The sequence below is a fragment of the Homarus americanus genome, unplaced genomic scaffold (genome assembly GCF_018991925.1).
Source record: "Homarus americanus isolate GMGI-L3 unplaced genomic scaffold, GMGI_Hamer_2.0 scaffold43264, whole genome shotgun sequence".
Taxonomy (NCBI): Eukaryota; Metazoa; Arthropoda; class Malacostraca; order Decapoda; family Nephropidae; genus Homarus; species Homarus americanus.
The window spans coordinates 13,284-157,462 of NW_024728490.1; the positions used below are offsets into that span (position 1 = coordinate 13,284).

At 41.8% G+C, this 144,179-nt stretch overlaps 1 long non-coding RNA gene across 2 annotated transcripts; it reads left to right on the forward strand.

The window, feature by feature from the left end:
- The first annotated feature begins 1,629 nt into the window (after nucleotides 1–1,629).
- LOC121866123 lies at nucleotides 1,630–117,030 on the forward strand. 2 transcript variants are annotated; one of them, XR_006088892.1, is made up of 5 exons: nucleotides 1,630–1,747; nucleotides 46,773–46,777; nucleotides 99,373–99,413; nucleotides 106,163–106,238; nucleotides 116,971–117,030. It is a non-coding gene; the product is annotated as an uncharacterized LOC121866123 (long non-coding RNA). The 2 variants fall into 2 exon arrangements; XR_006088893.1 differs by lacking the exon at nucleotides 106,163–106,238.
- Nucleotides 117,031–144,179: the final 27,149 nt, after the last annotated feature.

Below are 144,179 nucleotides of genomic sequence, written 5' to 3' on the forward strand. Positions count from 1 at the left end.
TATATATATATATATATATATATATATATATATATATATATATATATATATATATATATATGTAACCGGTCGGAATTACTGGACTTTAATTTCTCACTTGACTTGGGGTTTATTAAAGATTATTAGATGGTAATTGCAGTGGAAGCGCCTCTTTGAGAAAATTCCCGAACCAGCACAAGAACACTTATATCTACTAAACAAAATGAATTGTCCGTGACCCGTGGAAGGATAGCGTCTGTGACTGGGATGAATGAGATACGCACACACACACACACATATATATATATATATATATATATATATATATATATATATATATATATATATATATATATATATATATATATATATATATAATATACACACACAAGTATTTGATGAGACAGTTCCCTTCCGATTTTCAGGTTTGCTGATACGAATAGTATGTTGAAATTGTTCCGAAAAGTTTAAAGTAAATGTAATAGGAATAAAGAGTCTTGTAGCTTAGCATTTTCTATTTATCGAGTGAAAGGTTTGGTAAATAATAGTTGATGGGTGATGGAATTTAGATATAAGTGGAAGAACTATTATTAGTAATTTTTTTCATATCAATAATGTCGCTTTTCAGTATGTAATTTCTCTATTTTTTCTTGGATAGTTTTTATTAATTCATCTCAATATGTTTCATCTAAAGTAATGGGAATCATTGGCAGAAACACCGCCTGCTCCTACAGTCACTCGGACCTCTACAAATACACACACGCACGGTGAGGAATCCGTATCGATCCAAATTGTTGCGCCGTCTAAAAGTCAGACACTTTAAAATTCAAGATCTTTATGGCATTTGAAGGACATATTCTTAATCCCTTGTGTTTCTCTCTGTGCTGAATAAAATCATTTGACGTTAAACCTGGCTAAACCTAAGCATAATTGTAGAAGTTCATAATAATAATTGTACTTACTGAGATAGCCGAGTGGTTAGAATATTGCTACAGGTAAGTACGTAAAAAACGACAGAATCTGAATAACTACAATAAGTAGCGCGGCATAACTGTAGTTGCAATGCGGGTGACGAGAAGCAATGAAACATGGGCCTCCTTCACTCCCTCCGCATACAATCGCAGCAGCTTCCCCCTCCCTCCAGCCCTTCCTGCTGGTTGGATGGGGGCGAGGGGGGTGGGTTGTTTTCCAGTGATCATCATTCTGGTCATCCTTCATACACTTGCCACACTCATCCATCACCAAGTTTCGCCGCCTCCTCCCAACGACCACCGTGTGTGAACAATGTTTCTCGCTTGTTAATTTTTGACGAAGAGTGAAACCCCTTCAATTCGAAACATCAGAGTTGTCAATAATACCCCCTGCTGGCAGGTCTAGCGCTAATGTGTATATTTTTCTTTTAATTTGTTATTCATACAGAAGCTTAACACAGTATAGTGTATGTCTTACAGTGGCGAAATCAACCAAGTTTGCATTCAGTACTGTAATGATAAGTGAAAATATCTATATTTACGCGACTTAAAACATAACATAGTGGTAAGCGCGAAATTATACTGCCACCAAATAATGGGCAGAAGAAACCTCACTATGCGAGTGCGCGAACCTCCCTCCCTCACACAGGCTCCTCAGCTGAGCTCAGTCTTGCTCGGGCAGTGGTTATGTATGGTTGGCTGGTGCGCCGTTCGTTCGTGTTGTATGTGTGCTTATACGTGAATACGTTGAGTCTTCTACACTGCAGGTGTTGAGCTCGTCTTCAGTTGTCCTCTAGGTGAGTGTAGACCTCCACTGTGTTGTCGGTGTTGAGGCCTTGTCTGAATAACACGTAGAACGTTGTTGATGCTGGAAGAAAGAGAGCAAGCCAGGTAAAACGACTGGACTGGAAAAATGAAATGACGTAAATATTAGCTCAGGCTTTGATGTAAGTTAATCTAATGACGTCTGGCTCTCGAAGCACACACTTGATTTATTCCATGTTATATATAAGTGGGAATTGTCTTTGATGTTATTTTCAGTGAGATTTAAACAAACAAACTCAGTCATGTTGACACTTAACTACCGGTACCTGTGATTTTTTTGTCCTGTATAATGTAACCTGTTATGATTATGTGAGTGTAAAGACGGGTTCAATAATAACCGAATTAATCGCTTTGTTCAAGTCTGTGAGGAGTTTACAGTACTTGACAATGAATTTAAAACCCTCTTGATTTTTGTAAACAAAATTTTTGTTTCCCAAGTAGGGCATTTACGACTCTCTTCTTTAAAGTGACTTGCTCATAAACACAAGTGGTTTGTAGTATAGATTATGGAATAATAAGTAATGGTAGTCAAATTTTCTCTTACTGACAATAAATTGTTTTCATAATTTTATGGGGTAAATATTTCATGATTCCAGGCGTGAGAATTTTTATTTTGATCCGTAGGAAATTTTACTTTATTACATCTATTCAAATCTAGGTTGAGTGAGAGAGCAGTGCCTGACTGTGTAAGTGGCCTGACCAGTAGTGAGCGTCCAGGTGGAGAGTGAAAGTGTGTGCATGTCAAGATAGACTGTGCAGTAGTATCTCCCTGACCTGTTAGTGATGGATGGTGCCTAATTATGAAGGTAGAATGAGCAGTAGTTTGTTCCTTTGAGTGATAAGTCGTGTCTGACTCCATATGGAATTACAACTAGTGTCTGAAGGACCACATGGAGTGGCCAGTTCTATGTGATGCTATGTGGAATGATCAAGGGAGCCCGATTGATCAATAGTGTCCTTTTCCCCAGTATTCTGTATCAATATTCAGGTTTAAGATATTGAATTAATGTTTAAACTTCATTTATACCCAAAGTAGTTTTTGCGTGGTGATTTGTGAAGAAATTTGTCAAATTAGCCCCCTCAGATTAACAATATTGCCAGTAAATAATTTGAAATTGCATTATGTTCAAGTGATGAATGTGCTCTGTACAGTCGTGTGCGTGGTGTAGTTTAGCGTGTTGCTCTGCCATTGACTTGTTATTGTCCCCAAACGCAGCCGATTTTTTTTTGCAGCTGGATGCTAGGATTTGTTATGATAGATTCCTGCTCATTTGGTTTGACAGAATGTTTAATTATCTTGGTGGATATAAGAGTTTCACGGAACTTAGAATGTTGTAAATGACTGTGTAGTGAGACACGTTCACAATTTTTTTTCTGTTGGGACCAAATTGGTGACTACGCCTGATTTTCTCAATTTCCTCGGTAAAGAGTGGAGTTGCATTGGCTCCAGAATTGTTGAGTATTTTCACCGTTTCTGGCGGAAGTGTAAATATCGTGTTTAGATTTCGCAATAACACGTTTGTAAGACTAATGATTGAAACATTTTTGTCAGCACTTTTATAAAAATCAGTCAAACAGAAACTACATTGAGCCAATCCCACATTTTATTAAAGAAGCTTATAAAATTTCATTGCTCTACGTTGCTTGTTTTTTTTTCCAACAAACGTGAATGGGCTGGAATTAAGCATCAAGGGATGGACGGGTTATACTGTTTACGCACGAATTGGGGCAAGAAGAAGAATCATAAGAGTGACTGCATGTGTTGCTTAACGTATTTTGTTTCTCTTTACAAGAACAATTATAATAATAATATAAATAACTTGAGTGAAGCTCCCAGTTGTTTACCCACTCTTAAAGTATGTTACAGCGTGGATGAGTTACATACAGTATTTCTATTAGCTACAAAATAACACTTGTTCTGGTTCTCGTAAAGTTTCCCTGTATGTGGTGGTCACTGGCGGTCGGGCTATGATATACTCTGATATACTCCACGCAGTCTTGCAGTTTCGTGAGTTTGTTGGTTTAAAACAATACTGTATTTATTGAGTGATTATTTTTTTTGTGGGGGGGGGGGATTTTAATTTTACAAGAAAAATGTCTTGCTGGAGATATTTATATAAATCATTCCCATCATTATTCTTTTTATTAAGTCTTATAATATAGAGCAATGTTTTTGACCGCATGAGGCAGAAGAAATAGTACAGTATGTTGTGGGTTCTTTAACACCAGTGGTTTTGGGTCATTATCTTCAAAAGTTGACCAGTTACTATCATCTCGTGGTCCGAAGATGTGTAAAACATGGTCTCCATTTAGTGATTGCTTTGCCTGTCTTAACCAAACTAATTAACCGGATTCTCTGGACTGATCATTACAAGAGTACAGTATATCACACCAGCGTCTTCTCCCGCCTGAAGTGAACCAGAACACTGCTCCTCACTGCTTACAGTGGGTAATGTTGGATAGCAGTGATGGCTTCAGTGATCCTCATTTTTAGGTCATATCTAGTTTTAGTACGTGCCTTGTTCACCTGACTTCAAAGATCCCCCAAGAAAGAAATGTGTCGGGGACAATTCTGGGGCTCGGGGCGTCCACAAAACATTGCCTACCCGGGAGATTATCCTCTCCCCAAACTGTTGATGTCTTAGATGTTGCTACGTAGTATGTTGCCCCATCTTGTTGAAGCCATATGTTCTCAAGCATGTTCTCAAGCACCACGTTTTTATCTCTCAATTATGAACGAGAAAGTTCTGCAACATGACACACTTCAAGCAGTGATGAACGATGTGCTGGTTCACTTCAGGGAGTGCATCAATTGTAATGGACATCATTTATTTTTTGTATATTTTTAAGAAGTAGACTTGTAATAATGTGACTAGAGTACAGTAAAACAAAACACCCATGTTTGTACTTCTCTGTAATTTATTATTAACAATCTTTGTATTATTACACAAGTAATTGTCAGACATATAAATGGGACACCCTGTATGTAACGTGTATATCTCTGACCGTTCCTTCACTAACTTGCACATACCCAACTCAAAAACTAGCCTCACCACCTGCTGTGTAAGTAACCGGCATCTTGCTCCACATACTCTATAACCTGTATTTCCTCCTGTGTAGCTGTAACCTTCGTCTCTCAATGTAGCTGACATTATTGCTCCTACTCAAACCTTTATCTTTGTATAACTATTTTTCCCATTCAGAGACCTGTATCTGCCATCTTCTGCTCTCTCTAACCTTTCTTCCGTACTCAGAAACCTGTATCTCTCATCATCTGCTCTCTGTACAGTCTCTTCCTAACTCAGAAACCTGTATTTCTCGGCCCGCATCTCCCCAGGTCAAAAACAAAACTTGTCTGTCTCCACGCAGCTACACGGAAATCTGTCTCTCTCAAACTCTGGTCTCCTGATTACTCCTTAAGACACATTTCTCTCACTGCTCACTGTACTGTCATGGTGAAGCTATTGTAGCTGGAGTGAAAGAGACGAATTCTTGGCACGTATACATCATGTAATCACCAAGCGGAACTCTATTTTTTTTTTACCCCTACTAGAAAATCTACAGTATTTTTGGTTAGGTTGCGATGCTCTATTTTTTCTTATGTAATATCTGGCCAAGGAAAATATTTCAAGAGGATAGTTTGTGGTGGTTGAAACACAATGTTGACTCGAGACCAATTAATAGTCTAGACAGTATAAGCCCTTCATCGGTCTACGAGGGCATCTGGGAGGGCTCATGATTTCTCGATTGAAATTTTATCCTGTAGAACCTCTGCCCTAGGAAGCAAGCACTGAACTGTCGTTCACAAGTGTTTTCTTCTTTGTAACAAACTCCCTCAGTTCAATCATTCTGCATTAAATTATCATCAGTCTTTAACAATAGGACGCCTTGGTAAATAGATTTGAGAACGACACTTGTCTGATCTCTTCCTGCATATTTTTATGTTAGAAGCAGTAATTGAGAGTGAAACCCCTTCCAGTATAGTATTGGGACGCGCCCTCAGCATTAGCTCATTGTTAGTTTGATTCTGAAATTCGTTTGATTGTCTCATTAGGACTGTGGGAGTGGTGACGGTGTATAGCAGCAGTCAAATGAAAAAGTTCATTCAGATGTATTAGTGGAGAGTATACTCGTTCTGTACCTACAATAACCTTCAGGCGGTGGCTGTTATAGTGTTATAATGTAGCCGAGAGAGTTTGTTTAAATGCATTAGTTGTAAATACATTAGCATATTACATGTTTAGGTTAGGAGACACAATAAATTTTCCCACGTAGACGGGGTAATATAGACTGTACCATAACAGATTAGGAAAATATAAGAAATATCTGATATATAAAAGATCTAAGTATAAAGGTACAGTTGTGTCTTGTGGAAGTAGCTACTAGGATCACCAGTATTTCAACAGGTTCATAAAGTTTGTACTGACATATCTTTACATACACAGTTATATAGTACGAGCAAAGTGATAATGTACCCAATCCATGTCACTCGAAGGTCGCGCTCAAAACAGACAAAGGATTTTGACAACCTAAAACTTACTCAACCAGATTATTTAGGTACAGTACAATAATTCCCGTGTGTTAACGGCATTATAAAAGTCGTTCCTTACTCTTCTTGGGGGATACAAACGTGCCTATAAAACCTTACTGAACACCAAACCTCTCGTTGGACGAATCATTGTTTTGGTAATTGTTGATGACTGCATTATTGATTACCTTTTCATTGATTAATATGCAAATGAATACATTGTTAACGATTACTCTGCATCATTTAGTGGTGTTATATGATTGCCTGGCTAAATGGATCACAGTGGAGCCTGAGTGAATACACCACCATTGACTAAGTACTTCGTGTTGTTGAGATTTCTAGGTCAGTGTTTACTCTACATCATATTTTTAGTTATACATTAATTTTCTCTCGGATTTTTGCGACATTAATCTATTTGTGTCGTTTTTTTATACAACACGAATTGGTTTGATATTGTTTGTGTCGTGATGGCTTTACAGCACGACACGGTTTGATAATATTTTTTTTTTACAGCACGACACGGTTTGATATTGTTGATGTCATGCCTTACAAGGACTGGGACCTTTGGCTTATCATTCCATTGGTCTTGTGAGTGGTTCTTGAAAACGATGACTTGTGATTATTTGTCATTCCGTGTCTGTGTAATGCATATGCAGATGATGAACGTGATTGGTCAAATAGGCTTCAACCTTTACCTAACCTAACTTGATCTAACCAAACCTAGCCTAACCTAACCTACCCTGACCTGACTGAACTTAATCTAAGCTAACCTAACGCAAGGTCTATAGAAGAGCTATAAACCTTGACCTAACTTAACTAAACCGTAATCAAACTTAACCAAATCTAATCTATAGCTTTACCTGCCCTGACCATTATAATGACCCACAATCTTAAGAGCCCCTGAATCCTAGCTAAGGGTTAGGTTAGGTTAGGGTCTGTTGGAACTGGGGACCAATTACAAACACTGTTAGAGAAGATGAATATATTAGTTAAAAAAAATCAATCGTCACGGGATATCAAACATTAGTCATGTCCTCAGTTCACCAGGCGGAAGAAAACAAACATTGTTCAGTTTAAAAAAAAATCGACCTCTGTTTTGGCCATTTGGTGCGTATTGTTTTGACCATTAACTGTTAGCTATTGTACGTATTGTTTCGCTCATTAACTATAATATTCTCATTTGAAAAGATAAGTTTATTTCTGACCACTGACGATAACTACCCAGGGAGGGTCTGTGAATACAAGGAGAAAACCTGCGGTATTCGGCAAGATCCAAGCGTGAATCATACTCGGGGCGCATTGCTTGAGAGGCGCTTCGCTGTCTCTGTTACATTCAAACAGTAGAATATACGAAGAGTTATAATGACGTGTATGGAGGGATTTAAGTATTTTTCTTTGCCTTTAAAGTGGAAAATACATAATAACTGGGCCGCTCAAAGATGAAATGGAAAGAAAGTTAATAAAAATCAAAGTGATCAAACCCGTCTTGTTGAATATACTGACCTATGGAACAGTTTTCGTTTTGTAGATAGACTGTGTTGGTGTTTATCTCTAGACTGTAATAGGTGGTAAATGATCGAATAGCGCCCTCCCCCCTTCCCAGTCTAACTAAACACAAGGCTTGGGTCCCCAGTTCTTATAAATAGATAGACCAAAGTATTGTAAACTAAATTAATAGACTATGGCTAAATTATTTAAAAAAAAATTATTAGATACTATGTCCAAAATCCCTGATAACGAAAGTAGTAGACATAAAAAATAGTATTAGGCACCATGGTCAAAGTATATATAACTAAAAGAAACTAAAATTATTAACATTACCAAAGTATCCAAAAAACTTAAATAGTAGACAGGATGACCAAAATACCCAATTCTAGAAGTATTTAGCATTACGATAAAAACTACCCCCAAAACTATTATAATATCTAATATGACCAAAGTATTAAACAGCTTGGCCAAAGTAACCCAAACTAAAAGTATTCAACACACCACGAACCCAAAGCTTTCAACACACCACGAACCCAAAGCTTTCAACACACCACGAACCCAAAATAATTCAACACACCACGAACCCAAAATATTCAACACACCACGAACCCAAAGCATTCAACACCAAGACAAGAGAGAGCAGTTGAGGCTGAAGGCATTGGTCACACTGAATCCTTTTATGCCATTACATTGTTGACTCCTCGTTAAGATTTTCATGGGGTGGTGGGGGGGATGTAACACCGGCACCTGTCCTCACCCAAGCACTAACACCTGGGGGCTGGAATGTAAAGAAAGTGTCGTTTATTCCTGTTTACATACATTTACATTTATTCGTTTACTTATTTTATGATTTATCGTTTATGAAGTTTATTTGTTTGGATTTAATGGTGTTTTTAGGGAATTTATTCTTGAGTTAATTAAGTGAAGTGTTTTTAAGATAATTGTATGAGTTTTATAGTTGATCTTGCCTCTTCTTCCTCCTTGCCTTCTTCCCCTTTGTCCTCCTCCTCCTTGCTCTCTTCTTCCTCCTCCTTGCTCTCTTCTTCCTCCTCCTTGCCCTCTTCTTCCTTCTGCCCTCTTCTTCCTCCACCTTGCCCTCTTCTTCCTTCACCTTGCCCTCTTCTTCCTCCACTCTTTGCCCTCTTCTTATTCCTCCATGCTATTCTCTTCTTCCTACTTGACCTCATTTCCTTCTTCGTTTCTCCCTGTCCTGTGTGTGTGTGTGTGTGTGGTCACTCTGAAACGTGTATCCCTTTTGTGTTCATTCAGATTTATTTTAAATGGTGGGGGGGGGGGGAGATAAAATGATTTCGCGAGTTCTGTTTCTACCCAACACGGCTCCAGTTGGCCCAATATACGTATTCAATCTTGTGATCCAGCAGGTTGTTGGTATTCGCGGCTGGCGTAACCATTGCGGCCCAGCTCATCCAGTTCTGGGTGAAACAGCTTATCAACCTGCCTGGTGTTGAATACTTGTGCTGGCTCGTGGAAAGGGGAAATCTGTTGGTGCTGGGATTCTGAAAAGTTCCTCGGGGTAAAGTTTCCTCTTTGCTGGTGATGTGAAAACGAGATCTTAACTGGCTTACTGCAAGCTACGGCACAGAGATGAAGGCCAAAATAGTTTCTAATTTGGAGAGTTCTGCCTTCACTTCTCCCAAAATCTCATCCAAGATTTTTTTCTTCTTCATTGCTAGTAATGAGGGTACACTACTTGACTGGCAGACTTGCAACTACGATAAACAAAAAATGACGCCAAAACAGTGAGCGTATGAATGTTATAACAGCCTGGACCTTTAAATTTGGAAGGTACTTTGTCTATACAAAAGGGTGGGACAAACGGGTGGTGGGTCCCTGTGAGCTAGCGGAGACGGTGACAACCTCTCTCTCAGTGTTGGAGGATAGGTAAGCCCTCCACTGTCTCTAGGGGGGAGGCTACACAAAGGATCAGCTCCGAGAGGAAAATGACTTGGGCTCTCGAGTACCCACGAGAGGCAAGTGTATAGTCGCCAAGTCTCTCTCCTTGTTTACCTTACAGGGGCGTCGAGATCACCCCTATATCGATCAGAGGGCGAGGGGTTAAGGGGAGGTGAGTGTCTTGACCTTATGGATGTCGGTAACACTACTGGGTGATTGATAATGAAACTCTGCCATGTGTCCATCTAGTGACTGCTGGGGGAACTCTTCTTAACTCGGGTCAGTGTTCTCTTAGCTTAAGTTTTGTATCTTTGCTTCAAGTGATTTACATTAAACGCTTAAAAGCATACAGTGATAACTCTATTTTAATGGATTATATAGAGAGGAAAGTCTTGGTATAAGCTAGGGTCCGTTAGATATGAAACCTCCATTTAACGAACTATACACAGATGAAATTCCGTTATATTGAGGGTCCAGTAGATGTCAATTTGTCAATATTTTATTATTTGTTTTTTTGAAGGACAGACTCGATCATTCTCAGTGCAGGTGTTAAATTATACGACGGTGAACACTTGCCATAAATGTTTTGATTAGCTACCGTCAGCATTTTATTAAAGTACTGACTCAGTGATTCTCTTAAGTGGTATTGAAGTTTCAGCGTGAATCTTTGTCTTAGTCATGTTGTTGACAGATGTGTTTCTAACCTGCCTAGTCAACATAATGAGAATCAGGGGTGTTGTGGCCTCCAGCTGGGGAGAGAGAGAGTCTTCTATGGCCCTGGTGGTTGGTGGCGCTTTTTGGTTTAACAAATTTATTGACAAGGCTTGGAGTACAGTTCGCCTATTCTGAGTAATTCAGTCTGGTCTTGACACTGAGGGTGGTATCACTTCTCACTGCCACGCAGGACAGAGGTTCATACACAAAGAAATACTGTACATCATATTCATTAGCAGTATATATATATATATATATATATATATATATATATATATATATATATATATATATATATATATATATATATATATATATATATGCGCAAGATGAGGTGAAGGAAAGGATGAATGGGCGGGGGGGGGCAGTGGTGGGATGTAGGAGGAAGAGGTATGGGTAGGGGGAGACAAGGACACGGGGAGATAATAAAACCTTAGATGGAGAGATAATGAGAGATAGGCTTTTAAGTTTGACGGAGAGATAAAAATGGATAGAAAAATGTGGTGTGAGTGACAGATGTAGTCATGTTGTCACTGTGCAAGTGTGAGTGACGGGGATGTGGTAATGTCACAGTGTGTAGGTATAGATGCCGGATGTGGTAATGTTTTCACAGTGTGTCGGTGAGTGACAGGGATGTGGTAATGTTGTCACTGCAAGTGACGGATGTGGTACAGATGTCTTATGGTGCAAGAACCTCCCCCCACCTCATTTGGTTAGTCAGTCAGTAGGTTGGAAAGAGCATTCATAGAGCTTACGAACGCATCAGGAAGTTGTCAGGGTGGCATCACATTACATAATTATCATGGTTGTATAGTTAGAGGTTGTTGACGTGGAGTTTGTTATTTACTCTGCGCAATAAATGTTCCGCCTGCCCGTTGGTTGGCATATTTGTATTCAATAATTGACTGCCATTTTTGTGTACGTGGAACCTATGATTAAAAATGATTCACTTTTATCCTCACTCTAGGCTTTCATGTTGAGATTTACCATAACTGAAATGTAGCCAGTGATTGGAAATGGTGGAACGGGAATGAAACTGAAATATAAATGGAAATGAAAGACGTAATCAGTGTGTTTGTGGCTGATGTTTTATGTATAGAGTAAGCCTAGCAGGATTATGAGGCAGGCAGGCAGGCTACACAGAGCATAGCCTAATGTTCTTATGAAAGGCTCGGGCCACTAGTTACCATGTGTGTACTAAGTGGTGGTTATGATTCTGTTGATCGATACATAATGCGATATTTTCACTATGATTACGCTAAAGAGGTCGTATGGGAGGAGAAAGGGTCGCAAGTTTAGGGTAGTACGGGAGGAGGAAGAGGTCGCGAGGAAGCACCATGACTCTTCCGTGTCGTGGAACGTAGAGATGCTTGTCGTGTGAACGCTGGAAGAGATCAATAGACATTTATTCAGTGAAATGGTATATAAATTCCCATTGATTTAACATGTAACATAAGAGAGTGCAGGTATATAGACAATCTACTACAGTCCCCTTCACTACTGCGTTTACAGGGGCTCGTCATGTAAACATTCCACAGATCATTACACTGAGATATTTTGTGTTAATTTGATTCTATAGTGTGTTTACTATTGCGAGTTTCCTTCTGTCGAATGTAAACAAACACAGGGCTGCCACACTGCACAAAACCTGACGAGCCCCTGTAAACCCACTAGTGAAAGGGACTGTACATAGAAAGTGCAGGTATACAAACAATTTTGCATAGACAATACAGGTATAAAAATAATGTACATATGACTGTGCAGGTATATAGGCAGTGTACAAAAACAGTGCAACAGGTATAGAAACGATGGTAAGCATTAAGGCGACTGGACCAAGAATGACCTAATTCGAGACATGGCTGACAACACACGCTAACCCGGAAATGGTAACAGCTACAGGGTGCATATTGTGCATAACCGTATATACAGACCCAGGAACCTTTATGATGGTTCCGGGTTGTGAAATAATTGTGTGGTTGTTATTTTTTTTCTGAAGTTGTATCGATGAGTCACAGTGCATTTGCTACGTTAATTTTGTTCTCAAACTTTGATCCGCAGAGCTTTTGAGTCAGGTGGAGGTGTCCGCACAGTCTGCTTTTAAGGGGGAATTTAAACTTTTTTGAACGTTTGCTGTTCTGGCCCCGTTGAACATGGCTCGGCACCGTTGAACATGACTCGATCTCGTTGGACATGATTCGGGCCTGTTGAACATGACTCGATCTCGTTGAACATGACTCGATCTCGTTGAACATGATTCGATCCTGTTGAACATGACTCGGGCCCGTTGAACATGACTCGGCCCCATTAAACATGATTCTGTCCTGTTGAACACGACTCTGTCCTGTTGAACACGACTCTGTCCTGTTGAACACGACTCGGCCCCGTTGAACATGACTGCTCCGTTGAACACGACTTGGCCTCATTAAACGTAACTCGTCTTTCGTGAATATGTCAGTTTAATTTGACTTTGTAACTACTACAATGAACTGTTAAAAATAACATATACCATTGTGTTATATATATATATATATATATATATATATATATATATATATATATATATATATATATATATATATATATGTGTGTGTGTGTGTGTGGATGTGTAAACATGTGTGTATGTGTGTTGTTTTTACAAATTATATTAAATTTTTGTGGCAGTGTTCAGGGAAAACAGGATTTATGTTCATATTTCATTTCCTGGAAAGTGAATATTGCTTTTATTATCTTTGGCAACAGTTTCGTTATTGTTATTCGTATATGTGTTGTATCATTATTACAGTTATTGACGTTATTTAATTAAGTCTTCCCTAACGTCATGAATGAGGAGACATTTATTTTGTTCGTTTTTCTTTCTCTTTATTCCTCTTCTTCTTTCTATTATATAAAAAAAATGATCGACTCTTTGGAATGTTTGGTTCAAATTAATTTACACTTACAGGTTGGGTTCAACAGCTGAGTATATAAAACTGGTTCATTATCTCCTTCAGTGACTTTTTTCCCCCGTGATTTTAAGGAAATATTCTGGCCAGTAGAAAAGTTGAGAGTATCGAGGCTGAAAAAGCACAAAATTGCTAGATCGTCAGCGGAAGGAGTGTGAGCATATATACTGTGGAGGTTATTGCCAACTCATAGCGGCCTATTTCACGATATCGCAGAAATATTGCATCCAATATTGCTAATGCCAATTGAGAGTAAAGTTGTAGAATATCAAGGTCAATAGGGGTGTAACACATCAGATGACACTTTTCCCGCACAATATTTCGCTGTCTGGCAACATTCACAGGATGTTGTCAAGGCAAGACACGAGGAAACATTAATTTATACTGAAAATAAAGTTAATGTTAATTTTTCTTCACATTCTCTTCCTCATGTAAATATTTGGATGAGAAGTGGAGTGAATGCTGTTTTTTTATATTCTTTTATGGCGTCATTATTTTCTTCAGTGTCAATGTGGGTGGTCTGGTTACTAGGTAAAGACTGTTATCATTGTGTAGTTTATATTCTCACCACGACTGAATTAGGATTTATTTTTATGGGTTATGTCATTATTTTACAGAGACCACGCAAAGGCATTTATCTATTCGTATTTTTTAACACTGGGTCCCTGTGGTCAAGGGTGGTACAGTGCGTTAAGTGATCCTTCAGAGTGTAGCTGCAGGGAAGAACTCGTCCATCGTGTACACTAAAATTGTCCTGTAAATTTGGCGTAAAAAAAAAGGGATGCTTTCCGCTTGAAGCTTTACCATGATTAGATGTGTTCTGTAAACCCGAGGCCAAGTAAAAATATTAACCTTACGAATCCTTTGGGATGGGAGTCCGTGCATTGGTTGGGTTCGTAGAGTTTACAGAATGACGATTGTAAACATTGTATTTTATTATACAAGAGGAAATTTATGTGTGCACGTACGGAGTTTACTCGAGCGTGACCCGCAGGTCCTATTAATTTGGTGGTGGTGATGCTCGGTGTGAGCTTCGTGCTGCATGAACACGTGAGATTGATGGTGTTTAGTGAGAAATTCAGATTAATTCGGGATTTATAGGATTCACACAGGTTTGCGATATCTCATTGGCCCTGATTTACATATATTGAAAGTGGGGAATCATATCCTGTATATAACCTAACCTTGTTTATCTTCAGTTTGTAAAGGCTGAGCTGTATCGGTAGATGATGTAGCTACGGGTATATAGTGAGTAATTATTATACACTTGAAACCTCTTGAACTATTTCCTTCATTTGAATATTACTTGTGTGTTAACTAATCCTACATTATCTTACATGAGTCAGACGCCGAGGTGACAGTAAAAGACAAGTTTCAATATAGTGTGCAGTGGCTCATTTTGTTGTGCCCTTACCACCGTGGCTCCTCCTACAGGGTGTGGTGATGGCGTCCTTGGTCACTTTAAATAGCTACCCGTGGCCGTGTTTAGCTTCCCTGCAGGCACACGTTGGAACTCCGGGCAAGATCCTTTGTGTAATGACTTAGCGACTACTAATCCCACTGTCGTCTTATCTATGTAACCGTGATATCTCCGGTACATGACCTCGTAGGGTTGTATTAATAGTATCTTATTGACAGCGTTCACAAACTGTGTTATGATCCGAAGCTTGAATAGATGTCGTAAGTTGTTCGCTCAGGTTCACTAGTAACAAGAGTTTGCACACACGACAGATGCCATTGGTTTAGGGATTAGAAGTGGGCGTGGCTGTTGAGTAGTTAACTGGGGACGTAGAAGTTAATTAATGAGTGAAGTTTGTTGTGGGGGTGATAGTAAGGTTCTGGCTCGTGGCTTGGTCGTCCAGGGTTAATTCTTGACATCATATTTTACAGTCTCGGTGTGTGGTGGGTTTGTGCCAAGGTGGAGCTGCTCACAAACAGGAGGTATCTTTTGTTTTTATTATTATTATTATTATTATTATTATTATTATTATTATTATTATTTATAGCTTTACATATTATAATCTACCATATCATCAACATACGCTTTAAAAAAAAAATATCTCCGTATATGATTATGGGTTAAACTTACACCAACGTAAAGTATAATTTTAATAACATTGTTGAAAAGTGTGTAAATGTGTTTGTGTGGCCCAGTGACATTACTCTGGGAAACTTGGTGTGCAGCTGAGAGCATCGATGGTTGTCACTTACCAGTATTGACTCAACGTGATATAGTCGCCGTCATTATGGTGTGGGGGAAAGAGTCACAATGATGAGCCATGACTCTTTGACTTGTAGTTCGTCCTGTTGTAGAGAGTTTGGTGGCTCGGTTGTTGTTGGGGTGGTTGATGATGTTGGGGTGGTTGTTGTTGAGGTGGTTGTTGTTGTTGAGGTGGTTGTTGTTGAGGTGGTTGATGATGTTGGGGTGGTTGTTGTTGAGGTGGTTGATGATGTTGGGGTGGTTGTTGTTGTTGAGGTGGTTGTTGTTGTTGAGGTGGTTGTTGTTGAGGTGGTTGATGATGTTGGGGTGGTTGTTGTTGTTGAGGTGTTTGTTGTAGAGGTGGCTGTAGTTGAGGTGGTTGTTGTTGTTGTTTATTCCACGGTCGGGGCCTTTTATTAAAGTTTTTAGTTTCTACATTAGACGACAACTTTTAAAACTTGAGGGAGATATTGTTTTTTGAGTTGTTTGTTTAACCTCACTGGTGGGAGACTGAGAGAGATCATTAGGTCAGTTATCCTCAATTATTTTTGTAGCATTGTGAGTTCATCTATTTCTCAGTCTCTTATTGATCTTGAGAAATATACAGTTCCTTTACGTATTTGTTATATATACTTAATTTGTTATAATCCGTGTATATTGTGTATGATTTAGTGATTTTATACATTGGTGTATTAAGAGATAAAATGTGGTATTTATTTTAATGTATTTGCTTTCCTATTTATGTATTTCAGATAGATAAGAAATTTTCCATGACAATAATAAAAATATGATGCCCTGATGATGCTAATAATCGGGGTCATAGAAAAATAGGAAATACAGTTGTGTGTTTATTTGTTTGTGGGGTGACATTGTAGTTTGACATATTGTAGTTAAGTGTCGTGTGATGACGTGGTTAAGTGTCGTGGGGTGACATATTGTAGTTAAGTGTCGTGCGATGACGTGGTTAAGTATCGTGGGGTGACATATTGTAGTTAAGTGTCGTGGGATGACGTGGTTAAGTGTCGTGGGGTGACGTGGTGTAGTTTAGTGTCGTGGGGTGACATATTGTAGTTAAGTGTCGTGTGATGACGTGGTTAAGTGTCGTGGGGTGACATATTGTAGTTAAGTGTCGTGTCGTGAAGGTTGTAAAATGCAGGTACGATATATCTTACTTATATCTTGATCAAAGGCTTTCGACTTGCGGGACAATAATAATCAGAGTTGACTTGGGTGTGTTATTGACGATTCTGTATGTACATTTGGCGTTCTGTAATAATACACAACATCTTGATCTGCCCCGTGTTTGTCCAGTCCTTCTCCATGATCTACGTATTTAGAGGTGGTGGTCAGAATATCAGTTCAGGTAGTTAAGCTGTTACATAACTTTCATAATACGCAATGCAGTGAGTTGTTTTGGCTCAGCTTAAGGCTTGGTCTGTGTACGTGTCCCGAGCTGATTAAAAAAAATGTGACCTCTGGTAATAACGTTATGTATTCTCGATCCCAGGCATGATATTGGGTTGTGTTTGGGTGAGGTTCTGTAATAATAGCGGCAGGTGTGTTGTGTCAGGTGTGTTGTGTAGGGTGTAGGTTTGCAGTGGTGTTGCAGGTTGCCGTGGTTCCTGCAGGTGAGTGACCAGGGGCTTTCTCTGTTGGGAATTGGTTTAACTTGATTTGTTGGTGTGTTTAGCCATGGTTCATCTGATTGTGGCGACTGTCTGACAAGCTTGTGATTGTTTAACCTAACTTGAAGGGGTTCATCATGTCTACCTGACCGTAGGTGACGTAATCTTTATCGAAGGCAACTTTGATTTAACATATAATCTAACGTAACCAAACATAACCTATTCTTTGCTTAATATAATCCAAGTCAGAAATAATTTAATCCCAACCCAAACCATCTTTTACATAACCCAATCTAATCCAAACAATATCTAATCCTTACTAAGCACAACTTACTGTAACACTATGGTGAGAACCGTGGCACCTCTTAACCCACGTCTTGCTACTTACAGTTGTGGTGATAATTACACTGTTCAGTATAATGTCACCTAGCATGACCCCCTCCCTCCTTCACCTCCTAAACACCCCCCCACCTCCTCGCCCCTTAAGGTAAGGCTTGTAAGTAATGGTTGTGTGTGTGTGTGTGTGTGTGTGTGTGTTAAAAAGCATGTTGGACTCTACCACACTGGATTTGTTTTTCTCATCCATTCCCCAAATGACACACGATATCCTTAAGTTCGCCTAGACCACGGTGGCATCCTCGAGGTGAGAGATCGATTCTAGTCCAGCCGTCTGTCCGTCCCCTTCCCCGCCCGTCCCCTTCCCCGCCGCCCGTCCCCTTCCCCGCCCGTCCCCTTCCCTGCCCGTCCCCTTCCCTGCCCGTCCTCTCCCTCCCATAAATGTTGGTGTTGCGCGGCCACCCAAGGATCACATTGTCTGAGATTCGTATGTTAAACCTCTTTGTTTCCCTTACTGCAGATGTGAGAACGCTTACCTTTACCTACGTCGTAAATACCGCAACCAGAGAGGCGTCCAAGTAACATTTCAGCGTTCTCTCGTCACTGGAAATTACACAGGAAAAGAAAATATTAATTTACTCTAGGTTTTATTTATTTATTTATCTATTATTTTTTAAGAAATAGAACGCAGATTAGGATGATATTGAGAGCACAAAGAGATCGTATATAATGTTTTAAGAATCATGTCGACCGGGGTTGTGTAAGAGCGAGTAATGCGTGAATTCATTGCTTTAATTTCTGTGCTGAGTGGAGAAATGTTAGACAGTTCCGATGATTGAGATATATTAATCACTAGGCGGGAGTGTTTTTTATTAGTATTTTTTTGTTGCTGTTGGGATTAATAAATTCTTCATCAGTAGGAAAAACTTGGACGGGGTAATGTTTTTTTTTTTAGCTTGTTGAATGTTATGGTTGTTATTGTTGTTATTATTATTATTATTATTATTATTATTATTATTATTATTATTATTATTATTATTATTATTTAAGAAGAGTGTCAAAATACTACGTCCAGCCTCTCCCTGGTCAACCTCCCTCTAGTTAGCGGTATAAAGGTAGTGGTTGTGGATTAGTCGGTAGAAAGGTGGTGGTGGTGGTACTGTGGTATTAGTCAGTATAAAGGTGGTATTGTGGTATTTACTCGCTATAAAGGTAGTGGTATTGTGGTATTACTCGGTATAAAGGTGGTGGTGGTACTGTGGTATTGCGAACATAACTTGGTTTCAAAGACGAGTGTGTGGCGAAAATGTAACTCACTTGGGGTTAAATTATTAAGGCTAGGCGGGATTTTCTTTTTTTTTTGTTTAAGCCGACACAAAAGGTAAGAAATAAAAAGGTTTAAGCCCGGTGTAAAATCTTTTGAGTCTGTCCAGTTGAAGAAAAACCCTTTTATTTATTTTATTTTATTTACGTATTTTGTGTCAGAAATATTTTGTAATTGTTATTATTGACTAGACGATTCATTTAGTTTGGTCTGGTCTCTATATTATACGAATTAATATCCACAAGGTGACTTAATATTAATGCTATTTGACTGATAGGTTTGGATATTAAGGGCCATTAGCTCAGGGTCTAATAATAATAATAATAGTAATAATAATAATAATAATGATAATAGTAATAATAATAATAGTAATAATAATAATAATAATAGTGCTGATGTCGTGTGGGTAGTCTACAACAGATCAACTCACATGACTATTTTTTTTTATCATATCGACCGACCTGATGTGCTTTATGACTGTGACCTTTGACCTACACTGTCGAAAGGGCACTGTATTCAGGTTTAGGAATTATACTGAGAAATATTTGTACAATTATATATCTAGCTGGATGGTTAAGTTAGGTTAAGGTTAGGTTAAGGTTCAATAAGTATGATGTCTGTATTTCTCTTAAAGGTATCACTGTACTTGACCTTAACTCAGGATTGCAAATGTGTATCAAACATGTTCAGGATACACGTAAATTTCGGTCACTTTGCAAATCCTACTTTTCATCCAAACCAACAATGCCGCTTATGACAATTTTGTTCACGGTCGGATAGATACTCACTTAGTCACTTGGGCAAAGCGAAATCAATAACCCGGTCGCCCTACGAACGTGTGTTAATAAGTGGAACACAGGACTGACATGTGTTGTGTCAGACTTTCCCTGTGTTAAAGCCTAGTGTTCATGCCTTAGTGTTTATTGTTGTGGTTAGTGTGAGCGTTTGCATCCATTTTTGTGTTAGACGAGTGAAGAAAACAGAAAGTGGTTCACAAATGATTTTTCTGTTTGCAATGGATTTTATTTAACGGTAAGCGGAGGGAGATGAATAATTTTTTATTTTTTTCTGTTGTTCTTTTGTTTTATATTTTATTCCTAGATGCATAAAGAAGTATTTTAGCCTTTTTTTTCTCGTTTGGTGGTAATTCCAATTAAGGATGGTGTTATATTTCACCTATTAATTAAAAAATGTCCAGAAGCAGACGGTCTTTCCCTCGCTGTAGTCTTCAACCCTTTATAAAGTATACACTGTAGTCTTTAACCCTTTATAAAGTATACAATGTAGTCTTCAACCCTTTATAAAGTATACACTAGTCTTCAACCCTTTATAAAGTGTACACTGTAGTCTTCAACCCTTTATAAAGTATACACTGTAGTCTTCAACCCTTTATAAAGTATACACTGTAGTCTTTAACCCTTTATAAAGTATACAATGTAGTCTTCAACCCTTTATAAAGTATACACTAGTCTTCAACCCTTTATAAAGTGTACACTGTAGTCTTCAACCCTTTATAAAGTGTACACTGTAGTCTTCAACCCTTTATAAAGTGTACACTGTAGTCTTCAACCCTTTATAAAGTGTACACTGTAGTCTTTAACCCTTTATAAAGTATACACTGTAGTCTTCAACCCTTTATAAAGTATACACTGTAGTCTTCAACCCTTTATAAAGTATACACTGTAGCCTTCAACCCTTTATAAAGTATACACTGTAGTCTTCAACCCTCATGTTGTCTTCCTGATACACTGGGGTCAACCAAACCACCTGAGGTAATACGTACACTTGACCCTAAATTGACCTTTTGTAGAAGTATTAATAGTACACTAATTAAGTATTATGTGTCACTGTAGTAATATCATACAGGCTAAATATTATGTATCATTGTATAAATAAGTATAATTTCTCATTTAAAAGTTTGTACGATAAATCATCAGCCATATTGAAGAAAAGATTACCTATAAGACCTGCAGTACTATGGTAGGGGTGTGGGACAGCTCTCTCTCTCTCTCTCTCTCTCTCTCTCTCTCTCTCTCTCTCTCGTTAGAAAACTTGCATAAAAAAAATCCAGAATCTTTCACTTGCATTTGTTTCTGAAGTAATAAAAATAACACAACATTAGTTACAAACAAGGTGGTGTATATTACGTGAATTATTAAACTTAAAGAAAAAAATATATAAATAAACCGAGAAGAAGGAGGGGGGGAGGGTGAGGAAAGGTTGAAACTGAAATAAGTAATGACAATAGTGGTAGTAGGCGAGGAGGTGGGGAGGCCTGTGTACTGTAGTGTGTGTTATGTATGTGTGTCGCGTGCCGTAAGCCATTTTCTGATGGAGGATGTGGCCCCGTGAGAGAGAGAGAGAGAGAGAGAGAGAGAGAGAGAGAGAGAGCCTGTCTGTAGCGAAGAGTAGGAGGAGGTGATGGAGGAGGGTGAATGAGTGGAAAAGGAAGGAAGAGGAGGAGGAGGGAGAATGAGTTATAGCAAGGAGTATTTACATTGGTTGAGGAATGAGGAGGAAGAGGGGAGAGTGAGACAAAAGAGGAAGTCCTTAATTTAGAAAGGAGTGGGAGGAATAAGAGGGAGGGAGATAGCGGAAGGATTGCTTACTTTAACGAGAGGGAGTGTCCAGAGTAGGAGGGGGAAGGTAAGTGAGATAAAGGAGGGAGAGGAGGAAAGAGAGCGAGGAAAGGAGGAGGGAAGATTAAGCATTGAGTTTATAGCCAACACGCAATTTATAATGATGAAGTGTGTGTGTGTGTGTGTGTGTGTGTGTGTGTGTGTGTGTGGTGGTACGTGTTCCTACCACAAGTCGTGTGCTATTGTCATGTAGATGCCCCGCCAGGCCTATGCTTTGATGGGCTTAAGTAGTGTATAGGGGGGAAGAGGGATGGAATGTGGATGGGGGGAAGAGGACCATATTGCTGAGTGGGAGAGAGGGATGGTGTGTGAAGGTGAATGGGAGGGAGAAAGTGTGCGGAGATCAAAAGGAGAGAGAGAGAGAGAGAGAGAGAGAGAGAGAGAGAGAGAGAGAGAGAGAGAGTTCCAACAATATTAACTGTGTTGTGCGGTCTGATAATGTAAGATTCTCAACAAAAAACAAACCAACACAAACATTCCTTCCCTCCCACCCCTGAAAAATAAATAAAGCCCGGGCGTGAAAAGTCTGCTTTAAGTATATACCGTTTGTCATCATTTATTTTTATTACTGCTTACCGGACCCATCCCTCATCCGGACACTTCTGGAGGCTTGTGTTCCGAGGCGCATAATATGTCACCTGAGGAACGACGGGATAGTGAAGATGATAGTGATAATAGTACTGAAGATGATGGTTAATATAGTGATGATAGTACCGATAATGATGGTGAATATAGTGATGATAGTACCGATAATGATGGTGAATATAGTGATGATAGTACCGATAATGATGGTGAATATAGTGATGATAGTACCGATAATGATGGTGAATATAGTGATAATAGTACCGATAATGATTATCGTCTTTGTAATTAAAAAAGTAATAATGGTAATTTTAATAATTATATTGGTTGTGGTTTAAACGGTATTAGATATGATTATGATGACAATTACGGTTTGGTTTATTATTATTATTATTTTTATCATTTGGTTCTCTGTTTTTATTTTGGTTTTTGTTAATACGTTTCTCTGAAGGGTAAAAATGTTCCTAAGAAAGTCAAGGAATAATGTATTAAGAATAGGAAGAGACAAGGACGAATGAGGAAAGAGGAAGGGAGGGAGAACAAGGGGAAGAGTCTTGTTATAGCTTTTACCCTAATATACCTCTATGACCTTTACCATAGTCTGATGGGGGGGGGGGAGAGGTCAAGTGGTGAGAAGGACAGTCCTGTTTCCCTCAGCTGTTGGAGTACACGAGATGGGGAGTATGGACGGATATCCTTTGACCTTGTTTGACCTCTGCCTAGTCCTTGGGATGGCGGGGTCAGGGGGCGACAAGTATATAACATGTGACTTATCAGACTGAGGACGAAGCCACACGTGAGCCACTTGATTTGATATTACCTCTGAAAGTTCTCTCATAAATGTGCGAAATTAGTTTGGTGTGAAATTAATGGTCCCTCAGACAAGCCCTTGCTCTAACCACAGGTAGCCATCTTGGGTCCGTGAAGTTAAATTACCAAGGACGTGAAGTTTTATGCCTTAATAGCTGAATTATCAAAGCCCAAATAGGATCTGGGGTTAAATTGGTAAAGGCCAACTGGTTGTCTGAGGTTAGATTACTAAGACCCCAAACCAGGTCGCCCAGATTGGATTACCAAGGTTCTAACCAGGAGTCTTGGGATTATTCTTCCAAGGTTCGTCCAGTAAAGGTGCGGCTGTGTCAGTATTGCTCTTGTTCTTCTCTTGGTAAAATTTTAGTTGAATAAAGAGTTATAGCTTCAAGGCCCAACAGGTTCCTCTGGTTACATTATCATGCCTATTGAGGTACCTTGTGTTAATTTACTAAAAGTCAACTGACCTCTGGGTGAATGTAGTAAAGGTCAATTGACCCCTGGGTTAATTTACTAAAGGTCAACTGACCGTGGGGGGAAAATGTACCAGACCCACCGAGTTTTCACGAGTTAAATTAGCAGGGTTGAGCCGGATCCCCTGGGTTAAATATACAAGGCTGGCGATCCCTGGGCTTTGAGGCCCTTGATACCGAGCCAATGAGAGGCGGGCATTTTACAAAACTTTTTTTTTTTAATTTAAGCATAATTATTAAGAAACTAGTTTGGCTTACTCGATGGACTAATATATTTTCCTTTATCCTCGAGGATTTTATTAGCTTACCCACACCACTTTAGGAAATCCCTGAAAGCTGTATGATATAAGGCTTCGTAATAGACCATGGCAAAAAACCCCCACAAAAAACAGGAGATGGGGGGGGGGGATGTTCAAGCAAGACACCATAAAAGTAATTATAATCCCTTTTATTAGATGTAAGACATTATCGGGAATTATGTTCTCTCTCCAGTGTCGAAAGAACTACTTTATCAGTACGAGGTTACGATGGAAAAGTCAGAAATGGACCAACTTTGTACTCCAGCGCTGGAGGAATGACCGAGTGGCAGTACACCCAATAAACAACATTATCACCACCATTTTGTTTTTATTATTTATAGGAAAGACGAAATACAATATGTTGATTATACTCACCACTAAACCTTCACTACATATATCCTGCCGAAGGAACCACCATGATTTACTGCTCTACACAATATTGAAATTACCAGATATTTTCAACATCATTTGGTATATCATGGTGAAGTGTATTGCATCATGGTCCTCTGTTTCACTCGCTACGGTCACTAAGAGTTTCATTATGTTGTGTATTTTGTCATTTTAACGTCCAGGTTCGTTTAGCATCGTTCACTGCGTCCTGGTTATCTGTACTAAACAACTTGTACATATTGGTAGTTGATATTTCTTGAACGGTAGTTATTAAACACTTGTAAACATGTAAACATATCTCACGCACCCTAGCGTTCAGTGACTTCCACATTCAAGTGTTCAAACTATTACTTGACCACAAACTACCATACAATTACGCTTCCAAACAATCACAACTAACGCGACTATAAACCATGTACACAGACCGACAATCAAGGACGATGCACACACGAGCCTTAAACACACACACACACACACACACACAGACCACAAACCGGCACTTACGGATTACGGAATAAACATTATTTATACACATACATACATCCAGCCAAGTTAGACATTTTTTTTTCCTCCCTAAGAGAGAGCAGTCCGGGAGACGCAAAGCTCGGGACCCATTAGGCTTCTGTAGAGGAGAGAAAACACAATTTCATATTGGTCTTATTTCTCCAGAGTACCCAGGAACCCCCGCACCACCCCACCCTGCACCACCCCTCACCACCCCACACCACTCCGCACCCCACCTCAACCCGCACCGCCACCTCCTGCCCCTCTCCTGTCCTTATCTCCTTTCTTCTCCCTTCCTCTCTTCTCTCCCTTTCTCCTTTCCTCTCTCCTGTCCTTCTCCTCTCCTATCTTCTCTTCTGTCCTTTCTTCTCTCTCCCATCACCTTTCCTTTCCTCTCCTGTCCTTTCTTCTCTTTCTCTCTCCCCTCCTCTTCTCCTTTCTCTCTTTTCCCCTCTCCTCCTGTCTCCCTTCATCTCCTCTCTCTCTTCTACCCACCGTTGCCTAACACTCAGCATGTAAACTTTGTGATAAACCTTTAAAGCATACACTTGAACACTATATTATTGAATGTGACACTGTCAAAGACTTCAGGCCACCTGGCTTATTGTATCATGAACTTTGTAATTACTACATTGAATCGAGGGTGCTTGAGGACATTCTTGCTGTTTATCTCAAATTTGCTAGCCCACACTGATTAGTCTTCAATTAGAATATGACGTCCAATGTATATGAACCACTGTCTTGCATGGCAGTGAACAGTGACATCACCCACATGACTCTGACCTATATACACTGCTAATGAAACCTCTGTCCTGCGTGGCAGTGAACAGTGACATCGCCCACATGAATCTGACCTAGATATACTGTTAATGAATATGATGTACAGTATCTCTTTGTGTATGAACCTCTGCCCTGCGTGACAGTGAGAAGTGATACCACCCTCAGTGTCAAGACCTGACTGAATTACTCAGAATAGGCGAACTGTACTCCAAGCCTTGTCAATAAATTTGTTAAAAAAAAAAAAAAAACCTCCTTTCTCTCGTTTCCTCTTCTCACTTTACATACTACCCTTCCCCCTTCCTTCTCTCTAACCCTCTCACCACCCTCCCCTCTCTCAACATTAAACCTCTCAGTACCCTTTCTTTTTTTCTTTCTTTCTTTCTTTCTTTCTTTTCTTTCTTTCTTTCTTTCTTTCTTTCTTTCTTTTCTTTCTTTCTTTTTTTCTTTTTTATACTCCTGTTCTCCCTCACTCTCTCTCTTGGTCTCCTCTCCCTCGCCTGGTCTTCCACCCCATCTCCTGCCTTCCCACCCCATCTCCTGGTCTCGCATCCCATCTCTTAGTCTTCTCCCACCCTCTTTCTTCCCTACAATAGGCTGACCTCGGTAACCTCCCCCCCGTCTTCCCAACTGACCTCTTCTCCCCTTCTCTTCCTTTCCTGTCACTAGAGTTTCCTCGTGAGACCATGGCCTTCCCTCGTCCCCCTCCTGCCCTTCCATCCCCCCCTCTTGCCCTTCCATCGTCCCCCCTCCTCCTATCCTTCCTCGTCCCCTTCCTTCCCTTCCCTCGTCCCCTTCCTTCCCTTCCCTTGTCCCCCTCCTGTCCTTCCCTCGTTCCCCTTCCCCTCCTCTCTCTCTTCCCCTCTCCTTTCCCTCCCTCCCCACGCTCCACCAGACCCGGCAATACGAGCTCCTCCTCACTGCCAGACGCCGGCATTATCCATCATAAAGACGCCTTTGAGGGTCTTCATCATGACCTCTATGAATGATGTTCACATACAACTGTGATTAGTTTGGTGTTGGGCCGAGATGGGAACTATGTGGAAAAGAGAGGAGAGATGGGACTTGTATATAAAATAGACGAGTTTTGTGTGTGCACTAAAATCACAATCCTTTATATGTATTTATAAAAGTATTCACAAATATTCATGATTGCACATTATATTTTTATGAAGATGAATACTTGTATATATTAAATACCTTGAATACTGAATACAGGTAAATACTCGAAAATCGGTATTGAATATATAGAGTGAATACTGAATCTGCAGGAAGAGCGTCAGTGTAGACAACGAGGTTGTGTGTGGGGAGGTGTCCAGGTGAGCTATTATTTCCTCCATCACCTGTCGTCCAGTTCATTTTGGAGGACGACGATAATTATGTTAGCTCCCAGAGGTGCCCCGAGCGTTGGCGGGTGGAACTGGGTGTCTCACTCACCGCACAGTTGGGCTGGGTACTTGTTGACGCGTAGGACAGGTGACAGCGATGAGGAACCTTCTTCATTTGTTTTGGTTCTTCTAAAAAAGAAACTGGTAGAAGAAGAAAGAAAAAGCGATAAGATGGAGAGAGAAACAAAACTGGGCGGATAAGAAACTCACATGGAACGAGAACCAGAATAAGTAAAAAAGAGTTACTCAGCTTACAGTTTTGTGTTGTCGGGCTGCCCTGAAACTTTGTAACAGCGGGAGTTACTGTAATAAAATTTGATGCGAATTCAGTCCTCGAAATTGCTGCCCGAATGGTTAGATTAGTTTTGGGAACGATACCGGGACAAAGTTTGTAAAAGTTTTAAAATTACACTTAAATGAGACGGAATATAAAGGCTTTAATTTTTTGTAATAGTTTTAAAGGTATTTATTTTTTTTATTTCTATGACTGCAGAAAGTTTAAAAAGTGTTTCATTTTTTATCGTTGGGACTGTTCTGGGAGTTAGGATTTAATTTTGTTTTATTATTGTCGAATTCTATCTCTTCTTTTTTTACTCTTATGGAACAAGGTTAGGTTAAAAAGTTAAAACAAAACAAAACAATTGGCTTTACCTTTTGACGTGAGGTGATTCAAGATAATTTATTTTTTCAAAAGAGTAGATTTGTTTTTGGTTCTTCACCTTAATAGATAATTCGAGCAGTGAAAAAAAAAGTTTCGAACTATTCTAGGGTAAAGTTTCAAAGTGTGTTCTTTCCCTTTTCTTCTGGAACAAAAGTTCTAACATTATCCAAAGTACTGTATTGTTTTTTGTTGTTTTTTTGTTTTTGTTTTTTTCACGGGGCTGATAAAACACAGACTTTCGAAAGTGTTTTGTTCTTTCCCTCAAGGACGAGTCTGGGTAAAGAAAAAGAAAGTGTTAAAAGTTTACATGAAAAATATCTTTATTGTATGTGGTTTCAATATGGTGAAGAGTAGACTGTGGACTTGTTCTGACGAGTTTGTAAACGGTGAATAATAATAACAACAATAATAATATCGTATAATCGTAATACTAGTAATTAGGTTAATCATAAGAAATCGACGTTATGTATTTACCAGTAATCGTGATACATATTAAGCTGTGACAAACCAAGTAGCTACTGGTAAAGGCATTGACCCCTAGACCCGTGAACCCTGGTGGTGGTGAGTGAGGCTGTCTAGTATCGCTTGTTTACAAGGATACAATTGAGGTTTCTCTGTAACACCTTTATAACTACACCTGTTTTATTATGGAAGCTCATTTGGCAGCGTGGTACAGAGAGAGATAGAGAGAGAGAGAGAGAGTCGTTTTTTTCCCAGGACCAAGTGCCAGAAATTCACGTGGGGCGCAGCGTGAAAATTCCGTATTTGTCATGAGCAAGTATTGTGTAATTTAACCTTGTGCTTTTAATTTATGGTTATTAATGCTTTTTCAGTTATGGAGTCTGTGTTCTCTCTAGTTATGGTTTATTATTATTATTATTATTATTATTATTATTATTATTATTATTATTTCATATTTGTTGTGTTGCCAGGCAGGGCGTGGTTATGTGACTTATTTATCTCTGTTTCAGTTAAAAAAAATCGGGCAGAATTCGTAGATAAACTTAACCTAACGTTGAGAATAAGCAAATAAATGTCTGGATTTTAAGAGGTGCTGCATATTTGCATTTTTTTTATTTGCAAATAAATTTAATGATTTTTCGAGCCGACTTTATGAATTTGCAGCTTAACATCCAGAATCTACATCTAAACGTCCTGAATGTCCAAGCACTGTAAAGTTTTATGTGCCTGTAGATGTTCTGAAGTTACAAAAACAATTCTTAGTTTGCAAATGAATGTTCTGCTTTTGCAAAAAAACCTTTACTTGCAAACAAATATTCAGAATTTATAAATATCATTAATTTGTAGATGTTCTTTATTTTCGAAAAAAATACATTCGGAAATAAATATTCAACTGCAATCATTGTTTTGAATTCGATAATAAATATTCTAAACTTGCTAATTAAATGTTCTGAATTTGCGAATGAACGTAACTGTCGTTGCAAATAAATTGGTATGGCATGACCCGCTAAACAATCACTCTGTCAACTTCAAATTATATTCTGAATTCGACAAATAAACGTTCCCAGTTCGCCAAATAATCCGTCTATATTGTTTACCAACTTATTTGTCTCAATTCTCCCAATAAATGAGCCATAATTCGCTAGATAACCTTGTCTTAATTCGTTAAATAAATGTCTTAATTCGCCAAATCACCGTGTATTAACTGATTAAATAAACTTGCCCAAGACTAATCTAACTCGCCAAGTAAATTGCCCCAATTCGTCATAAAAAAATAAAAACATTCTTAAAATCGTCAAATGAAACCTCATGAGTTTGCCAAATAACCCTACCATAATTCGCCAAATAACTGGGGCCTCAATTCGCCAAACAGCCACACGTGTCTTTGTGTGTGAGGTAAACGTGCTCCAAAATAGCCTAATAAAATTGCCTCATATCGTCATATTATTGCTTTTTAAGATTGCCGGATAAACGTGTCACAAATCGACCAATTAATTTGTTGTCAACCCAGATAACATATTATTATCCTGATATGACACCTGACACGACTGACTGACTGATTGGTTCATGTATACCTGATACAGGTGAATGACTCGTTCATGTATACCTGACACGGCTGACTGACTCGTTCATGTATACCTGACACGACTGACTCGTTCATGTATACCTGACACGGCTGACTGACTTGTTCATGTATACCTGACACGACTGACTGACTGATTGGTTCATGTATACCTGACTCAGGTGAATGACTGACTGACTCGTTCATGGATACCTGACACGACTGACTGACTCGTTATGTATACTTGACACTGCTGACTGACTCGTTCATGTATACCTGACACTACTGACTGACACGTTCATGTATACCTGACACGGCGAACTGACGCGTTTATATATATCTGACATGACTGACTGACTCGTTCATGTAAACCTGACACAACTGACTTGACTCGTTCATGTGTACCGCAGACAAAGGTATATTTTATAGTCCACAGAAATAATGTATTATGGAATATGGAGCCTTTTTCTTCGTGTTGGGGAGCGTGTATTGTGGGAGAAAGGAACATTTATTATTAGAGAGAAGGAGCATTTATTGTAAGGTGAGGGAGCATTTATCATGGAATAGGATCATTTATCTATTGTGAGAATGAGTAGCAGTTGTTGTAGCAGGCAAGGAGCATTTATTATGGTATAGGAGCATTTATCGAAGGCGAGAATGAGTAGTAGTTGTTGTAGCAGGCAAGGAGCATTTATCATGGTATAGGAGCATTTATCGAAGGCGAGAATGAGTAGTAGTTGTTGTAGCAGGCAAGGAGCATTCATTGTGAGGGAAAGGAGCATTTATCTTTGGGGGGAGGGAACGAAATATGTGGGTAGGGGAGAGGAAGGTTATGAGAGGAAGGGTGGAGTGGATTGTAATATTTATGACACCTCCGTAAGTGATAGTGGGACTGCAATGTATTTGTGCGCGTGTACGTCTGTGTTCATCTAGATTCTAGAAAGCGTCTACAGCTACCTTTGTGTGTGTGTGTGTGTGTACGTTTATGTTTATCTAGAAAGTGTCTACTGTTACCCTTTTATGTGTGTGTGTGTGTGTGTGTGTGTGTGTATGTATTTTGTAGTGGGGTTATACTATTGTGTGTGTGTGTTTGTGTTTGTACGGTAAGATATTCATATTGTGCGTGTGTGAGTATGTGTTTATGTGTAAATATTTAGAGGTGGTTGTGTATGTGCGTGCGTGTACGTGTCTGTGACCATTTGCGAGCAAAGTGAATCAGAAGAAGAAAAAAAAATACTCTCATTCGTCCCAAAATTTTCCTCGCCTCCATAACCTAAACGACCAAAATTTTGTGTCGTTAAGCCAAGCCAGGGAGCGATGTTTATCTCTACCACAGATAAAGTTTAGTCTAACATATGTGTTGAGTTGTACATATTTACGGCAGGGTGTTTACTGCTTAATAGCCTGGTAGATAGTGCTATCGCCGAGCAACTGTGATGGTTCTCACTGGGCCCCTAATGTACTGTGTTAATAGGTCTCGAGTACTTTTGTGGTCTTGAGTACTCGTTGCAATGTCTTGAGTTCTTGCTGATCTAGAGTATTACGTGGTCTTGGTTGAGAGTGAATAAAGATTAACGCCACTTTTAACATTTTATTTAGCACAGACAGACTACCATACAAGAAGGGTTAATAAACAACCTCCACTAAGAATATAGATGCCAGGGAACTTACCTCACCCTCTGCCAGGGACCTTGAATCAAACGTATAATAACTGTGAGAGAATCGCCCAGGGAAGAGGCGGCTCTTATCAGGGCTTTAAGTAAATACGCTGGCTGCATGTTTATTATAATACAACACTGAGAGTAACTGCCATATGCCTGCCTGACTGCCTGTTAAGGGGCGAACAGGTATACTAAGCCTGTGGTGTGTACGGGGAGGCAGTGTGGTCGGTACTGCACTCGACCACCTTCACTTATCCATCTGTAGTGTTTGATAGTGTAACCATTCTCAGTGGAACCAGTGACTCAGGACAGGATGTGATTTTTTATAGATATCGGCAGTATTTTGTTTTACTTTTTATTATAGAGTTAATCACAAGAGCTATAGACCACTCATCATGTCCCCAGCTACAACGTTTATCGTCGACTTGTTTTTACTCTGCCACTTCCTAATTTTTCTCCTTTATTTGCCTTCTTTTTCCCTATTTTCCTTTCTACATATTTCTAATCGCGTCTGTCTGTCACATCACATGACCGAGATAACTTCCTCAAGACCTTAGACGGGTGAGCAGATGGGCGCGACCTTGACCAAGTGTCGGTCTGGTCTCCAAGTCTTTTTTTTTTCACTTTTGTTTCTCCTCTGTTCTATTTTCCTCCTGATTTTTTCTTCTTCTCTTCTTCCTTTACTGCATCACCCTGGTTTTTGAGTGACTGACCAGCAAAACGCATGATAGATATGAGTGACTGACCAGCAAAACGCATGATAGATATGAGTGACTGACCAGCAAAACGCATGATAGATATGAGTGACTGACCAGCAAAACGCATGATAGATATGAGTGACTGACCAGCAAAACGCATGATAGATATGAGTGACTGACCAGCAAAACGCATGATAGCCAATGAATATGACTCCAACCTCATGATCGGTGGGTGAAAGTGACAACCCAAGTCATAGTGCTTTGTCAAGGTCGGGAAGCCTTATCGTGGAAAGTGGTGTGTGTGTGTGTGTGTGTGTGTGCGTGCACGACTCCAGATCACGTGTACCAACCGCCACAATGAAGTGTGTTGAAGTGCGATCTAGAAAGACTTAACTGATTTTCAAGTTTCTTTATCAACGCACTTGGATTTTTTCGTTCATTCAGTCAGTCACTCAATCATTCACACTGCTATACACATTCACTTCCATTCACCCACTCATGTATACTCACATTCACCCTCCAACAACCGCCCACCGACCCAGCAATCCACCCACCGAGCTACTCCCCTACCCACCTAGCTACTCACCCACCCGCCTAGCTACTCACCCACCCGCCTAGCTACTCACCCACCCACCTAGCTACTCCCCTACCCACCCACCTACTGACTTTCACTTAAAACTCCGCCGCCTCCGTTTAACGTTTTCCCTCTGAACTTTTAAGTCTTACGTTGTTTGTTTTTAAGAATTTGTTCATTTTTTGGCCAGAAAATTTTGTCCAGGGTTTCTTGATATTAATATTTTTTTTTCTGGGATGATTGTACATTTAAAATTGCTTTGTTGTTTTGTTCATATAAATTTGTTCGTGTTGTTAATTGATTCAGGTAGTTGTTCAGATGTATTGTTCAAAGATGCTTGTTCTGGTTGTTATTGTTTAGATGTATTTGTAGAGATATTTGTTCATTTTGAAATGATTCGTAGTTGAGTAAGGAAGCAATTGACTTTCTTGCACCACGCGGCTAGCTTGAACAGGTGCATATTGATCCACTCAACTTAATTGTCCTCGTACGTGAAGTAATTATCACCTAATGATTGACACCTGTAAAACTGTACCTAGTATTATAGGGTATTTTGGAACCGAAGGCAAGTTATTATTATTATTATTATTATTATTATTATTATTATTATTATTATATATTTATTTATTATTATTATGTATTATTATTTTGTATTATTACTATTATTATTATTATTACCATTAATATTATTTATTATTATTATTATTATTATTATTATTATTGTTTTTGTTGTTGTTGATATATAAGGAAAAGGGGAGAGTGGTTGCATATGTCTTTTTTATTTTTTAAATAGGTACAGTATGTGTCCCCCCCCCAAAAAAAAAATGGGTGGCGGTGGGTGTTGAAGTATGTGAAAATAACCCTTATGGATGATTAGAGTTTTGGAAATTTGTGTTGAGAAACTGTAGGCATTAATAGGTTATAGATTATATATTATTCTCAGTTAACACCAGGGTCGAGATATTCAAAGTCCTCGTGTGTTAATTGTTTACCCTGTGGGGGGAAGGATGGGGGGGGGGGTAAAAATTGTGTTTGGTTAGGGTGTAGTGTTTATGTTTTAACTTGTGTTAGACGGGAATTATAACTCATAATAATTACTTCTCTTATCTCAGTGTCTCATAGAACGTTTCATTCACTACTGTTGGGGTAAAATTTCCTTTCTTGAACTTATAAAAACCACTGGAGTTATTCTCTTTATATTTTATCCCAACAGTAAAAATTGTATTATAAGAATTCCTCTCGTGAAGACATCAAAGAGATTTTATTGCCCTGTATAAAAGCGATCACTTGGAGGACTGACAGAAGAGCAGTGTGAGGAGACGAGGTGCGAACGATGACCATTTGTTGTGAAGTTCTATGGTGGTGTCGTGGAAAGAAAAGGAAAAAAAAATATATTTATTTTTTTTTACATAATTTTCCATTTAAGGGAGTAGGCCTAAAACTGGGAGGACAAGTACCGGTATTTTATATTTTTTTGATCATTACTGTTGGTGTATTTCTCGTTGTCTGGTTGTCCATCGATGCTGTACTTGTGATTTCTGTTGTAATTTGGGGGAAACAAATAACAATTAACTTACTAGGAACAGCGTCAGTGGTGGAGCACTTTATAGACACATAATGACGAGCATGTAAGTAAATATATACATTAAGTACCGGTAAATATATATACCGAGTTACTAGTTTATAATTACATCATTTGGCTCCACTTAACTGTACTCTGCTGTACTGTATATGTTATTACAGTATTAAATGACGTTATTATGAACATTAATCCTGAGTGAGTGTATGTGTACTGTAGTCAATTTGTATTTTGTATCTACCTGTAACTATAATGTAACATAGATAAGAATAATATACAAGCTAGGGTAAGTATAAATAGATTTACTTTGCTTCGAGTTACTAAATTCGTCATTGACTTGAAAGTAAAAAAAAAAGTTATTGTATAAAACTAAAATTGCTCTTCTTGGATTGTAACTTACTCACGTGGGGACCTTAAAGACACTATACCGAGAGTGAGGGAATACAATAAAAACAACGGGATATATTTAATGAAACACTGTGATGCTATTTGAGGTGAGGGACCTTGCATCACGTGATTGAATTTCTTGACATATGGAAGATACAGATAAATAGAATGTCACTAAGTTAATTAATTCAGAGGGCATTATTGTACAGACAGGTAATTTGAGGTATTTACAGCAGTATAACCATGATGTAACACAAATACCTTATGTTTGACTATACTTAACAGGCGTCCATAGAAGAGAGTCTTGATTTCCTTATTTTATCCGGTTATTGATTACAGGACCACATCCAGTTAACTCCAAAAAGCTCTTCAATGATCAGAAAGTGAAATTTAGTGAATAATAATAACAATAACAAAAAACGTATTACCTAGGAAAACAAACCTACCGTGGCAGCCGGATAATTCCCAAACCGGATGAAAAGTTACGTTTGAAATATTCTCTTGTTGTGGAAGGAACGGAGACTCAAGGGAAAAATACATCGTTATCGTTAGAGGTAAACTTTGGACGGTAGACATTGAGTTGTATAAGATAAACCCGACTGTAGTGATTAGCTCAGTTAACTATGAGGACTTACTATAATACGGTACCTCAGGGGAAGAATGGTCTTGTTCTCCAGGTTTTTTCCAGTTGCCGCCTTTTTCAGGTAAACACACCAGCCTCAGCCTCACATTCTCTGACGTAATACAGAGTCGGTGAATACTGGACCCAGAAAATCATGAGTCATACCTAAATAGAATATAACTACATCCATGAACTTATGTGTAACGGTGGTAAAGAACTTGGTGGAAAATGAAGAACTCTGAACATTAGTTGGTATTTCATTAACATTTCTCAATAAGTAACAAGAGATGACTGAGAGAGTTTCTTGTATATTGACAGATGTTTGGAAGTTACAAGTTGGTGATATATAAGAATATTATTTTCTCATATTCTTCAACTAAAATTCCTTAGAGTTCCAAAAGATTTCCATATCTGTCCTTGTTATATTTCTAGTAGGCTCCTCACTCAGACCGCGGCTCTCGGTGTTCCGACAACACAGGTGTTCAGGAGAAGGGAAAAAAATCCTCTGGGAGTGACAAGCCAAACTTCAGTTTTACCGACGCAGTATTTTGTTTCCACAAGTAATGGGAAGTTTTGGATCCCGGCTCAGGTGGGATTGCAGGTGTACATTTTGGTGATGGATGTCGTAAGGTGGTTGGACCTTACTGGAGGGGGGAGTTGTTGTGGAAGATGAAATACTTGTTACTGGCTCTACTTCTTCTTGTGTTGTGTCTTTTATAGATTTTTAGTTTTAGTATGTCTGTCATTCTGTCACCTGCCCGATACTTGAGTTTGGATCTTGGTCGCGTATAACTCCTGTGTCCTTCGTTGTAATGGTCGCTTAGGAGGATTTTCACCTGCACCGGTAACATTCAGTAAGTGGATTTATTATAATGAATAAACAATGAAGCTTTTAGAGATGTGTTGTTGGGGTTTCAGGAAGTAATTAGTTAAATACCTTACGTGTTTATTAAGAATGTATGTTGATATATGGAGGGTGATAAGTTATAGACTTAAGGCTGCTGGAGTGAAGATTCGAAATGGAATGGTAAAATTCACAGTGTGTTTATTTAGTACTTGAGACAGGGGGGTGACTGGCTGTGGTGTGGTGTGTGGTGTGGTGAGAGTTTCACGATTGGCCTTAATTGCGCCAATGAAAATAAATGGGAAGGAATTACTATGTGTAGAAAGTAACCATAGACTCGCTTTACTACTCAAGAAAATACTACAGCACTTCTTTACATGTGTTTGTTGTAAATAAGCCTGAGGATGATATAATTCAAGTATATGTATTGTGTTTGAATCCTAAAAAAATGCCTAGCACGTATATAAAATTGCATGACTTATTTAGATATATAATTTAGTGTATAATATTTTAACAGGCAACCAATCATGATTTTTTTTCCGTCTTACAAAGTTCACCTCAGTCACCCAGGCACTACTTTGTGGTCCTGGGAGATTTAAGCTTGGGGAAACACCTTCATTAATCCACGTTTCCTTCCTCGGGGGTTGTACACATAAGAAGCTTAAACAGAAGAAATGGAAACAGTTAAGCTTATTTGGCATGTCTTCTGCGTATATTTTTTTAGATTCATTTACCATTTGCTAGGTGAAAAAGAGACGACATTTTGTTTTTTGTGGTCGTGGTAATATTGAAACATTTAATAATTCTTTGTGGCGTAAAACTGACTCGAAACCGAAATAAAAAGGGAGTTTTGTTGGCCATGTGGGAGAGGACCTTTTGATGGCGTGGTCGAGGCAGTAAAGGGAAGGGCGAGTCTTGAGTCACCACATGAAACGAAAATACCAACAATGGTGGTCGTGTGTGGGTGTCCTCGAGAAAACATTCAATATTTAAGTATTTTCATTAAGTTTTAAAATAACTCTCCCTCCTGAAGGCGAGTTGTGCGAGTGAATGGTAATCATCACAGCCTGTTTCAGGGATCTTCAATAAATAATAATAATAATAATAAACGGTTTATTAATAGAGTTGCAGCCGGTGGCAGAAAATATACAGACACATTTAATTTAGACATAATGATATAATATGCATTGAATACATTAACAGGGCTGTGCAGTACATAAATCAGGAGTTGTTTATTATTTTAACAATGGATGGGATGGTGCTGTTCTTATATCTATCGGTGCGGGCTCTTATGGACTGAATTTTGTTGCAGTGCCTGGCTGGGTGATGAACGCCTCGCCTCGGTGAATATATATGATGAGGACACTTATATCTCCCTGCGCTTCCTTTATGTTATAAAAAGAATAAAGAGATTGTTGATATAGTACGAGAATGTTGTGGTAACAGTCCAATGTGTGGAGGCTGTCGTCAACACTTCCTGCTCATCATGTAAGGTTTTATCCTCTGTTACTTGTACGTACAGAGGCCTCACAGTGTCCCGAGCCACGTGACCACCAGCAGCTGGACCAAGGCAGCCTACCAGGACTACAGCGACAGGTCTGCTGTTATCCGCAGTTATTGCTCGCTATAAATATTTTCGGGAAAATGCCTCCAGTCCCCAGGATATAGCTGAAGGAATATTTGTCCTTGCTGATCGCTTGCTTGAAGAATTTCGCGGTACAATTTTCCGTTCAATTGCCCTTTCAGATATTTTACCATTTTCATGAATTCGTGCGCATGACAGCACTCAGGAGGACGGCGTCGAGAAGGTTCGTTTGCGCGCAAATACAAGTAAAGGGAGAGAAAGTCGGACGCAATCTTTATCCGTGTATTCAGCGTGGTATGGCTCGTATATAAAACCGGGTTTGGCCGCTGTCGTGCCAAGGGCTGACATGGCCAATACTAACGTGATTGGATCGTGCGGCGCCAGGTTACCAGGGATTTGGTACATGGGTTCCCACACCGGAGGGAACCCGCCAATTAAACGGTGGCTGTTGTGACTTGACCAATTAAACGGTGGCTGTTGTGACTTGACCAGTTAAACGGTGACTGTTGTGACTTGACCAATTAAACAGTGATTATTGTGACTGGACCAGTTAAACGGTTACTGTTGTGACGACCAATTAAACGGGGAGGATTGTGACGTGACCAATTAAACGGTGACTGTTGTGACTTGACAAATTAAACGGGGAGGACTGTGACTGAACCAGTTAAACGATGGCTTCAAGTAGACCTGTTTAGTCTCTCGATCTAAGATGTGGATTCGTTTGGAGTCTACAGATAAAGAGTCTGGATTCTTATAGAGTTTACAGAAGATAGATTCATTTGGATTACACATATACAGACGCTGGATTCATTTGGATTACACATATACAGACGCTGGATTCATTTGGATTACACATATACAGACGCTGGATTCATTTGGATTCTTAAACCCCTTGAGTCCTGGAGGGTTAAATCATCGTTCTCAAAGAGGTAACCAATCATCATCAAAGACACCTGATTAAGTTTGAATTCCTTAAATACCGACATTGGATTCACTAACTTTTAATAGCTATCGACTCGTGTGAATTTACAGAGAGAAAGGCTTCATATTATTGGATTCCATAATGAGAGAGAATAAACTCCCTTGGATTCTGTATTAGGATTGGATTCTAACTAGTTTCGTAGATAGAGAGACTCTGCACTTTTGGATTCTTTTGGGTAGAGAAAATAAACATGGAAGCAATGGAATTAAAAAAATCTGCTTTGATTCCCTTGTATTCCGAGGAAACTTTGATTCGTGGGAGACCAGCTGCAAGATGGTGTTATGGGAGACCAGCTGCAAGATGGTGTTATGGGAGACCAGCTGCAAGATGGTGTTATGGGAGACCAGCTGCAAGATGGTGTTATGGGAGACCAGCTGTGCAAGATAGGGGAAGAAATGTGAAGTAGGGAAGACGGAGGAAGGAAGAGAGAGGAAGGAGGAAGCAAGACAGAGGGAAAAGAGAGGAAGACGGAGGGAGGAAGGATGAGAGAGGAAGGAGGAAGGAAGATGAAGGAGGGAGTAGAGAAGGGTGGAAAACTAAAAATAAGAAGGTACATTAGAGAGAGAGAGAAGGGGAACGTTTGTCACTTTGGTTACATAAAAATAAGAAAGAGTGAACAGGAGGAATAATGGAACGGAGGAAGGAAATATAAAGGGAATGGTAGATATTAAACGTTTTTCATGGTAGCAACGTTTTTGGGGGAGTAACGTAGTAGCAATTGTCATGGTAGCAACGTTATCCATGGTAGCAAAATAACTAACAATTATCATGGTAATATTATGATTTATGGTAACAATCTTCATTCAAACATTATCATACCGGACGAAATAACTTACACTAAAAAGAAAACACACACACACACAAAAAAATATTAAAAATCTGAGCGAAAACATGTACAAGTTATATAATTACTCAAACATTATTTACGGCACGTCATTTAGTTTCCAGGTGAGAGGAGAGTATAATTATAATGAGGTAATTGCATTTTTTTTTAATATTCCCAAGACATTAATTACAACTTAATGATTATTTAATAGTATTGTTGTTGGTATTAAAAGAGGATAGTGCGTCTGATGAGAGGCTGTGTCCCAGGTAGTATGGTATTGTTGGCTGCTAAATGATAAAATACAATCGTCTTTTGATACACCAAGTGCAGGTTGAGATATTTATAATCGATGGTGGGATACAATGATTAATGTATTTTTAGATGTATTTTGTTGTGGATAAGTGTGTGTGTGTGTGTGTGTGTGTGTGTGTGTGTGTGTGTGTGTGTGTTCCAGACCTCTTATGGTAGAGCTCTTAAATCGAATAATGTTTGGAATATAAAAGAGTTTGTTCTGGGTGCGTTACCTTGTGAGGCACGTCTCCTATCCACCTTCCTAACACTGAGAATATCAACACGTGATGGACTCATTTGATGTATCGATATCTTTTGGAAATACTGTACTGCCTCGTTCTCTAGTCGCCGCTCTGAGCCACCACACTGGACTAACTCACGCAGGGATAATTTTGCGTTTTGTGTGGTCGTTATTGGCGTCAAATTAGTTGAGTGACAAGTTTGTGGTGATTAGTCGTCCCCCATGGTTACTGAAGGCTCTCTCTCTCTCTCTCTCTCTCTCTCTCTCTCTCTCTCTCTCCTAGACCTTGTTCAGTTTTTAAGTTTAAGATAATTCTATAACGTGGAGGTGTTAGTGTTAAGGTGTAACTCAAACAGAATTTTAACAAGACGTCAGCTCAAATTTGTATAATATATCGTAACAGTCATGTGAGGTGAGGTTGTAGTCTACCATCCACACCTCCCTAGACACGTCGATCAAAACACACACAAGTTACACCAAATAGCTCAAGCAACACCAAATAGCTCAAGCAACACCAAATAGCTCAAGTAACACCAAATAGTTCAAGTTACACCAAATAGTTCAAGTTACACCAAATAGCTCAAGCAACACCAAATAGCTCAAACAACACCAAATAGCTCAAGTTACACCAAATAGTTCAAGTTACACCAAATAGCTCAAGTTACACCAAATAGTAACACCAAATAGTTCAAGTAACACCAAATAGTTCAAGTTACACCAAATAGTTCAAGTTACACCAAATAGTCTGGGTTAACTAAATAGTTCGCTAAGTTACACCAAATAGTTCAAGTTACACCAAATAGCTCAAACAACACCAAATAGCTCAAGTAACACAAATAACACCAAATAGTTCAAGTTACACCAAATAGTTCAAGTTACACCAAATTCAAGCAACACCAAATAGCCTGTTGGCAAATAGTTCAAGTTACACCAAATAGCTCAAGCAACACCAAATAATTCAAGTTACACCAAATAGCTCCATCATCTCTCGTAAATTTCCCGGGTCGTGAAATATGAAATAAATGCGACTTGAAGCCAGGCTGTCAGGGGGGGGGGGGTAAGGTAAGTCTCGGACGTGTAATATATCGTGTGGTGCCGTTGCTCTTCACCCCACTGATGCAATTTACTTCTCCTGTGCAGGCTACCGGGGTGAGCGGTTCTCCAGCTAATGGGAAAATGGGTAAAGTGAAGCTTGAGAAAATAAAGGATGGGTTAGTGAGACCCTTATCATCGTTTCGAGTCTCTTCCTCCTCCTTACCAGATGCATTTGTAAGGACGAGGCATCAGCCGGAGAGAAAGTTTTAAGAAGTATTGTTTAATTATAAAGATGTGATGATAAAAAATTACTGATGTCTTGATGGATAGAACTTTTATTATTAAGTAGTTGATTAAAGTTAAAGGGTTTAGTAGTAGGTGATAAGGAGCAGTTACCTGGGTGTATCTCTGAGGACAACGTGTTACCTGGGTGTATCTTTGAGGACAACGTGTTACCTGGGTGTATCTCTGAGGACAACTTGTTACCTGGGTGTATCTCTGAGGACAACGTGTTACCTGGGTGTATCTCCGAGGACAGCGTGTTACATGGGTGGAGCAGCTTCCCTTGTCATCCCCCCTGGAATTTAGTGTTATTAAGCTATTTCTGCTAATTACATCCAGGTATATTGTTATATATCATCATCATCATAATCATCATCATCATCATATATTAACTTTTTCTTATGCCGATTTTATTCATCATCTTTCTCATCAATGTTTGGCAGCTGTTTATATGTTGGGCGGTAATAGTAAACCTGTATAACGGATGACCATGACCACACACATCCGGGCGTGTCAAGATGTCACTTACTCTCCACGACAAATGGTTGAGAGCAGAGCCAACACTCCATGCCGGCATTGGAAACAGACACGTCAACTGAGTCAGGAGGTGTAGTCATTAGGGTGGTTCGTGTGTGTGTGTGTGTGTGTGTGTGTGTGGTATCAACACTGGAGCGCCATAAAAGCAGTATAATGGCATCCAAGGAAAAATCCGCTTTTATGGTTGCACAGTCGTTGGGATGATGTTATTAAATGCTAAAAAGAAATACAAATATCGCCATTGCTTATAAAATGACTCGGACGCAAATGTGAGTCTTGAAATCGCAAGGGAAAAATCGTCCTATTAGAGCTCGACTTTTCCGCGGTTATCGTATTTTAATTGGTGGATTTGTCTCTCAACTACGATAGGGCGTCGCGCGATACAAATTGTTGAACAGTGAAGCGCTCGGCCTGTAATGAAAGGAGTTGTTGCATCGGGTCTCTGTCAGGCAGGGTATGAACAATTATCCCGTCGGTTTGATATGCTGGTTGTCTACGTCCATAGGTTGGTGTGTGGTGATAACTGGGGTATGGTGTAAGGCTCCACCATGACCCCTGTGTGTGTGTGATGATAACTGGAGTATGGTGTAAGGCTCCACCATGTTGCTGTCTTCATCATACTCTGTTAGTGACCACCCTTCCATCTCTTGTAGCAGCACACACACACACACACACACACACACACACACACACACACACACACAATCTCCGTACCCACGCTAGTCAAGTCTCCCAACAGGTCACTTATAACACTCCAGCTACAGTGAACACATCTCAATGGAACGGTACATAACTAAATGCCATTACAGTATGTACCGGCTACTAGACATAAACCAACACTGTCTTCTACTAACAAGCTCATTTACACCCCTCAGTAATACCCTCTACTGTGCCAGCCATCACTGCAGAGATTGACTGTAAAAAACTTGTTACATTTTTCAGGTTCATTTATATTTTATTACCAGACGGATGGCTTTTTTCTGTTTACATTAGCCAGGTCTGTCCTTCACGTGTCTTTTGGCTGTCACGTGTCATCTAGCTGCCACGTGTTGTCTAGATGTCACGTATCGTCTAACTGTCACGAGTTGTCTAGCTGTCACGTGTCGTCTAGCTGCCACGTGTCATCCAGCCGTTCACATGTCGTCTAGCTGTCACGTGTCGTCTAGCTGTCACGTGTCGTCCAGCCGTTCACATGTCGTCTAGCTGTCACGTATCGTACCTCAGTCCTGTTCATCACTAGTGGGGGAAATTAACTCTAAACTCACTTCATTATCAACCACTCCCCTCACGTCTTCCTTACCTCACTCCTTGCCTCACCTTTCTCTCAGGTGATTTGTCTCTTCTCTCCATCTATTTTCCCCTCACTGTTTCTAAGGGTCAGTTTGCTCATGATACATCTATCACGCCGACCCCCTATCCTGCCTTTCACTCCTGGACTCAACACAAGTCTACCTATCATGTTCCTCCTTAACGTGAGTTCCTTTCAGTCGACGTTTATTATCGACCGTTTTTTTATTATTTTCACTCCCCGTCTTTCTTGTTAATCTCTCTCTCTCTCTCTCTCTCTCTCTCTCTCTCTCTCTCTCTCTCTCGGAATATGAAAAGAGTAAATGGAAGGGAATGTGGGAAAGATCCTGCTGGAGGTTGAGGGAGGAGAAGAGAGGAAGAGAGGAAGAGGAGAAGAGAGAGAGAGAGGAAGAGGAGAAGAGAGGAAGAGGTGGTGGTGGAAGGCTGAGGGAGGAGGTGGAAGGTTGAAGGAGGAGAAGAAGAAAAGAGGAGGGAAATCTATAATAAGAAGAAGGAAGAAGAATAAGAAGAAGAACTTAGCCCTAGGAGGTACTGTAGTACTCGTGGGGAATATGATACAGTGTACTAGAGGAGGTGTAACTAAAGGGTAAGGAGAAAGAAGGAAGGAAGGAAGGAAGGAAGGAAGGAAGGAAGGAAGGAAAGAAGGAAGGAAGGAAGGAAGGAAGGTAGGTAGGTGGTGTAGGTTAGGTTAAGGGGACATGACCGCTGGTGATGGATGGCACACCGACGATTTCATTAAAAAACAAAAACCAAAAAAACCAACACGTGGAGAGGGAGATAAACCATTTTTCTAGTGAGACATTAAAGATAAACCACTAGATTAATTGGCCGTCTCTCTCCCCGGGACAGTCTTGAGGCGTGAGGATAAATATAATCCATCGTAGCTCTTTAAAAGGCGAAAGTTGCGTTAACCGAGTGCTGCTGAGCGGAGAAGATGAGGTAGGCGGAGGGAGGGAGGGAGGAGCTTTAACTGTGTCTGTCTGTCTGTTTCTCAGTTCTGTTGGTTCATATCTCTCTCTCTCTCTCTCTCTCTCTCTCTCTCTCTCTCTCTCTCTCTCTCAGCTCACCATAGACTGATTTGAATTGACCTGTCTCGTCATTTATATAGACTGGTGCGTTACCACTTACCATTCACAGTGTTTTTATCTGCAGTCACGGGATTCAAATATAAGCCTTCTATTGGCCTATATATGTCGTTTATATAACCATTTATACAACCTGACGTCTTAGAACCAGTTTGTGTATTTAACTTTAATTAGAAAAAGAAAAACTGTTCCAGACTGTAATTTATTATGGAGTTAACAGAAGGAAAAGTCTTAGTCCGGGAATATTAATAGAAATGTAATCCTCTGAATATTCAATTAATAAAGGTGAAATGATGGATGGAATCAGGGTGACTGTGGGCTGCCGATTCAAGGCGTCACTGTGATCCGCTTAATGGCGTGTGTCACAACAATTTAGGACATGACACAGTGAGACATCCAGTCATTGTGAAGATGGGAAAGACGAGATATTTCCCCAAAGAAAAAAAAATCATCGTAATTGAAACAACACAGAAGTAATGAAAAAAAAGTTTTACATGGCCGAGTCAATTTTTTCAAATATACCCTAAAAACATTTCCGAATATGTAACAACCAACCTAACCTAACCTAACCTAACCTAACATAACCTAACCTAACCTAACCTAACCTAACCTAACCTAACCTAACCCAACCTAACCTAACCTAACCTAACCTAACATAACCTAACCTAACCTAACATAACCTAACCTAACCTAACCTGCTGCCATATTCCCAAGTTTGTTGTCGTGAGTCCCTGTTGAATTATCTTGATATGTTTATTATTATTATTATTATTATTATTATTATTATTATTATTATTATTATTGTTTTCTCTTAATCATTGCGCCTTTGTTCGCTATATATCTGACTGGTTTGTTTACCCTGTGTCCAAATTTAACTCATGGTTTGGCCACTAGGGGACAAGAGTTAAAACCTGAGCACAATAAGTTATATTTGTACCAGGTAACTCTTCATAATTTTATTGGGCATTAATTTTGACTGTGGCTCAGTTGTTGACGATATTGAAGTCTCCCAGTACCTGAAGTCTCCCAGTACCTGAAGTCTCCCAGTACCTGAAGTCTCCCGGTACATGAAGTCTCCCGGTACCCGAAGTCTCCCAGTACCCGAAGTCTCCCGGTACCCGAAGTCTCCCGGTATCCGAAGTCATAATTTCCATACATAAATACACCAGTTAATACACCAATTAATACACCAATTAATACACCAATTAATACACCAGTTAATACACCAATTAATACACCAATTAATACACCAGTTAATACACCAGTTAATACACCAGTTAATACACCAGTTAATACACCAGTTAATACACCAGTTAATACACCAATTAATACACCAGTTAATACACCAGTTAATACACCAGTTAATACACCAGTTAATACACCAGTTAATACACCAATTCATTCGTCATATTTAATGTTTTTGTCGTGTCTAGTGTTTTCTTCCTGTGTGGGTTTCCGTGTGGTGTTGTCATGTTGGTGCTAAATAGATCCAAGGCAGCCGAGGTACTGGGCGAGACTACAAGACCTACTGGTTGATCGCTTTATAATTTCTTCCTTCCCTCTCCTAACTCCATTTCCATTCTCTTTCCCTCCCTCACTCTATTCTTTTCCTTTCGCCTCCTCTCCCTTCCCTTTCCCTTCCTCTTCTCTCTTCTTCTCTCCTCTTCCCTCACTATCCCTTTCCTTCCCCTCCTCGCCTTAAACTTCTTCCCGACAACACCTCCCGTCTCTCTCTCTCTCTCTCTCTAACACATCCCTACTCCTCAGCCCTCATCCCTAACCCCATGCTTACTCCCACAGCCCCGATCCCTCCGCCTTGACTCACTCAGCCCCCACCATCCCCCTAGCCTCTCTAGCCCTCACCCCACCATCCCCCTCCCCCTCCCTGACTCATCCTTTCTTAAACTATTCCCTGAAACACTTACACACATAATTGACTATTAGAACACCACAGAAATCTACTACACACTTTAGTCATTCGTTTATTTTCTATTTTTGTTTGTAGTTTCCGTAAAGTGAGGAAAATAGAAGGAAAACAATTGTTGTATGATTTATCGTAAAAACAGTTTTGAGAATAATAAATAACGGGAAAATGAATTAGGTCTGTTGTGTGTTGGTTGGTCGTGACGTCATCAAAATGCCCGCGTGCCCTTTGCAGTACTTCGAATTTCATTGAACTCTAATACAGTGTCTAGTCCCTATGATTGATTAATACTATGTAAATGATTCTTCTTAATTTATGCAATTCAATTACAATGATAACGATTGGAGATTGATGTGATAAAATAAATAAATATAAGTATTTAAATGACTGATATATTAGTCCTATCTCCCTCCCACCCTTCTCGCCGCCTGACCAGTGACGTCATAGCCAACCTCGCGATGGATGATGTTGGAGCCAGATTTTATATATTACAATTATATTTTTGAAAAGTGGATAATTGTAGACCAGCGTTATTATTATTATTATTATTATTATTATTATTATTATTATTATTATTATTATTATTCCTTAATATTTGTAATTTTGAAATATGTTCTTTATTTATATTGAAATCATTTGAAATATCTTTATTAGTGTTCAGAATAATGCTTTTGGAAACATTAATTTTTGTTAGAGTATTATATATGGTATATTTTGATCTTATTTATTATTTACTGTATCTAGGATTTTTTGAGAACTATTATTGGAAGTGAATTGCTATTTTATTGTATGGCCACACAGTATAATTGAATGTCTGTACGTTTGTATGTATGTAAGTTTCTATATATGTAGGTATGTATGTGTATATGTGTAAGTATTTTTAATGTTTTTATTTATCTAATAATGTGTTATTTTCCAGACAAGGTAAGGTGGCTGACTGTCTCACTTACCACACGAGTATCCTGCCAGCTGCAGTGAGTACCTTGCTGTCCACTGTTCACTCTGATTATGTGAGTGTGTGCTTGTTTACCCGAGTGTCTTGTTGTTTACTGCTTAAGTGCCTCCCTGCCTGCCTGCCCGTCTGCCTGCTTGCCCTAATGCTTCCTTTCTCAGCCTACTCGTTTGTCTGTATGCATGTGCGTTTGTAGTTGCATTGTGCTTGCTTGCGTGTCTCTGTTACAGGTATGCATGATTGCTTGTTTCCTTTCGTGTGAGAGTTCTGGCTTCCTGACTTACGTGTGTGACTGTGTGTGCGTGTGTACTTGCTTGCCTGCATAGATAAGTATTTTTAGTGTTTGCTTGCGTGAGTGCTTGCCCTCTTGCCTGCTTACGCGTGGTTAAGTGACTCAGTGTAGCATTGTGTTGGCCCGAGCTCGATCTCCAGGCTACCCGGTTGGTTTCTCTGACAGTCCAGGTTAAATTGTCAAGTAAAATATGCAAGAGTAAACCATGTGTGTGCGTGTGTGTGTGTATGTATGTATTATGTTATGTGTGTGTATGTGTGTGTACGATTTCAAATAACTGGCGGTAGAAAATAGGAAGAAAAAATATATAGCCTATATAAAAACAAAAAAATATTTTGTAATATATTTTAATTATACTTATTATATAATTTGCTTTAGGCGAACATCTTTTGTGATAAGATATATAAACTGATGGAAATAAAAGTATAGAAACAAAGTATAGAATTTATCCACTTACATTTCGACACAATACTTTCACTATCTAGTAAGTTAAGTGTCCAAACAGATGCTTTCGTAACATAAGGCAGTAAAGTGAATTTGTAATGTTTTTTTTTTTCCCTATGCACTTTGTAACAGACGTGTGTATACATATATATTGTTTCCCTCCTGATTGCCGCCAGCATTCATGCATGTGTGAGTGAGTGAATGAGTGACGGCTTGTATTATTGAGTGACGGCTTGCATATACTACGTGTACGTGCGATGGTGAGTGACGGCTTCCAATGTATGTGTTTGTGAGTGACGGGTTGTGTGTTTGTGATAGTGAGTGACTGCTTGTGGGCGTGATTTACTGAGTGACGGCTTGTAGGCGTGATTTACTGAGTGACAGCTTGTGGGCGTGATTTACTGAGTGACGGCTTGTAGGCGTGATTTACTGAGTGACAGCTTGTGGGCGTGATTTACTGAGTGACGGCTTGTAGGCGTGATTTACTGAGTGACGGCTTGAGTGCGTGATTCAGTGAGTAAGCCAGTGAGGACGACCAGCTGTTCCTTGCTAGTGGGTGTCAGGATCTAGCGAGTGGGTGGGTACCACTAGTTAACTGGCAACAAGAAACCAGTGCGCGGCGACAGATTTTCAACAAAGACTAAACGTAATATCTCAGCAATATTTCCACCTCAGAGAATATAGTGATGTCTGCGGTGTTTGGTGGCAGAACTGAATGAGAGGGAAACATAAACAAGTTAAAATAGTTTGTTTAGCTGTGAATTATATAATAGAATAATACCACCTGTGTTGTCAGAACCCAAGAGCATTGGTATCACCCATCGTGGCTCTGACCGCCGTAAAACCAGTCATTGTTATATAGATCGTACACTTGAAAGTAGTTATGTCGTATACCAGAGTCAAGTTTGCTCGTGGTTTCCCATAATAAGAATTTGGAAGAGACGAGAACGTTTATTTGAGTGCCTGTGGATTAGCGCCGTTAACATTATCACTCAGAGGGAATGGTTAAGCTAGGACGGTTCTGATCCAAGTTACGTTCACTGTTGTGTGTATCGTAAACTGAGACTAACAGAACGCGATACAATAACGGAGAAGTACTTGTGTGATGGTAATGCGGACCCTCTAGCTCCCACCCACTACAGCCGCGGCAATGACCCCGAGATGTGCTGTTGTGTAGCTGGCTCTCTCTCTCTCTCTCTCTCGTCATCCTCTTTGCAGGTCTGCCGTAAACAAGTATTTATTTTGTCGCTGTTCTTCTGTTTATTGTAGGCTTCATCACACAGCTTTATTCCCGTCAACTTTTTACTTCCCTGCATCTCTCTCTTTCTTTGTTTGTCTTACTCTTATATCCTCCCTTTCTATTTGTTGTTCTCTCAGCCCCTCTTGTTCTGGCCTTACCCCCCACCCCCCCTCCACCACCCCCGTCTTCTCCACCTTCCACACTAATACATCTCTTGCATCTTTCCATGTGTTCCTCCGTTTCCATAGTAACAGTTGAAAACTCCTCATATCGGGACACAGGAATGCTAGTTGAATAATTTAGCGAGGAACGGGAGAGGCATGTGTGTGGTGTTGCTGATGGGGAACAACACTCGCAGGGGCCAGACTCCTTGTGATGATGAAATGATGGAAGAATTTATCTATTTTTTTTATGCTTCTGGCTGCAGCATGACAAAGAGATACAATGAATGTTAGATTAGAAGAAGGATCCGATATTATGGTTCGTCTGGTGAAGGTTGGGTAGCTGCCAGAGCTTTGTATTTACACTCTGGTGAGAGAAATTAGATAAGGTGCTCATGGCATCCGGGTCCTGTCCTCGATCTTATACTCGGCCACGTCAGAATTTTTGAAATGCTTTTCTCCGATATAGCAGCAGATTCCTGAGCGAAACGGCTGGAGAACGAAAGCTTTCAGCACGAATATTTGAGATCAGTGTTTTGCATAATATGGGCAGTCAGTCGGTGGGTTGTGTGTGTGTGAGTGTGAGGAAGGAGGAGGGGGTCGTGTACAGGCCACCAAGACAGTGTGGAGTTGGTAGTGAAGGGTGTGAGGGGATTACAGGAGAGACACACACATCTCTTTCAGGTGTTGTCTCCATAGAGTCTCGTATGTCTCCCGATGGTAAAGTACAGTACTATAGAAGATAAAACATAACACATTTCTCCTTATATTTATGTCTCTTTATTAAAAAAAGAAGTTTAGTACATATTTTTTATTTTTTTTTACATATGTGTACCGTATTATATGTATATTGATTTACTGAAGAGTGTTTGGTTCATCAATAGTTCAGTCTCTGTGTACTGACTGATACACACACACACACACACACACACACACACACACACGGTATTGTACGAGTCCATATTTTAAGATTAATATCATTGGGTGTCAATTGTGTATAACTCTTACATTATATTATATCAGTAGTAGATAAACACGACCATTTACAACATCATTTAACTTAACCTCATAATATCATTCCACTGTCTCCCCACACCTCCCCTGGACATGTATATATCCTGGTCATGTATAGATCCTGTTAGTATCGAGTTACTTATACGTCCTCCTGAAGTGTATTCTAGTGCCTTATCAGAGGGGCACTGTATGAAGTGTCTTGTAACTGTATGTATTTCACTGAGGCTCGTTGTGATTGTATATGTGTCTGTAAATGTCACTGAAACTTACTGTAACTTTTCCTTCTTACCTACCGAAACTCTGTAGTCTAATCTTACTTGTAGATTTGACTGAAATTCGCTGAAGCTCACTGAGACTCCCACTTCTTACGCACACATCTCACTGAAACTCACTGTAACTCCCCCTTCTTACTTACTGAAACTCTGTAGTCTTTCTTACTAGTAGATCTTACTGAAATTCGCTGTAAAATCGTCTTAACGTTAAAAAATCTTGTTTATTACACCTTTCTTGTCAATATTTCGATGACAAATAAAGTCAAATTACATCGAAGACCAATCTGACTAACACCTCTATGATCCAGTGAGAAGGGCGAGATTAATTATACAACTATATTGCCTTACACTTCTTCCTTCCACTCACTTAAAGCAGCAGCAATTATGGAGCCAGGGTGTCGAGATGGGTGTGTGTGTACAGGTGTGGTACCTTGAGGCTGCTGTTGGGTACTGTGTGGCCAGGAGAGGAGAACCACGTTTTTTTTTTTCCCTTGGTAGTGTCTGGGTTGGTGATGGAAGTGCGGGTGACCTCGGGAAGAGTCACTTGGTTGTTGAGTGGCATGACTGGTGTGTAATGTGTGTGTGTGTGGTAGTGGGTGTTGGTGCAGGGGTATTGTAAGGGTGATGGTGATGGTGGTGAGAGCGGGTAGGAATGGTGATGAGTGTGAGTAATGGTGATGGATGCGGGTAGTAGTGATAACGGGTGCAGGTAGTAGTGGTGGTAGATGCGGGTAGTAACAATAGTGGTGGTGGTATAGAGGCAAACGGTGGCGGGCAGAGGCAGGGGCAGCAAGCAGCTATCGCCGTGTTGGTATAAATTGGCGGTATTCTTCACAGCTATTATCAGCAAGTTGAAGCAGTCAGACTCACCTCTCTCTCATGCCTCCTGCTTCTCTTACTGGACATTATACAACTTCCATCTCTCTCTCTCAGTATTAATTTGTCTATGTACTGTTTCCTTGGTGGAGTTTAGTCTTTTTCTGCACCTCGTCTCATTTACTTGGTGCCTCACTAGATCCCTTAAATCCTTCATCCTCCTTGGTCATTACTCACCCCCAGCTTCTCCTCCAAGGGATCCTCTACCTCCTGCTCTTCCTCCTCCTCTTCCTCGTCCTCCCCGTCTTCCTCCTCCTCCTCCTCCTCTTCGTTATTGTACTTGTTGTTCGGTTTTTTTGTGCTTGTTCATTTTTGTTATTGTTCGTTCTTTCGTTCTTCTTCTTGTTCTCCACTTCTTTCCTCTTCTTTCTTTCTTTCTTCTTTCATCCTCCTCTTCCTCTACTCTTCTTCGTGAGTTCTTGGTTTCGCAATATTATTTCCCTTTTCCACTCCCTCCATCCCTCCCTCCCTACTCCACATTCTCCCTCCCTTCACATGCTACCTCCCTCCACATTCTTCCTTCCTCCTCCACATTCTCCCTGCCTCCTCCTCATTCTCCCTCCCTCCTTCACATGCTCTCTTCCTCCTCCATATTTTTCTTCCCTCCACACCCTCCATCCTTGCTTTAGTAACATTGTTCCCCCGTCACACCTTCCCTCCACCACACCTTCCCTCCACCACAACTACCCTCCACCACACCCTCTCTCCACCACACCTACCCTCCACCACACCTTCCCTCCACCACACCTACCTTCCACCACACCTTCCCTCCCCCACACCACACCTACCCTCCCCCACACCTTCCCTCCCCACACCCCTCCCCCACACCCACCCTCCACCACACACACCCCCTCCCCCACACACCCACCCTCCACCCACCACCACCCACCTCCCCCACACCCTGCCCCCCCACACCTACCCTCCACCACACCTCCACCACACCCCTCCCTCCACCACACCCACCCTCCACCACACCTTCCCTCCCCCACACCTTCCCCCTCCCCCACACCTTCCCTCCCTCCCCCCACACCTTCCTCCACCACACCCTCCCCCACCTACCCTCCCCACCCTACCCTCCCCCACACCTACCCTCCCACCACACCTCCCCCCTCCACCACACCTACCCTCCACCACACCTTCCCTCCCCCACACCTACCCTCCCCCACACCTACCCTCCACCACACCTTCCCTCCACCACAATTAGAGATCGTGGCCCCAAGTCCTAATCGATCCTAATCCTAATGACCCCTGATACCAATTAATCCTAATCCTAATGACTTGGTTATGTCCTATTGGACCCTATCAGGACCGGGGACCATTTGCATCAGCAGCTTGAGGTGGCTGGTGGGTGGTGCGACGCCTCAGTGGTCTGTCTCTCAGTCATTCTCGGCAGACGACTCGAGATTGGCGTTGTCAAGTGAGGTAAGGAGAGGAATGAACCCCCAAGGTCTTCTTCTTCTTCTTCTTCTTCTTCTTCTTCTTCTTCTTCTTCTTGTCTATGGAAGTACTATAAAATTTGCTCATGTTAATCATATGTGTGTATTGTTGCTTGTATATTTTTGTTGTAAATAAGATTCCTTTATGCTTTTCGTACTTGTTCTTGTCTCCTCATTTATATAATGCGTCTGTGTACGTATTACTCCGTACGTGTTCCATCTTATGTACGTATACCCACATGTGTGAGTGTCTGCTAAATACATCAGTAGATACTTGTGGATGCGTCAAGGTGTGTGGTTGTGTTAGTCTGCCTCACCTGCCTGTCAAAGCCACACTGGGTGGGATGGGGGCGAGGTGTGCTGTGTGTCGTGTTGGCATTAATTTATGTATATACCCACACATGTATGTTTGTGTTTGTTGCTGTATGAATATGTAAATGTGATCCATGTTGTGTTTGATGTATGTCTGTATTTATTAGTAGAGGATTTTTTTAAGCTGGCATTTAATGTAATAAGTTATTCTGGTATTTTTCCCCGATTGAATTTGTGATGGTATTTTTTTTTTTTTTTTTTTAACTGAGATTTTGAATACTTATTGTCTCTCCTTATAAAGTGACAGACGTTTTGTGTGTGTGTGTGTGTGTGTGTGTGTGTGGGTATATGTGTGTCCGTTTGTGTGTGACTATAATTAAGAATAAAATCCTTCCAGATATTTTCTCTCGATAATCGATATTAAATTAGTCTCACGAGCCACTGAAAAAAAACTCAAATATTTTCCCGCCTGTAATCAACATTCAATTAATCGAACGAGTAATTTAGTGAAGATTATTATATTTATTTAAACGTCTCATTATAACTGATAGATGGTGAGCTAATAGTTGATATTTTGACCAGGTTCTTATTAGTGTGTGTGTGTGTGTGTGTGTGTGTGTGTGTGTGTGTGTGTGTGTGTGTGTGTGTGTGTGTGTGTGTGTGTGTGTGTGTGTGTGTGTGTCTATTTTCTTGTTTATCTCGTGTGTTAAGTCATCATCTCAGGTGTGTACTGCAGGTAGCCACGTGTTAACCTCTGCCACAGTGATACGAGTGAGGGACAGCAACAGAGAGCCGTGGTGGGGTATAGAAAATCAATTGTTCTCTCCCAGCCAGAGCTCGGGCGGCCTGATCGCGGACCTTGGCTGTAGGGGGAGGGGGGATGGTTGGGGAGGGATGGGGTTGAGATGGAGGGCGAAGATTGGGGGATGGGGTTGAGGTGGAGTGGGATTAGAGTGGGGGTGGGATTGGTATGGAGGAGGATTAAAGGCGAGGGGGTGCTGGAGTTGGGGGGAGGTTGGAGTGGAAGAGAGGTTCGAAGGGAGGAGTATGTAGGGATGGGGAGAGGGGTGAACAGATCTTTTAGGGGGAGGGAAGGGAGGTTATCGGAGGAGGAGGAGGTTAGGTAGAGGAGCGGGTAGGGGAGGAGGGAGGTTAACGTAGGAAGTGTGGGGAGGGAGATTAAGAGAGGGGACAGAGAGACCCTTCCTTCCCACCCACCCTTTCCTCCCCCCTTTCCCCCAGTTTAATTCCACCCTGTCCATTATTCCAAATTCTAAAAGATTCTTACATTAAAGTTTTCGCCGTAATATTGTCTCACACTTCAAAGACACAACACAAGATGGTGCTAAACGGTCCACCAACTGCATTATGGGGATTCGTAAGTGACTCGATTCATAAATTTATCGTTCTTAGTAATAATTTGATACATGAAACTTTGAGAATTTAGACCCAGATTATTATTATTATTATTATTATTATTATTATTATTATTATTATTATTATTATTATTATTATTAATGGCTATTCTGGATCTTGTGAATTATATAACTAATTTTAACGGTATAATTTTAAGTAATTGCTTAATACGCTATAATTGGTAAGCTTGTAATTATTATTTTTTTGTTCAACTAATAATTGTTGCAGATTGGTGGGGGAGGTCAGGGGTTAGGCGAGGTCAAGAGGGAGTGTTATATTTTCTTGGTGGTAGTTTAGGAGAAATTAAACTCAGGATTCAGTACTGGATGGGATTTTACTGTTACCTGCCACCAATGTTTATAACACCTGACCTGAATTTGTCACTGAATGAAATGTTTATTATAACATTTACCCTTCAGGATACTGCCAGGTGTGTGGTTATTGTTATAGTGGACACAAATACCACTAGCTGACTCTCCCACAGCTGCATAGAAGAGAGTAAAAAAGGTCTCTGCACACACACACACACACACACACATATCTGGTTCAATTCAGCCATCGTCAATTTGTGTGAAGTAATTAATGCTTTTAATTACGTTTTGTCCAAGTTTGCTAAGTGTGTTGTGAAGTAGTCGCGGCAAGACAGGGTCAGGCCGGGTCGATGGTTCCTGTTAACTCTAATTGTTTCTCCAGCTGTAATTAAAGTTTGATCTGTAAGATACCAGGGAGGTCTCTCTCCGTTCTCTCTATTTTTCTCTGTCTCGTAAATTTGGTCATAATATAAGTGGGAATAATGCAGGGAGGTGGCAGTTTTACGATCACTTAGGGCATAATGAAGGCATCTTGACGGTGGCGGCAGCAGTGGCCTCCCCCTCCCCCCCACTAATACCCCTCCCCCACCTTAATACCCCCCCACCTTCGCACTACATAAATCACTCCCGCTATTTTATTTTTTAAGTCCTATTGACCTTAAGTTCTATTAACCTTCTGACTGCTTGATAAATAATAGCTGATTGAAGTAAGCCGTTATATATTCATCTTAATAATTGAGTTCTGACTAAGTTATTTTGCTATACCCACTTGTTAGGTTAGTTTAGGTTAGGTTAGTGTTGACATTTTTATTTGGAGTATGGTAATAGCCTTTATTTAACGGACTATATGGAGGTGAATATCCGTTATATCGAGGGTCTGTTAGATGTGAAAGCTCCATCTAGCGGATTATTATGGTGAATAGAAGTTCGTTATATAGAGGTTTCACTGTAATTAGCAATATTGTTTTATATTTTGAAGGAGAAATCAAATCATATTAACTAGTTTTAACAAGCCTAACCCCGACACGATCCACTCATTCCAATTTGGAGATGTAAAAACACTTTTCACTCATGAATAAATATTGATTAACTAACTCGACTGTAAAAATGGGAAAATTCCACGAAGTTAAGTTGATTTTGACGCAAGACCAACCGCCTACACAGTGTCCAAACGTGATTTTTTTCCCCCCATAGATTTTGTTGATTCTTTTAAATGAATTATCAATACCGGAGTGAAAATAACTAGTATTTTATGATTTAGTTTTGTGATATTTGTATATGATTTTTTTTTTTGCTGTACTAGGATTATTTTTTACTAACACACAGGTGGTATCTGGCGAGTATATTTTAGGTAATGACTTTGTGTTTAAGGTATAATGTATGTATGTATGTATGAATGTATGTATGTATGTATGTATGTATGTATGATCGTATAAGGGGCACTGGAATTTAAGGCCCTTCAGACTAGATACTATATTTTAGGGATACCACATTTTAAGACCCTTTGACTGAATATTTTTAAGGGATTCCAGATTTTAAGACCCTTCAGACTGCAGATCTCATTTTTTTCAGGTCTACCTGCAGGGCCTTTCATCGCTGTGAGACGTAAATCAGGGCTAAAGGAGAGATAATCAGTGGGTCTCTTATCTCTTGAAAAATTTTGAGAGAGAGAGAGAGAGAGAGAGAGAGAGAGAGAGAGAGAGACTAGCCGCACACAATATAGAATTGATATAAGCTGAATGATTCCTACAGTATATATTTTGTTGTGATTAAGTGATTGTACACACACACACACACACACACACACACACACACACACACACGCTTCACCATACATACACGCACAAGCACATCATCCTGCCGTTCAGTGTTGACAACTATACCACTAACTTTATTTTATTTATAATGTAAATTGTTGTTATTTTCATTAATTTTGTGTATTTTTTTCAGTTATTATTTATTGTATATTTCCAAACTTTTATTTTCGTCTATTACTTATTTTTATTTATTTATTTTATTTATTTTTAATTGGTTTTATTATTAATCCTATTTCTTTATATTTTTCATTATAATTTTTTTTCTGCAATTTATTTAGCCATTGAGATATTGGATGGATTTCTGGATGAGTGGGTGAATGCTTGGATGGTTGGACGATTATCTGGATGAGTGTTTAGATGACTGGATGAAGGTTTTTATGACTGGATGAGTATATAGCAGGCGGACGTGTGTATAACGGACGCGTGTTTACCGGATGTGCGTATAGCGGACAGGTGTGCGTATGTAGGACGTGATAAAGTTTTGAATTTATAAATATTTTTACTGTGACATTGTGTTATGCTGTATGTGCGGGTATTCCCTTCACCGCCTCCTCCCCCTTCCCCCTTCCCCCTCCCCCCCAGCCCTCCCCCCACCAGCCCTCCCCCACCAGCACTCCCACCAGCCCTCCCCCCTGCCCTCCCCCAGCCCCCCCCAGCCCCTCCCCACCAGCCCTCCCCCACCCCCCCATGTATACCCTAAATATGCGTATGATTGTTTGAGGTTGCTTTAGTGTGTGTGTGTGTGTGTGTGTGTGTGTGTGTGTGTGTGTGTGTGTGTGTGTGTGTGTGTGTGTCACGTATCATTGTTCCCATGGCCAACCTTGTGTATTTCCCTGACTTCTATCTAGGTAATGTTCTATTGCATTGTGCGGCACATCCCTGGATTTTCCCAAAGTTACTGTCCAATGTCCAATGTCCCTATACTTCCTTCACTTTAGCTATTGCTCTTTACCTACTTCCTCACTCTAGATACTACTTATCATATACTGTTCTTACCTACTGCTCTTACTACTGCCCGATCAGCTACTTCCCCCTACCCTACTATATCCATTACCTACTTCCCTCACCTCACCTACTATTCATCACCTACTGTCCTTACCTTACCTGCTGGCCATCACTTACTGCCTTCACCCCCTGTTACTGCCCATCACCTCAGCTACTGCCCATCAGCCACTCCCCCACCCTTCCTCCCTCCACCGCCAGTGTCATCACCATAAAGACGGGATCGCTTCTATCATCCTCGTGGTGTCCGCCCTAATTTGATGGCAACTTTTGTAGTCTCGTCCCTCACACACACACCCACACACACACACACACACACATTCAACTTTTATCCAATCGTCCCGGAGTCTTACTGGGAATGTCCGGATAAACGAAATAACGTTACACCTTTTATCCGAAGTTCTTTTATGTGAAGACTTGCGTTGTGCTCACCGGGAAATTCTTGATAAAAACAGACTAATATCTGCAAAACAACAACCACTTTATTTATTCAGACTAACGAATATGTCCGGATAAGAGGATTAAAATCACAATATATCACAGTTCGGTTAGAGGAAATACACTGGGAGACGGATATAACGACGGAGAAGCCGGACAAAGGGGTGACATCAAGAGGAATTCCGGTTAACTGATGTCGGTTATAATTATCTCCAGCCTAACATAACCATTAAGATCGGCACCAATTAGAACCAAGGCCCATTAAGTCAGGTTTTGGGGATTAAGAGAACTGGAACCTATTTGTCCAGTCGCCAGTTCCTCCTCCTGAACTAAATAAGACTCACCTAACCTAACCTAACCTAACCATGAAGGTGTGTACTGTACTTGACCGCATGTGTGTATCGTTGGTATAGGAGTGACTTACGGGAATATAATATCTGTGTTGATGATGTTAGAGAATGTCATCACGCGAATGGTCATAAGGAGAGTGATCACAGTTGCCTAGATGATATAAGATCTAGAGGTGCTGAGTAACGTGGTGTCTGGGTGTAGTATGTGTCGAGGTGCTGCTTGGTGGTTAAGGTAGAAGGTACAGTCGGCCTCAATAATAAGTATACACCTAAGGTTCGTGTTTGTGACAAAATATCTGGTAACACTGTCCTGAACCGAACAGACAAAATTACAAAAGGACCTGTAATTTATGTTTTATTTCTACATATATGTTTTGAATACATTTGTTGTGAATGTTTTACTAGTGTCTTGTGTTTATATTACAAGTAATATATTGTATCCAATGGTAGTAAACTTGTTGCCGAATGGTATTGCAGTTATCGTACAGCTCCCTCATACTCCCCCACTTTTTCTCTTACCCTACTTTTTTTTTACTGATGTTTGGATTAGTAAAGAAAGGAAGAGGAGTAAATAGAAGAATAAAGAAGGGAAAACAGAAAATAGTTAGCGATAACAGGTGGGGGCAGCTTTGTTTCATCATGCGTCTGGATGCGCAGTATCAACGTTACCAGATCATTTTCGGACCTTACATCTACAGTGTGTACACTTATTCCTGTGGTCGACTGGACATACACTGTTTATTTTTTTTTGCGCCGTTTAGCTTTTTTGCGAAGTTCTGATCATGTGTGAACTACTCTGCCTGTATTGTAAACCTTAATATCAAACTCTGTCGTTTTATTTACATTTATTAAGTAAGAATTTGTATCTGACTGGTACAGTACCTCGACTTTAATGTTGAGAAGAAACAACGTTCGGAATTGAAAGAGAAAGTTTACTTCAATATATCATTACAATTATATCGTCTATTTAGGTGTGAAACAGTTATAGTAATTACGTCTGTAGGTGAGCCAGTTGGAGCTGATGATTGACAGGACACGAGAACCACCAGGGAACACCGACAGACAATTTTAGTTTGTATGAAAATCAACGTGAGAGTTGTACGTGTAGGAAATATTGGATGGCTAATCCCTAACTTGATGTTGAAAAAGATTTATACATAACAGAGCTCAGAGTCGAGGCACAATTTCCAAACTATATCCAGTGAAGGCAATGTTGCAACAAATACCACGAACGGGAAAACAAATGCTGGAGAGATTGACGAACAGTTAAAAAAATATTAGAGGCTTTAAGAGGAAGGCTCTCAGGACACAGAGCACGACCTTTTGTTTCTCATGGATTGTACGAGTGAATTTTAACTAGAATCATCGAAAAAGACGAAAATTTTTAACTCGAATCCACGAAAAAAAAAAGATGAAAATTGTAATAATATTAAACCCGAATCTATATCATAAAGGGTAAAAACATGGAGATTAGTAAACCTGGTTACGTGCCAGACTCTTGACATCCAACATCAAGAGATCAGTCGATGGAATTTTTACTCGGTGCATATTGCTTTACCTCCCCGGGGATGAAAACTTTTCACTCCGCGTTGAGCAGCCGAGCATCAGGTCACGCCAGGCCGAGCAGACCTTCGGTGGGCGAGACAAAAACGAGAGCGCACTTGGGCGTGTCGTGTTACCTAGAAATATTATTGGTGTGTATCTCCTGCGGTTTATTAGTCTGGAGTAACGGATATTCCCCGTCCTGGTTCAAAGACACGACGCAAGGTGTTAATATCGTAACAGAATATTCGCGCGAAGATTTTATATACCGTGGCAGCTAACACGACAGGGCGCGAAACATACCATTTTTTTTAGGGGGGGGGGGGACTTTGCACAAGTTCCCGGACTCTCAAAGGATTGCACGTGAAATTTCTCCTTTCCTGCAGGTGTAAGGACACAGATGACTGACTTAAGATAACGCACAGAGATGAACGACATATATAGGCGTCGAAATTGCGTTGAGACTGAACTCTAATTGGGTACATCCTCTTTACCGCCGTTGAGAGGTGAATTAACGTAGGAACCTTTGAGTCTCCACGGACCCAGTGTTACGAGCGGGCGGAGTGTACCAGCTGTGTAGAATGTTGAACTTCTCTGCACTTTTATTCCCTGGCGTCCAGCTGCAGTCTGTTGGCGGGAATCTTTGACGGGTCCCCAGAGAAGTGAGTGAGCTGCTGGAGACAGGGAACACCACACACACACACACACACACTCACACACACACACACACACACACACACACACACACACACCGACCTACCTTTCATCTCCTAAGTTTATTCTGAGTTCCTGAGTTTGTCCTGTTTAAGAGCTTCCGCGTTTTTATTTATTTAGACTTTTTTTGTTTTTTAATCGTAAGTTAATTTTCCATTTAATTTCGTTTTAATCATAAGCTTCGTTAGTCTCATTCCTCCTTTATTAATTCTCCTTTTATATTATAAATTACAAGTTTATCGTGTGTTATGGCGCTGTGTCTTATCTGCGTGTAGTAAAGGGGGCAGAAAGGATGGAAGAAGATGGAATAAGTAGAAAAAAGAAGGTAGTAAAGATACAGGTATGGAAGGAAGGGTTGAGAGAAAGGGGTTAAGAAGAAGAAGGAGGAGGAGGAAGGAGAAGAAGAGATTGGAGATTAAGGTATGAAGGGGGAGGAGAGACAAGAAACGAGGAAAAGAGAGAGAAATCAGAAGAGGAAGGATGGTGATGATTGTGTGTGTGTGTCTGTGTGTGTATGAAAGGGAATGATAGGATGTAAGAGAAGTGTATGTGTGCGTGTATGAGAGAGAGAGCACATAAGATGGATGGACTAGGGGAAGATGGCTAATGAAAGAGAAGAGGCGAGATAATGATAACGGTGTAGGTGGTGATTTATGGGGACGACCACTTCAAAGGCAAAGGCCATTGACTGATTGCAAAGTGTCTTGTAGTGAAATAATTGAAAGGGTTAAAGAGGGAGGAAATACTGCTCGAATTAAACCTATTGTTTGCGTTTAGTGTATTCTGAGAGAGAGAGCTTTCAGTTTAGGCTAAGTGTGTGTGTGTGTGTGTGTGTGTCTGTGTGTGCGTCTGTACGTGGATCAGTGGGTGTAGAATTATATCTCCCAGAGTTTGTAAAGTTGAACGTGGGTTTGGAACCGGTTTTGTGGGGTTGGACCTAAATTTCCGGGTTCGTGCCTAGTTTTGTGTGGGGGGACTAAAGGTTTGTGGGTTAAGCTTGTCAACGAGTGAGTGAATTTCCCCAACAATACGTAGAGAAGACTGAAGGTAGAACAAATAAATTAAGAAGACTGAAGGTAGAACAAATAAATTAAGAAGACTGAAGGTAGAACAAATAAATAAAATGGATATAAGAGAGGGGAATGAATGATGGTATTGAGGAATATGGATTACTGAAGATTAATGAAGAGAGGCGAGAGGAGGAGGAGCGAGAGGGAGAGGCGAGAGGGGGAGGAGAGGGAGTGGGATGATAGATGAATGGAACTGTAACAGGTGAGAAATAAAAGGCCCAGGAAAATAACACATTAGTTGATTAATAATTACAAATGTTGTATAAATCTAAGGGAATGGACGAGAGAGAGAGAGAGAGAGAGAGAGAGAGAGAGAGAGAGAGAGAGAGAGAGACGGAAGGAATAAATAAAGAACAGCCGATAAAAGACAAGGAATAGAATGGTAATAATAAGATAATATGAAATAATAATGAAGAACAATACACGTGATAAAGAAGGAAATAGAGGTAGATGGCGATGTAAGTCGATTAGACGGAGGAAGGAAGGAAAGGGGAAAAACGATTGAAAGGAATAGAGAGAGAGAGAGAGAGAGAAGAAATATGGTATGTGGGAAATTGAGATTAAGAGGAAAGAGGATTGGACTGTTTAGTAAATGTAAGAGGCTTAACTGTAGAGGAGGAACGTGGGGTGACAGGGAGAAGGGAATTGTTCAAGAGAGAGAGATAGATAGATAGATAGATAGATAGATAGATAGAGGGAAAGGATATTTAGGGAAAGTTCTCTCTCTCTCTCTCTCTCTCTCTCTCTCTTGTCAAACCGGTTCTTGCTGTTTTAAGCCACAAAGAATGTTGTTATAGTGAGGAAAGGTGTGGGTGCTGCTACTTCACTCTCAAAAAGGCTGCTATTTTCTGTGTTGAAGGGCACGCTGTTTTTGGTATATTGAAAAAGGTTTACTATTACCCACTGATATTTTGTTCCATCCAGTTGTCTCTACCCCAAGATGGCTCCTTTGTAGAGTGCCATGTAAGACTAGTGCCTCAACCTGGCACCTGTGTAGAGTGCCATGTAAGACTAGTGCCTCAGTCTGGCACCTGTGTAGAGTGCCATGTAAGACTAGTGCCTCAGCCTGGCACCTGTGTAGAGTGCCATGTAAGACTAGTGCCTCAGTCTGGCACCTGTATAGAGTGCCATGTAAGACTAGTGCCTCAGTCTGGCACCTGTATAGAGTGCCATGTAAGACTAGTGCCTCAGCCTGGCACCTGTGTAGAGTGCCATGTAAGAGCCTCAGCCTGGCACCATGTGCCATGTAGACTAGTGCCTCAGCCTGGCACCTGTGTAGAGTGCCATGTAAGACTCGTGCCTCAGCCTGGCACCTGTGTAGAGTGCCATGTAAGACTAGTGCCTCAACCTGGCACCTGTGTAGAGTGCCATGTAAGACTAGTGCCTCAGTCTGGCACCTGTGTAGAGTGCCATGTAAGACTAGTGCCTCAGCCTGGCACCTGTGTAGAGTGCCATGTAAGACTAGTGCCTCAGTCTGGCACCTGTATAGAGTGCCATGTAAGACTAGTGCCTCAGTGCCTGGCACCTGTGTAGAGTGCCATGTAAGACTAGTGCCTCAGCCTGGCACCTGTGTAGAGTGCCATGTAAGACTAGTGCCTCAGCCTGGCACCTGTGTAGAGTGCCATGTAAGACTAGTGCCTCAGCCTGGCACTTTACAGCATTATCACTAGTTGTTTTTTTCTCTTACAGTAATTTAGAAAATGGGTGTGGAGGGTTAAGGGAAGGGGGGAGGGGGGTAAAGGGGTGATTACGGATGAAACTCTTAAGGTGAAGTTTAAGGGAGGTGAACGTGAGGAGGGAGGGAGGGAGAGAGGTGTAGTTGATGACTATTAGAAGATTGAATACAGCTGAACTTAAGGGAGGGAAGGAAGGGTGAGTCGATAAGGACAATGAAGAATAATGGCCCTTTGATATATGCAATACTTTCTGGTGGTTGAGTGAGGTAATGGAGACATCACCTGAAAGCCACATGTGATGAAAACGTTTAAAAAACATATCAATGAAAACGTTTAAAGTCACATGTAAAATTAAATGTTTTGAGATACAGTGTTGGTTGAGATGACTCCTGATTCCTCTCCCACGTTGTTATTGTGTGACGCCATGTGTGTAAATACTGTATAACACACTTGACTGTCTTTACCTGTCACTAAATTATTGACAAAATCGAATGCTGTTAAATTCTGTCAGTGTTCAAGAGCATACTTCTTTTTTTTTTTTAGTTTCGGTGCTTTGTGGGTAATATTCTTGGTAGTATATTGAAGGAGTGGAAGTATGAATGTTACTTAGTTGGTGAGTAATATTAGTACGAGGTATATCACTTACTCGGGTGACTTAATGTGTTTTTAGTGGAGGTGATGAGCAGGACTGTATCGTGGAACTACTGACTGAGGAGTTGTTGGGGGGGGGGGGGATGAGTATGGTATATGAGCCTGGTGCCATTCTCAGTAAATTTATCCCATAGTTTGTATCCCTCCCTCCTCCCCCCCCTCTAGAGCGTTCCACTTGTTTATCGTGGGACTCTCGAAACGCCCGCTTCCGCTGCCGCCATAATCACGCTCGCAGTCTTAACATAATTCTTATCGATTTTCGTTTTGTTGGTCGTTTCTTCTCTCGAGGAAACTGTTTGTTTTTTTCCCTCTTCGTATCGGAGAAGTTAAATTTATATCTTCTCATTTGTTTCTCATCAGCCAGCCTGGAAAGAATTATTGGAGGCCTGACAGAAATTTATCGTAATCCTCGAGTGTTTTTCGCAGGTGGCCATGATTTAGGTGTTCTGTGCTCTTAACACATGTGACTCAGCTTCACCTGTGCACAAATTAGAAATTCCACAGATCTGGGTTTAAATTGTCATCTGTTCGTATACGGTCTCTCTCTCTCTCTCTCTCTCTCTCTCTCTCTCTCTCTCATACCAAGAGTAATGGCCAGAATGATGTCGACATTTCAGTGAATGTTGTGCCGTGTTTAGGTAAATTTTAATAATTTCAGAGGATAAGACAAACACCTTTGTACACCTTAGGCTTTACCAGTCATCGTCCTCGTTAAGTACAGAGTAAGACTGGACAATTTTACCAGCCGCTGTCGACCTAGTTCACGTACTGTATATTTCATCAATTTGTATTTAATATTCTAGCTGCTCTATCACACACTGAGGGGTAGGAAGGGAGGGTGGGGGTTGGGAGGGAAAGGGGGAAAAGGGAGGGTGGGGGGAGTTGGGAGGGGAGGGGAGAAAGGGAGGGTGGGGGTTGGGAAGGAGAGGGGGGGAAGGAGCGGGGGGAGGGGGAGGGAGGGGTTGGGAAGGGAGAGGGGAGGAGGGAGGGTGGGGGGGTTGGGGAGGAGGAGAGAGGGGGAGAAGGATTGGGGGGTTGGGAAGGAGAGGGGGAAAGGGAGGGGGAGGTTGGGAAGGAAGGAGGGTGGGGGTTGGGAGGGGAGAGGGGGGAGAAGGGAGGGTGGGGGGTTGGGATGGGAGCGGGGGGGAGAAGGGAGGGGGGACTTTATAATACGAGTATATAATTTTTATTCTATAACACCAAGTCTGGGTAAAGTTAATAGTAATAAGTTGAGTGTTATGAGGTAGTATGGGTAATGTCGCTGGTAATAACACAAATTTGCATCAATCTGTAGCTTTATTATTATATTTATTAATTATTCATGTTAGTTGAATAATAATCGCCACACTTACCTATGTGAATCTTATCTCTGATCTATTGGTTGTATGTGGAAGTTTAAGCCAATGTATTATTATTATTATTATTATTATTTTATTATTATTATTATTATTATTATTATTATTTTATCCATTGCAATTTGTAGTGAATTTTGAGCGATACTAAACAGAGGAGGTATACACAAGAGTGGTCGATGTGTACGGGACATTAGCGGAAGGTTGGGGAGTAACGGTGGTTGGAGTGGTTAACTGAGAGGGAGGACTTTTGATGACTCTTCTGCCCATTCACTAACTCACTTCATCTTTATGTTAAACTATATCTTGAGTCTTGAGTCTTTGTACTGTAATATAAGACTGAATTTATACCGAGAGACAGAATAGATTAACCAACGTTGGATGCCATGAGGGTGACTTAAGAGATTGTGAGACCTGGGGATGTTTTGATCATGGCGGTGCGAGAGTCTTACGATGGTCCTGAAATATAACATTGGTACACCGCTTCATCGTATTTCAGGATAGTGGTGATAATTATACCACTGTAGAGCCTGAAGTAACGATGTCAGATGATGTGAGATGATGGATGGAAGGAAGTAGTTAAGATGTATAGATTAGGGACTATTGATGTATAGAAGAGTCCCGAGATGTCACATTGGTTGAAGGAGGAAGGGATCTATTAGAAGACTGGCCAGGGCTTTTGTGAGACACTGAGGAGGTTCTCGTCTGTTGAGTGCATCGAGTATTTTGTGAGGACGGTGAAGCAGTCGGTGGATAAGTGGGGACATCCTGGTGCTCGGGAGATGATGCTTTGTGCTGGTGAGATTCCTGCCTGGCCCCCATGGCTGTACACACACGAACCTTCATACTCTGTTGCCGGTGGTGGTAGATACTTCGATGTGTGTGTGTGTGTGTGTGTGTGTGTGTGTGTGTGTGTGTGTGTGTGTGTGTGTGTGTGTGTGTGTGTGTGTGTGAACGAACCACCACAGTGTTGAGTCTCTGATTAGTGTCTTACTCTACGTTACAGTTTGTTGTGTATCAGTGACAGTCTAGCAGCTGTTTTAACATTAACCATAAAATTTAAGAATCTTTCGTGTGTTAATGGTAAGAAAATGGCTGCTGGTAGGGATTAACATGATTATCAACATCTTATTACATTATCATTTGTTTGTGTTCCGTGTGTCCGCCTCTGTATCTCTCACACTGTAGCAGCAAAACAAATCAGTAACTAAAATGACCATAAATATAGAAGACAAAACCTTTGGCATCAGGGAGAACTTAACAACCTGGGGACGTCATTCACGATCAGAGGAAGAACCGGCCGTCAAACATAACAATTCGTGATGCTCGGTTTGTAAAGTCAGTCACTAACAAGGTGATCATGGTCACTAACCACTTGAGGTATTTTTAACGTAATATTAGGATCCGTTTGAGAGGCTCCTCCCTCCTGCCACTATTTTCAAAAAGATGCAAAAAAAAAAATAAATAAATAAACAAATAAAGTAAAATCCTCACAGACCTCCATTGTTCTCTGAAGGGAAAAATCTGAACCCGTTATCATTCCGTAAAACGTGGAAGCTATCGACATAACCGCGTTACAGAGGAGAGGTCGAGGCTATCTCAAGACATTTACTGACATACAGAGAAGTTTATTACAATCATCGTCATGGTACACCTCCGTCACTCCCCTCCTTCCTCTGTATAGTTTAAGTCTTTACTGTTGTTTTGACTAACTTTCGATTTAATTGTTTTTCTCCCAAACTTATGATGACATTTATATATTTTAGATTGTCATATTATTATATCACCCATGATGATTATCCTGTATTTAACGCGAAAATAACTAATAATAAGTTAGTTTATATTCATTAAGGTTAGGTTAGGTTTTCTGTGAGATTATTAATATATCTATTATGATAAACTACACGATGGTCTATGGCCCGAGAGAAGTTTAACAAAATACATAGAAGTTATCGATATTAGGCAGCAATCACTAATTACTGTAATAATTAATGTGTTTGTCTTAAAGGCTCGGCGCCACAAGACTCGTGTCGGCTCCTCTACATCACAGCTCCTCGTGTCAGTCTTCGATAAATCACGAATTATTGATTCGTCAAGTCTTTTGTCCACGATACTGAATTAATCCCATCGAGGATATCAATAATCGGTAACCAGGAAGCGGCCAAGTATTTTCCTGCGGGTGTTTCAGCTTTAACCAGATGGAAGTTTCATTAACTTTTCGTTGTGATGATAAATGAAATGATTACAGCAGCAACAGATGAGCCAATACTTACAGCTTCACGACACAGTAAAATTCCAGGACTTCGATTATTATGAGTTCTTACGTTAACTTTTCCTCGTAACTGAGAATGAGGGAACACATCAAGGTACTGTACGGTGCAGTGAATAACTTTTATGATGCCTTTAGCTGCCATCTGTGTGTTGTACCTTAACTCAGCCACTGACATGCGCGTACCCAGTTACGGGAAGGTAAGTTGACGCGCTATTAGCTAAGGATCGTGACCCAGGCATGAGTGTGGGGTGTGTGAGGTTAGGTTTGGTTTGGTACTAACTGGGGTAACCGGCGTTGTCAGGGTGTTTGTTTTGGATGAAGTCATGTTAACCAGAGTGGATGTGTTCACAGCACCTCGAAAACTTTCCAATGGAGACGTTCTTGAGCATTTCTAGTTATTATTGAAGTATACAAAATTCAGCTGTATCTTCAAATATATAGTTTAGCCGAGCATATTATTGGAAGATCGGTGAAATACATGTTATATTATGTGTGTGTGAGAGAGAGAGAGAGAGAGAGAGAGAAAGAGAGAGAGAGAGAGAGAGAGAGAGAGAGAGTTTTTGTAATTTTGTCTAGTTCGTTAAAGGGGCTCCTAACCTAGCCTACTTTACATTAGCTTAGGTTAGGTAAGGAGCCGATTTAACGAACGGGGCAAAATGACTGTCCATAAATATATTACACAATGTTCCTCGGTAGTGAATTGGCCTGACAGCGATAAGTTATGAAACACATGGAAGGAGTTTGGCGATCCAACCAACACGGAGGAGTTTGACCTTACAGAAAATGGAGTCACGAACCAGGCAGGGTTACTGAACTGGGGGTCGTGGGGGTTAAGAGGCCGCTGGAAGAGAGAGAGAGGGAAGAAGGAGAGGGAAATGAGAGAGGAAAGTAGACATAGGAGGAGTTAACAGAGGGAGGGTAGAGGTGGGAGTAGGGAGATGATGGTAAGTATGGTGGTGTAGAGAAAATAATAAGGGAGGTTATGTGGAAATGATCAAAATCTCTGTAGTTGTTGATGAAAATGTGAATAAATGAGAGAGAGAGAGAGAGAGAGAGAGAGAGAGAGAGAGAGAGAGATATCCGCTGTTTCCGTCTACCGCTGTTCTCGGCTCGAAGGCTTAACCTCCTCAGTGTGTGTGGCAGAGGGAAGAGGAAGGGGAATGTGTGACGGGGAGGAGGAGGAGGAGGGGGGGAGAGAGGATAAAGAGGTGTAACGGGGAAGAGGACGAGTGTGCAAAGGGGAGAGTAGGAAAGGAAACGATAGGGAGAGGAGAAGTTAGGAGAGGTAGAGAGAAGGAAGAAGGGGAGACAAAGGGTGGTGCGACGGAGGGAAGAGAGGTAGGAAGAAGAAAGAGGAGGCAGGAGAGGTAGAGAGAAGACAAGTGAGGGAGGGGTGTGACGGGGTGAAGGAAGAAGTGAGGGAAGGGAGACGGAGGTAAGGAAAGGCTTATAACATCAGAGGTGGAAAGGGTAGGTGATCCAGGGAGGCTTAAGGGACGTGGGGATGTCCTCAAGAACCCAGTGGAGAGAGAGAGAGAGAGAGAGAGAGAGAGAGAGAGAGAGAGAGAGAGAGAGAGGTGTATGTAGGGACACCACACGTAGTAAGGTAATGTGTGGGTGCACGTGCCTTGCCACTCCCCTGATGCTCCGCCATCACGAAGTACTCAGGTGAAGGGGCCAGGGGAGGAGGGAGGTACCAGGAGGGAGGGAGGTACTGGTGGAGGCCAGAGGAGGGAGGTACTGTGGAGGCCAGGGAGGGAGGTACTGGTGGCGGCCAGAGGAGGGAGGTACCAGGAGGCCAGGGGAGGGAGGTACTGGTGGAGGCCAGAGGAGGTACTGGTGGAGCCAGAGGAGGAGGCACTGGTGGAGGCCAGGGGAGGAGGTGGCCAGAGGAGGAGGGGTACTGGTGGAGGCCAGAGGAGGGAGGCAGTACTGGTGTTGGCCAGGAGGGAGGTACTGGTGGCCAGAGGATGGAGGTACTGGTGTTGGCCAGGGAGGGAGGTACTGGTGGAGGCCAGAGGAGGGAGGTACTGGTCTACCTGAGTTGTATTCTTGTTCCCGTTGTCTGTACCTCATACAGCTCCCCCCCCCTCTCTCTCTCTCCTCCCATCGACTTTCTGTACCCCTGGTCCTTGCCTCCGCCTCTCTCGCTTTGCCAGTAGAATATGCTAGTATGAACCCACGAATAGGAAATGTGGAGTTGAATACAGTACAAGACACCAGAGAAGAGACCCACAAACTCCTTAACCCACACGTGTATCCTCATGTATGTATGTGGTGACCTGTGGTGTAATGGTCAGTATGCTCGCCTCGCAAGCGAGCGGACCCGGGTTCGATCCCCGGGCAAGTTTCTTTACTCCATTTGCCTCTGTCTACCCAGCTGTAATTGGGAACCTGGATGTTAATCGATTTGTGGATCGTGTTCCGGGGTAATGGTTAGCCAGTGCAGTTGGCGAGTTGTCCGATCTTCTTGGACTAGTCCTTGACACTGGGTCACGCAGCTCATTAACTCAGGGTGTGGTTGTTGTATTGGCGACAGCTTCTACACCTAAAATTCACGCCTAGGTGGCCCTTGGGTCGGCCATCCTTGTTACACGAGGGACAACCATTATGTATGTATGTATAAATGAATGTATGTATGCATGTATGTATGAATGTATGTAATGTATGACCTTATATAAGTGACTCTTTAAGAACGCTGTGAAGACCGACAATACTGAGGTGTACTTGACGCGAAATGCACAAAGCGACACAGACCACGACAAAAAATACTCTGCCTATTGGAAATCGATATGAAACCTTTCAACACCAAGCTGTGCCCCCCCCGCCTTGAGCCTCCTGCCTGACTACAAATCATTGAAGAACAAAGACTGAGAAACAGAGGGTCACTATGCTGGAACACAAAAACATATGCTTGTTTCACCGGGTTTAGGATGTACAAAGTCAATGGTTGGTTGTTTTCCGCGGGTAGTTTGTGTCGTCGTCGGAACTGGAACACCCCCACCCCTCTCCCCCTGCCCCATTTCCTCCCCCACCCTCCCCCTGCCCCATTTCCTCCCCACCCCTCTCGTTTTACTCCTACTACAGAACATAGAATCATTCTTGTGGCTTGTATGTATTCTAGGTCGTCAGAACAAAACACACGCTTGTCTCTCTCTCTCTCTAGAAAATATAGTAATTTACACTTGTTTCTGGCGTTGTCTACAAAAAAAAAAGCTGCAGCACACGACACGGACTAGTACAGAAGACTTAAACCAAAGCTAAATCCTTTTAACTTCGTTCCCTCGGTTGTGTTCATCAACAGTCTCCGGTATGTAACGTAAATCTCTTTTTTTTTTATGCCCTTTGCAGAGAATGAATGTTTTCGTCTTTTTTTTTCCATTTACATTACAATTCTTATCTTTACTGCACTGGAACACTTGATATACTCATTCCTCTCTGTCTGTCTGTCTCTCCCGGGTACTTGAGGTCTGCAGCACACAACTCTCTCTCTGGGACGACATTAACGTAAGAACATTGTTACATTACGTTACATTAGGATCGTTTATTATGGTTCGTATACTGTGATTGTCGCCTCGTTCCTAATGGTTAAAAATGCACCTAATTGATTTGAACTTAATAAGATTTAACGTTCAGAGGTTATTTGTGTTATTTATACTGTAGTTCTGCCTTATCTAGGTACCGTATGTTTACTTAACACCAGTTAGGGTACATGTTATTGTGGAATGTTTTCTTTCTACTCTTGTTTAAATCATTCACTTAAGAGCCATTTTATAATCATTCACTGAAGAGGGTTTTTAAATCATTCACTTCAGAGCATTTTTAAATCATTCACTTCAGAGCATTTTTAAATCATTCACTTAAGAGCCATTTTAAAATCATTCACTTAAGATCATTTTTAAATCTTTCACTTCAGAGCATTTTTAAATCATTCACTTAAGAGCATTTTTATATCATTCACTTAAGAGCATTTTTAAATCATTCACTTAAGAGCCTTTTTAAATCTTTCACTTCAGAGCATTTTTAAATCATTCACTTAAGAGCCATTTTAAAATCATTCACTTAAGATCATTTTTAAATCTTTCACTTCAGAGCATTTTTAAATCATTCACTTAAGAGCATTTTTATATCATTCACTTAAGAGCATTTTTATATCATTCACTTAAGAGCCTTTTTAAATCTTCACTAAGACCAACATTAATTTTAAAAACCTTTGCGAATCCGGCTTCTGGTGACTTTAAAATTCCTGAGAGTTGATAAAATCCTGAACATTTGTATCGTGTGGACTAGAACTGGTCTTTGTTCTTGTACCATCATTATAAATCTGGAGAGACGACAGGTATACACACCACAAGTATTCCTGTATTATGTTCTTTGTCAAACACGTGAGCCACTGGAAGCGTCAATAGATAGTTAGTCTCTCCTCATTGGGCAGCAGACTAGAGAGGGCAATGAATACTTGGAGATATTATGGAATTGCAGGAAGATCTTGTCTCTAATATCGCTCTCAGATTCATCCCTGAGTGAACCAAAACTCCGGAGTATGTTTATTAAGCTCAGAATCTTGACAAAAACATGAACATCTGGAGTATTTTTCTTAATAATGTCTAGGAAAAAAAGGAGAAAAATTTCGTCTTATGAATATAGTAACGAGTGAAATGAGTGAGATCGGTGTTGCTATAGAACGCTGGCATGTTGTCTTGCTTCCGGAAATTGGCAAAGTCGTCCTGTTTCAACAATCCCCCAGACTATTATCAAACTGAACTTGATGTAGAAATAAAACTGCAATTAATACAACTTGAGAAACTAACTGTGAGAACCCCCCTCCCCCCTCCCCCCCCCCTCCCTAGGTCTGGTGACTCACTCGTCCACCTGTTGCCAACAAGACTAAAGATACCTCCTGGGAATCCCCCATTGGAATATATTAGAGAGAACTTGGTCTTTTTCCCGTCTAGGTGAACCTCATCAACTACTAGGCTGGAGTGGTGGCACGCTCGCTGGCCTGGCTCGTCTCTTGATTGCCACCACCACCACCACCACTGCCACCACCAATGCCACCACTACTACCACCACCACTGCCACCACCAATGCCACCACTACTACCACCACCACTGCCACCACTACTGCCACCACTACTACCACCACCCAACTAGCTATCAGATTGGGTCAGTCAGCCACGAAGACAAGTTTATTTAGAGATCGCTTAGATTATTTTTATTGGAAAGCAGTGATGGTAGTTTGTCTGTTACGTTATGGAGATAGTTTTTATTTTTTTCGAAAGACCATGAAAGCAGTGTGTTAAAAGATCAGTTAAACTCCAGGTAAAATCCAGCGATCTACATGTCAATTCCAGTAAACTCCAAGCAAATTCCAGTTAACTCCAGGCAAATTTCAATTAAACTCCAGGTAAATTCCAGTTAACTCCAGGTAGATTCCGGGTAACTCCAGGTAAATTCTACATAATCCCTAGGTATGTTTCAGGATAAACTAAATACTCAGTAAATCCCAGGTAGATTCTAGGCAAATTCCAGTTGAATTCCTGATGCATTCCAGACAAATTCCAGTTGATTCGAGTGCCTGTTCATATGTCCTCCTCCTCCTGTACCTCCTCCTCCTTCACCCTCTGTTAGTCCTCCTCCTCCTCCTCCTCCTCCTCCTCCTCCTCCTCCTCCTCCTCCTCCTGTTACTCCTCTTCTTCCTGTTACTCCTCCTCTTCCCACCCCTCTGGGTTACTTCTCCACCCTCTGTTACTTCTTCTCTCCCTGTTACTCCTCCTCCTGTTACCTCCTCCTCCTGTACTCCTCTTCTTCCTGTTACTCCTCCTCCTCCTCCTGTTACTCCCTCCTCCTGTTTCTCCTCTTCTTCCTGTTACTCCTCTTCTTCCTGTTACTCCTCCTCTTCCCCCACCCTCTGTTACTTCTCCTCCACCCTCTGTTACTCCTTCTCTCCCTGTTACTCCTCCTCTCCCTGTTACCTCTCCTCTTCTCCCTGTTACTTCTCCTCCTCCACCCTCTGTTACTCCTTCTCTCCCTGTTACTCCTCCTCTCCTTGTTACCTCCTCTTCCCCCTGTTACTCTCCTCCTCCACCTCTGTTACTCCTCTTCTTCTCCCTGTTACTCCTTCTCTCCTGTTACTCCTCCTCTCCTTGTTACCTCTCCTCTTCCCCCTGTTACTTCTCCTCCTCCACCCTCTGTTACTCCTCTTCCCCCTGTTACTTCTCCTCCTCGTCTCTCCATCTCTCCTTGACTGTTGTTTTTCTCTATCATAATCCTGTGTGGTTCTCTCTGTTCTCTCCCTTCCTATCCCCTTTACCCTTTACCTGACTCTCCCCTCCTACTCCTCTTCCTCTATGCTTACTCTCCTTTAGCTGTCTGTCTGTCTGTCTTCTCTCTGTGTTTGTGTCTATCTGTGTCTGTCTGTTTTCTGTGTGTTTGGTGTCTGTCAATCTGTCTATATATATGTCTGTCTTTCTATCTACCTGTGTGTGTGTGTGTGTGTGTGTGTGTGTGTGTGTGTGTGTGTGTGTGTGTGTTTATCCGTCTATATGCCTGTCTCTGTGTCTGTCTGTCTGTCTGTCTGTTTATCGAACTGTATGTCTGTGTCTGTCTGTCTGTCTGTCTCTTTTACTCAATATCCCTCTCCCATTCGCCTCCCTGCATCTCTCTCTCTCTCTCTCTCCGACTCACGCCACTTAGTTGGACAGAAGGACGCAAGTGACGCATTTCCCCGAGAATCAATATTTAGCGATTTAAATTAGTGAGAGAGTTTAAAGGGCTCCCTCACCTCTTGCTTATGGTATGAGAGAGAGAGAGAGAGAGAGAGAGAGAGAGAGAGAGAGAGAGAATAGGAAGGAGGGGAGGAGAATAGTAAATGAAAAAGACGTAAAGGAAAGGAAAAAATAGTGAGAAGGGAGGGAATAAAATATATGGGAAAGGGAATATAAGCGTTGCGGGAAGGGTTAATGGGAAAGATAGGGAGGAATGGTATAGGATTATAATGGAAGGAAATAATGTGTAGAATGTTACTGGATGGGATAGACAGGTGAGGTGCGAATGATGGGTATAAATGAGAGAAAGAATGTTGAATGGAAACAAAACATTGAGAGAGGGAGGAAGGAAGGAGGGAGGGAGGGAGGGAGGGAGGGTGGAGTAGAAGGGAGGGCAGATATGAAGGAAGGGAGGACGGAGTGGGTGGGAGGGGGGCGGAAAGGAAGGGAGAAGGGACGGAGAGGAAGGGAGGGAGGACGGAGAGGAAGGAAGGGAGGAAGGAAGGGAGGGGGATGGGAGGTTCCTGTGAGGGCGGATGACAAGAGGATGTTCAACACTTGCCAGTGATGATCCTACAGCAGCCACTACGAGCCACGCCTCCTCCCATGCCTCCTCCCACGCCTCCTCCCATGCCTCCTCCTACATCTCTCACATCTCCTCCCATGCCTTTTCACACGCCTTTTCCCACGCCTTCTCCCACGCCTCTCCCACGCCTTCTCACACGCCTCCTCCTACATCTCTCCACTCTCCTCCCATGCCTTTTCACGCCTTTTCCCACGCCTTCTCCCGCCTTCTCCCACCTCCTCCCACTTGTCTCCCGCCTCTTCCCACGCCTTCTCACGCCTCCTCCTACAACTCCACATCTCCTCCATGCCTTTTTTCACACACATTTTCCCACACACCTTCTCCCGCCTCCTCCCACGCCTTCTCCCGCCTCTTCCCACGCCTTCTCACCGCCTCCTCCTACATCTCTCACATCTCCTCCCATGCCTTTTCACACCTTTTCACACCCTCCTCCCACGCCTTCTCCCTCCTCCACCTTCTCCCACGCCTCTTCCACGCCTTCTCACACCTCTCCCTACATCTCTCCACATCCCTCCCTTACCTTTTCACACGCCTTCTCCCGCCTCCTCCCACGCCTCCTCCCCACGCCTTCTCCCGCCTCCCAACATTACACCTATTTGTCATCCCCATTTCTTTCTTCTCCACTGTCCTCCGCCTTCCTCCTCTTCCTCCTCCTTCCTCCTCCTTCGTAAGTCCTCCTCTAGATATATCCTCTTCAGCCTCCCCTTTCACCATCCTCCTCATTTCTTCCTCTGTGTTTGTCGTCCTCCTCTTCACTTCTCCCAAGGTCATCGCCTTCCGTTCTCCACCTCTTGGTATTCCTCCTCTTCCTTCCTCTTTTCCTCCTCCTTTTCCTCCTTGGCTCTTCCAAGGTCCTCCTCCAGCCCTGCTTAATTCTCTAAGGGTTCTCTCGTCTTCCGTTGTTCTTCTATTGTCTCCTCCTCCTCCTCCTCCTCTTCCTCTTCCTCTTCCTCCTCCTCTTCTTCCTCCTCCTCTTCTTCCTCCTCCTCCTCCTCCTCCTCCTCTTCCTCCTCTTCTTCATCCTCCTCCTCTCTCTTAGTTCCCTCTCTTCTGTTTTCTCCCTCACCCTTACCTCACTCGTGTGTTAAGTGACAGGATTGACAATAAATCTTTACTGGTGCCATGAAAGAGTGCCACTGCTGGCAAGCGTTCGTCAGGCGTAGCTTCTATAAACACTCCATTGTGGGGTGGAAGGAAATGCCAGGCGCTATTGACTGCTTGTGCTGGCACTATTTATATGGCATGGACATTTGTGCCGTTTGGAGAAGTTGGGGAACTGGCCCAGGGATGGTGGACAGTGACACTGGCCCAGGGATGGTGGGCAGTGACACTGGCCCAGGGATGGTGGGCAGTGACACTGGCCCAGGGATGGTGGGCAGTGACACTGGCCCAGGGATGGTGGACAGTGATACTGGCCCAGGGATGGTGGACAGTGACACTGGCCCAGGGATGGTGGACAGTGACACTGGCCCAGGGATGGTGGACAGTGATACTGGCCCAGGGATGGTGGACAGTGACACTGGCCCAGGGATGGTGGACAGTGACACTGGCCCAGGGATGGTGGACAGTGACACTGACCCAGGGATAGTGGACAGTGACACCTGTACAGAGTATGCTTAATTAGAAATAAATTATGGACATCCACAAAATATGCTTCGCCATGTATTAAGGACTGTGTGGCAGTGTGAAATATAAGGTCATAAGATGGTCATAAATATGTTAGTGTTACTCCGGGGCGAGAGGCCACCTCACCATCGTTTGGTCATTGAATTTTACGACTTAAAGGAAGGGTATATTATTAGTCGGTACAAAGGTGACGTGTTAATGAACGAGACTCGAAGCTTGTTAGCCCAGACCATGTTTCATTTTCAACAAAACAAGAGGAGTGAACATATGCAAATTAGGCTCATTTGACGGCCTAATGAATTCTTGTTTGACTGGTGGCCGTCATCAGTAACGCCAGCGGGTGAAATACAAACTCCAACTCCGCTCACAATATTTTGATTTTTTTTCTTTAACACAACTCATTATAGCGTTTACCTGGCCGAGATACCAGCACCGTGTGTATTACGTATGTCTCTCTGATTAACGTTTAGGTATGGTGCGGACCCCTTCCCAGTGAGGTGGTTGTCTCTGACCAAAACAAATTACTGAAAATTAAACATAAGCGGTGTTAGCGCTGGCTGGTCGGTGCTGACAGCGGAAAAATCTCCCAGTGAGTGATTGAGTCAGGACTAGAATTCATATAGTTGGGTGACGGGACTAAAACTCTTGTAAATTAGTTTTGGCGTGAGACAAGTGAAGCGCCCACTTCTTAGACACGACACAGACTGAGAAGTTCCACCAGTAAAGTCAGGAAGGAGTTGACGGTGGATTAAACGTTGGTTTTGATCTGTTTGAAGTCATAATAGGGAGGAAATAATCACGTATCAAAGAATTACCTAGACTGCAGACTCCTCCGCCAAACAGAGTTGTCACCACACACTCACGGTATCATAGTTACACAGGAGAGAATATTGATCATTGTTCACATACCTGTCGTAGTCACATAGGTGAGAATATTGACCATTACTTATATACCTGTCGTAGTTACATAGGGAAGGATACTGATTACGATGGTAACTCAATACTACTGATGTGGCAACTATAAAAAGGCTTCCTACCTTTGAGAGAGAGAGAGAGAGAGAGAGAGAGAGAGAGAGAGAGAGAGAATTTTTGATAAGGTGTAAAAGACATTGGGTTTGTGTATGAAATATTGCCAAAGGTGTTGCTGCCGCCATTGGTGAACTCTGTAGTAGAAGTTGTGAGAGACAGTAACGTATACAGACAAGTAAGAGAATATTTTACACAAGATCATAAACTCTTACACATTTTAACATGTCTGAAAAAAAAATAGCCGAGGAAATGACCAAGTTTTTTTGTTATGTGTGATATGAGTTGTGTTTTTAAATAATATTGAGGATGTGGGACACTTAGTTGTGTTAAGATTCATAGAATAATAAACCCGAACTACGTAATTTGATTTACTTAACCTAGATGATATATTTTTGTGCGTTGGGCTACAGGCATGATGGTTTAAGTTATGTACACTCCTCTTCAGTGTTTAGTGGTGAAAAAAAAGAAGAAACACGCACACACACACACACACACACACACACACACACACACACACACACACAGAAAAGAATCAGTGGCGCCGCTGATTGGCTCAAGCACCATTAAGTTACTCTGGCTCCTCCTTCCTGGTGCGTCAAGATGATCTCAAGGAAGACAATGGGACCTAAAACGAGCCTAGGTGTGTTGACCTCGATAGTTACCGCAGTGTGTTATTTTTCGGTTCACTCGCTAGGGAGGGGAAGGGGGGGGGGTCCGGGTCACGTAACAAGAAGCAAAGAATATCGTGTTGACATCTTTGTGAGGCTGGAAGGTGACCGTATGTGGTTGGTGACCGTGTGTGACTGGCGACCGTGTGTGGATGGAGACCGTGTGTGACTGGTGACCGTGTGTGGATGGAGACCGTGTGTGACTGGTGACCGTGTGTGACTGGTGACCGTGTGTGGATGGTGACCGTGTGTGACTGGTGACCTTGTGTGGCGTGGTAAAGTGACCCGTTGAGTGAGTGGTGAGCCATAAATAGAAGGGATTCTCTAATTATTTGGGCAATTATGAATGTCTTTATGGTAGACGGGCTTATGACGGAGATTTTTCTAAGTTAACACTGGTGGGTGGGTGGGGCAGTTGGGCGGATGGAGTGGGGAGTAAATGGGTGGGGGTAAGTTTGGGAGTGAGGGATGTAATTTGACAAGCATTAAATATGGTTGAATCGTGAATATATACATTTAGTTATGTGTAAGAATATTATATATCATTTGCAATGGAAGGATTTTAATATAGAATATAATTGTAGACTGTAGAAAGTGTGGCAGGGGGGTTGACTATTACAAGGCGTCTTTAAAATAAGGGATTGCAGAATGTTTTTATAATTTTTTTGGTGTTTTGTGGCTGTTGTTGTTGTTTGTGGCTGTGTTGTTGTTGTTGTTTGTGGCCGTGTTGTTATTGTTTGTGGCCGTGTTATTATTGTTTGTGGTTGTGTTATTGTTGTTTGTGGGGAAGTTCTTGTTGTTGTTGGTATTGTTGATGCTTTTGGGCGTTGTCGTTTTGTTTGTGGCGCTGCTGTGCTCGTTGTTTCCTGAAGACAATAGAGGGAAGTACACTTTGTTTGAAGACTGAATGTGACACAAGAAAAAGTTGTCAGCTGGCCAGTGTTAAAGTGGGGCGTCACTGTTTTATCACTGCTGGATCTTGGTCACTACCTGTGTGTGTGTGTGTGTGTGTGTGTGTGTGTGTGTGTGTGTGTGTGTGTGTGTGTGTGTGTGTGTGTGTGTGTGTGTGTGTGTGTGTGTGGTTACTGAATGTTGACTTTGAAGACATGTATGGCATCGAAGTTAGATTTTATACCTAATTTAGTGACGGTATTTTTTTTTATCTTCAATGGAAAAGTATGACATTGTGACAGTGAGTCCCATAGATATGACGAACTGTATCCACACTGTATACTAAGCCTTGGACACAGTACACAAGGAGGCAACATGATCCACAACTCCCTATGATTGGTCCTTCACTTCCCCAACCTGTAATTAGGTGCTCTCGGTCACTGTACTCCATTACACGGGAAATAAAGAAATATTTAAAACTAAAAATAAGAAATTTATATTGTTTTCGATGGGAGGAAGCTCATTTCATTAAAAAATAAATAAAACTAGTGAGAGCTGTGGACGAAACGGAAGGGAAAACCTGAGTCAGAATAGAGCCACTAACGCGTATTAGCAGACTTACAAGGAGAGGAGATGTGCGTGTGTCTTGCATTACGTGATCAAGCTGTGGAGGCAGGCCAGGTAGGCTCCGGGAATACAGACATACACGATCCCAGCCACAAGTGGTTCATTTACCTTGTGAGGCATCAGATGTTAGCTGCAATCGAGGGGTTATTGCTTCTCGTCTGTCCTAAGTGGTGGAGGGGCGGCGTTGGTGGTGTGGTGTGTGGTGGTGAGGCGGCGCTGGTGGCTTTGGTGTGTGGTGGAGGGGCGGCGTTGTTGGTGGTGTGGTGGAGGGGCGGCGCCGGTGATTTTATGTGGTAGTGTTAGTAGTGCTGGTGGTACCTGAGGTGTGTGTGTTATGTGGTGTTAGTGTATGTAGTTATGGTAGTAACGTATTTGTGGTTTATTGTGGTTGTGGCGGAGGAGAGGAGACTGGTGGCAGAGGGGCGAAGGTGGTGACATTGTGGTGGTGATGATGATGATGGTGATGACTGTGATGGTGTGGTGATGACTGTGATGGTGTGTTGATGATGGTGATGACTGTGATGGTGTGGTGATGATGATGGTGATGACTGTGATGGTGACTACAGTGGTCTGTTTAGCGCAGTGTGACGTTGTGGTGGTTGTGGTTATATTGTAGTGATTGTAAAGGGTTATGTTGTAGTGATGGTTGTTACAGTGATGATTATTATGGTACAGGATTGTGATAATTGTTGTGGTGGTGATTGTAATAATTGTAGTAGTTGTAATGGTGGTGGTTTTGTTATTTTTGTGAGTATTGTGTTAGTTGTAGTTTTTGTGGTGGTGATTGTAATAATTATGATGTTGGTGGTGGTTGTGAGAATCTGTTGTTGTGGTTAAAATCGTGGTTATATTGTTGTTGGTCTCGTATTGATGGCAGTGTTTGTGGTCGATGGTGGTAAGGGTGGTGGTTGTTGGATGATTATGATGAGGGTTAGTTGGAATGGTGGTTGGGAGGGGAAGGCGCAGGTGCATGAGGGTGGTGGTGGTGCTGGTGGTGGTGGTAGAGGTGATGGTGGAGGTGGTGGGTGAATGTGACCCTACTTGCATTGGGGTGATGTTATAGTTCCTGAAGGTAGTTAATGTGTGTGTGTGTGTGTGTGTGTGCTGGCTGCGTGAACTACAGTCGGTCATTGTGTTGGTTATCTCTGACACACTGTATAAAGTAAACATGGCTGTCATCTGGAGCTCCCAAACACACCACGATGTACAAAGACTTTCTGGAGAGTTCAACGTCCCCCTTCAAACTATGCGGAAGTAATTATTTCTCCTTACGTACACTTATTCCATGTACTCAAGACACGAATCCATGGTTATAATTTCTGGATGGATATAATTCAGAATGTTCAAACGTCCATCAGCCTTCTATTTACCGTTGCATTTCAAGTCTGATGATTCGTAATGAGACGCTGATTGGAGACTAATTATTATTTAACACCATTGAATCCCATAACAGCTGCGTCAAGTATTTATGATCCAGTTAAAAACGTTTCGGTAAAAGTTGATGGTGGTTAATTGTTTAGGATTTGATGAGGTGGATCGATATTAGGCTTCCCTGGTGCTGTTCGTTGTGTTGAAGAGCGAGGTAGAGGTTTAGGTTAGGTTAGATTAGGTTAAGTTTGGTTGGGTTAGGTTAGGTTGGGTTGCGTTGGGTTAGGTTAGGTTAGGTTGGGTTGCGTTAAGTTTGGTTGGGTTAAGTTAGGTTAGGTTGGGTTAGGTTAGGTTATTATACAGTTGGAAGACAGGTGTGTGAGATGGTTGGCCTAGAGTTGTATTCTGGATGGTAAATATTGACGGTGATTCTGAAGTACATTAGGTTAAGGCGAGGCGATGTACCGAAGACAGAAGGTTGATGGTTCTTCATAATGCTTGACAACGGGAACTACTGTCTTGCCGCAGTGTTAATAACGGAGGTAGAGTCACTATACTGTTAACAACGGAAGCAACAGACTTATGGCTCTAGGTACCTCTTCTGGCGTATACTTGTGTATGTGTGTGTGTGTGTGTGTGTGTGTGTGTGTGTGTGTGTGTGTGTGTGTGTGTGGTGACAGGAGCAGGAGTGTAGGGTGTATAGTATAGTATAGCCTTCATTGGGTGGTGGAGCAGCCACAGCCTTTACGCAACCGGGAGAGAGAGAGAGAGACAGAGAACTCAACACAGCAATCCCCTCAGGACTCGGCTAGGGAGGAAAGTTGTGTTGAGTTAAGTTTCCCCATTTGGGTATCGATCACATTTGCAACTTTGTGAGAGCGCGTCGTCGGCCACACTCATGTTTGTGATACACTGCATTGATTATGCTTTTACAGGCGCGCGCTCTCGTGTGTGTGTGTGTGTGTGTGTGTGTGTGTTACTTTCCATGAACCAGATTATATTAAATATTTTTATCGTCTTAGTTTTGTTAATATTTGGGACCACAATTTACGGTAATATGTTGGTAAATATGCTGGTGTTTGGTCCAACTTGGGCTGTGTCGTCACTGTTGCCGGCTGTTAGTGTTTTAGGAACACCATAAAGGAACTTAAAGTTGTGGAGAAGTTTTGCTGTTTGTGTGTGTGAGTGCGGGGGTATGTGTGTGTGTGCGGGTGTGTGTGTGTGTGTGTGTGTGTGTGTGTGTGTGTGTGTGTGTGTTGTGTGTTGTGTGTGTGGTGCGGGCTGGATCTGTGGCCCACACTGTTAAGTATAATAGTAATTAAATTCATTACACCGTTAATAGAAATGTAATTAAAACAAGCTTAACGCAATTCTTTCTCATAATTATAGTCGTTGAACATTTACTGATTATAGTTGAGAGAACCAACTTATTTACATTAACATATTTTGTGAGTTTCCTCTTGGAATACGGTGGTGCATATTACAGAGTATAGGAGACACGCTAAGATGCTTGTGGTCTCTTGTCTGTAAAGGAGTATAGTTGGAGGAGGACGGGCGTGTGAACTACTGACTCATGTTGAGATACTCCTAAAGTGTGTCCAATGTGTGTTATGGTACCGTGTATACTGGTGTGGTACAGTGTGTGCTGGTGTGGTACAGTGTGTGCTGGTGTGGTACAGTGTGTGCTGGTGTGGTACAGTGTGTGCTGGTGTGGTACTGCCTGTAGTGGTGTGGTAAAGTGTGTCCAATATGACCATTCAATGTAAATACTGTATTTACCCTTTGCTCCGTAGTAATGCCTTGTATTAAACCTCCTGGTGCTGTGATGTTTTGTGTCGTTAGTGATTGTGTTTATATCTGTCCCTGTAAGTTGCGTGCGTGTGTGTATGTATGTGTGTGTGTGTGTTTGTGTGCGTTTGTTTACTCTAGAAATAGACTTGAAGCAAATGTTTACCTCATACCAGAGCTTTACCTTCACTTTGATGGTGGTTCTCCCGTACCCACTCAACCAGACCACTGGAGGGGACTCTGCTCCACCCCACCCAGCTAGGAGAGGGAAGGAGGGCCCTACTTCACCCCAGCTAGCTAAGAGAGGGAAGGAGGGGGAGGAGGGGGCTTTTTTCCCTCAGCCAGCACAGAGAAAGGAGGGGATATATTTTCTCACCTAGTAGGGATAGGAAGGCGGCCCTCACTCACGCACTCAACCAGACTACTGAAAAGGGGCGCTGCTTCACCCCACCAGCAGGGAGAGGGGACAGTATAGAGTTCTTCCTCGTCCATTTAATGAGTAGAATACTTCAGCACTTGATGGTATTAAATAAACTTAAGGTCTTTTACCACTGTCTCTTCATTGAGTTATATTCATTAGTTGAGGCCAAGTTAAGAGTTTTCCTCTGTTCCTCTTTCACTCTTTTTGTTTTGTTTTTGTTTTTACCCCAAGTTAGTTACTTATTCTTGACTCCCACTTTTTGCCTAAGGGGTGAGAGGATGTGTGTTTGTGTCCGTCCGTCCGTCCGTCCGTCCGTCCGTTAATCTAACCAAAGCTTATCTGTTGACGCATCACAACAAGTCCTTGTAACATTTCGATGATCAGTATTTGCTATCGTTATTATCCAGAGTTATGGCCGCTTGAACTTTGGTGAGGCGCGGCACTGACTCGTCTACCTTAAGTGGCACCCTTGTAGTCGAGGTTAAGTAGACTCCCCTCTGCTGGCTGAAGGAGGTGGCAGTCCCCGTCTTCATCCCCTCCCCATGAATAAGTTGGTGGCGGCTTTAGAGATCCCCCCCCCCCTCCTCACCATTCGGTCCTTGCACAGTGAGGGAAAAATGGCTTAGGTTTCATGTAAGTCGTCTGTAACACTTTATATGTACGATAAAAAAAAGTATGCTTTTGTTGTAGGGTTTGTGGCTTAATTACACTAGTGTCGCTTCAGTTTTAAATATACAAATAATATCATATGAACTTCGAATCTCAAATGGTAAGATGGGTCAAGCGGGGGGATCACGATGTAGCCACCTTAACTTGTTTCGACTCTGACCACAACTTCTGCCTTGCTATAAACGACGCGCCACCTCACCATACGGGGTGTCCCAATAGTTAGTCTACCGAGATGTGCCACTTGGGTAAGCTAACTTTGGAGACTTACTGTTGATTCGGCAGCCACGTACCGTAACTACGACAGAAGCATGTAGTTTGATGTGATACCGAGGTTATGTTTTTTTTTTTACATATTTTCCTTCTTGTCTTTATCCTGCAGCTATATGATTGTCTGCCTGGTATGACTATTATATTTTTTCAGTTTCGGTCAAATTTCCTCTTAGAGAAACATGTATTTGAGTTGTCTGTTGCAGGTGAACGGTGCATTTAATAATAAATCATCTCGGAATAGAACATTAAAAACCCATCCGTAATACATAGAAACATTTTAAGAGTATATATTGCAGAGTCCCAAACGCCCTTATTGGACTTCAGTTCGATGTCGATAAACGTGTGGAGGTATTTTGTATTCTGTCAACAGCTCTACATGCGGTAAGTCTTGTGTTATGGCTGCCAACTTACATGTAGGCTGCGGTAACTTGTATACAAACTCATTCATGGTTGTGATTATAACACGACACGACCTTCTTGTTTATAATCTGTAGCCGTGATGCATGACCTTGATCTCTGTGGCAGGTGTACGCCATTACTCAAAGATGTTAGAATGGGGTGAAGGAATCATGTGGCGGCCATGTTTTATCTCACCTTCCACCGTCACTGGCGCCTCACCTGTATCGTTAATAGCTACACGAATGTACCTGGTGTTGATGACGTCACGCACTCAAATATGATCGAGTGAGTCTCTCCTGGAAGATGAGAGAAACGACAAAAATGTTGATTGACACGTCCACCATACCAGACACCTGCTCCATACTGCACGTGTACGGGAAACTGATTTAGTGATCAAAGACTATCGCCATCCTGCTGAAGTGACGGTACCAAACAGTTAGAGGTGGTGTTAGCTTAAAGCCTCATCCTGTAAGCCGAGATGCTCATAAGGACAAATGTTTTTTTATGATTAATTAACATCACATTTACTCAATGGTACAGTTAAACAAACTCTTGGAAGTTAAGACGATTTCCTTGTTGTCTCTAACTTAAAGATGAGAACTTCTGTCCTGGGAAGGTTATGTGGTTTATTGCTTAAAGGCGAAAACCCACTGTCAGGAGTAGGGTATGTGGTTTATTACTTAAAGGTGAAAACTCAGTGTCTGGGTTAGGTAAAGTGCTTAAAGACGAAAACTTACTCCCCCGGGTAGTTTATGTGGTTTATTATTTAAAGACGAAAACTCGCTATCCAGGTTAAGCGATTTTTTAGTTAAAAGGCGAAAAGTTAGGTTACGAGTTGTAGGAGATTAGTAGGTTCGGGGGTTCGAACTGTGGTAGTGTGGGACTGAGACGTGTCATTAAGGCTTGACCCATGGGCGTGGTGTAGCCAGGTGGAAGTAGGGTGGGTCTGACGTTGGCTAGGCCGTGGTGGAGTGTGTCTGACGTTGGCTAGGCTGTACGTTGGCTAGGCTGTGGTGGGGTGTGTCTGACGTTGGCTAGGCCGTGGTAGAGTGTGTCTGACGCTGGCTGTGGCAAGTCTTATGGTGGAGTGTGTCTGACGTTGGCTAGGCTGTGGTGGAGTGTGTCTGACGTTGGCTAGGCTGTGGTGGAGTGTGTCTGACGTTGGCTAGGCTGTGGTAAGAGGGCCTGACGTTGGCTAGGCCGTGGTAGAGTGAGTGACGTTGCCTCGAGGTATAAGATGTTACATTCCTGTCATACGTCAAGAACACTCTACCTGTGCCCGACGAGTTCAGGTGTGTCGCTGGTGATGGTGGCTGTCCATCTTACTCACAGGTCCACATTGTTTACCCTTTTTTACCCGCATCTAATTGTCTGTCCGTACGTCCAGAGAAGTTTGTTTGCGTCACTAGGATTGTCTTCAAGCTTGGTAGACAGTCTTAACTATCACGCACTGATGTTTGTCTTGGTGTTATGGTTCAATAGACGTCACAGCTGAAGGTCAAAGTTCAAAAGTAGTCCGGAGTGTGACTGTCGTATCAAACTGTAGTGTCTTAGTGGAGGGTCAGAGTCATAGGATTGTCAAATGTCAAAGGTATCCCGAGTGTGACCCTGTCGGCTTACTAGACAAAGTGCAGAACGCTACTGTCAAACGTTCATGTGAAAGGTCAAGTTCACAGTCACAGTATTGCCCAAATAGAAACTCTTGTATCGTTGGGGATATTTCAGTAAAACTCTTGAGTGTGTGTGTGTGTGTGTGTGTGTGTTAAACAAAGACACGATTGCTGTTAGTGAGTGTGAAGGATACTGGGAAGGCAGGAAGATTCGGAAGGTGTTTAGACCATGTGAAGGAATTCCTATGCACCATTTATGGCTAACTTACATTTGTACAGCTATGAATTTATATGCCTAGAGAAGATGACGAAAGAACAATATTCGATTGAAAAATAAAAATTAATATGGCATGGAGATTCATTGACGATTTATTATCTTTAAATAATGATGGTACAGTATATTGGATAAAAACATGCAATTTATGTATCCACAAACATTAATACCAAACAAAGAGAACCCACATAGCAGGAAGGCAAACTTTCTGGAAATTTATATGGAATTAATAAAACAAATTATTAAAAGAAAGTTGTATGACGAGAGGGATTGTTTTAATTTGGAAATAGTTTGGTATCCGAACTTGTCGGGAACTATACCCTGACGTCCAGCGGGAGGTGTATTACATGACGCAAATATTACGCCTCACAATTGCCAACACTAATACGGAAAATTTCTTACCAGGAATGCAAAAAATTAATGCATCAAAATTTATTGATCAAGAATTTTTAGATGTAGGGCTTCGAAAAAGAGGGCAAGCAAAAACAACATTTAGTAATCTAAAAGACCTAATGAAAAGGGACATTAGCTTCAACTTGAGAAAAAGAGCTGCTGAAAGACTTGATATGACAAGGACTGATGGATGGGTCAGAAGTGTGGACACCTTCAGCAGACACCAGAGTGAGGTTAGAAGCCTTTGAAATGTGGTGTTGTAGGCGAGAGTTAAAAATTAGTTACACTAACAGGGAAACAAATGAAGTGCTAATATTAGTAAAAACTTGAAATGTACAGAAAAAGAGAAATGAGATACTTTAGTCATATAATTAGAGGTGAGGGGATAACAGAAATATTAATGGTCAAAGTTGAGGGTAGGAGGGCTAGGAGAAGGTAGAGACTGGGATGGAGGAATGAAATTAATAACCGAGTCCCCGGAGAGATACAAAACCTTGCGTATAATGTCTAGGCTTTGTGATTCAGTGGTTTTGAATGTAGTTATGACTTATTTCAGGTTTATTCGTTTCTTATCTTGTCCTTCATCCTCAGTGGAGCGAGACCGTTTATAGACATTTTCATAGTGGAACTCTGATAGTCCGATCTCGTTCGTGGCTTAGTAGTGTGAGGTGCCCGAGCTTAAGTGCCAGCATTAACACAGTACGAAACACGCCTCTCACGTTGTTACCAGATGGTGAATCATGTGTGTGAATTGCCTGTGTTGGTAATACTATACAGCCAGAGAGAGAGAGAGACATGTCACCCGTTTCTGAGAGTTTTTGACGTCACGGTGCTTTTGATGTTGCACAAAAAAGGAGCACATCTCTTGATTCGTGCTCGGGTTTTGCCAGGCTTGACAGCCCTTTGAAAAAAAAATCCTTTGAAAACTCGAAATGTATAGCAAGGACAAATAGCGCGAGTGTGTATGTCGTAAAGATACATGCTGAGACAGACTGTTTTTACGAGTACTAAACAGTCATCCAGGTAACAGCCATTAATGACCACGTTGGTGTGTACGTGTGTGATATATAGAGACTAATTATCTTTTATACTTATATCAGTTACGCAGAAATACATACGCATATCACATGTACTGGATCCCCCCCAAAAAAAAAAAATAATAATATTTATTGTATAATTTAAATTGCAGTGTTGATCTATGGGTGTTGTGACCACTGGGCGAGGTTGTGACCCACTTATGTTGTTCTCACCCAAGGGTGTTGTGACACTCTCCTCCCCCGACACTCCCCTTCCTTTCCCCTTCCCCCGACACTCCCCGGTACTTCCTGGAGCAGTGTGAGTGACGCTGCAACACTGGACAAGGCTGCTAAACTTTTACCACAACCTGACTGAGAAGCTAAACTTAGGTGTGTGTGTGTGTGTGTGTGTGTGTGTGTGTGTGTGTCCTCTCTCTGTTATCTACCATGTTATACTCTTCCTCCCCTTTTGGTTTTTATCTTTGTCCCTTTTCCGACCCTCTTACCCCCTTTTCTCACCTCCACCAGTCTCCTTTCTTTTCCTTCCCTCACCTCCTCCCATCCATACCCCTTCCGTTTCCTTTTCCTTACCTTGCCCTCTCTTTCCTTCCTCTCTCTCACTTGCTTTTCTTACTCTATTCCCTCTCCTTCCCTCTTACCTCACTCTCTCTTCTCCCTTCACCCTCTTTTCCATCTCCCCCACACCCTCCCTTCCTTTCTCTCCTCCCCTCTTTCTTTAAACTTTCCTTCCCATTTCCCCCAACTCTTACTCTACCTCCTCCCTCTCTCCCCCACCATCTCCCCACCACCAACACACGCCTACGAGTCTTAGTTCTCTCTGGCCAAACTTTCCTTTCGGCTTGAGAGAGAAAGTCAGGGAAAGAAAGGAAAAATGATGGAGGTGTATTAGAGAGAGAAAGCGTGTATTATGCTATATAAGCCGGGGGAGGGAGAAACTTAGGGAATAAACAGTGATCCTTGGAGCGGTAGTGGCGGGGAAATAAACAGGGGAAGATGGAAGGGTAAAGCTAATGGGATGGAGCATATAGGGAAGAAAGTAAAGTTTATGGGGAAATATGAAAGTTGGTGGGGAAGAAAATAGAGAAGATGGAAGTTAATGGTTGAAGAAGGAAGTTAATGGGGAAGTAAATAAGGAAAAGAAGGAAGTTAGTAGAAACTAGAATGTATTAATCTGGGGAAAATGAAGAAAATCAGTTGAGGAAATTATATTGGCGGGGAAGTAAATGTAGGACAGGCAGAAAATGGAAGAAGGGAAAGTACTCAGGTGTGGGGGAAAGTACTCAGGTGTGGGGGAAAGTACTCAGGTGTGGGGGAAAGTACTCAGGTGTGGAGGGATAGATCTCAGGTGTGGGGGAGAAATAGTTCTCTGGTGTGGGCGCCATATTTACCTGTAATAACGAAGGTGTAATTAAGGTTGTATTTGACTTTTTCATTCCTTGTATTCAGGACAGGTGTACTTCCTCAACACCTAACCTAACCTAGCCTAACTTAACCTATACCTTCAACGTAACCTAACCTAACCTAACCTAACCTCAACCTAACTTAACCTAACCTAACCTCACCTGGTAAGAGAAAGAAGGTAGAGAGCAAAAATCATCACACCTCAATGGACGGAAATGTGATCAAGAGCTGACTTAATGTACTGAGAGCGAGGCATAAAATTTTACGGGTGTGTTGCTGGGTGTTGTGGGTGTGTGTTGCTGGGTGTTGTGGAAATTGTGTATTGCTGGGTGTTGTGGGCGTGTGTTGCTGGGTGTTGTGGGTGTGTGTTGCTGGGTGTTGTGGATGTGTGTTGCTGGGGAGGGGATGTTTCTGGGTGTTGTGGGTGTGTATTGCTGGGTGTTGTGGGCGTGTGTTGCTGGGTGTTGTACGCGGACACACACACACAGGTTGAAGGCTAACACTACATCTTCCCCCGTGTGGGACATCACGAAATTAACGTTATTAGATAATCCTTTGAAGCGATTACAATTCAATTTTGTGTCCTGTCGAGCAGCAAGTGTAGGAGGCGCCACACTATGGAGATCTGTGGCCTCTTGTGTGTATGTGTGTATGTGTGTCACTATCACTGTTTGTATTAAGGCGATGGAAAATTCGATGTAAATCTCCTTTTCATTCCTCAATAGATGTTTGTGTCTTTGTTTAAGTAGAGGTGGACAGGGTGTATGTCTAAAGTATTCCCTTTCTGCATTCTGTCTGTCTGTCTGTCGATGACGTTCTTAGGGCGTCTCAAGGGCCGGGTTCTTATAGGTTCGTATCTTACACATCCCCTCCCCCTTACCCCTTAACGCACCTTAAATACCCCCTCCACCCCCTCCACCCCCCTCCCTCAACAGCTATCCTGGAAAACAATAATGGTTACTTAGGCGTCAAATGGCACTGGGACTATACCATATCTTACTTTCTTATCCTCTGGTCGTGAATATTATCCTATGAGGTCAAAATGTGTCGTGAAGTTAGGTTAATACTGACGTGTTTTAAATTCACTTTTTCTTTTACATTTAACTATAAGATAAAAAAAAAAGTTACGAATTATTGAGAATCATAATTTGTCACGTGTTATAAACTAGTGTGCTGAGAGTGAGGTGGTGGTTAAGTTTGGTTAGTTTTGGTTAGGTTAAGTTTGTTTTGGTTTGGTTAGTTTAGGTTAGGATAGGATAGGTTAGGATAAGATAGGTTTGATTAGGTTAGGTAAACGCTTCACTGCTTTCTAGGGATTCTGGTAAATAATTTCGTGGCTCCAGTTGTGTTTAAGAAGTGGCGAGAGCTGCCGTAATTCTCACATTCATAGATCCATAAATTAATCGTCTTTACTGTCATAGGTTCACCAGCAGGCCGAGGGGTGGCGAGGAGGGATGGATGGGAGAGTGGCGAGGAGGGACTGGGGGTGGCGAGGAGGGACTGGTAATGGTAGGAGGTGACGAGGAGGGACGGGCAATGGAGGGGGTGGCGAGGAGTGACGGATGGAAAGTGGAGAGGAGGGACTGGGGGTGCGAGGAGGAATGGGTGATGGCGAGGGGATGTGATAGGAGATGACGATAACGAGGAGGACAGTAGTGGTTGGAGATGGCGAGGAGGGACCAGGGGGGGGGGTGTCATCAAAACACCATACGCTGGCCTCCAAGAGTCAGGTGGCGGCGGTAACTCACACTGTACCTCATGACCAGAGTTGTAGTGGACGGTGACACTATATCCACCATAACCAGTGTTCCTTGCCTCAGTGTACCATTACCAGTGTTCCTTGCCTCAGTGTTACTTGGCTCAGTACACCATAACCAGTGTCCCTTACCTCAATATACCATTACCAGTGTTCCTTAACTCAGCGTTACTTGGCTCAGTACACCATAACCAGTGTTCCTTGCCTCAGCGTTACTTGGCTCAGTACACCATAACCAGTGTCCCTTACCTCAGTATACCATTACCAGTGTTCCTTGCCTCAGTGTTACTTGGCTCAGTACACCATAACCAGTGTCCCTTACCTCAGTATACCATTACCAGTGTTCCTTAACTCAGCGTTACTTGGCTCAGTACACCATAACCAGTGTTCCTTGCCTCAATACACCATACTTTGTTCCTTAACTTCGTACACCCTAGCCAATGTTCCTTGCCTCAATACTCCTTAATCAGGGTTTCTTACCTCCATGTTCCTTAACTCAGTACACTCAGTTCCTTGCCTCAGTATATACAAAGATAACCTGGCCTCTATCCTGACGTCAGTGTAAAAGGTAACGGAACACTGTAATCCTCTTGACTGAAATGAATGCCGGAACTTTGGGAGCCTGTCATGATGGAGTGTTGAGGAGGAGGGGAAGGCGGAGTGGGGGGGAGGGGGAGGGGGAGGGAGGAGGGGAGGAGGAAGGGAGGGGGGAGGGAGGGGGTAGCAGGGGGGGTGAGGTGTGAGACAACCCTCATCATGGTAATATTCTGCCTGGAAAGACTTATTGAAATTTATGACTAAACTAAATACTGTTAGTATCCAAGACCCTCGTATGTTTAAGTGTCTCCCACACAAAGGGGAACCATATTTTCTCATCTTCTCTTTCTCTTCCTTCTTCCACTTCCACATCCTGTGGGAGAGAAGGGGGAAGAGGAGGAGCCTAGAGAAGCCCAAGAGAGGCTCCCATAAAGTCATATAATCGTGGGTGCTGGAGTGGGGTGAGGGGGCGAGGCTGGCCATCCGTCACCTGCTGCCCACAGTAATCAAGGGAGTGAAGGAGTGACCAGCTGGGGTTGGTGGCTGAGGGTGTTGGTGGTGTGGAGGAGGTGTGTGGTAGATGTGGTAGTTAGTTGGGGTGTGTGGTAGTGGTGGTAGTTAGTTGGGGTGTGTGGTAGTGGTGGCAGTTAGTTGGGGTGTGTGGTAGTGGTGGTAACTTGTTGGGATGTTTATTAATGGTGGTAGTTTGTCTAAGTGGGTGGTACTCGTGGTAGTAGTAGGTGATTGGTGGCTGAGAGATAGTTTGAAGACGTGTATGGATGTGGTATTGGTAACATCCTGGTGTTTCTATAAGGGAGATAGTGGTTTTTTATTGAGTGTTAGACGTGTGAGTGGTAGTGGCAGTAGTGGTGGTGGTAGTGGCAGTAGTGGTGGTGGTAGTGGCAGTAGTGGTGGTGGTAGTGGCAGTAGTGGTGGTGGTAGTGGCAGTATGTTGAAGGGAGTGATAGTATAACTGATAAGAATGGAGGCGATGTTGTAAGTGTGTTGCTAACGGGTGTGGATGTTGTGGGTGTGTGGCTGACAGGTGTGGATGTTGTGGGTGTGTTGCTAACGGGTGTGGATGTTGTGGGTGTGTTGCTAACGGGTGTGGATGTTGTGGGTGTGTTGCTAACGGGTGTGGATGTTGTGGGTGTGTTGCTAACGGGTGTGGATGTTGTGGGTGTGTTGCTAACGGGTGTGGATGTTGTGGATGTTGTGGGTGTGTTGCTAACGGGTGTGGATGTTGTGGGTGTGTTGCTAACGGGTGTGGATGTTGTGGGTGTGTGGCTGACTGCGAGGGACGAACAAACTCCCGTGAAGGTCATGAAGTAAGATATTGTCATTTTGATGATGCACAACCTTCGTTTTCCACCCACTGCTTCCATACTATGGTGAATCGTGACATTAAAACAATGGTAAATACCTTCAGGTATAATGTGTACATGTGTGCTCATATCAGCAAGCTAAAGGTGCATAATTCCTTGACTGTGAAGCCTCTAAAGTTCGAGTAAATCCTGTGCGCTTCAGGGGTGTTGGGAGTACTGTATACACTTGGCTGCTGACACACTGTGAATCACCTCACATACTGTCTCTCATGGCTTTGGCAGATCTGACTTTCTTGTTCTCCACTTGGACCATCATCAGTGAACAGTTGAGGAGGCACTACACCAAGTTCATGCTCTAACACTGTCCTCAGACCCATGTCATGTGTTCTTAATGTTGATAGCAAACGGACCTCTCTGTAGCACATCGGCTTCTTATTCACATATCTGTGAATATCTGTGTTTGTGCTCTCGCATGAGTATCTCAGAAGCTATAGTTCTTTTGCTGTTCTGTACAAGACGTTGTTGTTGTGTAAAGCTGGTCATCTTCTGTTTACGATTCTCTTACCGTGCTGTAAGAGAACCCCCTTATGCTTTTTGAAATGGTTTGTACTGTTACACCGTAGATCTGTGCGTTAGGTACAGTTTCAGGGTACAATTAATTCTGGTAATGGTTTACAGTATCTCTGACCAATACAGCATCTTCACTTGTGAGCCGGAAGCTACCCTAGTCCTCGTGATCTTCTGGTCTTGATGGAGTTGTGTACATCAGAGTCATTGGATTTAATTAGAGCTCTTCTCCCTAACTAGGGTAAAGCCATTGGCAGCTCCTTGGCCCTTAACTTTCCTGTTTTTGTCTGTTACAACGCCTGGTCTGTTGAAACACTGTTGAATGGTCGCTGTGACGATCAGGGAACCACAAATCCTCCCTTGGTCAGGTGTTTAGAAGCATCTGGTTGTTCAGTCACTAGCTGTTTCATCTCTGCCACATACTGTACACCGGTGTATACTTGGCATAGTTGCTGCTGCTCCAACTATGAAGTACGGTATTGTCTCGCTGTCAGCATTTAGATGTAGATCAAAGGCAAATGTAAACACAGTTCACTAACAACCTAACACACTGTTAATAAGACTGTGATATATGTATACCGTATCGTCTGGAAATACTCACATATGAAACAATATTTTTTACCAAGCAGACACAACAGACACTGACTGTGTTCTGTGAATATACTCGTACACTTGTCTGAAATTTCATCTCGCCATAATCAACAATCCTCAAGTTAACTACAATAATCATCATATACAATTCTCCTGCCACCAAAATAAATCTACAAAGCCACCATTATTGCGTGTGTGTGTGTGTGTGTGTGTGTGTGTGTGTATGTGAATAGGAGAGACGAGAGTAGTAAGCAGGAAGAAGGAGGAGGAAGTGGTGCCGGGACCTACCACTTCCTGGTGGCGACGAACCAATAATCTCGCCCGTAGAAGAAAATAACATCAGGATCACACAAGGCGGAAACTAACCACAAAACACGGAAGCAAACCTTACATCACATCGCATCTGTAGTACCATCATTACCCACACTGTATATTTTTCGTATTAATATCATAACACGGGAATAATAATAGTTTTTTATGGTAGAGGAAGACAAAGAAGTATTTGTTGAGTGTTTAATAGCGAGGAGAGCTGTCGGCAACACGCATGGGAGGTTGTTACGCTGTACGATCATCAAGACGTTGTGTAAGGGGCTTCAATCTTTCTCTCTTATGCTTAGTGTGTGTCTCTCTCTCTCTCTCTCTCTCTCTCTCTCTCTCTCTCTCTCTCTCCTAGTTATCATTTCTGTATCATGTCTTGTTCCTTCATTCTTTTTGTTCTTTCTCACATTTTCTCTTTTCTCTTTCCTCCTTTCTCATATTTTTCCTTCATTCTTTTTCTTCCTTCACTTAGTTTTCTCCTGTTTTTTTTATTCTTCTCATTTTTTATCTCCCCTATTCTCCTCCAGTAATCTCTTTCTCCTTTTATCTTCATCTTCACTCACTCACTTTCTTAGGACATTTTTTTCTTCTCATCTTTTCCTCGTCTCTTTCTTAGTCTCTTTTCTCACTGTCTTTTACATCCTGCCACTTCCATTATTTCCTCCACCCCCTTATTTCTCTTCCCCTTTTTCTCCTCACTTCCTTCTTCTTTTCTTACTTAATTCCTCCCCTCTGCTTCTCCCCTTCACCTGCTGATTCCCTCTCCTTAATTTTCTCCTTCCCTCCTCCTCCTCCTCTTCCTTCCTCTCTCCCCTTTATTCTTTCTGGCTTCTCTACCCTCCTCCTCCTCCTCCCTTACCCTCACCCCGTCCACTGTCATGTAAGAACTTAATGCGTCATTTTCTGTCCGTGTTCAAGTTTGTCTTCCTGCGTCGTGCTGGTGCTGATTGGCTGCTATGTCGTGGTTGGTGCTGATTGGGTGCTGTGTCGTGGTTGGTGCTGATTGGCTCCTGTGTCGTGGTTGGTAATGATTGGCTCCTGTGTCGTGGTTGGTGCTGGTTGGGTGCTGTGTCGTGGCTGGTGCTGACTGTTGGTGCTGATTGGCTGCTGTGTTGTGCTGGTGCTGACTGGCTCCTGTGTGTTGTCCCCTTTTTTTGGTGCTGGTTGGGTGCTGTGTCGTGGCTGGTGCTGACTGGCTCCTGTGTTGTGTTGTGTTGTCATGAAGTATTTTCCTTGTGTTATGAATGGGAGTTGTGTTGCTGTGTGTGTCTTTGTGTGTCTTTGTGTGTCTTTGTGTGTGTGTCTTTGTGTGTGTGTGTGTGTGTGTGTTCCTGTCCTGGTTGCCGGTTTTTGTTTTTGTTTTTTTGTTGCTTCTTATTGTCCTTATTGGGTTTGTTAGGTTTGTTAGTCTAGAGTGCCTGTGTTTATGTCCCCTTGGACCAGTGAGTGGGATTGAACAATGGAGCACGCCTCATCCACCAATCAACTCCTCCGCCAATCAACTCCTCCTGATCAACTCATCCACCAATCAACTCCTCCTGCCCAATCAGCTTTCCTCACCAATCAACATCCTCACCAATCAACTCCTCCACCAATCACTCCTCACCAATCAACTCCTCCACCAATCCAACTCCTCCACCAATCCAACTCCTCCTGCCAATCAACATCCTCCTACAATCAACTCCTCCACCAATCAACTCATCACCAGGCTCAACTCGTCACCCAGTGATAACTCGTCACCAATCCCAACTCCTCCACCCAATCGCTCCTCCACCAATCAACTCCTCCACCAATCAACTCCTCCACCAATCATCTCCTCCACCAATCAACTCCTCCACCAATCATCTCCACCACCAATCAACTCCTCCACCAATCAACTCCTCCACCAATCAACTCCTCCACCAGACTCGCACAACATGTCCCCAGTGGCTTATCAGAAGAAGACGTAAACGCATTTTCAGTCAAACTTACATTATAACCAAATTAAAAAGACGTATTCTGTATGTATGTATGTATGTATGTATGGTATGTATGTATGTATGTATGTATGTATGTATGTATGTATGTATGTATGTATGTTATCTGAGCCTCTCTCTCTCTCTCTCTCTCTCTCTCTCTCTCTCTCTCTCTTCTGGGATATACTGTAGGCAGACAAACCGCAGTCGTGTCGAGCTTTTTGTTATCGCCGTGTTGTTATGTTGGAGTTGCTTTTGTTGTCGTCTTTTTCTGTTGGTGGTGGACCGATTTTTTGTTATGGTTCGTTTTTCTTTTTGTTATGATTCGTTTTTCTCTGTTATGGTTCGTTTTTTTTTGTAATGGTCCAGTTTTATCTCAAGAGTGTTACCGTTTCCCGTGTTTTGACTCTACATGAATCTTGGTAGTGTTGGTAGGCATTATCTTGACCGCTCATAGATTTACATTATAATATTATGCTTTATTATACAGGGTCACAGGGTCACTCACAGGTCAAGGTGATTGTTGCTAACATAAGAGTCTGCTGCCTTTTTTTTTTAATACGTGACTATTGTTTTTATTTTTTTATTTTCGTGGTGGTCCATTTTGTGGTGGCGTTTCGTTTTGTTGTAGCGTTTTGTTATTTTCACAGCCAATATGGATGTCGTTACGGTTTCCTTTTCAATATTTTTATTTTTTATTTTTTTAATATTTTTATTTTTATTTTTAAATATTATTATTGTTAACAGGATAATATTTGTTTTTTTACTGATAATCTCAAAGTTGAAAGCCTTTATATAATGTTGGGGTTCACTTCGGTAATATTATCGTCTAAAATGTAGGAACACTGTTTATGTCTTAGCATGATTATAAACCTTTGCCTTTTATCGCGCCATACACACGTTCCTCAACCTCTACAGTGGGCTAAATATAGGTTACGGTATGTGTGTGCTATTCTTTGGCATAGGAGGTGTAAAAGAACGACCATACTTGTACATAAAACTGATGTAGTGATCCATTTTTCGTCGCCTTGTCTACAGTACGGTTTGAAGTTGACTCTCTCTCTCTCTCTCTCTCTCTCTCTCTCTCTCTCTCTCTTTGCATCCCTAATTTTTTTCTCAATTGTTGTTATTTCATCTGTTATGCATTGTTTCTCTTCCTTGTCCTTTGTAATCCTATGCTGGTGGATTGACCTCATGTTATTATTCCCATGTAATTAGTCTTCATTTACATATAGGGACGTGTGACGAGCGTGGCGCCGGAGGGATGTGTAAGGGGGACCGCCGCTGTGTTGAATGGGACATTATTTTAATACGCTACTAAATGGTGGATGGGAGCGGCTGTGTCCTGTTTTCCCCGAGCCATTGGAGGGGGTCTGAGCAGCCTGGTGGTGGTGTTGATGTTACCTTCACTGTTCTTGGTCTCTTATGCAGCTGTTATTGCTGTTGGTTTCCTTGTAGCTTTTGTTTCTAGTCACTATAGCTGTTGTTGCCAGTCACTATAGCTGTTGTTGCTAGTCACTATAGCTGTTGTTGCTAGTCATTATAGCTGTTGTTGCTAGTCACTATAGCTGTTGTTGCCAGTCACTATAGCTGTTGTTTCTAGTCACTATAGCTGTTGTTGCCAGTCACCATAGCTGTTGTCGCTGGTCACTATAGCTGTTGTCGCTGGTCACTATAGCTGTTGTTGCCAGTCACTATAGCTGTTGTTGCCAGTCACTATAGCTGTTGTTGCCAGTCACTATAGCTGTTGTTGCTTGTCACTATAGCTGTTGTTGCTTGTCACTATAGCTGTTGTTGTTAGTGTGTGTACAGCTGATGTTATTGTTATTGTTGCAGTGATCGTCTGCCTCACGCTACCGCCTCATTACCTCCACCAAACTCTTGTGTTATGTTTTGTCACAAGTAATGAGTTGCCTGGTCCTCTTAGCCTTTCCCTCTCTCTTGCTTTCTTCCCTTCCCTCTTGCTTACTTCTCCTCTTACCTCTTTCCTCCTCCCCTAGTTCCTCTCTCTCTCTCTCTCTCTTGTGTTCTTCCCCTCCTCCCCCTCCTCTCTTTTTTTTCCCCTCTTACTTCCTCTTCTCCCTCTTTACCTTCTTCCTCCCCTCCTCCCCCTCCTCTCTTTTTTACCTTCTTCTCATCTTACCTCTCCCTTCCTCCCATCGCTCGTTATCACCTTCCTCTTTTTCCCACTTTGTCGCTTCTCCATTCTCCTTGTTTCCTCCATCTCTCTCTCTCTCTCTCTCTCTCTCTCTCTCCTTCCTCTGAGTACACTTGTGGAGGAGAGGCAGTTTAAGTCCTTTTGCTTATACATTTCTTCCGACCGATTAAGCTTTGCCAAACGTCTTGCAAATATATATATATACATACATACATGAGTGGAGGAAGGGGGGAGGGGTTAGCCTCCAGGGGATATGTCTGGTAATAGCATTTTATCCAATGTCGTTTTATGATAACTAGTAATGTTTATTGATTTGTTTTCGTTGTTTTGTGTTTTTGTTTTTGTTTTTTTGCACTTGGACCAGTCGGTGTTCGTGGCCCCAAAAGTATAGTAGTTTATTTTTTATTTTTTGTAAGTTGTGTTAATTATTGTGTTACTATTATTGTCGATTATGTCTTGTTTATAATTTTCTAATCTTGTTTGAACTTAGTATCCCCCTCCTCCTCTCCCCCGTTCACAGTGTAGGTCGTATTAGCGTATCTCAAATGTTCGTCGTCTGTTTGTTATACTTTACCCTGAGTATCGTTTGCCAGTTGTTTTTGTTCACTTATGTTGTGGAAGGTTTACTCAAAGGAAAACACGAGTTGCATTTACCCTTTGACGACCTTGTACTTCTTTGGGCTACAGGGTTCTGCTTCTTGGTCTTAGGGTGTTTTTATTTTATTATTATTATTATTGGTAGTAGTAGTAGTTCTATTATTATTATTATTATTATTTGTATTATTATTATTATTATTATTATTATTATTATTATTATTATTATTATTATTATTACTTTCCTCTTTATTGGTAAAACTAATTTGTATTTATTTTCTTCAGGTGCGGCCAGAAGACACTGCATAGGACACCACAATCGACAGGTGAGTTGACGCCGTTAACACCCTGGGCTGTTCATCGTGATGGCTTACGTGTGTGTGTGTGTGTGTGTGTGTGTGTGTGTGTGTGTGTGTGTGTGTGTAGAAAGGACATCACACAACTATTGCACTATTGATGGACGTGACTGCTCCCGTCCACGGCACTTCGCACACTGCTGTTGGTGGACGCCGTTGCTGGTAGTTGGCAGTGATCATGCTCTAGTGACGCCAGTACGAGCTTTATACCGTGTGGCGTGTCAACCATATTCTGGTAAACGAGTGTCAGTCTTTCCCTCCCTCCCTCCCTCCCTCTCGCTGTTATCCACCGTTGTCCATACTACCGCCAACATCCCCCTCTACCTCCCTCTCTCCCTCCAATTCCTCGCACCTCAAACTTTCCTCTCCGTTTCCCTCTTTTCCTCTTCCTCCACCTCCTGCTTCTCTTCGTTTATCTTTCAGTCCCCTTTTGTTCTCCAGTCATCCCCCTTCTCCCCCCTCCTCACCACCACCACACACCCACCCTCTACACTCAGTTGGTTCCAGTAATGCGTGTGTGCCGAGAAGCTCGCCTACAACACGCTCCTATAACCACACATACATATACATACTCGTTGCCGCCTCTGATCCACACCCTATCGCCCTCCCCCGAACCCCACGATGCAGTTTTTCCTTCACGCAGGCACTCAACACTACCCCGTAACATTAATGACGCATCTTCCTCCCCGATATCTTCTCATGACAACCTTTTGAGCTTTCTCGGTGTAGAAAGCTTTTAGAAATGTTATGAGGCTCTCGACGGCGACGCAACAGGTGGTGGCAAATAGTATCTACGTCGGTGACTAATTCACGGAGGGTTCGTATTATTTTGGTAGGTCTCCGTGTTAAGTGAATTATCACCAGAAATGACGACCTCTGAGATCCGGTGATGGTGTTAGAGGAACCACCAACAGGAAACTCTGATGGTGTTCTCATATACAAACTGAACGTGTGCGCGGGCTCTGATTGTAGAAAAAGTGAAAATAGGTCTTGTAGGACTGACAGTCCATTAGGAGCATTGTAAACACAACATACTGAAGAATGGGGCTTTTTTTCGAAATACAACGAGGCGGTGTGGCTGTTGCTGCACTTGGCCGTCTTCTGTTCCTCAAATATAAAGTTCGGTGCCTAAAGACAGCTGGGCGAGTCACTGGGGCCAAAGGACTGATCACTGACCCAATAGACAGCAGGTGAGCGCTATGTCCACTCTGCACATTGACGTCATTGTAAAGGAGAGGCACTACCAACTCCTTAAGCACCGACTCGGATGTTCGACAACTCAATATTATTGATACGGTGACATCATTGTAAATGACACGTTAACGTCAGTTTTAATGACCCTGTGATAGCATCGTAAATAACACGGTGACAGTCTAAATGATACGGTGACATCGCTATACAGTAACCAACACGATATTCGTCAGAGGCGTCACCAAGACACTTAAATATGGTTGTCATTCACCTGAGGGCCTCAGGACGCAGCATATAAAACAGCACCCCGCCATCAGCTCGCTGCTGGTCTGAGAGAGCGAGGGGCGGGGCGTCGCCTTAGCGATCATTCCCCTTCAGGTATGTGTACGTCTGGGTTTGTATACATGTGTACCTGTCGGGAAGTGACTCAGCACTTCCTACGTATCTCAGCTGTAGTGTGCGTGTGTTAATAATAATAATAATTAACGTTTATTGAAAGAACTTGGTAGCCAGAAGACTGAATATATACAGTAACAGACGATAAAGATACATTATTGTTAAATTGGTCATTTGATTGACTAATAATATACAAGAGATAATAGTAGTATAAATAGTGTGTGTGTGTGTGTGTGTGTGTGTGTGTGTGTGTGTGTGTGTGTGTGTGTGTGTGTGTGGCTACGCAGTATGTATACAGTAATAGGAAAGTGTCGGTTTTTTGTGTGTGTGTGTGTGTGTGTGTGTGTGTGTGTGTATTAGTTGAGGTTATATTTCACATAGGGTCGAATAATCTATGATATTTGTTGTTTTTATTTCGAGATGTACTACATTATTGTTGTTGTGACTTTGTGTTTATAAATATCGACCTTTTGGACGTGTGGCTGTTGATGTGTGAGTACTACAACACATTCTAGCCTCTACATGAAGAGTACTTGAGGGTCTTGTTACCTAGATAAAGCTTCCTAATTTATAGATGGCAGACTACATAGCGAACTACCTGTGTTGAGAGCTTTCATACGAGGGATGAAGAGGCGAGTGAATAAAGACTGCCTCAATATTGCACTTTTCATGGGGAAGGGAGGTACAGGGGCGGGGTCTTGGAAGTTTTATTACTGTATGTCATAAAACTGCGCCTTTCATGTGTACTGAGTTGGGTAGGGGGGCGCGCAGGTGCTTAGGTTAGGAATTTTCTGTATTTTATCCGTCAAAACTGCGCTTTTCGTGTTCATTATGGAGTCAGTGTGGGAAGGGAGGAAGGGCAGGGGAGTGGAGTAGGAAAATGTTGCTTTTGTTATGAACGCATGACGACAGGTGGGGGCTCTGGTAGGTGTTAGGTAGTGTGTGTGTGTGGGGCATGTGGGTGCGTTACAGTCAATTGTGTGTAAATGTAAGCGTTCTGGGATTTACGTGTGTAGTAGTGTAATTTGAGTGCACGGGAGGCAAGAGTACATAAATGTGTTATGGGAGTACATAGTGATGTAGTTTTAGTGCACAGGAGCCAAGAGTACATAGTTGTGCTATGGGAGTGCACAGGCCAAGAGTACATACTGTAGTGGTGTAGTTTGAGTGCACAGGAGCCATGGGTGCGTAGAAGTAAGTGTTGTGTGTGTGTGTGTGTATAGGGGGCGAGAAATGCTTCACCGCCGTCATGTTGTACAGCGTCAGGACATTGACTCCCTTCTACGCCGCCGGGAACAGACACGACAGGGGATGACTCTCTCAACACCCCGAGCACCACTACACCGTCAGCAATTTACACCGTCAGTAGTTTTTCTTACGCCTCGGTGATTACTTTTATTATATACGAATTTATTTCGATTAAGCTTCTTTTTGGTGTTTTTAATGATTATATTTAAGAAAAAACACTACCTTTATGACACTCTCCAAATCACGCACTTTCTAATCTCAGTATGTGTGAAGGTAAATGCGTCACGTGTGTAAACTTAAAGAAAACATGACTTTCACCCCCTTTTTTTTTATGTAGTTGAACTTTTTTTATACCCGTCTGGAAGTGTCTTTATGGAGGTCCACCGAGGTTTGTAGTTATGTAGTTACTTCTCGATATAGCTAGTAAAAAAAAAATTGTTTTATGACAGGAAATTTAAACTAGTTGGTGGGTGCAAGTCAGAGAGAAACTGTTTCCTTCCTGAACAGTCAAGAGTGTTTCAATACAGTGTAGTGATGATGTGGAAAACTCCTCTACGGACACTTGAGTTGTTTATCACATTTAACCCTGTTGTTTGTGGTTTTGTGTCCGGTGTCTTTGTAACGGGTTTAAGGGGGACGAGATTGTGTACGGCCGTGGAAGTCTCAACACAACACGGATACATTAGCAGTTATAAGGGGAGGAAAAAAACGCAGAAAAAAAATATATAAATAAATTGAAAGAAATATGGATATAAAAATTTACTACAGTGAAACCTCTATATAACGAACTATTTAAGAGAGTGAAGTCCATTATATCGAGGTTCGTTAGATTGCAACCTCCATATAGCGGAATATATCTGTTAAAATAAATGTCCGTTAAATGGAGGTTTTTACTTGTTTCTCACTTAAGAACTTATGTATTTTCAACTGTAATTTGTTAAGTTTGGGTCAACAGGTATGCCCTCCCCCCCCCACCTGAGGCTACTAAGGCTTAATATATTCCCGACAGGTGAGAGGGTCGTGTTGTTACCTGTAGGATGAGCTAATTAGTTCCCTTCACCTGTTGTTATAAAGTCAAGGTTTGTATCGTGAAATGTATTAATTATGTGAAAGGTGGAGGTTTTAATGACGATGAAATAATGATTAGGTTAGTTTAGGGGAAGTACTGAGGGAGGGAAGTACTGAGGGAGGGAAGTACCGAGGGAGGGAAGTACTGAAGGAGGGAAGTACTGAGGGAGGGAAGTACTGAGGGAGGGAAGTACTGAGGGAGGGAAGTACTGAGGGAGGGAGGTGCCGAGGGAGGGAAGTACTGAGGGAGGGAGGGAAGTACTGCCGAGGGAGGGAAGTACTGAGGGAGGGAAGTACTGAGGGAGGGAGGTACCGAGGGGAGGGAGGTACCGAGGGAGGGAGGTACTGGGGGAAAGGAGGCGGCCTGACTTGGCTTGTAGTCGAAAAATTATTCCTTCTTTAGGCCGACGTAAAGTACAAGTGCTGACGTCACAATATTAGCGCAGTGTTGTGTTGGTGTTGACGGTGGTGTTGGTGTTGACGGTAGTACTTGCGGTGTTGGTGTTGACGGATGTGTTGGTGTTGACGGTGGTGTTGGTGTTGACGGTGGTGTTGGTGTTGACGATAGTACTTGTGGTGTTGGTGTTGACGGTGGTGTTGGTGTTGACGGTAGTGTTGGTGTTGACGGTGGTGTTGACGATGGTGTTTGGTGTTGACGGTAGTATTAGTGATAGTGGTTCTGGTGGTGACAATGGTGTTGATGGTGACGGAGGTGTTGGTGATGGTGGTTACTGGTGGTGTTGGTAGTGAAGGAAGGTTTGGTGGTGTTGATGGTGACAATAACAACCTGAGCTAATTCCTTGAAAACAACTTCTAGTGTATACAGTCTGAGTCAGTGTTGTGTGTGTGTGTGTGTAGGGAGGTCATGTGTGTGTGTGTCCGTCTCCCCTCCCCCTTACACACACAGACACACACACACATTCCGTTACCTCTAGTTACCGATAAATACTTTGTAATAATTCATAACTTTTTTTTACCCACAATTCCCCGTTATTTTCTCTTCCTTCGTTTTTACACACCTAACATTCTTTTAATTCTGTGTAATAACTATTTCTTTTAGTCTCTCTTGTTTCTCTTCCCTTCTGCCTCTATTCCTCCCATACCATTACAAAAATACGGACAGAACAAACAGTGATGGAAAAAAAACACAAAAAAAACAGGGGAACAAAGGAACTGATAAAATACAAATAAACATAAATACGATATCAAATGGAGAAGAAAACAGAAAAAAAACAAAAGAAAAATATAATAAACATATAATTAATATTTTTTTAACGAGAATATGAATGTTTAGGCGTCAAACATTAGTGTGTTGCATGACTATAGACAGGTGTGTTTATACGTGTGTCAGTCTTGTGCTGCTGTTGCATTATCTGTCGTCAGTGCGTCTCGTGGCTCATGGTTAAATGAATGGGTGACACGAACTCCTCTGGTGATTACTTTGTGGTTTATGTATGGTACTAATTGTGCGTGTGCGTGTGTGTGTGTGCGTGTGTGTGTGTGTGTGTGACGGACGGGGGACAGAGCTGGAATACAGACAGGAGGACAGAGTTGAGTTACGACCTTATCTGTACTTCCATTAAAGTGGTTCTTTCATGTCATCCCAGCGTCTTACTGTACTGTACCCGGCTCTTGTACTGTACCCGGCTCTGTACTGTACCCGGCCCTTGTACTGTAACCGGCCCTGTATACTGTACCCGGCCCCTGCTGTACCCGGCCCTGTACTGTAACCGGCCCTTGTACTGTACCCGGCCCTTGTACTGTACCCGGCCCTTGTACTGTACCCGGCCCCTGTACTGTACCCGGCCCTGTACTGTACCCGGCCCCTGTACTGTACCCGGCCCCTGTACTGTACCCGGCCCTGTACTGTATTACTGTATATCTGTCTTCCTACTGTACTGTAGTGGTTATGTTGTTTTGTATTCTGTATTACTGTATTTATTAACTTATTATTGATGTGAGAAAAATTTATATCCATGAATTAACCTTTTTTTTTTTAGGAAATATAATTATAATTGTGATAGAAATTTTTGCATGGAATATTGTTTTTTGTTTTTTATCATATGACTATTGTTGAGTTTTATGGTCTTCCTGTTGTTAAGTAAGTTTGGAATATTAAATAGAAAATGGCCGCCAAACAATACCACCCAGTTGACGTCATTACAACATATTTATTCCGTATTAAAAAAAAATATCCTCGTATTAATTATAGTTATTAAAAAAAGTTGTCAAATGATTTATGGACTTTGGACAATGTTAAGGTGAATTGTTTTATTTAGATTTGTGTAGGAAGTAACGCAACATTCTCACGTTCAGAACTTGATGATATTTTGGGAGAAATGAGGAACCATCCCCCCTCCCCTCCCGTCCCCTCCCAGACTGACGGAACACAGCGGGAGGGGAGGACCTGTAACAAGGAAGAATAATTAAACAGATAGAAATAGTTAACTACAAGATATAACAAGTTGAGTACGACGTAAAAAAATGTTGGGTACGAAATATTTCACTATTTTGTATGTATGAATTTTATTTAATGTTTTGCATATAAACTGTCCGTTATTGATCCAACAGTTTATATATGAAGCTGAAAATATTAACTGCATCCATAATGTAGTGTATCTCCTCTCGATATGAAAATGCGTCCGTTTGATTGTAAAGTATAGACTGTATACCATTGTGTTTTATGTGTTGCCGCCAGGGGTACCATAGCCTGCAGTACGGTATATTATGTGTTTAATAATAACTACAGTATTACCTTGTGACTGATTACCTTAATACTTTCCTGCCTTTTTTTTATTCTTGGGTGTTGGCTGAAGTATTCTGTATTACTGTAGTTATTCAGGACTCGTCACCGTGACGTCTTGACCACCTCTATATCACGCGTCGTTCCGGGTAAGTAAGTCATGAGATCCGGCAGACCTGGTGCAAGTTTTCCTAGTGTACCAACCACCAGTTGTGTTCTCCTGAGGCAGACACGACTGGTGGCTGGTACACTAAGAAAACACCGGTATGAAGGTGTATGGATATTGAATGTCTGAGGTTTTGAGTCTGAAGCTTCATAAACAAGATATTTTGTTTACCAACAGATGGCGCTCTTCTCTTAGTTTGTGTGTGTGTGTGTGTGTGTGTGTGTGTGTGTGTGTGTGTGTGTGTGTGTGTGTGTGTGTGTGTGTGTGTGTGTGTGTGTGTGATATAACAATGTTTCAGCCGTTTCAACATAGACACACGGTAGCAGCATGGTGGTCTGATCTGCCTTGGTTCTCAGGATCTCAAGGTCGATCACAAACTGACAGAACGTGTCTTTTGTCATATTATTATTATTACAGGTTGACAACCCTTTATCCGAAATTGCGAAAATCGAAAAGCTCTGAAAACCGAAATTTTTTTGTGGAGCAATTTTTTTTTTAACAGGGATTAGCCCACACAGGCATAAATCACTGACCCACATCGGGGCCTGGGGAATGTAATAGTAATAATAATAAGTATAATAACAATATATATAATAATAATTATTCATAGTAAATAAAAATTTCAATAAAAAATACACCAAAATAAAATAATAATAATAATAATAATAATAATAATAATAATAATAATAATAATAATAATAATAATAATAATAATAATAATAACAATAATACTGTATTAATAGAATAATAATAATAATAATAATAATAATAATAATAATAAAGAAATACAAGAATGAAAAAAGATAAAAAGTGAGAAACACGACCTAGACCTAATGATTATTATTATTATTATTATTATTATTATTATTATTATTATTATTATTATTATTATTATTATATTTTTGCCCTCCGGGCCCCAATGTGGGTCAGTGACTTGTGCCCGGGTGGGCTAATACACATTAAAAAAAAAAAACTAACCATTCTGAAAACCGAAAAATTCCGAAATCCGAAATGCCTCTGGCCCCAAGGATTTCGGATAAGGGATTGTCAACCTGTATTATTATTATGGTTCATTTTGTAGAACACAGAAACAAACACACCGGGGGAGGGCAACGACCGCTTTATCGTTGGTGCAGACGATAATGAGAGAGAGAGTTTAGAGGTGCTTGGGCGGGGGTCTCGAGACACAAGATTAAACAGTTGCGGGAGACTTTAGTGCACTGGTACAATATCCTCTGATGATGGTAAAGGGAGTTAGATCAAGAAAATGTAGTTAAGTGTACAGTAGGAGGTAAACCACTATAGGTGATTCATGGTGACGACTGCACAACAACAAGACGCTAATGTCACTGTTTGTCTGTTCCTGCAAGTATCACCTGACCAGCTACCACACACACACGACCTCCTTGATTTTTTTTGTCTCTCACTATTTGTTGAAGCGCACAGTTCATCCTCTTTCTGGAGACTTATGCATTGTGTGTCATGTTTATTCTGCCGAGAGTGACACGCCAATTACTTAGACGATGTTGGTGAAGCAGGTGTACGTAATTGTTAATTTTCTCAGTTGACGTAAAAATACTGAGGTGAAAAGTGATGATTTTCCTTTTGTGAGATGATTATGTTGTGTGTGACGGTGACTTGTGCCCTCTTAAGATGTCGTGTTTACCAGGGATAGGATTTGTTTGTCTCTTTTAGAATATTATCAGTATTTCATCTTTCTGTAGATGTTTCAACGCTTTAGTAAGTTTATATAAATATACTTTACTTGAAACTTTAAATTTTATTCCTGTAGTGTGATGTATTTATATATACACATTTCCGCATGATTAAATCGGATGTTATAATTCCCAAAGTTTATTTTAATTAACTTTAATAAAAGAATAAAATTTGATACAAATTACAAGTTATCTTTCAGAAAGTTTTATATCGAACTGTAATGTTTAACTTGCTATTTCGGTTCAAATAGACACGAGAAAATGTTGAATAGTCAGCGTCAGTATGTAGGCCTACAATAGTTCATGTGGCTTGTGTTTAAATTATTGCTTTACACTGGTATGAAATCAGATTAAAAACTGCTGTATGGTGATTATTTTTGTCCCGTGGCAGGTATACGGGGAGCCACCAGCCAGTGTTGTGTGTTGCTGCCTGTGTTTGTGGCAGTACATTGTAAGAAACGAGCGTGTTATTATGTTTAAAGGGTTTCACGTGATATTTTTTCTGAACTACCTGTGATAATTTGTTCATTAATGTAAAACACGTGTGAGTGTGGCATGGTAGAATCCTACGTCGTGTTTGGTGAAGAGACAGAATGGGTTAACTTTGTTATTAGTTGAATCACGTAATATATATAATGACGTTGTTGGCTATTGATATCTATTGACCATACAGATTATAGCTATTGAGGTGACTGTTTTAAGGTACCCCCAGAGCCAAGAGGTCCAACATACAATAATACAACCAAGATACTGTATACTCTTGAAGGAGCTTGACCCACCCTGTTTACCCATACCCCACCCCCCTATCCCCCCTCCCTATCCCCCTCCTCCCAACCTCCCCCCCTCCCCCTCCCCCCATCCCCCTATTCCCCCTACCTCGAGATCCTGCTAGGTGGGTCACTGTACAATACCTCCCTGGCTTACAACACGCGATGTCTTGGTAGTGTTCTCGTGTGGTAGCGTTCTCGTGTCCTCGCCCCCTTCTCCTGTCGTCTCGTCCTTCTCCTCCTCACTTTCTGGCTATCTCGTTCTCTTTCATCCTTCGCTGCCTCGCTCTCTCTGTGTTTTACCGCTCCCATTACTTTATTCCTTACTATTTCTCCTCTTCTGTCTCGACGCCTCACTGCCACCTGCTTTCGCTATGTTGTTTCTTCTCACTTCGTCCTTGCTTCTTCTTCTTCTTCTTCTATCTTAACCTCCTATTTTCTTCTCCCTTTGCTCCATTACTCTCTCTATGTCATTCTCTTCGCTGTCTGTTCTTGTCTCGTCAGCTGCTGCTTTCTCCTTCACCCTCCGCTGCCTCTCTTATGCCTTTTTCTTCAGTGCCTCATTTCTGATTCTCTCTGCGTCCTCCTGACACGTCCCTCCATCTCTCCCTCCCTCTCCCTTCCAAACTACCTACCTCCCCTCTCTCCCTCTCACTCCTTCCCTCTTTCCACATTCCCTTCCTCCTTCTTACTCCCTCCCTCCTATTTTCTACACTCATTCCTTCCTTCCTTCCTTCCTTCTCTTTCCATACTCCCTTCCTCCCTCCCTCCCTCTTTTCTCTTTCCATACTCCCTTCCTCCTCCCTCCCCCTTCACCACCCCCTGCTCCCTTCTTCTCTCCCTCCTTGCTGTCACCGCCGGGTTGACGTCATAAGACGCATATTTTTTCCCACCAGACGAGTGTTCTGTGCAGTGCCGTGGCGGACCTGCAGGGATCCTAAGACGCAGAGGTTCTTACGTCAATTTTTTCTCCCTTAACTTAAGATGGAATAACTGATTTAAGCGACTCACATAAGTTACAAAGAAGGAAACTCAAAGGGTCATATGTTCATTTTACTCTTACTAACGCGCTTAACTAACTCATTTAAGCTACGGTGCATAGATAGCAGCCAAAATGACGCTGAAACTGAAACAATAATACAATGATGTTATTGATTGAACCTTTTTAACCCCTTGAGGACGATGATTTAAACCCTTGAAGACGATGATTTAACCCCTTGAGGACGATGATATAAACCCTTGAAGACGATGATTTAACCCCTTGACGATGATGATTTAAACCCTTGAAGACGATGATTTAACCCCTTGAGGACGATGATATAAACCCTTGACGATGATGATTTAACCCCTTGAGGACGATGACTTAACCCCTTGAAGACGATGATTTAACCCCTTGACGATGATGATTTAACCCCTTGAGGACGATGATTAAGACGTTTATTGATACATTAACACATTTCTGTCATGCATTTAGATATATTACCCCATAAGGAAAGCCATAGTATATCTAATGGCCCAATACTAGTATACCCCGAGAGCTGGAATGACCGATAATGACCGATATATCTGAATAATGAACAATTCCCTCCATCCTCCCCTTGTTATTGCCGAATAATTGATCTAATTGTCAAAAATATTCGTTGTTCGTAGTGTGTTACGTTCATGGAAGATATTAGATACAATTTATCGGTTTGTTTAAGATGTGTATGGCTGTGTTGTAGGCAGGTGTAAGGTTCTGTGGTGTAGGCAGGTGTAAGGTTCTGTGTTGTAGGCAGGTGTAAGGTTCTGTGTTGTAGGCAGGTGTAAGGTTCTGTGGTGTAGGCAGGTGTAAGGTTCTGTGTTGTAGGCAGGTGTAAGGTTCTGTGGTGTAGGCAGGTGTAAGGTTCTGTGGTGTAGGCAGGTGTAAGGTTCTGTGTTGTAGGCAGGTGTAAGGTTCTGTGTTGAAGATGAAGTGGGATTTCATGTTGTAAAATTGTTGTACTGTGTATAGTGTCACGCATTGTTTTGTTATTATTATTATTATTATCATTATTATCATTATTATTATTATTATTATTATTATTATTATTCGTGGTTATTATTATCATTATTATCATTATTATTATTATTATTATTATTATTATTATTATTATTATTATTATTATTATTATTATTATTATTATTATTACAAGCGGTGAGGTTTAGCACAACTGAGAGGTTGGATTAGTGCAGGTGGATAGGTTAGGTTAGGTTGAAAGTAGATAGTTATGGAGATAGATGCGAGGTGGATAGTAAGAGGGTAGACTTTGGATTGGAGACCTGATGGGAGGGAAGGGGGGGATGCGGAGATTCCAACCATGTTAATTCCGGGTTGCTTGGCTGACTGATTGACTGACTGACTGACTGACTGACTGACTGAATTACTGACTAACTGACTGGCTGACTGGCTGGCTGCCTGGCTGGCTGGCTGGCTGGCTGCCTGGCTGGCTGGCTGGCTGGCTGGCTGGCTGGCTATCCCGGTAGTTCCTCTTAACTAGGAGCGATTATTACTCCATTTGGTTTCGGGGAAAATTATAATTAAACTGGGCATTAGGGAAGATTATAAAGTGTAATACCGTGTGCTCTCTCTCTATTTACAATTTCATTTACATGTTTCTTATGATATCAGCGGAAATTACGTGTTGATGCAAGAAACGACGGTGTTAATGGCTGGGTGTAATTTGAGTATTTTGTTATTATTATTGCTCTCTCTCTCTCTCTCTCTCTCTCTCTGTGTTCAAAGGTAATGATTTAGATTGTTGGTTTGTACGTTGGCTTGGTTGTTGTGGTGATTGTTGGTTAGTCGGGTACGTTGGCTTGGTTGTTGTGGTGATTGTTGGTTAGTCGGGTACGTTGGCTTGGTTGTTGTGGTGATTGTTGGTTAGTCGGGTACGTTGGCTTGGTTGTTGTGGTGGTGGTTGTTGTTGTTTGTTGTGGCTGCTGTCGATTTTGTTCTGTTTTTTGCTGTTGCCTTTCTTTCTTTTTCCTGCTTTTATTGTATTTATTATCGTCGTTGCTGTTCTGATGCTTTTAATGTTAGAGCTATTTCATTTGGCTTTGTAATATTCGTATGAAATATGAACAAATGATGGCTTTTTTATGAACAAATTATTATTTTTTTAAGCTGTTTCTCCCTCCACCCGCTTAGTGTAGTAGGAGGCTAGGAGGTCCACACTGTGTATACGTATATACTGTGTGTGTTCATAGTTCATACCACACCGAGAGAGAGAGAGAGAGAGAGTATAAAAGACGAACTTACAAGTATTTATATAAACACCTCTATCATTTTTACCTGTGTTGAAAGAAAGGGTTAGATATATATGATGCGAGTTTAGCCACTGTCTGTAAATTTACCCTGAGTTTACTTTTCTGTATATTTTACTGTTATTAATGTAGTTATTGTTTTTGTTATTGGTGATTTCATATTTTGGTTTTTATGCCACCGTCAGAATGGAGGATAGTGGTAGTTTTTATTTTAGTTATTCTGTCCAATATTGTAGTGTGTCTCTTAATTACAGGTGTGTGATGGTGGTGGTGGTAGTTGTGACAGGTGTTAGGGTGTTAGGGTGATGGTGGTGGTAATTGTGACAGGTGTGTGATGGTGGTGGTAATTGTGACAGGTGTGTGCTGGTAGTGGTAGTTGTGACAGGTGTGTGCTGGTAGTGGTAGTTGTGACAGGTGTATGATGGTGGCTGTGACAGGTGTGTGCTGGTGATGGTGGTAGTGTCAGGAGTAGTGTTGCGTTAATCACCCCTATACCTGCCTACCCTCATACTGCTTCACTCTCTCTCTCTCTCTCTCTCTCTCTCTCTCTCTCTCTCTCTCTCTCTCTCTCTCTCTTCACCTTCTTACCTACCTGACGACTCTACACACCTCCGTCATAACTAAAACACCTGTTCTATGTTTCGTGAGTGGGAAATATTTTTCTCCCTGGCTCAGTAGCGGTGCAGTGACAAATTGGTGAGGATGACAGCCAACCATTTACCTGCATTTGTGTGGGTATTCATGTATTCGACAATTGTACATTCATTTATACACCTATGAATATATATGTAGAATGGAAACCCTGCCAGTCTTTATAAGTTGAAAGCATTGGCAACCCGAGTGAAAATGTTTTGACTTTATGTAATCGGAATCGGTGTTATGTCGCTACGAAATGTTTATGTAGCTTTATGAATTGGATTTGTTCGTTTTTTTTATGTTTCTTGATCTAAATGTTGTTCACTTGTCCCGGGAAATGTTTGGTTTTTTGAGGGTATTATGTGTTACTGTAGACACTTATCTGTCAGTGGGCAGGAAATGGTGTGTGTGTGATGACGTACATGAATAAAAAACGAAGGTTAAAGTTATAAGGTCAGGAGAGAGAGAGAGAGAGAGAGGAATGAAAAATATATCATAAGTCTCCTTAGAAGCTGGGAATGAAAGGAAGTTAAGAAAGGACAAGAAAGGGAAAGAAAAAATATGAAAAGATTGAGAGAGGTGAAAGGGACGACTGAGAAAGGAAATGAATGGTGGCAAAGAAAAGGAAGACCCAGTAAATGATAATTAGGAAAGAAGAAAATACAGATGAAAGGTGACTCAGAGGAATTAAAAAAAAGTCGAAGAAGATGGAGAGACGAGAAGAAAGAGGAGAGACAATAGTAAGGCTCGATAAAGTAGATGTTGAGGATGGAAAGGAAAGAAGGATAGAGACAGGTGGAGAAAGAGAAGGGAGACAAAATAAACCAAACTAAAGTAATTGTCAATGAAGAAGAAGAGGTGAAACGGGAGGAGATTAAGAAACACGATCGAGGAAGGAGAGGGCAGAGGGAGGGGGAGAAAGAGAGAAGACGAAGGAGGAGAAAGAATGAGAGAGAGGAAGAAAAAGGAAAGAAGAAGGAGGAGAGAGAGAAAGGAGAAGATACAAAAAACAGAGAAGAAGCAAATAGAAGAAGTAGAGTGAAGGAGAGAAAAGAAGATAGAAGGAGGAAGAGGGGAGAAGGAGAAAGGGGTGACAGAGGAAGGCGGCGGTAACAAGTAGGAGGGAGGAGCGTGGTAAAGTAGATGTTATCCTGAAGGAGGGCAAACACGTGTGAAAGGCGGTACTATAAACGCCTTTTATGGTCTGCTGAATAGACGGCCTCGCTGAGTGGCCGTGGAGGGCAAGGTGGCGTCGTTACTGGCCCTCTGATGCAGCCACGACAGGTGTTTGAGACTGCCAAGAGGACAGGTGTTTGGGTGTGCTACGAGACCAGGTGTTTGAGGGTGCCACGAAGATAAATTTTTTAGAGGGTCACGAGGACAGGTGTTTGAAGGTACCACAAGGGCAGGTGTTTGAAGGTACCACGAGGACAGGTGTTTGAAGGTACTACGAGGACAGGTATTTGAAGGTACCACGAGGACAGGTATTTGAAGGTGCCTCAAGGACAGATGTTTGAAGTTACAATGTATGACACGTGATACTTCGCTCATATGAGAAAAAAAAATATTGTAAATGAATCGTAAATACAATCAGAGTTTCCAAAGCGATATTAATGTAAATAAATGTAAATAAAGGATTAACTGCCGCAATATTTACACTCACGAGGTTATGGCATCACTGTGGACCGTGATTGGTGTTCTTGAGTTGTATCTTGTGTTAGTATGGTGGTGTGTATGTGGAGGAAATACAGTGTTGTTGTGTTGCTGGAGTGAATTTCAAGTCCTCTTTTTCTTTATCCTCCTCTTCTTCTTCTTTCTCTTGTTCGTCTTCCTCCTTGCCACACCACTCCTCTTGCTCCTCCTCCTCCTCCCGTCCTTTAATTTGTATTTTTCTGTTTTCTAATCCTTTTCCTCTTTCTCCTTTCTCTTCCTTTTTCTCTCTGTCTCCTCTCACTCCTCCCTTTTATCCTCCTCGTCCTCGCTCTCTCTCTCCTCATCCTCCAATTTCTATGCTGCTTCTTCTATCGCTCAGGCTACTCCTCCACCATACCAGCCAGCTGTTGGAGTGTTGCCAGGTGGCCGCAGTGGCTGGCTCCAGACCCAGTCGAGTGAATCTCTAGTTCCGGCAAAGTAATTCCTCTAAAAAGTTCGTATATTCAAATTTATTTTCATTTAGATTAGGTTATGTTATGTTAGGTTAGGTTAGGTTAGGTTAGGTTAGGTTAGGTTAGGTTAGGTTAGGTTAGGTTAGGTTAGGTTTGGTTTGGTTTGGTTAGGAAATGTGGAGAACTGATCGAAATGATTCACCTCAGGACAACCAAGATGGCGGCGCGGGGCATTATGGGTGGTGACGTACGAGTGTTTTGTTGTGAGTGTAAACGCCGAGGCTTTTGAGATTCGTCATCCAGAATTAAAACTTTCTGATAAATTAATTTCACCGTAGAAAGTTTGTTAATCTACCTGTAGGATAAGTGGCTATACTTTCCTCATATTTCAGACTTGCACCTGGTATATAATAGTAACGTATTAACATTAAATTCCAGGTACAGTATATCTCAGGTCTTTTAACTTTTAATTGTTAATAACCAAATGGGTGTATTTTAACTTTTACGTGCCATGAGACCTTAATTAAATCATACATTATAACGTCTGTATTGTTTATGTGTAGAAAATTGGTTCAGAAGTCAAGGTGGGGAAGAGAGCGGCTGGTGTGAGTACTGTTGATATTTTTGTTGTTGATTTTTTGTTGTTGATTTTTTGTTGTTGATTTTTTTGTTGATTTTTTTTTTTTTTTGTTGTTGTTGATATTTTTATTGTCATTCTTCGGAAACACATCGAGGCAGTGTTAAAGATGTTCACTGTCTCTTCCAGTCAGTAAGTCCTCTCAATAACGGATTTCTTAATAAAGTAATAGATACAGTAAACGCTCTCAATAACGGAATTCTTAATAAAGTAATGGATACAGTAAACGCTCTCAATACCAGACTAATTTTTACAAGCCCTGTCCATTATTAGGAGGATTCTGTTATTGGGAATATCCGGTATTGAGAAGTCCGGTATTGAGAGTTTACTGTATCTATTACTTTATTAAGAATTCCGTTATTGAGAGGGTTTACTGTATCCATTTATTAAGTCCGTTATTGAGAGTGTTTACTGCATCCATTACAGTTCCGAGAAGTCCGGGATTTAGAGGGTTTACTGTATTCCCATTGTAATTCCTCGTGAGGATGACCGCTGCCGTGTGAGTCAAGGATGATTGTGTTTGATGTGATTATTGCAGTGTGTGTGTGTGTGTGTGTGTGTGTGTGTGTGTGTGTGTGTGTGTGTGTGTGTTTACCGCTTGATGTTTAGTTTATTCGGTTTTTCTTCGTTTTATTGTTGTCTTTACTTGTTTACATTTTAGAGAGAGAGAGAGAGAGAGAGATTGTGTCCTTAATTAGTTGTTTACGACCTGTGTTCTTTTGTGTGGTAACGTGAGTGCGGTACAAATAATGTCTCTGAATTCTCCTCGTAAACACTGAGTTGTGCGCTTGTTGTGTTTAATCCTCCTCCTCCTCAGTCCAGGCATATGCTAGCGGGGTATAGTGATCACCCATCCTCTCTGTCTGTCTGTCTCTCTGTCTGTCTGTCTGTCTGTCTGTTTATCCTGTAACTTCTGTTTTAAGTGAGATATGAAAGGCTGTGCTTAGTGTCCAGTTCTATATCGTCTATGGCCTCACCGTGTCTCTGTTAGTAGTCATGAATCTGGTGTTGCTCTTCCTGCTGTGTTTGTGTGTGTGTGTGTGTGTGTGTGTGTGTGTGTGTGTGTGTGTGTACGAGATAGGATGCTGTACATTGATTCAGTAATGTTTATGTATTTTTATTACTCTTATATCACTATTCTTGTACTTTATCTTGACATATGTTTCTTATTTAATATATTGAAATGAAAGTGTCCATGTGTGATCCATTTACATTTCCTGCATAATTAAAGGAGCAGGTGAAGGTGAACGGGGAGTAAAGTCACAGGAAAATAAGTCATATAAAGGTTGTATTTTTTTTTTATGGCTGTTGGTGAATGTTTGGTAGTTGTAGATATGAGGGAGACGTGTTTGTTTGTTTTATTGGGGAATCTGTTATTAAATGGAGTATATCTCTAACGTTGAAGGTTATTTGAAGGCAGACATTGTTATTCAATTACTACTACCTATACATAAATTATATTATATTATCTGTTTCACTGACCATGGTGAGGCATGGCGTGGTTTAATAAGGTTAGGTGAGGCTCCATTACTTTTTTCTGTTTTTTTTCCTGACTTTTTTTTCTGGATTCCAGGTGAGCGGTTCATGATCTGCCAAAGATAGTGAGTCTGGCAACGGGACGAATTAATGTAAGTATTAATGTGGTTGTATCAGTGTAGAGAGAAGAACGTGTTTGTCGACATAAACAGAACTGCGAATGTGATCACTGAGAGGGAAATATATTTATAGCGTGCATGGGTCGCTAGGTGATGGGCTCCCGTGAAAAAGAAAGCTCACACACACACACACACACGCAGCGAACAGGCACAACAGAGCACGGTACATGTGACGAAGAGGAACCCGAAAACACGCAGAGCTACCCAAAACTTTCTACTGTGGCGGAGTAATGGAGACACAACCTCTCTCTCTCTCTCTCTCTCTCTCTCTCTCTCTCTCTCTCTCTCTCTCTCTCTCTCTCTCTCTCTCTCACACAAATATAAACGTTCCTCAGAATTTATGCGTGACTGTAACTCCGACTAGCGGCGACTTACCCACCGTGAGCTTGTAGTCTCGGTGACAGTAAACGCGAGTAAAAACGCGCCTGTAAAGCTCGCACGGAGACGTAAAGGAACGCCTATATTGGATCATAATTGGCGTAAATGTGCTGGCTGGCTGAGAACACGAGAGCTCAGTGGGAGTTGTAGGCATCTGAGCGAGAGTTTTACCTACCCGCGGAAACATGATGGTCGACGGAAGTGGCTGCCTGACTTTGCTGTTTTTAATCTCGTCGACAAGTTGGGGGAAGTTGATGTGGAGTTTTATATTTTTATGGCTGCATGGTGAATGTTGGGTAGTTGTAGATACGAGGGAGACATGTTGGTTTGTTCTATAGGGGAAGCTGTTCTTGATTGGAATATTTCTGTCATGTTGAAGGTTATTTGATGGCAGACTTTGTTATTCAATACTTCATGTACCTAAATGATATTATATTTACTTGTATCACGACAAAAGTAACTGTAGACGAGATAGAGTGCTTGAGGTTTTCATCATCATCCGATGTAACTGTACATTACATTATCAACATGTTTACATCTGTGAAGTTTATCATGGACGTCTGTGTCTGTAAGTCACTAAAATAAACATTAGTCACAAAAAATCTAAACTTTTTGTTCTAGATTTAATTTTTTAAGTCTTATACCCGGAAGCGTTTAATCGAATTAAAGGCGAGAAGCCTAATTATAATTTCTGTCTGCGTGTCTCGCGACGTTAAACCAAAGCATTGTCTCACGCCTTCCGTCGTGCTGAGTGAGGGCGCCGCCCCCTCCATGGACGCGTTCTGGCGTGGCCACTCGGTGAAGTCGTCACTGTGCGCCCCAACGTTTCATATTCCCTTTATATCGTTTTTAGTAGTGGGATTTATAGTTTCATTATGCAGGAGGTGTATGGCCGTCAACGTTACGATGGCTCTCGTTGCCTAATGTGGAGAGGATTTGGCCAGGACAAGTGTTGGGATAACAGCCAGTGACACGGGTCGCTGATCTCCTGTAATTGGATTGTACTCCAGTCTCCTATGTCTCCCACTTTCTCTATTTTTCTGTAGAATTGTTTTCGTCTGTCTGGTAAATCTTCGCTTGTGTGGATACGTGTACAGTTTTAAGTATTTCTTCGTGGTGTTGTAACACTGTAGTCACCACCGTCTGTATTGTGTCGTGCAGGGGACTGTGAAGCCAAGACTGATGAGGAAAAGAGTCTTAAGTTAAGTTATTCACTATTTAAGTGTATAGGTAGATTTGTCAGTGCTGGGTATCCAATAACTCTTATATCAGAATATCTCACTATGCACAAGTCGTCAAATGTAAGTTACTTTAAGTATCTCGTATCTTGTGACACGTTAAACGCACTCGGTCACAATTCACGTGTACACCCACTAAAAAATTATTCGGCACCCGTGTCATGTTGTATCACGCCGTAAGGGTGCCGAATAAGTATTTTGTGGGTGTACACTGTGCTGTCAGCTCGGGTAAGTGTCGGGGGACGGTGAGACCTGTGTTGCGATAGCCTCCACCCGCCTGCCGCCTCGCTTACTGTTTTGACGAGCTGCGGTTTCTTGTACTTCCTGGCATTGTGGGTGACAGTCGGGGCGGAGACATGAAGCTCTTGAGGTGTTACTGAGATTGAGTGAGACGTTGTGTGTGTGTGTGTGTGTGTGTGTGTGTGTGTGTGTGTGTGTGTGTGTGTGTGTGTGTGTGTGTGTGTGTGTGTGTGTGTGAGTTGAGCTGGGTTGTCACCGAGATTGAGTAAAATTCATCGTCATTGATGTTTAATTTGGTTCTCCTGAGCCCTTAACGACAAGGAGCCATGGGTGCTCTCTCACCTGGCGTAAAATACCGCGTTGTTGGTAAACTTTCGTGTTCACGACTGGGTGGAGAAGCGCGGATTTTGTTTCCAAACTTGAGGCTCTGGCGCAATAGTTTCGGCCAGGGAGGGAGTGAGAGTTTTAATGTAACTCTTTTTTTTTCTTTTTTGTCGCTTGGTAAGTCGATTGAATATATGGGGATGAATAATAAATGGTTGGTTGCTCCTTCAAGGACTTGTCAGTTAATGAGTTTAATTTAAAAACCTGATTATGGTGATTGATAGTGATTGTGCCACGGTCTTGATGGCATAGATTGAGGGAGTTGGGACAATATTATTTAATTACGTATCTATAGTGACATGGCCTTATAAAACAACAACAGTTTGCTAACACCTAATAACAATTTGTAGCAGTGCATTGTTTATATTCTTTTATATATATTTTTTGTAGGTTTGATTTTGACGAGAGGAAAGGGAGTAAGTTGCCAGACGCTACTGGAGTGGGAAACATTCCATATGGGGTGGGGGACTCTCTCGCTCTCTCTAATATAATTAAATCGGGTTACAAAACTTGGTTAAAAGTATTTTAAAAGTTGATTAAAAATAAGTAATCTTCCCCAACTCTTAATACCCGAGACATTTGTTACATTAGCTCAGAAGACAACACAAAGGGCGTTCAAGTGTGACCTCCGCCTTACCTCTGAGAGTCATGTAGGAAAGAAGACATTGGTCACGGCACTTGAGGTTAGGTTAGGTTAGCGTTAGGCTTGGTTAGCTTTAGGCTAGGTTAGCTTTAGGCTAGGTTAGCTTTAGGCTAGGTTAGCGTTAGGGTGGTTAATCTGTAGGTGAAATAAACTAGGGTGGAGATTCTTCAGGTGAGCCCAAGTGAGTTGTTAGTATGGGGTATATATTTGTGGTCCGCCTCCTGGTGTCACCCCCAGGAAGGAACCAACACTGTATGACGGCTGTTACTCTCCTCCTGCCGCCCATTTGATTGATATAATTGATGGCCAAATGGATTCGAAACTTTGGTCATCGTGGGCGGCTCAGTCCAACCTCTGACTTGTCACTTTGGAGCGAGTTGGCGTAACTCTACAGTATTTATATTTCCATAATGAAAAGCGTATACAGTACACAAATTATGTATTATACTACACAAACAAACTTGTAATTTACGTGTTAAAGCTGGTCTCTTGTTTACTTGCTCTGATATGCGAGTCCATATTGTAATAACATATTTTATTAAGGGCATCAAGTATAGTCCAGTATAATTGGACGAAATAATAATAATAATAATTGAAAACGTTAAAATGACACCTGCAATGTTATATGCCATTGTATTATTTTGATATGCCAGTGATGGTACTTGTGTAAATGTAAACAATAATTGTAAACGATAAATAAAACCCAACCTGTTATGTTACGGTTTGTTATTATACCTGAAATATCGTCGCTATATTTAACTCGTTTTGGACAACCTTCTTGGAAATACATTTTTACCGTGAAGTTGTTGGCGTGACACCCCTCACGGCCGCCTGGGAGATGAAGGCTCTTTTATTTATTCTTGATGAACTTAATGAAGCGAGAGTTGTCTTGGTGTGTAGAAGATGTTGTCGTGTGCCACTAACAAAGTGTTTCGGTTTTGTTGGGAAGATTTGACAGCGCTGAGGGAGGGAGAGCTTGACGACTTGTTCGGCCTAGGCTTCAAGCTTCAACCAGGAGGATCTTGGCTTGGGTGAGGCTTCATGCCAAGACCTGTACAACCGAGGTTTCAGATCCTAGGAAATTCGGTCTAGGTTTCAGTTCCTAGGAGACTCGACCGAGGTTTCAGATCCTAGGAGACTCGGCCGAGGTTTCAGTTCCTAGGAGATTCGGTCGAGGTTTCAGTTCCTAGGAGATTCGGCTGAGGTTTCAGATCCTAGGAAACTCGGCCGGGATTTCAGATGCAGGTAGATATACAGTTAAAAATACAGGTGTAGATACGGCTACAGGTACAGACAGTTAAAGCCAGGTGCAGAGACTTCAATACAACTGAGGACTACTAATAGATTGCTCTATGTTTCTCGAAAGATCGATTCTAGAAACCCCAGAGGAATTTATTGTTTTAAATAATACGTCAGGACGGGTACTAGGACCAAGGGAACAAGTTAAATTTTCCCTCAACAACGTGAGATTGAAGGACGTGACTGTGTGTGTTAGCTAATCAGGGAAATTGCAGTGTATTGCCAGACAGTAAGGCGAGGTTTTTATCACATGACCTGACACCAACACTGTTGTAGTTGTTGAAAATTTGAGAGTAAATGTGAAGTAAAATGCAGTCAACATCTGGATTTTATACTCTTAGAGGTAACTCATGAAGCAGACAACAGGATTATCCTTCGTGTTGTTCATTGTGGAACTGACATAGTGGTCATCTTCACGCATGACTCTGATGTTTTGCTTTCCGTCGACAGCATATGTGCACAAGATCAGTCTCATGCAATTGGTGATGCCTAGGGCCATTGGAGATGTTCCTCCCAGTGAGAACTGTATTTGACAATTTTCATTCAGGATTACCAACTGTCTTGTGAACTTTGTCCGCTTTGACAGGAATTGATACCTCCTATATAGCAGGACACACGACACACGATTAAAAGTGTGTAGAAGGTATTCCAGGAACACCATAAATTTCTACAAGACCTCGGACCCGGAGATCTGAGTCACCCATCAATGCTGTTGAAACATTTATAAGTGTCCATAAACAAACCTTTAGTGAATCAGGCCGGGTACACACCTACACACTTTGTACTAAGGTGTAAGGCATGTTCACTACCGGGCTTTGGTAAGGCTCACAAACCCAGGCCAGAACCACCATCACCGACTGGACCAAGTGACGCCTCGAGTCTCAGTTCCTGGTGTGTGCCTTCAGAGTACTGTATGAGTGCAGTGCTGGATGCAGTGCTTACAGGGTCAAGTGTGGGAAGTCAAACTGCTCTGTACTATACAGCATAACTGTTATCGGGAGCCAGGCAGTAGATGTGTAAATGTGTCTGTTGATTAATCTCGGTTGCTTGTCCATCTGTCTTAATCCCCATGAACATGTATTCACAACACTATGACTGGCTGAACGACATTAATATCAATTTAAATCATCCAATGAGAAGTTGAAATACTAGTTTTCATAATTTCACTACTGTTCGGCGGTCATTATTGATATGAACCTCAACTGATCACTTAAAACATGACAGAAACATTTTACAGCCGTTCCCTGAGCTACGAGACGTAACAATAGCCATTAATATCATTTATGTATCTCAAGTGGAAGCTGACATATTAGTTTTTGTTTCAGCAGACTTCTGGCGGTCATTTTAAATTCTGAAGGGAGAATATTCTGATGGTTGCTGGTAAAATTTCCTCTGTTTATCCTTCGCTCATGACTTACATAAGACAATATGTATTACCACTTTTAAATAACTTCGGGGGGAAATCAATGGGTGTTTTATTTTTGTCACTCACATCCACATCTCCCCGCTGGAGGTGGTGGTGTTTGTACTGATCCAGCAGGCTGTTGTTGTCCGCTGCCCCGTAAGAGCCAAGATCAACACAAACTATTTTTCTTCCCCGCATGAAGGTCGGAGTTAACAATACCAGACTTCGCTCAATAAACGCTAACGCCGGGGAAGTTAACTTACCCACTAAGGGACGAGTTCACCTCCTGGGTTCTCAAACATTTCGAGGATAATATTTTCTCCTGTAAATTTAGAGCATAATAATGTATCTAGTTATGGTAGAGTCTTAGAGCATAATAATGTATCTAGTTATGGTAGAGTCTTAGAGCATAATAATGTATCTAGTTATGGTAGAGTCGTAGAGCATAATAATGTATCTAGTTATGGTAGAGTCTTAGAGCATAATAATGTATCTAGTTATGGTAGAGTCTTAGAGCATAATAATGTATCTAGTTATGGTAGAGTCTTAGAGCATAATAATGTATCTAGTTATGGTAGAGTCTTAGAGCATAATAATGTATCTAGTTATGGTAGAGTCTTAGAGCATAATAATGTATCTAGTTATGGTAGAGTCTTAGAGCATAATAATGTATCTAGTTATGGTAGAGTCTTAGAGAGTCTTAGAGCATAATAATGTATCTAGTTATGGTAGAGTCTTAGAGCATAATAATGTATCTAGTTATGGTAGAGTCTTAGAGCATAATAATGTATCTAGTTATGGTAGAGTCTTAGAGCATAATAATGTATCTAGTTATGGTAGAGTCTTAGAGCATAATAATGTATCTAGTTATGGTAGAGTCTTAGAGCATAATAATGTATCTAGTTATGGTAGAGTCTTAGAGCATAATAATGTATCTAGTTATGGTAGAGTCTTAGAGCATAATAAATCTAGTTATGGTAGAGTCTTAGAGCATAATAAGTAGTCTTAGAGCATAATAACGTGTTTAGTTATGGTAGAGTCTTAGAGCATAATAACGTCTCGAGTTATGGTAGAGTCTTAGAGCACATTTGATGTCATTGAAGTCGCCATCTGTATGAATAATCTTAGACTGATCCAGTGAACTGAGTTTTCACCTTACGTGTTATTTAATAATTTATCATAAAATCCTTTGAAATCCACGTCCGTATGTTCAGAGGTTCTTACGTTAAATTTTCCTAACAATAGAATATATGAGAACGGCTCAAATTGGTTCTCTCAGAGTTGCATCAAATAAATGACATACCAAAATTGAGTCAAAATTGCATTGAAGTCGTGTCGACGGATACAGTGTGTCATTCCTGTTTACACTGACACTAGACGTACAAGGACACGTGCGAACCTGTCAGAATTCGGCTCCGGAACTCCAGATTTCGTCGTGTTCTGACAGTGGAATCTTTTGTATAAGTTTTCATCCGCAGTTTCTGAAGGGTGAGGTTGTGGGTCACGTCGACGTGTGTGTGTGTGTGTGTGTGTGTGTGCTTGAGAGAAAATGGAGGTGTATTTTACAGCAGATGATGATCCACACGGTGTGATACTGTGTCCCGCTAGCTACTACTGCTCTACTACTACTACTTTTTTTTTTATATATACATGGCCTCCAGCCTCCCCCAATAGCCACACCTTCGCCACCATTTAATTACCTTAATATTAAATATCCTAATACATAAGTAGCTATCCTATCTGTGTTAAATTAGTTGAGCTGCAGATCTATGCGGCATTCAGTGACAGTAGCCTCATAGTCAATATCTGCAGCAGTTGTCGGAGTTGGGGCAGAAGCTCTCGTTCCCCTGAGGCAGAGCAAAGCCGACCGAAGGAGAGAGAAAGACAGTCGACATCTCATCCAGGCTGTATCATAACTTCTGGGCTGCTGCTTCTGTTCGGAGATCACCTCCGCGAGTCTGGCGTAGAAACATCTTGCACTTGGTCCCATCCCACCAGAGGTTGTGAACACTAGAGGAGTGAAGCTGCCTTGATCAACGTTTTGAATTTTCTCCCCATATGCCCTTCTCTTGTCGTTCTCGTTCCTCCTATGTGCAGCATCGAGAGCTAGGTTACGGTGACATGCGGCCATGGGATCAAAAATCCTGATGTCGAAGAAAGCTCGCTGTCCCCCATGTCCAGAATCCTCAAGCACTGACGTCCACACGGGCTTCGTTAGATGTGTTTGAAGTCCTGTGTTGGAAGATCTCACCATCCAATGGAAGGAGGGTCGGTTCTACCATGACATCCCGGCAGATTTCCTTCAACATATTTGCTGTGAGGTCCCTTACCTCGTCATGCCTCATGCATATGAAGCCCCCCTTCTTGCACACCATGGCGTGATCGCCATCATAGGAAGAGCCACACACGCATTGGGAGGGCAAACCTTCTACTGGCCGACCGTACCTTAGAGCAATGGCATCTGTAAATTCTTGTTTATTAAGACTGAAACCATTTGCCCTTATCGGTAACGTAGTTAACCAGTTCGAGGCGCCCACCTCCTGCGCTATAGCTACTTTTTTTTCAAATTTTCTGGTACCTGCAGCAACAGTTGCTGCAACTTATCATTTTGGCAGTGCTGTCGATCTACTACTACTACTACTACTACTTTTTTTTTTTTTTTAAATATGGCCTCCAGCCTCCCCCAATAGCCATACCTTCGCCACCATTTATTTACTACTACTACTACTACTACTACTGCTACTATTACTACTACTACTACTACTACTACTGATAATAATAATAATAATAATAATAATAATAATCATTCATAAGTTGTATTCAAATATAGTATATAAAATGGAAAACAAAAGATGGCGTCTATTATGTTGGGAGACTTGGCTAAGGGACATAAAAGGTGGTGACCACGCCCACCTGTCGTGTTGGTACAGGTGGCGGGCGGTGACCACACCCACCCACCTGTCTCACCTGTGGCCATAATTAGTGACAGATCAATACTGACAATCATTGTTTCAACTTTAATTCCTCTTTCTGTGTCTTGATGTTTTCCTGTTATGTTACGCTTTGTTCATTTCTCTTTTCTCAAGTTGTATCTTACGCATTTCTTGGTTACACAAATATGTCACCAAAGCAAACATCTTAAGGTTATATTCTAGCTGAAGTTAATTTACATACTAGGATTCAATGACGTTATAGCCAGTCACCTTTGGCAATAGGTCGGTGTTGTACTTGGACAAAAGCCAAGGTCAGAGGTCACCAAATGAAGGTCATTATCAGGTATGTGACTTTTTGCCTTCCACGTCATTCAGCGACGGTAACGAAAATTTTGGCCACTTGATTTGGCTGCCCATCTATACATAATTATTTACATATCATGATCAAATATAAAGAATAGTTAAAATTTTCTTTCATTTGGGGTGACGGGGGGGGGGAGTCGTAGTTCAAATCGTGAGAAATGGGTCATCAGTGTGTGAGATTTAATTGGTGAAAATCCCCGGCAGCCCAGTATGGACACCCCTGGCTCGAGACCTGAGTGTAGTGACGACCAAAGTTGCCGTGAGGTGGCGCCATGTTCCTACTTACTGACTTTGACACTTTCTCTGCTGAATTGACGACGACTACCTACCCTGCTAATAACTTCCATCACGCCCTGCTAATGGCTCCCATCACGCCGTGCTAGTGGCTCCCATCACGCTGTGCTATTGGCTCCCTCCTTCCTCCCTCTGTCCTTCTCTCTATTTCCCTCCCATCATGTTAGTGGAAACTCCCTCTCTCCCTTCCTCTTCCCATTAAGGAGGCCGGGACTACCCCAGCTTCCCACCCAGCAGCGACTTGACATCTGCAGTGATCCCATCTAACTTTACTTGGAGGAGGAGAGTTGAGGCTGGGGGGGGGGGGCGCTCCTGGAGGCTCACTGACGGGGAAAAGGGTCTTATGTAAGCGGTCCTGGGAATATTGTATGGGCTGAGGGACTCCACACCAAAGCGTTTGTTGTTATTGTTGATATTGTTCGAATCTTCCTGGACATGATTACAAAACAGGATTTACAAGACCAATCCCTCATGTTTGAGTCTTGGGGTCACGAGAGAGGCAGGAGGGCAGGTCAATATGAAACTATAGGGATGAGAAAGTTGTGACGAGGCGATGAGCTGTCTGTCCCGGATGTTAAATATTTCTGCATGGAGGTAAAGCTTGGTTAACATTGTTGGTGGCTGATAGTTGTGGTTTTAGCGCAACTTGTTATTGTTTGAGGTCTTTGTTTTGTGTGTTTTGGGAATTTCTAGATGTTGGATGCAGATATTGCTGGGGCCCAACTTGTACCAGCACAGTTTATTGTTGTGCGAGTGGAATGTTTGTCCAGGTGTACTGTTGGTAGTGGTTCTTTTTGTTGTCCACAGATGGCGTTTGTGAGTGTAAAGTGTATAATGTTTACGCGTGGCTTTCGTGTTGATGTTGTTTGTATGTTGTGTGAAGGTCTTGTGTGTGTCCAGTGTGATGGGGAAGATTTGGGGAAGTTAATTTATAAGCAGTTTGTTTAGACAGTGACATGTTCTTAGACTGTCATGAACGGTGGAAAGTTTACTTCTTATACCAGTGATATTTTGCAGTGAGCTTCTTGAGGCACCTACAGGGGACCACCAGATACAGAACCCAGGTAAACTATGTCACTAATTGCAAACTATATATAAGTAGAAGATTACGGTATAGCAATTGTGTCCTGTGTAACTCTCACAGCCCAGATGGTACTGAACAGCAGGTCTCTCTCTCTGTTTACGATTACACCCGTTAGACATTACCTGTAACTACCTGCATTGTAATCCACATGGCTACTAATTCTCCTGCTACATGTAGTGTTTGTAATTATCATATACTGTAACTTAGGCAGAGTATGAGGCTCTGTGTGAGATAACATGTACGCTGTAACACATATTAAATACTCGTATGTCAGTAATATACGTGTATGCTTTAGGTTAAGTCCTCTGTACATAAAGATTTATTATTATTGGTATTATTTAGTACAGCTATTAGTGCTGCTTCCACGTACTGAGGTCGACAGACGAGTTGAGGATCCATCCATTGGTGATTTCTGTCAATGTTTAAGGTTTGTCTTTTGTGAGGGCCTCTGAGATCTCTCTGGGGTGTGGCTGAAGCTGACTTTGGCAGTATTAATCTGAGAGGATTTGGATAAGGATGAATGTACACACTTGTCGATGGATAGGAGGACTGGTAGACGGACAGAACTTATGGCATGGATAGACAGATGGATAGTATATGTTTGTTTATAGACGGGTAATTAGTGAATGTTTAAAGATGGGCTTTTGAACTGTGAATGTATATAGATGGATGGATGGATGGATGGATGGATGGATGGATGGTACATATCTGTTGGTGGACGGATGGACATGTGTGTTTTAGCTCAGACGGAGAGGATTTCCAGCACCAAGAGAGCGTCATCCTCAACAACTCTACACAATGTAACAGACTTGATATAAACGAAGTGATTTATCGTTAAAAAAAGTGTCATATCCCATTGTTTATAAAAAAAAATAGAATGCTAATGTCACACTGATTTAAATTGTATCATGGTGTACAAATTACCTTAAGACGTGAGTTTATTTCATTGGATGTTTTTTTTTATCGAAAGAAAAATTGAGTTTAATACATAAAAAAGATACACACACACACACACACACACACACACACACCAAAAATAGGCTTCAGCATGAAAATTGGGTTGCCACAGAAAAGGGAAACTCACCTTTTTTGAAATTGTTAAAAAATTCCTGGTGTATGACGAGCAGAGAGAGATGTGTCGTGACAGCTGACCAGGATATTATCATCCACTGGCTCCCCCTCCCTTCACCCGCCTGACTGTGTGTAGTGTGGAGGAGGGGTGTAGGGGCGCGTTGGTGGGGGAGGGGAGGGAGGGGGGGTGTCTTAGGTGTGGTCGATGGCAAGGAAGCGATGAGGACATGTTCTAGAAGGATGTACATCGCCTTATCTGACCTCATCATCAAGCACTAGCAGCCTCCCTTCCTTGTCTAAAAAACATTGAACCTCTCAAGAACTTAACGGCCAGAAAAACACTCCTATACATTTCCTCCTCTACTTGACAGACGAACAGACAGACTGATAAAGAGACAGGCAAATAGACGGAACTGACTCAAAATATATTCTTCTCGGCTGCTCTCAACTGGCGGGATGGAACTAAAGAACGTGAGAATGAAGGTACAAGAAACTTCCAAGAAAAACTTCTGACTGTTGCGCAGCTGTTGAGGAGGAACAAGCAAGCAAGCAAGCAAGTGAGAGAAGGAGAAGAGGGAAGGAGGGATAATGTAAGAGTTAAAAGCAGTAATAATCGTAGGTACAATGGAGTAGGAGGGGGCAGGGGGAACACAAAGCAAGAGACTGTTAACAAAAGACTATTGGCAGACACCTTTTTTTTTTTGGCTTTTTGCTTGTTGTGGTGGTGGACCGTTTGTTTATAAGGAACTCCCTCACCCCCAAACACTACCCACCCCAAACACTACCCCTCCCTCAACCCTCCCTCAACTCTACCCCTCCCCTCAACCCTACCCCTCCCCAAACCCTACCCCTCACCCCCAAACCTACCCCTCACCCCAAACCCTACCCCTCCCCTCAAACACTACCCCTCCCCTCAAACCTACCTCAAACCCCTACCCCTCACCCCAAACCCTACCCCTCCCTCAAACCCTACCCCTCACCCCCAAACCCCCTCCCCTCACCCTACCCCCTCCTTCCTCCTTTACCCACTCCCCACCCCTCCCACTGTGGCAGGTTGAGCTCTATTTCTTGAGTTGACTTACTTGAACTACAGTATAGGCAGTTAATGGTTGAAATGGATGGGGTGGTTGTTGCGGTGTGTAGGTGTGGGTGTGGGTGGTGTGGTGTGGGTGGGTGTGTGGGTGTGGGTAGGTGTTAACGAGGCTGGGGAGTAAGGTGGGGTGACAGCTGGTAATGGCGGCGGCATCGACCTGCAGTCATCCTACCTCCTCCTCCTCCTCCTCCTCCTCCTCTTCGTCTTCCTCCTCCTCCTCCTCTTCTTCGTCCTCCTCCTCCTCCTAGTTATATGGAATGGCCTCATAGATACTCTTCAATTGATGTCAAAAACGTTGTCTGTGTTTCTGGTCAATCTGTTGTATTTATGAATGGACGAAACCCTATTCAGTTTTATTTGTAATTTTTAGATTATTTATTCTTACGTCTGTGTATTGTTTATTTTTTATTTATTTTTTATTTACCTTTTTTCAGCTAATTAAGAAGTTTCTCTATTAAGTTATATCCGTATTATTGGTCGAAATTTAACCCCCCCCCCCAAAATTTTCAGAAAAACTGTCGTTCCTCTACACCAATTGCTGTTGTTTCCTGATGTATGTCGTCACTTAATCTATCTTTTTGGTAATTGCATTCCTGAGTGTCGTCGAAGAGTGGCTCGTGTCCTCAGTAGAATGAAAATTTTAAGGAAATTCAATTCAGACTCCGGGAACAACAACAACGTGTCTATCCCACTAACAAATGGTCTCCTTTTTTATTGGAATTTTCTCTTTTTTTTTATTGAAGTTTTCTTTTTTACAAACCAGAGAACGGATGTAGTTATCTCCTAATTGTTTTTTTGTAATCATAGAGTTGGTATCTGAGCTTATCTAGGTATTAGAAAAAATGAATATCCAGGATTTATTGTTTTTGTGGGATTTTTTTTTTTAGTATCACCTAAAGAATCTCCACCCCAGCTTATTTCACCTAAAGATTAACTACCCTAACCTAACCTAACCTAACCAAACCTACCTTAACCTAATCTAACCCATATTATCCTAACTTAATCTCACCCCCGTAAATAGTGTTAGGGTGGTTAATCTTCAGGTGATCCCAATTTTTTTTAGTATTCTCAATAAATTATGAAAAATGTTTTATGAGATCCAAGTGAGTCTAATGAGGCTTAATGGGATAGGTGTGAGGATTGTTTAATGAGGTTTAATGAGGTTAACGTCAGGTTTAATGAGGTTAGTGTAAGGTTTAATGAGGTTAGTGTAAGGTTTAATGAGGTTAGCGTAAGGTTTAATGAGGTTAGCGTAAGGTTTAATGAGGTTAGCTTAAGGTTTAATGAGGTTAGCGTAAGGTTTAATGAGGTTAGCGTAAGGTTTAATGAGGTTAGCGTAAGGTTTAATGAGTTTAACGTGAGGAAGAGGTTTAATGAGGTTAGCGTGAGGTTTAATGAGGTAAGCGTGAAGTAGTGGTTTAATGAGGCTGATATGATCTAGGAATTAAGTTTAACTTTTTTTATGAGCTGACATTGTCATTTCATCATTTTTATGAGCTAGTAGTCTGAAGTAATCTGGCTTATAATAGTTAGGATTATGGTTTAATCTGTTTTAAATGAGCTCGGTGTATGCTTTAAATGAGCTAGGAGTATGGTTTAATGTACAGTAGTTTACATGAAATAGGAGTATGGTTTAATCTGTTTTACATGAGCTAGGAGTATGGTTTAATCTAGTTTACACTCGAATGTTTTTCCTTGTTACTCGAATGTTTTTTCCCTGATACTCGAACTTTTTTCCTTGACACTCGTACGTTTTTTCCTTGTTGCTCGAATATTTTTTCATTGTTACTTGAACGTTTTTTTTTTCCTTGTACAAACATCACCTCGCCCTTGACTTTAAATATTATAATCTACGTCACTTGATCAACACATTGTACTTTTTCGGCCAGAGTAGTGTGTATACTCTCTCTCTCTCTCTCTCTCTCTCTCCCCCCAATTTCTTCCTCCCTCCTAACTTTCCCTCACGTCTACTCCCCTTCCTTTGTCCCCATTCCTCCCCCTCCCTTCACATCCACTCCCCTCCCTCCTTCCCTCTCCCTCCCTCATTCCACGTCCGCCCCCTCCCTCCACGCCCACTCCCCTTCCCGTCCCTCTCTACTTTCTTCCTCCCTTCCTGTCTATCTTTCCTCCCTCCCCGTCACGTGTACAGGTGTAGTGAGGTGAGGTGGCGGGACAGGACACCCTCGGCTTCAATATGAACACACGGAATTACACGCTGACATCATGCACATAATTGTATCCGCTAGACCGTATGAATATTATCTGGTCTGGTCCGTTTGGCTGGATGATGAGGATGATGTGGAGGATGATGAGGATGTGGATGATGATGAGGAGGAGGAGGAGGAGGATGTGGATGATGATGGTGATGATGATGATTAGGATGATGAGGATGTGGATGATGAGGATGTGGATGATGATGATGAGGAGGAGGATGTGGATGATGATGGTGATGATGATTAGGATGATGACAAGGAGGAGGTGGATGGTGGTGAGGAGAAGGATGATGATGAGGAGGAGGATGATGATGATGATGGATGTTGATGATAATGATGATGATGATGATGATGATGATGGATGTGAATGAAGATGATGATATGCTCATTGTGACGGTGGTGGTGGATGGTTAATTACCATTATTTCAACATTATTATTAATTTTTTTTGAGGTACATGGCATAATGCTTTTAATTTAACTTTTAATTTAACATTTTCACAATATCGTATGACGTTAAATTATATGAACAAGTATGTAGATATAAAGCAGCATATATGTTGTTAGGTGTTAAGTGTTAATTAACTGTTCATTTTTTATTTTGATCAGAGAATGTGTTTTGTTCATATGATGTTTTTAGTCATCATCATCATCATCATCATCATCATCATCATCATCATTATTATTATTATTATTATTATTATTATTATTATTATCATTATTATTATTATTGTTATTATTATTATTATTATTATTATTATTATTATTATTATTATTGTTATTATTGTTGTTGTTGTTGTTCCCTTAATAATATTTAGTTTTCTTTACTTAGTCTTATTGTCTTCCATTTTCATCGTATTTCGTTTAATAATTCCATCTTGTTTTTGTTTTTTTTCGTTTGTTTTTCTTCTCGCTGTTTGTTTCCGTTCTGGTAGTGTTGAGGACAGAGCTGTAGAATGGGTGAGGCGGCCTTGTAGACGATGTAGAGACGGTGCTTTACTTCTCTGTCTGTCTGTCTGTCTGTCTGTGTTCTCTCGTATTTTTGTTCATAATCCTTGTGATCAGAGTTTGAACTGTTGTAATGGATGGGTCGTGATGTACGGCGCTGGTCTGCTATGCTGTGTTGCCGTGTCGCTTCGATATCTGTTATATATTGTCACATTTGTCATTCTGTTACGGTGTGCCGGTTGTGCCTTCTGGTGTTGTCTCGTCACGCTGTGTTCTCCCGTTGTTTCCTGTCATGCTCCTTCAGTGACGTGTAGTGTTATATTGTTATTGTGTTATATAATAATGTACTGTTATGTTGGAGTGTTATGCAGGTCTCTCTCACTAGTGGCTCCCTATTACGTGACGTCATATTGTTATAGTGTATTAAATCGCTTGTTATTACAGTATTCCACAATGTACTGCGTCATTAAACTCGATTAGTGACGTGGTGCCATACTATGTCACGCCTTGTTATATTGGTCTACTATGTATTGTGCTTCTGCTGTTATGTTACGCCGTATTGTTCATTTGTTTATTTGTATTGGGAAATATCAATTAACCTGTGAAAACAAAGGTAAGAAATAATTAATCACCGGAAGCGTTAACGGGCTCGGGGTGGTGGGGGGGGGGGTTGTATTTCTCACAATCAAAAAACTTGCAGGTGTCAGGTTAGGTCTGGTTAGGTTAGGTTGTGGAGGGAACTTCTAGGAGTGTGACGTTTATAGGTGTATTATTTAGCGTCACCTTTACCAACTGTGTTTTTTTTTTTTTACGTAAATTTCACCGATCGAATTTTTTTACCGACTCCGGGTTTAATACTACAAATAGATTATATGGTAGTAGTAATAATAATAATAATAATAATAATAATAATAATAATAATAATAATAATGCAAAAAATAATACTAAATAAACGAATGCTTCACTACTTATGGTGTGGAAGATAATATAGATAGTTTAACACTGGCATAACTCAGCCCTCATCAATCTCTTATTAACAACATTTACAACAAGCTCGAGTTTCAGGTATAAAAGAAAAAATCAATTTACTCAAACTTCAGGAAGAGAAGTTCAGTATACCTTACACGCCTACAGTTTAAATTACCATCTACGTATCCATTCAAGCTTATGTGTGAGATTTTTTTTATGCTGGTGACTTAAGCTTGATCGTTATTGTGTTATCTTCGTCATTTATGTTATTGCTGTACCTGAGTTTGAAACCAGGTGTCACTAATTAGGAAAAACCATCCAGTCAGGTGTTGGGTCATGGGGAAAGTCACAGTGTAGATACAGTGTTTGTCATCCTGTGTGTGTGTGTGTGTGTGTGTGTGTGTGTGTGTGTGTGTGTGTGTGTGTGTGTGTGTGTGTGTGTTAATTACTTATTTACTTGGTGCGTCAGACATAGTAATAAAAATAACATTGTCCCCGGCTGCACACTTCTTCACTCTTCTCATTTATATGATCCATAGTTGTTGTCTCCTGCTTAGTCATCTTTGAGATCTGGCGGCGTCATGACTTGTGTACCTGTGATAATGAGGTGAGATGAACATAAATAGTTATGTGGATTTTTTTATTTGATATCAGTGCAGATAAAACAAATGTGGAGATGTTTACTACAGGGACGACGCAGAAGGTCATCCCCCCACCCTCCATGACCTTCTGCACTTGGTCCTAACAGTAATTCGTGATTAGGTACTAGCTAAACTTGAGGTATGGTCTGTCCTTGTGTAAATGCCAGGTAGGGCGATACAGTCTGTCGTGGTTTAGAGAAACACTAACATACAGTAGGTTGTAGGTCGAGTTGAGACAGCTTCTTGTGGTGGCGGTATGAGGGAGCTTGTGTGTAGAGGAAGCTGTTATGATTGTGGGTACACGTGAGGTTTCCTGTCATGTCTCAGGTGGGTGTGCTCTGGTTGGTATGATGTATAATCGACGTAGTTATCATCGGTGTCGTGGACTCCGGCAGAGATGAGGCAGACTTGTCATGTTTGAGAGACACGCTTTGGTTGGTATGAGGTACAATTGAGGTAGTGTGTCATGCCTGAGAGTAGATTAGGAACAACTTGTCATGGATTTCATTGCCTTAATTCGAGGTGAGGCAAGCTGTCGTGTTTGGGAGATGCGCTTTGTAGCCGTGAGGCGGAGATGTCATGGTGGAGGAGGAGGAGGCAGAGACCGTGGTTAGGGAGAGAGAGAGAGTTAGGGGGGTTTGTTCCTCTGAATATTTAATGCCTCATTGGAGTTGATACCTGTGTAGCAGTAACAGGTAACACTCAACCCACCACCTGGTGCTACTGGGAGGAGGGAGGGAGGGTACCACCTGCTGTTACTGAGAGGAGGTAGGGACGGTACCACCTGCTGTTACTGAGAGGAGGTAGGGACGGTACCACGTGCTGTTACTGAGAGGAGGTAGGGAGTTACTGAGAGGAGGTAGGGACGGTACCACCTGCTGTTAGGAGGTAGGGAGGGGAGAGGAGAGCCCTACCTGCGCTGTTGCCGAGAGGGAGGGAGGGAGGGAGGAGATAAGAGGGTGCCACCTGCTGTTACCGAGAGGGAGGTAGAAAGGGAGGGAGGAGGTACCACCTGTGCTGTTACCGAGGAGGAGGAGGGAGGGAGGGGAGATAAGGAGGTGCCACCTGCTGTTACCGAGGAGAGGGAGGGAGGAGGGAGGGAGGGTACACCTGCTGTTACCGAGGAGGAGGGAGGAGGATAAGAGGAGGGTGCCACCTGCTGTTACCAGGAAGGGAGGTGGGAGGGTACCACCTGCTGTTACCGAGGAGGGAGGAGGAGGAGAAGGGTGCCACCTGCTGTTGGGAGGTAGGGAGGAGGGAGAATTACCCGCCTGCTGTTGCAAAGGAGGTGAGGGACGGTGCCACCTGCTTGTTACTGAGAGGAGGGAGGAGGAAGGGAGGGTACCACCTGCTGTTACCGAGAGGAGGAGGGAGGGAGATAAGGAAGGTGCACCTGCTGTTGTTACTACAGGAGGAGGTAGGGTTGTTTTTCTTTTGTTGTTACTGAGGAGGAGGGAGGGAGGAAGGAGGTGCCACCTGCTGTTACCGAGGAGGGAGGAGGAGGAGATAAGGTACCACCTGCTGTTACCGAGAGGAGGGGTATAGGATGCCTGCAGCTAGGAGAGAGAGGGTTTAGACTGTGTGTGTGTGTGTATGTGTGTGTGTGTGTGTGTGTGTGTGTGTGTGTGTGTAGGTATAGGGTGTAGAATAGAAGGTGTGTTTTAGGTGTAGGAAGGTGTGTGTGGGTGTAGCGGTAGATAATCTTTACTAATGGCTGGACTAGTTGGGCTATTGGGGGTAACCTTGTTAGTTACAGGTAATTGTGTTTTGGTAGTGATGGTGTTAGTGGTAGTGATGGTGGTGGTAGTGATGGTAGTGGTAGTGATGGTAGTGGTGATGATGGTGGTAGTAGTTACTGGTAGTGATGGTGGTGGTCGTAGTTAGTGGTAGTGTCGGCGGTGGTCGTAGTAGTGGTACCAGTATCATACCAGTGTGTTAAATAGATACCCAAGATCGTGAAGGTTTTTGGGAGGTGTCCGTCACATGTTGGGGTAAGGCTTTGTGTTACAGTATCTGGGGATTTCTTAAACCTGCTCTCTCTCTCTCTCTCTCTCTCTCTCTCTCTCTCTCTCTCTCTCTCTCTCTCTCTCTCTCTCTCTCTCTCTCTCTCTCTCTCTCTCTCTCTCTCTCTCTCTCTCTCTCTCTCTCTCTCTCTCTCTCTCTCTCTCTCTCTCTCTCTCTCTCTCTCTCTCTCTCTCTCTCTCTCTCTCTCTCTCTCTCTCTCTCTCTCTCTCTCTCTCTCTCTCTCTCTCTCTCTCTCTCTCTCTCTCTCTCTCTCTCTCTCTCTCTCTCTCTCTCTCTCTCTCTCTCTCTCTCTCTCTCTCTCTCTCTCTCTCCTCTCTCTCTCTCTCTCTCTCTCTCTCTCTCTCTCTCTCTCTCTCTCTCTCTCTCTCTCTCTCTCTCTCCTCTCTCTCTCTCTCTCTCTCTCTCTCTCTCTCTCTCTCTCTCTCTCTCTCTCTCTCTCTCTCTCTCTCTCTCTCTCTCTCTCTCTCTCTCTCTCTCTCTCTCTCTCTCTCTCTCTCTCTCTCTCTCTCTCTCTCTCTCTCTCTCTCTCTCTCCAGATGGTCTAGCCCCCCCGCTGATGGTCTAGCCCCCTCGGATGGTCTAGCCCCCCAGCCAGTAATCATTGCCTAATACACTGTAATTTAAATTTTTCACCATTAAGTGATTGGAGTTTTTAAGCCGTGAAGCATAAGCCAGAATTTACAATTTAAATTACATGTGTGTTTATATATAGAACAAAAGAGATGGTGGTAGAGGGGGGAGGTGTGGTGTTGGTGGTGGTGGTGATAGTGATAGGGAGGGGGAAAGTGTGGTGTTGGTGGTGGTCGCGGCTGTAAGGGGGTAGTGGTGGTAGTGGTGATTGTGGGTTAAATGTGGTGAATGTGGTGGTAGTTGTAGGGAAGTGGTGATAGTAGTTTCAGCGAGAAGGTGTGGTTGTTGTGGGTTAGTTGTAGTGAGGTTGATGGTGGTTGTACGGGGTAGTTGTGTTGATGGTGGTGATGGTTGCTTGGAGTAATACTGGTGTTGGTGGTTGTGATGACATTTGTGGTAGTGTTAGTAGTCGTAGTAGTTGTTGTTGTAGTTTTTGTTGTGTTGTTAGTCATAATGGCAGTCGTGGTTGTAAAAGTTGTGAGTGGTGGTAGTAGAAATAATGGTAATTAAGTCTTGCCTTGGCATGTATTTAGCGGGTGTTGGTGATAGTGCAGTTGTGGTTGTTAGTTGTGGTAGCAGGTATTAGTTGTAATAATAGTAGTATAGTCAAACCTGTCGTGGCACTATTGGTGGTGATGGTGTCATTAGTGAGAGTGACGGTGTCGTGGCGGAGGCGAGTGTCGTGAGAGCAGCATTAATAGTGTAACAGAAAGTAACGTCACTCACTAAAACAAGCAGCAGTAACATCAAGGGCCTCGCTAACCTTTGTATCGGCATCAGTAAACAAGGCTGGAGTAGTATTGGTCGTTCCATCGTGGCTTATTGGTTATCGCACCCAACTGGCAGTCCAAGTGGTACCGGGTTCGAATTTAGGGAAGCAGTGTGTGACTGATACCCGGGTTGAACCGGAATTAGTTAATATACGAGCATCCGGGTTATTGTAGGAGCCCAGCTGGTTCACACATATATCCGGACAAGAAAAAACGAGAGAAGATACGGCTCGTAACTCACCCTGTGTGTGATGGATGACTCTCAGGGGGCAGCTCGTGGCCTGGGTCGTGAATACTAAGGAGTTAGTAAGCTACAATCAAGAAGCCCCGGGAAGGTGTCATACTCGGAGGTGTGAGCCGCAAGTCAACCAGCCTTGGCATACCGGGGCAGCCTGGCTGGCTTACGCAAGTTTATTTCCGGTGGCTGCTCGGTAATATTATGAATAACACAACTATTTTTGTAGCGTTGGGGATGTGTCTGTTATTGCTAGTTGTGTTGAAACAAGGAACTTGGGCGTGGAAGTTTGCTACAGTTCACGAGGGACACACCAGCCCGGGTCAACACTGTACCTCGTCAACACCGTCATGACCTTTTATAATATATAACACAACATGTTGTCATTGAACACTTGGCCAACTTTTTTTTAATTATAATGAACTGCGGTGAGTTAATGATTTACTGTTGCTTGTTTTTACCAAGTTGATGAACCTTGTAAATGAAATAAATGGATATAGTTTAAAAAACATTTGTTTCAGTATTTTTGTTGGCAACTAATTTGTTTCCGTAATTACACCTGTTTGTATAGTACCAATGGATGGCTCATTTCGTGTTCCATAATTTGGCCCGATGGTGCGAGTATTATAAAATAATTCCTAGGTGGATATCCGACATGATATTTTATGTGCGTTATATCTGTAAATTGTAGCAGTTACTAAAAGGTTGGGAAGCGACCCTGTCATCAGCGCGGGGACTAACTAGGCTGAGGCTCACTCACTAACTGTGACGTAAAAAGTTATGAAATAAATAATAAATAAATTTAATACTTACAGGAAAAAAGGTGCTTTTTAAAGATTAGTAGGGCCATTACCTAACACCTGACCATTGAGGACCTGGTCTCACCCTCCTTTGTATATATACACCTTGTTTTGTACTTCTCTTTAGTCTGTACTCACCCCTGAAGATGTGAATTACACGAAAGCGCTTGGGAACTTCGTGTTTTCTTTTTCCTTGTGGTTATCAGCATATACCTGGATCACGCGCAACTACAGTGATTTACTTGCATATATATATATATATATATATATATATATATATATATATATATATATATATATATATATATATATCCCTTCAGGGCCAGCAACACTTTCAGCGAGGGAAAGTATTGTAGTTTATTGTAAGTGGTCCGGGGTATTGGGCAGTGCCTGTTTTAAGAGAGCCGAGGATCTGGGTTCAGCTCTGGCTGCCGCCAGAATTCTCGAAAATTCTTGCGTTAAAATTCCCCCATAATTGGAGATTTAGGAATATATCTGTCTGGATCCCTGAAGAAACGACCCAAAGATCCTGTCCAAGTAGAGTTGAAGATGAAGTGTGGCGATAATTAAGCGTAAGTGTTCTCTCTTCCCAGTAAATTGGCGAGGGATTTACCTTACGAATGTTTGGGAATATTCCATAGGCAGTGGAGTGTGTGTGTAGTCGGCGTGGACACCTGCAGGCTGGCTGGCTGCTTTCTATGGTAACAGTGCCGGAAGTGATGGACCTCTTGGCCAGCTCACGAAGAACACGACGGGTCTAATGTGCAGGGTACCCAGTGACGACAATTGCCTGTAATAAATATATACAATACCTCAAAACATTAAAAAATATATAAATTGTTTACGAGAGAGAGGAAATGCGTTACAGTTAAAGAAAGAGTGTGAAGTACGGTAGTGAAGTAGGAGAGGAGAGAGGCTTATGGTGTTGAGGTATTGTATTGCATCTTGGTGACGAAAGAAAGCTTGTCCTAATAATACGATACCCCTCTCCCCCACCACCACCACCACCCACTCCTTAAATATACATATCTTCAATTTATATAACAGTTTCCCAGTGATTTATATGGCTTAATGTTAGAGAGTGTATATGGAGAAGAGACACAACCAGGATTAACAAGAGAGAGGTGTTCGAGGAGACTTGGAAAATCTAGACGAGTGAATCCGAAGCTTTGACCACGTGTTGATGAGACAGAGGAGTGTGTCCAGTGTGTTCTGTTCACTTAGTTATTCCAGACGTGTGGATACAGGGGGCAAAGAGAGAGAGAGAGAGAGAGATTGTGTGTTTGATAATTTTAGTAATCAAGGAAAATCATATAACTGCTAAATAAAGAAATTAAACAAAAAAGTGAATCAATACCATTTTAAGCTTTGTTTTTTTTTTTTTATGGAGGAAGAAAATGGAAGGTGGGTACATGACAGGAGGGGAAACTAGCATAAATATTGTACATCTCACATCAAGGGCAGAGACCACACACACAGTCAGTTTCGTGTTAGTTAGTGTTCCGTACATTCTCCAGTAACACGTCAGCTACATAATTATAACATTAACAAAGAAAATAAACAGTTAAACAAAAAACTAACACCAGAAATAAATGAATTAGAAAAAAAAAGATACATAGAACAAGAAGTGTATAACAAGTTACCACAGTCGAGAGGAATATCAAAATTAGCCAAAAGTTCTCGGCATTATCGCCTTAACGAGATGATATAAGTTTTAGACGCATTTTTAGACACGAAATTTATAAAAAAAAAAAAAATCCGGTCTCTTAGTAAATGAGAAAAGACAAGATTTTGCGATAGTGAAAAAAAAAAATTGCAAAGGCGGAATCGTATCCTCAGAGATTCGTATGATAATAATTTCCTACATCACATTGGCCAGAAGTCATGTTGTATCCTTATGTCGTAGATGAAGTGAATGTTTGAAGATCCTCGACACGTCTTCAGGTGAGGGAAAGACTATGATAAACGCCCCTCTAAGAATACCGCCGCCTCGCTTAAGATGGTGGTGTTAAATTTCTGCAACTCTCGAAGATGCTTTTAAAACCTATGGAGGTGTTGAAGGAGGGTGACGGGAGGAGGGGGGGTGAGGGGAAGGATGAGGAGGTTAGGGTGAGAGAGGAGCAGGTGAAGGAAGGAGATGGCGAAGGAAGGAGATTTGGATGAGTGAGGGAGGAGGAGGAGGAGGAGGAAGATGGGTGATGTTAAAAATAAAGAGTAAATGGCAGGGTGAGGGAGGAGAAATATGGCGTCAAGGTGAGAGGTAGGAGAGAAATATTAAAGAAAACAAAACACAGGAACATTGACTTTTCTTATATAGTGATTCAAAAACGAGGAAATAAAGAAATTCTAGTTTGTGTAGCGACGGGTCCTTCAGTGTCGTGTTGGTGAGGTGGGGCGGGGTGGGGTTGAGTGGAGGGGGAGGTAGTCAGTTGATCTTTAGCGCAGAGCATGAAATATTGCTGAGTATCTGAAGTCTTGTCTCAAATAATGACAGTAATACTTGATACGTTGTGTGTGTGTGTGTGTGTGTTTATGGATATTCGCACATTCTTAAGAACCTGGTGAGACGACCATACCCCGAGGGACGACCCACTAGGCCTCCAACACTCAAGAACGACCCAATAAGACGACCACGAGAACGCCTCTAGGTGGTGGCGCTGTGAGAGACGACACACTCCTCAAGTCGTGCTGACGAAGATAAGATATGCAGCAAGTACCGTAGTCGTTAAAGTTTGCCCGATGGTGAAACTTTAATATTTGTCCTGGTGCAGAGGAGGAGGAAGAGGGGGTCTAGGAGGAGGAGGAGGAGGAGAAGAAGGATGTGTGAGAAGAAGAGGCTCGAGAGGAGGGGGAGAGGTGTGAGAAGATAAGGGGGAGGGGGAAGAAAGGAAGGTAGTGAGGGCAGAGATGGAGTAGGAGAAAGAACAAAGCAATATAGTGAGTGGAAGAGGAGAGAAGAGAAGGAAGTAGGATGAGCAAAAAGAGGAAGAGAAAGAACAAGGAATATGGTGAATAGAAGAGAGAATTAGTTGAATTATCCCTTTACGTAATTAAAGGCTGAGTTAGAAGGTGTGACAGTGTAGGTTTGTTTACAAGAGCTTCCCGGACCCCAACAGTCAGTCACCTCGAGCTTTTAGACAGATGATTGGTCCCCGCTTCTGTTGTGTAATCGTATCGCTGCTGTTATTGGTTGAGAGTCATACATCATCGTCCAGTGGCGCGTTTGTGTGTGCGTTATTATCCGTCTTTCACTATGCGTTATTATTGTTATTACTTTTGTTATTATTATTGTTATTGTGACAAAATAGTTAAAATAACATGTTGAGCTAGACAGAACCAGAGCAGCTCACAGTGTTAGAGCAGTTGTTGATAATGTTGTATATATAAGTGTGCATAATTTCACACTTGAATTTACTTTAATAAACTTGTTGTGTCAAGTAATTAAGTTTGATAGTGACTTGGTGTTTACTTAAAGCAGTAGTCATTAAAGTTACAAGGACACAAGTTAATGATTATTCTTTAACAGTTGAAATATTCTCGACGTAATTAAATGAAACTGGGTTAATTTTCTCTCGTGTATTTTTTAAGTTGTGTTGTGGAAGGTGATTTTAATTATCTTGATAACCAACATCAGGGCATTACTTTTAACTTTTTTTTTATATAACTCAAAGAAATATTTGTCTTCTCATCTTCCATTAAGAAAAATAAATTATCAAGACGTGATAGTGAAGATGATAAACACTATTGAAGATAAGGTATATTTTTTATATCATAGTCACTAAAAAAAAAAGATATCTTTACAAAATTGTGTCGAGACAATATGACACAACAGACGAAGGATTTTGACAACCCTACCGAGACAATAGGAGTCACAGTGTTCATTCTGAAATTCATCGATCACCCCAAGTACAGATAGTTTTTTGAGTGACTACATTTTTATGAAGGTTTGATGGGTGGGAAAAATAATACAACAAATGATTTTCACCTGACTACTGTATTAATCTATTTATTTTAAGGTTTGTTTATAACTTTGCCATTTAGTGTATTTCAAGTTACTGAGAGAGAGAGAGAGAGAGAGAGAGAGAGAGAGAGAGAGAGAGAGAGAGAGAGACCAGCCACTGTTAGGTATTAATACAAAGGTCATATTCCAGGGCCCACCTCTACAACCTTCCTCCTGCAATATACTGTACCATATTGTAACATCTTCAGGAGAGTTATACTGGAACACCTTCAGGAGATTCATACTGGAACACCTTCAGAAGAGCCCCTGTGTCTTAATACAACTCTTGAAACTACATAATATAACATACCACAATAACTTCCCCCTATTATCCTAACTTAATCCTTTGACACAACTTAACCTACGATAACTTACCTAATTTAATCTCTTATCCTAATCCTTTGTCATAACTTAACCTACACCACGATATCGTACGTAACCGAAAATAACTTATACCAGGATAAATTAGGTATCTTAATATATCCTTTTTCTTAAATAACTTTTTTTAAACGTAACATAATCTGAAATTCTAAACCTTTGCACCCCCACAATTTTCCTGACTTACGACCGGTTATATTATCTAAATTCTCTACCGTAACTCTTTAATATATTCTTGTTAACGTAACCAGATTTAAGTGTTTTTTTCTTCAACTAATCCAACATTTACACACAAGCAAACCACTTTTATTTAACTTAATCCTCTGTATCTAACCTGAGCTCAACTCTTTCAAACTAATTTAACTTTCTTATTATAATTTAGAGTAATTTTTTTTACCCCATTATTATCTAACCTCACCTGGTAATTACAGTTGGCTGTTTATCATACCATTAGATGTAATATTTTAGTGAATTTAAGTAACTTAGAAACTACTTAATTGTAGGAGTCTGGGGTGACGTGTGAGGCAACAATGGGGTATTAGTGGTGCGGGTCGGCATTAACGTGAGATAAGGCAGCGGCTCTGTAATATCTGATCCTGGGCCATCAAGGCAGGATATCCGGGGAGGGGTAGTCGCTAGTGGAAGGTGGTCATTGTTGGTGGTGGTGGAGGGGTCGTCGCTGGAGGTGGGGGGGAGGGGGTGTCGTCAGTGGTGGTGGGCGGGGGCAGGAACTTCAACTCTCGTGTATAACAAGAATTTATGTGTCAGCCTCACTACCCAAATCTGTGTTGTCGTTAAGCGAATGTTGCTTCGTTACTGACTCTGAAATACTGTGTTGAGGGTGTACGATGGTTGGTTGCCCGCTGTACGACGCACAATAATGGTCGCCCCTCGTGCTAGACAGAGGATGTTCGGCCTTACCATTACCTTGGCGTAAATTTATTTAAGATGTAGAAGCAATCACCAACACAATAGCCACATCCTATGTTGACGAGCAATATGATCTAGTGTCAAGGACTAATCCAAAGAGACCGGACTAGTTACCAACTGCACTGGCTAACTAACTATTTCTCCGGAACATGATCCACAAATAGA